The following is a 144,179-nucleotide window of genomic DNA, read 5'->3' as shown; positions in this document are numbered from 1 at the left end:
TGAATAACCAAAAAAAATTCATCCCCCGGCTGCCCACTTCATTGTTCACACCTCAGTATTTGTCTCCCAATGTTGTAATTTTCCGTTTCCTCATTCCCTCTTTCCCACCACCCCCCACGCTCAGAAAAGACAAAGACTGTATCTTTCTCATTTAAGATTCTGAGAGGCCTACAAGAATGCTTGGCCGTCAAGCATTTAAAAAACTGAGTAGACAATAAATATCACAGAAACGGAGGCAGAAAAGTGATCAAATGAACTGTATCAACACTCCTTCCAAGCTTTGAATTGCTGCCATTTTTACCTTTTTTCTGGATTAGTAAAAGTTTAAGTGTAAATCCCAAAGAAAGATGGCGTCAGTAGATTCAGAGACCATGGCCAAGTAAGGATTAGGACTGCTTCAGAAGGTTCTAGAAACATTGGGTGAAATTAATTTATCCCAACAACAATACTTTTTGCTTTTCTCCTTTGCCAATTTATTTAATGAAGATGTTAACAAAGCCTTCGCACTGTCAGGGAAATAGCAGCCAAAGACAAATAGGGAGTACCAGCAGAGGGCGCTCTTACCACGGATGTTTACAGTTGACACCGCCTTTTTTGAACGCTTGCCCACAGCGAGGGCAACAGAGAAAGCCCAACATTCTTTCCTAAGGAGCTCATCAGAATTCTCCCAGCCAAGCAAGAAGGAAAAGGAAAAATACCAAGGGTAAAAAATCAGTAGAGAAGAATGCCAAAGGTGATGACCCTGCTCCTGGATCATCGCACTCTGGAGACAGAGCTTTATATGGCTCTCAAGGGACTATCTGCCTCCTCGTCACTGAAGCTTAAACCACAAAAGAAAAAATGCCTTTTCTCCATTGTATGCTCTTGCCTCCTTTGTCCTAGATTACGTGCCCATAGGTGTGTGGGCTTATCTCTGGGCTTTCTATCCTGTTCCATTCATCTATATTTCTGTTTTTGTGCCAGTACCATACTGTCTTGATGACTGTAGCTTCGTAATATAGTCTGAAGTGAGGGAGCCTGATTCCTCCAGCTACGTTTTTCTTTCTCAATATTGCTTTGGCTATTCTGGGTCTTTTGTGTTTCTATGAGGACACGGAGGGGAGGGGAAAGCTGAGGCCAAGTGAGAGTAGCATCGACATATATACATATTTGCCGAATGTAAAATAGCTAGTGGGAAGCAGCCGCATAGCACAGGGAGGTCAGCTCGGTGCTTTGTGACCACCTAGAGGGGTGGGATGGGGGTTGGGAGAGAAGCTCAAGAGGGAGGGGATATGGGGACATATGTATGCATATGGCTGATTCACTTTGTTGTGCAACAGAAACTAACACAGTATTGTAAAGCAATTATACTCCAATAAAGACCTATTAAAAAAATTTTTTTTAATGCCAAAGAGGGACTTCCCTGGTGGTGTACTGGTTAAGAATCCGCCTGCCAATGCAGGAGACACTGGTTCAAGCCCTGGTGTGGGAAGATCCCACATGCCGCAGAGCAACTAAGCCCGTGCGGCACAACTACTGAAGCCCGCGCCCCTAGAGCCCGTGCTCCGCAATGAAGAGTAGCCCCCACTTGCTGCGACTAGAGAAAGCCCGCATGCAGCAACAAAGCCCCAACGCAGCCATAAATAAATAAATAAACATTTTTTTTAAATGCCAAAGAGAAACTGTACCAAGCCAACCCACATTCTGGACTGTATTAACCCCTCCCCCTGCACTGCCTTTCAAGTCTTTTTATTTCCACTTGTTAGAACAAGTCATTTCATTCTAGGTTTAGACCAAACCAGGATGTCTGGGACATTTGCCAGACATGTAGTGATAAGAAATAGAGTTGTACTTTTTAGGAGAACACTTGTTTTCTCTGTGATGCCCCTTGGCGCCTGCCTGGGCTTCTGAGCTGTGGAAGCAGATGAACTCTGTCTCTGCCTTCACCCTTCTTTGAGACAGTTACAGACTGATGGTCTGAACTTTGGGAGAGAGGGAACTTTGGCTCTCCTCCTTCTCTAATGGCTGCCCTCACACATGACTGATCCAGAGATTGGGAGGTAAGTGCCCCATCTCATCCTGTCTCCAAACCCTGTCTTTCCCAAGGCCAGCTCCGTTCGGAGATTTCATCTGTGTCCTGGTCCAAAATGCGCCCGTCTCCTGTGTATGACTACACAGTTCCAACTCCATTGCTCCTGAGCGGGCTCGGGCCCTCATCATTCCTATAGGCATCTAGCAGTCTCCCTACTCCAGTCCTGGTCCCTGATCCATCCTTCACACTGCATTGGGGTTCCCTTCATGGAAAAGATCTGACCCCTGATTACCTCAGCATCATTGCCCACCACTCTTGCTGTTGCATACTCCTGCCAGATTGGCCTCTCTGTTGTTCCTTGAACATAACTGTTCCTGCCTCAGGACCTTTGCACTTGTGTTCCCTCTGTCTATAATTATTTTTTCCCAGACGCTCCATGATTCATTCTCTCACTTCATCCAGGGTTCTGCCCAAATACCATGCCTTTCCTGACCTGCATCTACACCAGCACCTGCCATAGTACACTCTACAACTTACACTGCTTTACTTTTCTTCATAGCACTCATCACTCCCTGTCATTGTGTTCTATATCTGAGTGTTTATTTCTGTCAGCTCCATGAGGGCAGAGACTTAGTTCTATCTTGTCCACAACTGTATTTGCAGCACTTCGCACATTGGATGTTCCTAATAATTCATTCATTCATTCATTAAAACATACCATGCATCCTCCATCCACGGGTGCTCCTCATTTGCTCCAGAATTAAACCAAATCTATGGTATGGCATTCTGGCTCATGATCTCACTCCTCCTTTTCTGGCCTTATCTCCTATCACACACTCCCCACCTGCAATGCACCCTGCACTCTAGCCAAACCTTGTAACACACCAGCCACTTTCACGCCTGCATGCCTTTTCTCCTGCCTTCTATTCCATCACCATTTGTTGAAATCTTCCAAATCTCTTAAAACCCTTCTGATATGCTCTCCCCATAGTGAAGACTTCTTCTCTCTTCCTCTCTTCTCCCTTCCATCCCAACCATTGACAGTTCTGTCCTCTGATATCAGTTTGTATACCTCTTGTATTACATCCTGTGTTACAAATTATGTCTCCATTTAACTTTCCTTACCAGTAGACAAAGTATAGGAAGTGGATATTCACTTTTAACTCCCAAGGACATAAAGCAGGAGCGTCAAGCTCAAAGGCCCACAGAAGCTAGACACAAAGTGAGGTACAGGGGTGTATTAGTCTGCTGGGGATCCCATAATAAAATACCACAGGCTTGGGGGCTTAAACAACAGATTCAGTTTCTCGCAGTTCTGGAGACTAGAAGTCCAAGATCAAGGTGCCAACAAGGTTGGTTGCTGGTGAAGCCTCTCTTCCTGGCTTATAGATGCTGCCTTCTTCCTGTGTCCTCACATGGCCTTTCCTCTGTGCCCACATGGAGAGGGGAAGAGAGCTGGCTGGTGTCACTTCCTCTTCTTATAAGGACACAAGTACCATCAGATTAGGGCCCTACCCTTAGGACCTCACTTAACCTTAATTGCCTTCTTAAAGGTCCTATCTCCAAATATAGTCACATTGTGGGTTAGGGCTTCAACATATGAATCTGGGGGGACATAAGTCAATCCATCACAATGGGCAAGGTGGGACTTAGGAGAACTGGAAGACAGTTCCCATCCACATGGGGGAAGCTGCCACTCAGCTTCGGCACATGGTCTCAGACCTGACACGCTGGCCTAATATTCCCAACCTTCAGAATGTAAAAGAAGGGGAGTTCCCTGGTGGCCTAGTGGTTAGGATTCTGGGCTTTCACTGCCATGGCTCGGGTTCAGTCCCTAGTCAGGAAACTGAGATCCCACAAGCCACGTGGCCAAAAAATTTTTTTTTAAAGTGTGAAAGAAGCTAGAAATCTGGATAATTCTTAGGTGAACTCTCTTAATTTTAAAATCTCAGTAGCTAATTAAAACATTTTTAACTGTGAGAAAAACAAACCCTGCCCACTGGCAGCATTCAGCCAGGGGACCAAAACTTGGCAGTTTTCTGAATGCTCATAAACATAGTGGGCCCATGGGGGCTTCCCTGGTGGCGCAGTGGTTGAGGGTCCGCCTGCCGATGCAGGGGACACGGGTTCGTGCCCCAGTCCAGGAAGATCCCACATGCCGCGGAGCGGCTGGGCCCGTGAGCCATGGTCGCTGGGCCTGCGCGTCCGGAGCCTGTGCTCCGTGGCGGGAGAGGCCACAATAGTGAGAGCCCCGTGTACCACAAAAAAAATAATAATAATAAAAATTAAAAAAAATAGTGGGCCCACAATAAAGCCTTGTTAACTGCTTTGTGAGGAAATGGTTCACTGATATATGTGCCATTGTTTGGGAAACTCTGAAATGTAAATGATATAGTGGGGAAAATGTCTGACTTCTAACTGTTACACAAAGACTGCCTACTCCTCTTTCCCACTGACGTTTGTTCGTCCACTAGCAAGTTGCCGCTGTCACTGCCTGTCTGCCCACTCCCATCTCCCCTGCTCAGCCACACGACCTGGAGTCCCACCCTCAGTGCTGAGTCTAGTTCTGATGCCTGCAATTCATGTGGGGGGAGAGAGAAACTGCAGTCAGTTCAGAAGAGAGCCACAGGAGTGATTAGAGCTCTGAAAAATAAAGACCAGGAGAGGTTAAAGGAACCAAGGTAATTCTGTTTAGAGGCAAGAGGGTTACAGGGTTAGCTAGCAACAGTTTTCAAGTATGTAAAAAGCTCGTACCTAGGACAGTATGAGCTGTTCTCCCTACTGAGAACAGAACAAACAGAAAAGAGACTCCAAATGCAGCACGGGGATTTGGATGTGTCTTTCCTTACCATAGGTATTTGTAAGTACTTTTGTATTTGAGCAGACCTTTACAGTGGAAATGTTCTTTTTTTCCATTCATTACGTCCCTTCTGGCTGTAGCACTCTGTGATTCTAAGAAAATCCCGTTAGAAAAGGTTGTTAATAGTGAAAGAATGAGCCATAAGATAAAAGAAAAACTTTCATCTCTATAAGAAGCTGGTGATGTGATGGTGCTTAATGAAGAATGTCGTATTTCTGTATTTACCCACGAGATTCACTTCAGTCAGGAAGCAACTGAAACCCAAATGACTTTGATAACATGCTCAAGGTCACAGAGGGCAATAAACAGCCACACTTCCCCCATCACATACTTCCCAACTTACATATCAAGAAAATTGCATTTTCTCCAGTCAATGAGGAAGGGTGAAGAGATAAGTAAACAGATATACATAAGCGACCAAACAAACAAGCTGTTCTTTAAGAAGTACAGTCATGGTCCTTTGGGACAGAGATGAGCTGCCTTCACAGGACAGCTGGACATTTCCCAGGGCCTCTGGAATGACGTGCATTTTGTTAATTTTCTAAGTGAAAGGAAGAGCAAAGCTGAGCTTTTGTCTCTGGGAACTCTGGCAGGGCTAGAGCCACAGTTAACGGGCCTCCAAGGAAGTCCTCAGCAGAATGGCGACATTGATAAAGTCTTAGCTGTTTCCTCTGTGCTTCTTTCCCCTCTGTGCTCCAGAGCCCTCCTGACCCCGGACATCTCTGCCAATATCGATTCCTCCCTGCCAGACACCCCCAGAGAGAAGGCTTATCAGACCCAGAGACCAGCCTAAGTTACCCTGTTTCCTCACAGCCTCACTCTGTCTAGAAATTCCAACCAAAGTGATATGGTCTTACTCCTCTCTTTAAGAATGCCCACTGTCACATAACTCACAGGAATGAATCTGGAGGGTTTCCACCCAGCAGGTGGGTTTCAGGTAAACACATGCCCTTGCATCCCCTCTTCACGCAGGTAAAACATGCGTGGTTAGATTGTGGCATTTGCTCAGACTTGAGTTCCCCTCTCTCCTCCTATTTCCACCACTTCCCAAGATTTACTTCTTTACTTAATTATATATTTCTTCTTGTTCGACATTGAAAACTCCTCAGTATCATATTTTGATATGATTAGTTATTCATGAATAAGAACAAGAATGATTGTCAACATTAAATGGAAAAGAAGTGTTTTGCGTTGCTCTGTTTCACGTGATAGGACTATATCTAAAGGGTCTGATAAGGGCAGGGTATCCCATTTAATTATAGGTCATAAATTGTTACTGGACATATGGAATCAGGAACTGATGCCAGGAACTGACAAGGCTGACACACATGAAGAAGGTTCCTTGAGACCATGAATTTAGGAATAGCTAAAGGGGCAGCTTATCTTACTGCTATTACTGCTTCTTGTGCTGTAATGCTCTCAACTGGCTTGACGAGCATAAAAATTGGGGGGTGAGGACATTGAAACCATGTTTTGTGAGTAAATATCAAATTACTTATTTGGGGTTATGTCACATAAATTTGGAGCCAGACAAACCTAGGGTCAAATCCCAGATCTACCATTTGTTGGGAGAACGTAGCCTAGAAGTATCATCTTTAAAATACCAGCCTCCAAGGTTGCTTGTAAAATTTTATATATAAGAAAAAATCAATATGTATAAGACACATCATACACATAGCAGTTTTCTAAAATATTTATTTATTTATTTAACATTTATTTATTTATTTGGCTGCCCCCAGTCTATAGTTGCAGCATGTGGGCTCTTAGTTGCGGCATGTGGGATCTAGTTCCCTGACCAGGGATCACACTGGGGGCCCCTGCATTGGGAGCACGGAGTCTTAACCACTGGACCACCAGGGAAGTCCCCACGTAGCAGTTTTTAGCACACATTAAACTTGTGATGAGTGGTAACTATTATTATCATTAAAGTGATAATAATAAGGACAACATTTTCCCTCCTTGTAGCCTTCTCAAACACATATGTCTAGATTGCAATCAAACAAACTTACTTTGAAAGCAGACAGCAACCACCTGGAATACTGTAGCAAAAGCAGCCCAGAAACTGGCTCCGAGATTGTACTTCCAGTGTCTTCCACTGAGGTACGAAAGCATGTCCAGCGTATGCTGGGTAACCTCCCTCTTTCCATCACCCTCCACCACCTGGTCTCCTGTCTTCTTCCACCTGCCAGAAAACCCATCCACATGTATCATCTTCTGCCCTGCTGCCCCAGAGTCACTCCTCCTCTGACCCTCTCCTCTTTAACCAAAGCTCTTTTTCCTTCAGGACGATGGTTTCCTTTTCTTGCGCTGGGACAAAGGTATCATCAGTTTCCTCATCAGCCAACTGAGCGAGTGAATGAAAAACTCCCAACTGCACCTAAACACTCAGGAGGCCTCAGTAAATGTGAGTTCTCTCATCCCTCGTCTATAAAATGAGAGACGTGGATAAGATTACCTCTGAAATCCTGGGATCGCACAGACATTCATGGCCAAGTGTGAACCCAAGGTTTATTCGCATGCTGGCAGGAGAGTTTTTTTTAACAACCCCCCATCCCCACTTAATTAATCTCTAGTTGGTAGACTAAGTGATATTTAGATATACCCAGGGAAACTGGATCACAACCAGCCCATGCACAAAGGCCAGAACCGTATTCACCTCCTCACGCCTGAACGGTGGCTGACCCCTGTCCCACACACGCATGTGGCCAGAAAATTAAGATTAGGCTAACCAACTGTTAAGGATATTTATGGACGGTCAAAGGAAACAGAGGTCAGCTTCATCCCGGAGGGACTCTTTGATCAGAAGCTGTGACCTCAGGTTATCAGAGGCATGACAGCCTTTGTAAGCAGACTCTAAGAGCAGCCTGGGCAGCCGAGGCTTCTGGTAACATCCGCCGGATTCAGGCTGGGGTGAACTGACCTGAAGGTGGTACTTGCCATTCAGGCAAGTTTGCAATGTGATGCCTCGAGCAGAGGGCCATGCATGGGACGGATGGCCCCATAGAGCCCAGTAACGGAATTTTGCACCTAAGATACAAAACTGGCAATTATACTCTTTACAGATCACTTCAGGCAGCGATAAAGATAAAGCGCTTTAGAATGTATTCGTTCCTTTCAGTACAATCAACGTGAGCTTTGACGCACGCATCCTCAGCGTGAGAACTTTCAGAGGCTTCCAAACCTGAGGCTACTTCTCAAATCCTCAGTTCAACCAACATCCAGTCCTGAGAAGCCCTGATCAGTCATCCAGCTGAGGTTTCCTGTGCCCCTGGGCCTGATGATACAGGGGTGGCTTTAATGTTTCTTCAGTTTAGATGTGCTTGCAAGCCTGAACAGGTTCCATTCCCATGGGCCTAACTTACTGAACTGAGTGAGTTATAGATGACAGTCCATCATAAGCTTAGTGGGTCCCTAGACCCTTGGTTTTATTTTGACTCAAGAAATACATTAAAACATAGCTTATAGCAGTAAGCGTAAATTTTAGCATATGGAACTTAATTTCTTTCCTTACCCCATAGTTGTACTTGCTAAAGCACGATCAAGGGCTTGTTATACTTCACCATTGTGTAGTTAAATGATTGGCTATGCCCATCCTTGGGGTATGGGACATGAAGCAGTTTTTGGCTTGTACACTTATAATTAGCAATTAACATCCTTTTTGTTTAAGGATGTTCAATTAATTCTATAGCTTCAATAGCTTTGCTCTCACCTGAAGGCCTGTCCCCACCGCACAGGACAGCCTTCCTCCTGATGAAGATGTCTGTGTGTCGGAAGCTGGGATGGCCTGACTCACTGCCAAAGAGGTGACAGGGAGTCTGGGAGCACCTTTGTTAAATTGCGTACAGTTTTGTTATATAGGTCAGTGCTGTGGGGGTATGTGTATGAACACACGTACTCGTCTGAACTCTGCTTCTTCAGTTTTTCTCTGGGTCCAGTTCCCCAACCCTATGCCCCGTGTGCCTGAGTTCCTCCACCCTCTGCACTTGCCAGCCAAGTTGGGAGGCTGTTTGGATGGGTTGGGCCGTTTCTGTTGTGGAGATCTGGAACTTTGCACGTGTCAGTACTGCGGAGCTGTTCTGCTGCAGTGTGCACGATGAGGCTGCTTCTTTACCCACCCTGTAATCACTACTGCGCTTCCAGGCACTATTATCTATTCTCTGTCTGCCTGCACCAGTACTACTGTCAGCACACTAAATGGTTCTTGGAAGCTTACCAGTGTGGGTTTGGCCCGTGTCAGCCATGCTGTTTAGTCATACATATACATGTCCTGATTCTAAAATATAAATAGTCTTAAAAATAAATTAAAATGTGTATACTTGGGTTTCCCTGGTGGTGCAGTGGTTGAGAATCCACCTGCCGATGCAGGGGACACGGGTTTGTGCCCCGGTCCGGGAAGATCCCACATGCCGCGGAGCGGCTGGGCCCGTGAGCCATGGCCGCTGAGCCTGTGCGTCCGGAGCCTGTGTTCCGCAACGGGAGAGGCCACAACAGTGAGAGGCCCGCGTATCACAGAAGAAAAAAAAAAAAAAGATGGGACGAGGGACAAGGCATAGACTCAGTTCTTTAGTCCCTTCCGGGTTGGAAACTGCAGGTAAACTACAGTTACCTCTTATTGCTCCCGCCATCTCCTTGACCAGCTGTATCCAGTTATCTTTGCTAAAGAATGATTCTCTAAAACTACCCCTCCCTGCTTCTCCCTCCTCTCTCACCTGAGCTTCTCCCTCCTCTCTCACCTGAATTCAGTCTCTACTTACTTTATGCCTGGATTATTCAAGAGCCTCCTAACCGGCCCTCCAGCCTCTTGCAGCTTCTAATCACTCTAAGCTTCCAGATTAATCTTCCGAGAGCATTGCTTTTGTCAAGTCTTCCCCTCCCTTGCATAAAAATGGCTTAACATTACCTGAAGGATAAAGCAGAAGCTCCTTAGCCTACCTCTCCCCATCCCTGCCTCGATCTGGCTGAAACTCCCTCTCTCTATAACTCCATTCCCAGTGTGCTAACTCCAGTGACCTCCGCCATCATGCCGTGCTATGTGTCCTCACTCTCAACTCTTGAAACCCAGCCTAAGACCCCCTTTAGCCTACCGTGAATGGTCCAGCCCAAAGCAGACTGCCTCCTCTCTCAAACAGCTGGGGCACTGTGGTAAACCTCAGGACAAACTTCCTCACTGGTGTGAGGTCCAGGGACCTGGCAACGTCCTGGAGATAGGTCTCAACTGATACACCAAAGGCCCTACCCCACCCATCCACAGGCAAGGATAAGTGGATGCCACTCCTTCAGGCACCTTCAGATTTGGAGATGACTTGGGTGGTTCCTGCCACAGTTAGAGCCTCTCTGAACCAGTTGTCTACAGGTTGAAGCAAATAAGTTCAAGGGCATGGGCCCTCGCCTGAGAGCTTGGCCCTGGGAAACCCTTCACTTCCCTAGATAACACTGTGTCCCTCACACCCCAGCCAGATATCTTATAAGTAAAAGCATGTCCAAATTAGAATTATAGTAAGATCCATTTTTTTACCTATCAGATTGGCAACATTTTTTAATGTGCTTAAAATATACTCACATATGTATACATATATCCATCCAATTTAGAGCTTAATGTACAGCAGTATAGAAGGCCCATTGCTTCCTTCTTTGGTCCTGGCTCACTCACTGAATTCACTGAGAGCAGGAACCATGTCTTCTACATCCTGTGCATCATTTGAGTGCCATATATGTATAAGCCATAATTTATATACTATGTGGACAATAAATATTAACAAAGAAAGATTTCTGGGATGTCATGCATTGAATTAGGTAAGAAAAATGAAATATAATGATCATATTGTGTCTTTGAAATCCTCCCTTTTCTGCAGGCAGAAGGGGCTGTTCAGGGCAAGGTCATCTTCTTCTTACTAGATGGCATGGTCACAAAATCAAATTTTGTTCACCCCCTATATTCAGTAACTAGCTAAGTAATCAGATACCTCACATATTTATATTAACTACTCAGTGTATGTAATTACAAACCCTCTAGAGTAACACTATCGATGTGGTCAAACCAAATATGAAAACTGTACCTGCCTACCTGGGCTTCTAGGAGTTCAGCTAGTAGATCTGAAGAGTCTTATAAAAGTGTGAATGAGAAGCTGCATTTCTTCAGTCTTCAGCACCGATGTCAAAAGCTGGGCAACAGCAATATTTTGCCCACACAGAAAGCTCGCATGGGTGCCAATAAAAACATAGGCAAAGTTTAAAAAGCCTGCATTGTTATGGAGAAAATATAAAATCTCATTCCTAAATAGAAGGGCTTCCAACAAGAAGCTAAAGTAAAAATTCTTTTCACCTTTGGGTGCCTGCTGGCCTTGCACAGAGTCGCCCGGTGGAACTGAGCTGTCTGGACAGCGTTTTACATGCGTTCTTTGAAGTTAGCACCTGCCAGCTTCTTTGAAGTTCTGTCTTTCAAAATAATAATCATCACAATAAAGTTAAAAAATAAGATGCAGGAATTCTGTATTAAGTTCATATTTCACCTGGTTTCATCAGGACCAAGCATGGAAAGAAGGGTGGGTGAGGTTAGGTGGCAAATCACCAACTTCTGCTGCCTCCCCTGCTTCACTTTCCACCTGCCTTTATCCCTGCAAAGCCAGGCTGCTCTGGTCACACCATTCACGGGAAGCTCAGGACAAGCCTTTCTCACAGTGCAAGTAGCAAAGGCCTCACCTGACGTGAAATGCTGAAGCCCTGATGTCCTCCTTGTCTTCCCGCTGGCTGAGGCCCTCGATTCCATTATCATTGTATCATCTCTACAGCTTCCTTCCTTCTCTGTAAACCTGCAAGAATGTTGAGGAAAGATAATGTTTTAAGCTGTCATTTATATCTAAGTGCAAGGATTGAAATTCCCACGTTTACAGGGCCAGGAAGAGCTAGGAGGGGCTGAAGCAAATAGCTCCACTCAGCCCCAGCCCAATGGAGCTGTGTAATATAGGCCCAATGCTACTAAGCCTTCTGATTTTTCAAGAGAAGACAGAAATCCAGGTTTGTATGTGAAACCTCCCAATTTTTTTTCTTTTTTTTTTTTTTTTTTTTTTTGCGGTACATGGGCCTCTCACCGTTGTGGCCTCTCCCGTTGCGGAGCACAGGCTCCGGATGTGCAGGCTCAGCGGCCGTGGCTCACGGGCCCAGCCGCTCCGCGGCATCTTCCCGGACCGGGGCACGAACCCGTGTCCCCTGCATCGGCAGGCGGACTCTCAACCACTGCGCCACCAGGGAAGCCCCCAATTTTTTTTTTAATGTTGGCAACTATCTCTGCTTTGTTAAAACATTATACAGACCAGACCAGACCCACCTGCAGGCCAGCAGTGAAAGGTGGTAGCAAGCTTGCCTCAGTACAGAGCGGGAGAGAAGGGAAAAGAGCCAGCATCCACCTGGAGACCAAGGCAGAGGCTGGGGTGGGGAGGGGAATGGACTTCAAGGAGAAGCCAAAGGTCTAATGTTGTGTTGAGCAGCTGAGCAGCTTGGCCAAAGATGGGCTGTGTGGTGGTGTGCCTGAGTACCAGCCTGCAGAGGAGAGGAAGGGACCAGTTGAGGAGCCTCCAGAAGGGCTTGCAAACAGCAGCTTTGTCCACACCCACCTACTTCTATTCCCATCGGGCCCATACTATGATGTTCCCGGGCACATTTTTCAATATATAAAATATAAATTATGGCTATGCCAATATAAACAAACATGATCCAGGCTCGATTATGTTCTTTTTTTTTTTCCTTCTGATTTTAGAGGAAATTAAAACGTTTTCTTGGGTACCTAAAAGTACCCTGGGTCTTAGGCCCCGGCCTTCTATGCATGAAAGATAGAGTTGGCCCTGTCTCCAGCTCAGCAGTGCTTGGCTTAAACAACGAGTGGAAACTCTTGGTTACTCAGTGTGTGTCACTGTCGATACAGCACGTCAGTAGTCATGTTGGAAGGTAGCTGTTTAATGGTAGACATCGGTATGAGCCTCAAAAACAGACCACATAGGTTCAAATCCAGCTCTGCCACTTACAATTTAAGTAATATTAGGCCAAGTCATGTATCCTCTCTGTGGCTTGATCCCCTCATCCATGAAACAGGAATAATAATAGTACCTACCCGAGGATTGCTATGAGGATTAAATGAGTTAAGACATGTAAAAAGTTTTAAAAAGTACCTGACAAAGGAAAGAAACAAATGTTAGATCTGTCCTGTTGTGCGCCCATAACTGACTGCCTTTAAGGCTCTGATATTGGCAAAATTCTTGAGTTACCATGTGAAAGCTCTCGAAGACCCAAACATTCTCAGGTCATGAAGGTAGTAGCTTTATCATGGCTTCCTAAAGGTAACTTAACTATATAAAATTCAAGCAATAGATGAATGACCATGCAGGCTTGGCTAATTTTTAATACCTTATGTTCCTTCTATCAGCTTCCCCCATTTGCCTATAAAAGAAATTCAAAGTGGAGACTTGAGCTTAGAAAGTTACCCATGGATTGTGTCTTACGTCCTAAAGAATTGTGATATTTCAAGAAATATGCCTTGTATTCATCAAGTGCCCAGCAGTTTTCAAAGCGCTTGAATATTAGACAATGGTATAACGTATATTCAAAGCCTCTGAAAACCAGAGAACTTTAGAAAACTTCATGCCCCTGGGAGGACCCAGAGTGTCGATCTCTTCTGTTGTACTGGGATTATTATGATTCTTATTGATGGTGATTTCTCTTGTGATCCACAGAATTGCTGAGTGAAAAGGAGCCTCTCAGGTTACCAATCCAGCCCTCATTTGCTGAGGACACTAACGCTGAGAGAATTCAGTTGTTTCCTCGAGGACCCATTGGTTAGTCTCAAGCTCTTTCTCTGTCCCTTCTACCTCTGTCATCATTTTGCATATATTGTTTATTCTGAACTCTTTTGGACAAATTCATAGTTCTAATACTAGAATTTTTGTAACTAAAGACAGTTGTAGACCTTTGTGCTGATTTTATATTTCTCTGGGTGGGAAACGAAAACAGTCAGTGCTCAGAAATACTTGTTGAATGAATGAAGGAAAGTTCTTAAAGCTTTCATTTCATACCATCTTGCGATCTCATTGTTGAATTCCCCACCATTTTATAAAGTAGGAGGAGGAAAGGGAAGCCCTCGTGTATGACCATTTCAGCCTGCATAGAGTCCATATTGTTCAAAACTACATGTGGTTCATGTATTGTGAAACCATGAAGTATTTCTATTTCCGATTGTTTAAGATTATATTAAAATGAATGTCGTTTGATTTCAAAAGAGCTGACAACGATGTATCGAAAGACACACAGTGTTGTGATCCCTGAAGACAAGAATAAGGGAGGTCCTGTGGACCTGAGGGCTAAACTGAGACTGCATTCCTTGCACACTCTGCATAATGTATCCTTAACTGCTCAAAACTGCAAACAATAATTATTCTCATCTAATCTGGCGGAAATGACCTTTTAAGTCTCTTAATCAACCAAGAACAAATTCATTTTTCAATATATGTCTTTACTATGGCATAAGTTTCCTTTCCAAAAAAAGCAATCAGAAAAAGTCTCTTGCACACTTGCAAAATACTTTAAAATCGATAATTCCTCCCAAGAGCATTGTTAGCTTATTTGATAGTGAAGGTGCTAAAGAAAGTTAGAGACATATTATGAGATTGTATATAGCTCTCGTTCTATTCTCTTGTCAAGCCCAGTGAGCCATGCTGCATTCCTAATATTCAAATAGATGTCCGCATCTTTCTTTGGGCCGAAATAAACGAATTGGTTGCATCTGAAATAGCTGCTTTGTTTAAAATGAGTCATTTATAAACAGAATGGTTACTTCCTTATGGCAGTAGAACAAAACCCGTCCCTAACCTATGCTCACATCTGATGTTCAGCTCTACAGGCCCAAATGCAATTCTGGAACGTAAGCCATGTCAGCATTAAGTGCTTAATACAGGCTAATATATTGGCTCTTTTTAACTGGACTATTAAGTCCATTAACATTTAATGAAACTATTTTAACTTTATCCACAAAAACACTCACAATGACTTTCCATCAATTCCCTGAAGGCAAAGCAACGTAAATTTAAAAGAAAAATAACTATGAAGCTCTGCTAAGAGCAGATGATTTCCACAGAACAGGTTAAGTCCTGAATTTCTGCTTCGATGCAGTCCACATTTGACTTTTACTACAAAGATAAACCCAAACTGGCACTTAACCTTGGGTAACCCTACCAAGTAATCTCAGCGTGAAAACACTGGTGTATTCTTACTACAATGTAATGTATATAGAATCAACTAATGTAATTTCACTAAAAGTCTTAGTAATCCATTTAAAAATTGTGCTGTGAAACATTATCTTTTAAAATATCACGTTAATTCCTTTCCCTTTGTAGCAGTCTCAGAGTAAAATTGTATTCACTTTGGCTTGAATGATTAATATCTAGAGACCAAAGTCCTTTACAGAGATCCAACTGTCACACTGCCACAGAGAGGTATCTATGGAACACAAATAAATCAAAATGTTCATTCAGTTGTGCTATAATCCCTGCTACCTTCAATGCAAACATGCACTAGTTTAAACTTAGGTTCATTCTGAAACTTTACTCTGAACCTTTTTATAAATATATTTTTTCCCAAAGCCTATTTGGAAACTTCTAAGGTAGAGAGAAGTGAATTTGGCCCCCTTTTTAAGCTCTTAAAAAAAATAATAAACTGACATGGTCTTCTTCATGTCTCTTAGTGTAATGCGACTACCTGGACCGTTGTATAGATTTAACAATTCTATATCCACTCTTCCCAAATTTGATCCCTTTGAAAACAGCTCTTCCTCGATTAAAAAAAAATGTTACAAACATCTGTGACTTATAGCCATGTTTTTGGAAAACTTATTTAATAATCTAATGATTTAAAAAGTCACTTTTTTTTAAACATCTGTCTTGAAAGACCTCACATGGCAGCTTCAGGGATTTGAATACCTTTGAGAAAGCTGAACATCTAATGGAGGTAGTGGGACTGACATGGTTGAGGCACTGAACATTTGACATGGCAGTTGTAGAAGTTGTAAATGTACCACAGTAGGAAGCAGCTTTCCATGGACTTCAAAGCAAATGGCAGTTAATTATCTAGCTTTCCGGAGCAGCGTGGACTTACCGTGACAGCTGTTAGGCGAGGACACACGGGCATCTCCACAACTGAACATCAGCTTGTGTCATTGTTCAGCTTGGATCTCATTGGAAAGAAATGCTAGAGGTGTCAGCTTGGTTCAATTAAAATTAGTCTGTTTTCCCAGATGGTTTCTCAGCACAAGCTTATTTCTCACCCCAGAGCCTGTGCTTCTCCATCTCAGAGCTACAGTCGACATGCTGTTTGCATATGCTTAAGCTTCATTTTTTTTTTTTTTTTTTTTTTTGCGGTACGCGGGCCTCTCACTGTTGTGGCCTCTCCCGTTGTGGAGCACAGGCTCCGCACGCGCAGGCTCAGCGGCCATGGCTCACGGGCCCAGCCGCTCCGCGGCATGTGGGATCTTCCCGGACCGGGGCACGAACCCGTGTCCCCTGCATCGGCAGGCGGACTCTCAACCACTGCGCCACCAGGGAAGCCCTTAAGCTTCATTTTTAATGCCATGCGTGGGATATCCATTTGAACTTTCTCCTCCCTGTCATTATTGTGAATTCAACCTGGAGGTCTTGTAAGTTTGGTAAGAAAAAAATGCTCCTTCTTTTTAATCTCTTTCTCTCTCTCCCACTCCTTCCCACCTACTCCCCTCATTTTTTAACTGACAGAAGAGATTGACTGTTTCTGCCAGGTGCCTAACAGGTGAGGTGTCTTGGAGTGTTCTCCATGGCTGGCCAAGTATAGTGGATCCAACCATTATTTGACTTGCATGAATCCTAACAGGGCCTGGCTCGTTCATGGTTTCCCAGAACATCCGCTTCTGTCTACAACCTCATCAGGCGTCACTGAGTTCACTCTTGGCCTTCCCTAACACCACCTCCCAATCAGGGGTTGTGGTCAAAGTTGTGCACTTTGCTGCATCCAGCACCTTTTTTAGATCCAGATTTCATCCTTCTTGAATATCAGGTGGTCCATAAACACAAGTGATGTGCCTTCGAGGAAAGAAAACAAAAAGGAAGTAAAGAATGTATTCCTTTGATTAGACTCGCTTGGATATAGGAGAGAATAGAATTTGAAGGGGGAAAAAATGAGGGACAGAGTTATAGGGGTCAGAAAGCTAATTAGGAAAGAGTTGAGAGAAGGAAAACTTTTCCAAAAAAAAAAAAAAGAAAAACTGAAGTACCGAACTGTTTGATATGACCTAAACTAACTTCATCCCTTTTGGAAAAGTTCTGGCTTTAATCACTCTAAGTTAGCAAGGTCTTGCTCTTAAACTTGGAAGAAAAAAAAAAAAAAAAAGAACCTTGAACAAAAATCCTCAGCGGTTGCTGACCTCTCATTGCCATTTACTTCAATCAGCCCCATACTGTTTCTTGACACGTCCAAAATCCCAAATGAGGCCTCGCTGATTTTGAGCAGTTGGTAGCTATGTGCAGTATATGCAGAATCATCTTCTGGGGATTTCAGAAACCCAGGACTCTTCTTGTCCTTCCACCTCCAGGAAATAAATATCAAATGCTTTCATTCTTTTAGTGTGCAAAATGTTTTCAAGCTGCCTCTAAAATGTGTGATGTGAGTGATTTGACAAAAATATTATACAAATTTATTAATTACCTTTAAACATGTTTCTCTGCAGTTTTCAGTTCATCTTACAGGAAGTGCTGAGCAGAAACTGGCTTTGTTTCTTACAGCCAAATTACACAAGAGGCATAAATCTTTAATGTTCTTGGTTTCCTTTCATGACTTTGCATTCTTACCAAAAGGGTCTAAATACCTCTGAAAAGCATGCTGGATAAATTTCCAAGGTGCCAGGCTGCTGGCCAAAATACTCAAAGGTGATAGGCCACAGCTGCTTCTTCTTTTCTAGGGAAAAGGGTACAAAGGTGCAGGCCACTGGATACTGGACAAATGTGTGGTTACCAAGTGTTCAGGCTTTGTCTTCTGAGAAGATGATGAGTAGACTATGTTTAAAACAAGCTCTTTATATGGAGAGTGCATAGTTAACCAGACCTAGGTTTTCTAGTCTAAAAAAGGCAATGTTTGATCAATAAAGTATAAAAGCTGAGAATGGCAAGGTACTTTAATTTTTTTTTTTTTTTTTTTTTTTGGCTGCATTGGGTCTCCATTTTTGTGTGCGGGCTTTCTCTAGTTGCAGCGGGCGGGGGCTACTCTTCGTTGTGGTGTGCAGGCTTCTCATTGTGGTAGCTTCTCTTGTTACGGAGCACAGGCTCTAGATGCACAGGCTTCAGTAGTTGTGGCGCACAGGCTTAGTTGCTTCACAGCATGTGGGATCTTCCTGGACCAGGACTCGAACCCGTGTCCCCTGCATTGGCAGGATTCTTAACCACTGCACCACCAGGGAAGTCCCTACAATGTACTTTAAAAGTTGTATGTTCCAGAGAACTGATCCAAGAATATCTGCTATAAAACTCTTATCAAGTGATCTTATGTCTGAACACCACTGGGGCAGAGAATCTGCTCTGTGTTAAAACAGTCTGTACATATACACACAATTGAAATTCATATCAGACAAATGAATGATCTCCATAATATGTAAAGAGCTATTATACCTCACTAAGAAAAATACCAACAGTCCAATAAAATAATGGGCAAAAGATGTAGAAAGAAAAAGAAATATAAATGATTCTTAAATATAAAAAGAGATAGAAGATATACTTAACCTTGCTCATCGTAAGGGAAATACAAATCAAAACTACACTGAGATACAACTTTTCAACTATTTCATATATTACTGGTATGAGTATAAACTGGTACAATCCCAATAGAGGGTAATTTAGTAATTAAAGTAACAAATGCGTACATATGATTTGAGCTGCTATTTCAACTTTAGGAATCTTCACACATGCAAAATGATCTATGTATATGGTTAGTCACTGCAGCATTGTTTGTGCTAACAAGAGATGTGGAAACAATCTAAATACCCATCAACAGCAATCAGGTTAAATAAACTGTAGTATATCCATGCAATGGAGGACCATGCAGCTTAAGTACTACTACTAATAATAAAGCAGCTCTTAATGTCCATAATAGAAAGTGCTCCAAACTATATTATTAAGGAGAAAAGCAAGGTACCCTCAGTGAACTAGAAATAGGAGAGAACTTCCTCAACTTGATGGTGAACAACTGAGAAAAACCCTACACCTAACATTATACTTAGTGGTGAGAAATGTGAAGCTTTCCCACTAATATCAGGAACGAGACAAGGATGTCCCCTCTTAACACTGCTTTTCAACATCATATTGGAAGTCCCAGCTAGTGCAATAAGATGATATAAGGAAATAAGACATATACAGATTGGGAAAGAAGGAATAAAACTGTCATTGTTTACAGATGATGATCTGAAAGAATTGACAAAAAAATATGACAAGGTTTCAGAACACAAGGTTAATATACAAAAGTTGATCACTTTTCTATATACCACCAATGAACAAGCAGAATCTGAATTTTAAAACACATTTACATTAGCACCACCAAAAATGAAATACTTAGGTATAGATCTAACGAAATATGTGTAAGATCTATATGAGGAAAACTACAAAATTCTGATGAAAGGTATCAAAGAAGAACTAAATAAATAGATATTCCATGTTTACGCATAGCAAGATTAAATATTGTCAAAATCTCAGTCCTTCTTACTTGATCTATAGATTCAATACAATGCCAATCAAAATCCCAGCAAGTTATTTTGTGGATACTGGCAAACTGGATATAAAGTGGAGAGGCAAAAAGCCCATATAGCAAACTTAGTATTAAAAGATAAGAACAAAGTTGAAGGACTGATACTGCCTGACTTTAAGACATACTATAAAGCTACAATAATCAAGACAGTGTGGTTTCAGCAAAAGAATAGGCTAATAGATCAATGGAGCAGAATAAAGAAATAGACCTACATAAACATAGTCAAATTATCTTTGACAAAAGGGCAAAAGCACTAAAATGGAAACAAATACGGTCCAAATAATGCTGGAACAATTGCACATTCACATGCAAAAAAAAAAACAAAAAGATTCTAGACACAGACCTATTTCCTTCACAAACACTAAATCAAAATAGATCATGGACCTAAATTTAAAAGACACAAAACTATAAAACTTCTAGAAGATAGGAGAAAATCTGGACAACGTTCGGTCTGGCAAAGACTTTTTAGTTATAACACCAAAGGCACAATCCTTTGTGCCTTGATAAGCCGAATTAAAACTAAAAATTTCTGCCCTGTGGAAGACACTGTCAAGAGAATGGAAACATAAGCCACAGACTGGGAGAAAATATCAAAAGGCATATCTAATAAAGAATTGTTATTCAAAATATGTAAAGAACTCTTGAAAGTAAACAATAAGAAAACAAACAACCCAATTAATAAGGGACCAAAGACCTTAACAGATACTGCACCAGAAGATATACAGGTGGCAGGCCTATGAAAAAAGATGTGCCACATCATCTGTCATCAGAGAAACGCAAATTAAAACAATGAGGTACCACTACACTCCTATCAGAATGGTCAAAATCTAGAACACTGACAACACCAAAGGCTGGTGAGCATTTGGAGCAAGAGGAATTTTCATTCATTCCTGGTGGGAATACAAAATGATAATATACACTTTGGAAGACAGTTCGGCAATTTCTTACAAAACTAAATGTACTCTTACCATATGATCCAGCAACTGCTCTCCTTAGTATTGACCCAGAGGAACTGAAAACTTATGTCCACACAAAAACCAGCACACGGATGTTTATTGCAGTTTTATTCATAATTGCCCAAACTTAGAAGCAACCCAGATGTCTTTCAGTAGGTGAATGGATAAATAATTTTGATATATCCAGACAACTGAATATTACTTAGCATTAAAAGAAATGAGCTATTGAGCCATGAAAAGACATGGAGGAAACGTAAACGTATTTTACAAAATGAAAGAAGCCAATCTGAAAAGTCTGTGTGAATCTGCTATATGACATTCTGGTAAAGGCAAAACTATGAAGACAGCAGAAAGATTAGTGGTTGCCAGGGGTTGGAGGAAGGGAGGGATGAATAGGCAGGGCACAGAGGAATTTTAAAGCAGTGAATTTATTCTGTATAATACTACAATTGTGGATACATGTTATTATACATTTGTCCAAAATCCTAGAATGTACAACAACAAGAGTGAACCTGAATGTAAACTGTGGACTTTGGGTGATAATAATGTGTCAGTGTAGGCTCATCGATTGTAACAAATTACTAATGTGGTGAAGGATGTTGATAGTGGGGAGGTTGTGTGTGTGGCAGGGGGAGTGGGGACAAAGGGTGTATGGGAACCCTCTGTACTTTCTGTTCAGTTTTGCTGTGAACTTAAAATTGCTCTAAGACATAAAGATTATTAATTTTTTAAAAAGCGAGGTATCACTTGTGCACTTGAAAGGAAGGTGTATTCTGCTGCTTTTGGTTTGAATATACTATGCATATCTACTAAGTCCATTTGGTATAATGTGTCATTTAAGGCCAGCATTTCCTTATTGATTTTCTGTCTGGATGATCTGTTCATTGATGTAAGTCAGGTGTTAAATTCCCCTACTATTATTGTATAATAGTACAATATTTCTCCCTTTATGTCTATTAATATTTGCTTCATGTATTTAGGTGCTCCTACGTTGGGTGCATATATATTTACAATTGTTGTATCTTCTTGGATCGATTTCTTAATCATTATGTAATGTTCTTCTTTGTCTCTTATTACAGTCTTTGTTTGTTTTTTTTGTTTGTTTTTTTGTTTTGGCAGTGCTGCGAGGCATGTGGGATCTTAGTTCCCTGACCAGGGATCAAACCCAAGCCACCTGCATTGGAAGCGTGGTGTCTTAACCACTGGACTGCCAGGGAAGTTCCCAGTCTTTGTTTTGCAGTCTATTTTGTCTACTTATTCCTACCCTGGCTTTCTTTTAGCTTCCATTTACATGGAATGCTTTTTTCCATCCTTTCACTTTCAGTTTGTGTGTGCCTTTAGATCTGAAGTGAGTCTCTGGTGGACAACATATATGTGGGTCTATGTCTTTTGATTGGAGCATTTAGTCCACTTACATTTAAAGTAATTATTGATATGTATGTACTTATTGCCATTTTGTTCATTGTTTTTGTGTTGTTTTGTAGTTTTTTTTTTCTTGGTTCCTTCTTTTGTTCTCTTTGTGATTTGATGACTATCTTTAGTGTTATGTTTGCATTTCTTTTTTCTGTGGGTATAGATTTATAGATAGATAGACAGATTTTATAGATTTTTGGTTTGTGGTTACTGTGTGAGGTTTATATATAGCTATATATATGTATTTTATTTATATAAAATATGATTATTTTAAGTTGCTGATCTCTTAAGTTCAAACCCATTTTAACAACCCTGCATTTTTACTCCCCCCTGCCAACCTACATTTACTGGTTTGGACATAATATTTTACATTATTTTGTTTTGTGTATCCCTTAACTGCTTATTGTGGATATAGATGATTTTACTACTTTTGTCTTTTAACCTTCCTACTAGCTCTTGGTGTGGTTGATTTACTACTTTTACTGTATATTTGCTTTTTCCTTTTGTAATTTTCATCATCTGGTTGTGACCTTTTATTTTTTGCTTAGAAAAGTCCCTTTAACATTTCTTTTTTTTTTTTTTTGTAATGTTTATTTATTTGGCTGTGCCAGGTCTTAATTGCGGCACTTGGGATCTTCATTGCAGCACAAGGGATCTTTTAGTTGTGGCATTTGGGCTCTTAGTTGTGGCATGCAGGCTCTTAGTTGCAGCATGTGGACTCTTTAGTTGAGGCATGTGGACTCTTTAGTTGTGGCATGTGAACTCTTAGTTGCGGCACGCATGTGGGATTTAGTTCCCTGACCAGTGATCGAATCTGGGTTTCCTGCATTGGGAGCGTGGAGTCTTAACCGCTGGACCACCAGGAAAGTCCCCCACTTTAACATTTCTTGTAAAGCTGATTTGGTGGTGCTGAAGTCTTTTAGCTTTTGCTTGTCTATAAAACTTTTGAGCTCTCCATCAAATCTGAATGAAAGCTTTGTCAGGTAGAGTATTCTTGGTTGTAGGATTTTTCCTTTTATCACTTTAAATATATTGTGCCACTCCTTTCTGGCCTGCAGAGTTTCTGCTGAAAAGTCAGCTCATAGACTTATGGAAGTTCCCTTGTATGTAACTTGTTACTTTTCCCTTGCTGCTTTTAATATTCTCTCTTTATCTTTAATTTTTGCCATTTTAATTACAATGTATCTTGGTGTAGTCATCTTTGGGTTGGTCTTCTTTGAGACTCTCTGTGCTTCCTGTACCTAGGTGTCTATTTCCTTTCCCAGGTTAGGGAAGTTTTCAGCTATTATGTCTTCAAATATGTTCTCAGGCCGTTTTTCTCTCTCTTTTCTCCTTCTGGGATCCCTATAATAAGAATATTAGTATGCTTGATATTGTCCCAGAGGTCTTCTAATGTGTCCTCATTTCTTTTTACTTTTTCTTTTTTCTGTTCAGCTTCAGTGATTTCCGCTCTTCTGTCTTCCACCTCACTGATCATTCCTCTATTATCTAACCTACTGTTGATTCCTTCTAGTGTATTTTTTATTTCAGTTATTGTATTATTCAGCTCCGTTTGATTCTTCTATCTTTTAACTCTGTTAGACTTCTTGCTGCGTTCATCCATTCTTCTCCTGAGTTCTTTGAGCATTTTTACAGTCATTACCTTGAACTGTTTATCAGGTAAGTTGCCTATCTCCACTTCATTTAGTTCTTCTTCTGCTGTTTTCATCTTGTTCTTTCATTTAAAATATATTCCTGTCACCCCGTTTTGCCTAATTTGCTGTTTTTATTTCTATATATTTGGTAGGTTGGTTACACTTCCCGACCTTGGAGAAGCCATCTTTTGTAGAAGATACCCTATATGTCCCAGCCAGCACACTCCCCCCTGGGCACCAACACTATATTCTCTAGGGGTGCCCCACATTTAGGCTGTGTGGGTCCTTCTGTTGTTGCAGGCTGACTACTGTGGGCCATCTGGTAGCTGTGGCTGGACCTCAGTCCAGCTGGTTGCCAAGCCCTGCCCTATATGGAGGCTGCTGGCTGCTGGTGGGTGGGACTGGATCCTGGGGCAGCTGGCTGAGGAGCTGTGGTGGTCCTGGGGCCGGTGCCCACTCACTAGGGGGTGAGGCCAGGTCCGGGGGCTAGTGCCAGCCCATTGGTGAGTGGAGCTAAGTCCAGGGTCTCTGGCTGCAGGGCCCTGGGGTCCTGGGGTAGGTGTTTTGGCTCACTGGTGGGTGGGGCTGGGTCCCAGGGTCTCTGGCTTCAGGGCCCTGGGGGCTGGGGGCTAGTGTCAGTGCAGGTATGCACGGCCAGGTCCTGGGCCCTCTGGCGGACAGGGCCAGGTCCTAGGGTGGCTGTGCACTCAGAGGGTCTTAGGTTAGCAGGCCTGTGGTAGGTGGGGCTGTTTCTCAGCCTGACTAGCCGCGTGGCCCGAGGCGTCCCAGTACTGGTGCTCACAGGCTGGTGCGTGGGGCTGGGCCCAGTGCTAATAAGCTAGAGGAAGGATTCCAAAATGATGCTTGCCAGCACCAGTATCCTCGTGGTATAACGAGCTCCCCAAAAAAGGCTGCCGCTAGTGTCTGTGTCCTCAGGGCCAGCCCCAGCTGCTTTCTGCCCCTCCAGGAGGCTCTCCAGTGTCAGCAGGGGGATCTGACCCTGGCTCCTTTCAAATTACTGCTTCTTTACCAGAGTCCCTGAGTGTGTGAGATTTTGTGTGCGCCCTTTAAGAGTGGTGTCTATTTCCCACAGCCCTGGCTGTCCTCAATATAAGTCCCGCTGGCCTTCAAAGCCAAATGTTCTGGGGGCTTGTCTTCCTGGTGCAGGACCCCCAGGCTAGCGAGCCCAATGTGGGGCTCAGACCACTGGCTCTTTGGGGAGAAACTCTGCAATTTTAATTAACCTCCTATTTGTGGGTCTCCCACCCAGTGGTGTGGGTCTTGGCTGTACCATGTCTCCACCCCCTCATATCTGTCTCACTGTGGTTCCTTCTTTATATTTTTAGTTATAGAAGATCTTTTCTGCTGGTCTTTAGGTTTTTCTCATCAACAGTTTCTCTGTAAATAGTTGTAATTTAGGTGTGCCCACGGGAGGAAGTGAGCTCAGGTTCTTCCTACTCCACCAGCTTGGCCACTCCCTCGCAAGGTACCACTTAATGAGATGTATAGGATGTTTCCATTTGCATACAAATGGGGGTGTCATATATACATGAAATGGTTACCTGTGGAAAGCAGGACAGGGCTTGGAAAAGGTTTTTCACCATAGACATTTTTATACTTATTTTGAACCCTTAAAAAAAATTACCTATTCAAAAATTAAGTAAAATAATTAAAAGTACATTTACAATAATAATAAATAGCCTACTCTCTCCCTTTCTTACAGTCAGTTTTAAAAACTCCATTTCAGTATTGAAATACTGCTCCAAATACTTAACTCTTTTCATATTTTTTTTTTAACTGAGACAATTACACAATGGTCTATTTATTTTAACCCTGAAAGTCTGGACCCAATTTTCAATCTTCTTGAAACCAACAAAGATATAAAGAAAATCCTATAAAATCTCCAAAAGAGAAAAATCAAATCTTAAACAAATGTGGATTCCTGTATTAACCTCTGCCTTCCATTTTTTTCTTATTTAAACTTCACCTTAAACATCAACCTTTAGTCTTGATTATTTATCTGCCGTTGAAGGCCTTAACTTTTAAGCCTACAATCAAGAAGATTCTGTGGGCAAGGAACATATTGTGCTGTGTCACCGGTGTGTCAGAAACATCCAGCTGTCCTTAACTAGCTGAGCATATTCCTTGGGAACTGCAGGGCCTCTGTTCTTCTGAAACATTTTTCTCCTGACCTCAAAAAGCATCTAAACACCTTTTCTAGACAAATTCTATTTCTTTCAGAACCTATTTGTCTAGGAGGTCTGTTGGTCAACTTTCTAGAACCAATATCTTTGATAAAAAGCTATTCTTATGCTTGTCCCTGGAGTGTGTAGTGCCTTTCTTACAGACATCCCCTTGTGAGTTTCACGTACAGTAGTCACACACTTTCTTGATGAATTCGTCTAAGCGAACACACCAGAATCATAAAGGAGTATCACTTTAGGGCAGGTGGCTAGGCAGCTCTGCGTCATCTCCGTTTGGGAGAACCCACTTGCCTCCAGAAAGGGCTGCCCTCAGTTGACACCAACAGAACCTGCCAAGGAGCTCACATGCTGATTTTCTGATAGGCCTAGGGAGGTTGGATACTATCATCCCTCCTAAGCTTTTGGCCAGGCCAGAAGCCGGGTGAGTCCTAATGATGTACCGTGATAGAACTGTTTTGGCTGGAGTATCCTATTTGGCAATGGAGAGGTGTAGTATCAAATTCTGGTGACATCTTCTTGCTCTGTAGTATTCAAGGAAGATCCTGGGCTGCAGGAGGTGTTTTCCTGTTGCAAACTGGCAGAGAAAAATCTTCAGTTCAAGGCAGTTTATGCTGCATGGAGCCGGTTTACCCACAAATCCTTAAACTATTGATTGCCAATCTGTTTCCAGAACATAGATGTTAGGAGACTGTGAGTCCTAAACCCTTACCAATGAAGGTTAACATGGTGGGTACTTTAGTAAATGTTTAAAGCTGTTTAAGTCCAAATCAAAAATGATCTCAGTCATCCAACAGAACAAAACCTGCAATGTTTGGGGAAACAAACATTCATCTGGTCATAAAGAACTTGAAAGTACATCAGAAGCAAAAGTGAAAGCAACCAGATGCATAGCTTTAAGAGCCACGTAATACAAAAGAGAAGTGAGTTAGTATTTTATAGCTCAAGGACCTTACTGATCTGTGCAGAATAATAAAAAGTCACTTGTTCTCACCTTACTGGAAAAAATGCTTAACATACATATTTGGAACAAAAACTTAAATATTCTTTAAAAAGTTTTAGTACCAGGACCGAGGAAATTTCTACTTCTACATAAACACCTTTTCAATTTACAAATGACCACAGCAGCACTAGGTATTCATGGTTCCAAGAATTAGATGTTACTATAATTGCTTTATGTGCAAAACAGCGATGCCTCGATCAATGCATCTTCTGAAAATGTGTTGCTTTATTAAGAAGTTCGTTTTTAAAAATCTTCAGTGATCATTTCAAGCAAAACCAAGTGTACTTATATAAGACAAAAATACCTCTGGACACAGAGTCTTATTTACTGGCTCATAAAAGGCATATTCACACACCGAAGGTAAACAGTTTCTTAACCTCTCAGTTTCATCATTTTTGTGTACAAAATGGAGCTACTAATCTCCCACACAGGTTGTCGGAAAAATTAAATGAGATCATATATGTAGTACTTATTCTTTACTGTGCCTGATACTAATTAGCTCTCAGAATAAGTGTCTCTCCTCCTTCAACCAGAATTTATTTTCTCTCTAACTGTATGCAAAATATTTGTCCTCCATAAAAGGAATTTCAGACAGGTGGAGATATTTCAGGATTTTAGGACATTCTAGGAAATCATTAGGCCTTTGATCAAATGACCTCTCCCTGGAACCAGGAGTGAGTGGCAGGGTCTATTCTGGGAGCTGCTTGGGAATTACAGGGAGTGAAGTAACTTATGTCCTTTGACACCAGCTTTTTCATGACCTTGGAGCCTTCTTTGCTCGTTTACACTCTCACCCAACTCCTTCTCCGCCTGCCCATGGGATAGAAGCCTCTCTTGGACTCCTGCTTGCATTCATCCATCTTCTTCTACTTCTGCCTTTCTTCCTCTTCTTAGAGAGTCTTAGAGATCTTCTTCAAACAGCCAGTGCCCCATTCATTCCTTCATTTCCTCTACAGCGAAAGAAGCAGCAGATGGTGGGAACTTATTGACATACCGATTGCCTACATTGGCAATGAATATCTCTGAGGTCCTAACTTCTGATGAATGTTTTGCTTCCCACTTAAATTGCAGTGAAGCAGCACAGCTTAAGAGGACCCAGACTTACCACTCTCTACTAAAATGACCCTGAACAATCTGCTAACTTCTCCATGTCTCAGTTACGTCACTTGTAATATACAAACAATAATTCTGCATGAACTAAAGAAAGTAATTTTTCTGATGGAAAAGAAAAAGACAAAACAAAACAAAAAAATAAAACTTTTTGTTTTCAAGCATTGTGTTCAATATACATCCCTCACCCTCACCTTAGAGGGCCGGGATTGAATCGGAGATGCAGTGAGCCAGAGGGGTGGGGTGTAGTTCAGTGATGTGAAGACAGCTCAGGGTTGGGTGAGGGTACTTGTTACAGCCTTTAGGATTTTTTTTAAACTGAAAGCATAATTTTTTAAAAAAAGAAGAAGAAAACTGTTGCTAGATTCCCAGGGGGCTTGTGAAAATATCACATATCTAGCTGGATTACTTGATGGGATGTTTTGAGGATCAAATGATACAATCCTCAGGAGAGTATTTTCTATAATGTATATTGTGACCTTGAGGTTTGGTAATGTTCTCTCTCTCCATGTTTTCTGCTCTTCAGGCAAAACCCCCGCAGTTGATAGATCACGGAGACTTTGGATTGTAATGAACCTTGGGGTCGTCTTTTCTAATCTTTCTCAGATGAGGCCCTGCATGTACACGTGCTGGACAAGTAGAAGCAGATGGCTCTGGCATGCTTAGAAAAACTAAATCTCCAGTAATACACGTGGGGACTTACGTCCCCTTTTTTCTCAGTGTACTATGAATGGACATAAGATCATATTAAGACATAATTCATTTGTATAAAAACAGTAACTTCTATTTTTCATGATCGTATCTAAATTTGGCAGTGACCTTTGAAAGTTTACTGCCATTCCTTTAAAGTTACTGGTTTCTTTATAAAGTTAAAATACCAAACTATACAATCCAGTAATCCCACTCCTTGTACTTGAATATTCCCGGTAGCTTTATTCATAAAACCGGAGTAGAAGCAACTCCAATGTCCATCTGCTGAGTGGATAAATACATTGTGGTATATTCATGCAAAAGGATTCTGCTCAGCAACAGAAGGGAATGAACCACTAATACTCAACAACATGAATAAATCCAAAAGCATTACGCTAAGAAACCAGACACAAAAGCCTACATACTGTATGATTGCATTTCTCTAGAAAAAACAAATCTATATGGGTGGAAATCAGAGCTGCGTTTGCCAGGGTGAGGGGATGGAATTGACCACAAAGACGCAAAAGGAAAGTTTTGGAGGTAATTGTGGTGATGGTTATATGATTGTATATACTTGTCAAAGCTCATTGAATTGTATCCTTTTAAAAAGCGAAATCACTGTATATAAGTTATACCATCATAAAGCATTTTGAAGAAAAGTTAACTGCCAAAGAGATTCTCTTAATTTTCAGTCTTATAACTAGCTAATTTACAGGACAATCCACCAACTAAAAGATCACAAGTACAGTAAATAGAACTTGAAAGGTGAAAAATATTTGAAATGTTCCAAATTTGAAATTCGAAATGTAAAAAAAATGGAAATATATTTGAGAACCTGGACAACTTTATCCTTCCCTGTTAACCACTATCATCTCTTTATTATATTACTGGTAGAATAAATGATAAAAGTAAGACTGAAAAATCAAGCAATTACTTTGTCTTTTTAAGATTTTAAACTAATTACAGAAGGTTATTCCCATGTGTGGATCAGTTAACCCTGTCTCTCTAATTTATGGAATTTTCATTTTACTGATAATTCACTACAAAAACCTCTGGAGTCACCCAGATTGAGCTGAAATTTCATCTTCCCTGCTCTACTCCCACTAGAAACCTCTGATCATTTAATTATTTACTAATTAATTCCACATTCCTTCCCCACTTCCAAAGGATCTCAGCAACTTCATAAACAAGTCAGGCAGGGTGATAATGGAGAAAAAAGTTAAAGCACAAATAAATGCAGGGTGAAGAGCCACATAACTATGGGAAGTGGTTACAAATTTTGCTCTAGGCCTCTAAGTGGCCTAAAAAAAGAGGGAAGCGTATTGATATGACTCAAAATGCCTATAAGATAAAGAAAAAACTAAGTATTAAGGAGTGCAACACTCTTTCTGATACCAAGACCAACGTGAAACTTTTCCCATGGATCCTCTGAAAGAGGAAATTGTGAGACACCAACAAACATCTTCAAGAGCCCATAGGAAAACTCACAACAGTGAGTTTTCTGTGCCATCCTTAATGCCACAGAAAAAGTCAAGAAGATAATGCCACTCTAGGAGGGGGACATGGTAACTGGCGGGGAAAGGTGGCAGGGGAGAGTTACTTTTCACTATACACATATCCTTTTGAAGCTTTTGAGGAGTGCGCAACCTATACACACTGCCAAATGGTGCTTAGTAATACAGACTGGAGAGGCAGGCCACCCGGTTCCAATCCCAGCTCTATAAATAACTAGTTGTATAATGTTGGGCAAGTTCTGTGCCTCACCTCTAATGTGGGGATTGGAGGCTACCTCATTAGATTGTTGGGAAGGTTAAATGATTTAATATGTATAAGAAGCTTACGCAGGGCTGTAGCACAGGAAGACTGTTCAAGAGGAAGCGGGTAGCCTTTTGAGTAGAAAATCCGGAAACTCCAAAAGCACATCAGGTATTGTAGTGAGGAGAAAGGGATGTGTCACTCTGGGGAGAACATGTTTTAGTTCTTGCTGCCTTTTGCACATACAGGCTTTGTCACCCACTAGTTAGTTCATTTTAAAACAATGTAGTGGGAGGGGATGGGAGGCACAAACTATTAAGATGGGCTCAGAGATGTATTGCACAACACAGGGAATAGAGCCAATATTCTGTAACGACTGTAAATGGAAAGTAACCTTTAAACATTGTATAAAAATTAAACAAAAAAAATTAAACTTAAAAAATAAAAAATGAAACAGTAAAAAAAAAAAAAGATGACTAAGAAAAAAAAAAAAAGAAGCTTAGTGTCAGGTATGTGTTGGCTATTACTACTAATAAGGCCAAAGTGAAGTTCTGTAAAGGTTGATGGGGCAGAACATTGTTGTTCTATGTGTAAAGTTCAGCGATAATCAGATTTTAGTCAAGAATATAAATTTAGAGTATCTAGCAGATATGAAAATCAACTGCCCTGCCTGTGGGATTTATGCAACTAATGGGCCTGACTTGTTTGAGTTTTGTTATGTGTTTTAAAAGACAATATAATACTGAGCATTGTTGAAAGAAATTAAAGATTTAAGTAAGTGAAAAGACATCCCACATTCATGGATCAGAAGGCTTAAGTCGTTAAGTTGACATTACTCCTCAAACTGAGCTACAAATTCAACACAAGCTTATCAAAATTCCAGCTTCCTTTACTGTAGAAATTAATAAATTGATCCTAAAATTCATATGGGAAAGCAGAGGACCCAGAATAGCCAAAACAATCTTGAAAAAAGAATAAATATGGAGAACTTACTCTTCCCAATTCTAAACTTACTACAAAGCTGCAGAAATCAAGAAAGTATGGAACTAGCGTTAGGATAGACATATATGTCTATGTAATAGAATTGAGTCCAGAAATAGAATTGTCACATTTATGGTCAACTGATTTTCAACAAAGGTGCCAAGACAGTTCAAAGGGGAAACAGTAGTCTTTTCCACGAATGGTGCTGGGACAACTCAATATTCACATGCAAAAGAAAGAAGATGGGGCACTTCCCTGGTGGTCCAGTGGTTAAGGATCCGCCTTCCAATGCAGGGGATGCAGGTTCAATCCCTGGTTTGGGAACTAAGATCACACATGCCGCAGGGCAACTAAGCCAGCGCTGCAACTACAGAGCCCACACACTATGGAGCCTATGCGCCACAACTACAGAGCCCGTGCGCCACAGCTAAAGAAAAGCCCGTGCGCAACAACTAGAGAGAAGCCCGTGCACCACAACGAAGAGCCCGCATGCCACAACTAAGACCCAACGCAGCCCAAAATAAATAAATAAAAGAAGCTGGACCTCTACTTCACACCACACACAAAAATTAACTCAAAATGGATTACAGGCCTAAATTTAAGAACTAAAGCTATAAAACTCTTAGAAGAAAACTTAGGGGTAAATCTTCATGATTTTGGGTTAGGCAATGGTTTCCTAGATATGACACCAAAAGCACAAGCAAAAAGGAAAAATAAATTTGACTAGGTAGAAATGTGAAACTTTCGTGCAGCAAAATATACTATCAAGAAAAGTCAATCCACAGAATGGGAGGATAGATTTGCAAATCATATACATATGCATATAAGATATATCTGAATATGCATGAAATATATATCTGATAAGAGATATATATGTATTCAGAATATATAAAGAACTTTTTTCCAGATTTTTTTAATTGAAGTATCGTTAATTTACAATGTTGTGTTAGTTTCCAGTGTACAGCAAAGTGATTCAGTTTTATATATACCTGTACTCTTTTTCAGATTCTTTTCCACTATACGTTATTATAAGATATTGAGGATATTTCCCTGCACTATACAGTAGGTCCTTGTTGTTTAACTGTTTCGTATATAGTAGTGTGTATAAGTTAATCCCAAACTCCTAATTTATAAAGAACTCTTACAACTCAAAAATAAATCAACTCGGGCTTCCCTGGTGGCGCAGTGGTTGAGAGTCCGCCTGCTGATGCAGGGGACACGGGTTCGTGCCCCGGTCTGGGAAGATCCCACATGCCGCGGAGCGGCTGGGCCCGTGAGCTATGGCCGCTGAGCCTGCGCGTCCGGAGCCTGTGCTCCGCAATGGGAGAGGCCACAACAGTGAGAGGCCCACGTACCGCAAAAAAAAAAAAAAAATTAAATTAAATAAATAAATAAACTCAGTTAAAAAATGGGTAAAGGGTTTGAATAGACATTTCTCCAAAGAAGATACTCAAATGGCCAATCAGCACATGAAAAATGCTCAACATCACTAGTCATTAAGGAGATGCAAGTCAAAACCACAGTGAGATACCACTCCAAACCCATTAGAATAGCCATAATAAAAAAGATGATAACAAGTATTTGTTAAGAAGTGAAGAAATTAGAACCCTCATACTAGTGGAAATGCAAAATGATATCTACACTTTTGAAAACAGTCTGGCAGTTCTTGAGATGTTAAACATAGGGTTACCATATGATCTAGCAATTCTACTCTTGTTATATACCCAGGAGAAAGAAAAATACATATTCACACAAAAAACTGGAAACAAATATTCATAGCAGCATTATTCATAATAGCTAAAAAGTGGAAACTACCAAAATGTTCACCAACATGTTTACCCATGAAATGGATAACTAAAATGTGATATATCCATATAATGAAATATTATTTGGCAATGAAATTCCTTAATGAAAAGGAATGAAATACTGATACATGCCACAACATTGAAGAATCATAAAAACATTTTGCTAAGTGAAAGAAGCCAGTTAAAAAAGACTGCATACAGGCAAATCTCTATAGACAAATCTATAGAGACAGAAAGATTAGTAGTTGGCTGAGGGCTGAGGGAAATGGAGAGAACGAGGAGTGATTGCAAGTGGGTATAGGTTTCTTTTTGGGCGATGAAAATATTCTAAACTTAGATTGTGGTGATATTTAACACAAATCTGTGAATATACTAAAAACCATTTAATTGTATACCTTAAACGGCTGAATTTCATGGTGTGTGAATTATATCTCAGTAAAGATTTTTTTTAAAGCAATGTAACTAGTCACCAGGCCCTTGCAACTTGTGGAGTTTGGGATTCCAGCTCTCAAGTAAATAATGGGCTGCTTTGGGCCTCCAAGGATAATGTTTCTTGAAACTAAGCATCCAATTAGAAACGATCAGGGTTCTGGTCACTGGCAACAATTCCAGGTATGGATTTTTTGTTTGTTATCAATTAAGGGCAAATTTTTAAGTAGTTAGTTAACTAGTTAGTTCCTGTGTCTGGCCAGATGTGGTATAACTATTTCATGGGCTGTCTGTGGGAACCGTTTGTGTCTTAGGGCAGCAGGGTGCCCTCCTCTGGAATATATTTCCAGGTCAGTTGCTCCCACCATCAATTAGTGTGTGTGCTCGAGGGAATGCAAACCGATCTCGGCATTATGTTAAACAAAACATAATTAGGAAGGTAAGTATCCTGCCAAAATATTACATAATGCATTCCAAAGCCAACTAAAAATTAATTTGGACCAACCATGTTGAATCTATGCATTTAGCATTGATTTAAATGGCTAATAGCTCTGTGTACTCATGTAGAGTACAGATTTTCTTTTTTAACTTAAATCTTTCTTTTAAGAATCAGAAATACTACAAGTTTAAATTTCACAGGAGAAAATAAACAAATGAAAAGCTCAAACATTTGTCTCAGTACAATATGTACTGAGGTAGAATTGCAGGTAGTATCTATCTATCTACTACCTGCAAAGCCTTATAATCCAGAATGTTCGAATACCTTGCTATTCAGAGTTGGTCCACAGCCTGGGCATCACCTGAAAGATTCACCCCAAACCACTGAGTCAGAATCTGCATTTTACTAAATTCCCCAGGCAATCCGTGGTCACATTATATTTTGAGAGGTCTTGATCTCATACCTTAAGAAGCTCAATGTGCAACAGCCTCAGGAAAACTGGTCAGTGCGTCACCAATACTAATATCAATTAAGACAACATACAAGAGGAGATTGTAGCAACCTTGAAATGTCCCTGTTTGACTCAATGTGGTAAAAGCTGTAAACTTTCCATTTCTGTAAATATACATGAAACACAGGAAAGGAGGCTGTGGTGATCGCTTTTACTGAAACACACCGTGGGGTGGAGCAGAGAGGAGCTTGTTCCCAAGGGAAGCTTGCCAGTTCTAGTTGTTCCCAGCTCTTCCTCCAGGCTTTGCCCTTTGGCCCTAGAACCACACCCTGCAGAAGCCAGCCTGGATACTTAGACTTCAAGCAGCAGGTGGTTAAGGGCCACTGATGGCTGGAGGGTTCCTGGGTGAAAGATGGAAACCTCACTCTTTCAGGTCCACTTATCAGTAAGGAAAAAGCAATTCAGACCTGGAAGCAACACTGTTTTCCCTCTCCCCAGACAGGTATGATTCAACTATAGCCTTTACAGTCCTTAAAGAGCTCCAACTCTTCTAAGCCTACAGGCCTTGAATAAGTGGAAACCCACCCACTGCAACTTTGCCCCACATTTCCACTTCCTGCAAAGGAAGTTTATAATGCCAAATAACCAGGCGGTCTTCCCAAGTGAATCAGTGGTCTCCATTGCCATAATCAGGAAGGGGGAAAGGATTCAAGAGAGTCTCCCAGAGGGTGACATTTAAAATGCTGATTCTTGGGTTCTACCATTAAGAATCTGAGTCAGGGGTCTGGGCTTAGGACCAAAAATTTTCATTTTTAACAAGTGCCCCAAGTGATTCTAATGTAGGAGGTCCAGGCTTACACTTGAAGAAACAGTGATATAAATGGTTTGAGAATAGCAATACCACCTTTACAAATAAATCACTTATTCTAAAGCATCTATTTCATTATTTCAACTGATGCTGTCAACTTCCTGTTTGGCTTCCATTCAGCATTTACTGAGCAACTACTGTTTGCAGAGAATTGTACTAGCTTCTGCTTTCCTGGTGTGTTTGGGCTGGATAGAAGATAGAATAATTCATCTGAGTGGATTGGGGTGATCTGGGGTTTTTTGGAAGGTTCCCTAACCCTTGGCTTCTTTGGGAGTTTGTCCCAGTGATGCCACACTCTGCCCCAAAGTCCCCCTCCAAACCCCCGGTTCGGGGGTGCACGGAGTCCCGCGGTCCAGGCAGGTGCCCCGCGCGAGCAGAAGCAGGACCAGAGGGTCTGCGGAGATGGACCCGGAGCCCAGCCTCAGGGGTGCAAGGGCTGAGTGGGGTCCCGGGTCCCGCAGTCCCGGGGCCGCCTCCCGGGGAGGATGCCGGCGGGGGCGGGGAGCGTGCGCGGCCACGTGACGACCGCTATAAGAGCGCTCCGGACGGACGCTCCGCTCCCGCCGCGCCTCCTCGCCGGCCGCGCTTGCTCCCAGCGCCCGGCTTCTCCGAGCCACCAACCTGCGGCTGCGGCTGCGGCAGCCGCCCGCACCCCCGGCAGCACCATGACAGGTATGCGCCGCGCCGCCCATCGCCGCCGCCGCCCCGGGACGCCGGACTCTTCGCCCCGCGCGGCCCCTCGTAGCCCCGCCGCCTCTCTTCTCCCCCCACGCCCGCCGCTCCGCCCCGGGGGAGCTCCCAGCAGGACGAGGACCGCCGCAAAGTTGCAGGCTGGCCGCAGCCGGGCGTGTCGCTTCTTGCGTCAGCCGCTGCCCCGCCGCCCCGGGGTCCCGAGCGGCCGTCTGGACCCCGCGGACGCAGCCGAGGGGGTCCGCCAGGCAGCGCCTGGGCCCTCCGCCGAAGCCCCCGTTCCTCCTTCCGTCTCCTTGCCCTTCCTCCTGCGCGCACCGTGAAGGGCGGGCGGGCAGGCGGAGCAGCTGCGGCCGGCTGCGTGGGGGTGGGGAGCCGGCTCCCCGGGGGCGCGGGTTCCGAGCTCCGGAGCGCGGCGGGGTCGCGAGGCGCCGCCCCCCACCGCCCGCGGGCAGGAACTCCTGCAAGGGGCAGCTGCGAGGCGGGGACGCCGGTGGCCCCGGCCCGGCTCCTCGGCCGCCCGCTCCGGCGCTGGCCGCCACGCCGAGCCTATTTTTAGGCCTTTGGGGCTGGGTTGCGGGAAGCCGGAGCCCGGCGAGCGCCCCCGGGGAGCGGGCCCGGCGTGGTGGGAGGGCGCCGGCCCACTTGTTGCAAGGTGTCCGGGCCGCACGGCGAATCTGCACCCCGAAGACCGGAGGGCCCGAGGTAACTGGTCCTTGCTGTGCTGTTGAGGCGAACAGTGGGATCATTACAGCCATTGAGCTGCGGAAAGGTTGCAGATGTAACCCGGGGTTTGGCCGTCTCTGGGAAGGTTGAACCTCCTACCCGGTTGTCCCTGGTCTTCCCTGTTCCATTGCGAGGTCTGGCGTTCTAGCCTCCGTTCCGAAGCATTTGTCCTGCTTCCCGCTTCATCTGGGAAATCATCCATATCCTAGCTTCCTGAAAGCCTTGAACCCTACTTACTAAACTTTTCTCCGTGCTCCCCTGGTATCAGGACCGTTTTTGTGTTAAAACATCATTCATTATGCCCCAGATTAAGTGTCCTTGGGACAGGCTGACTGAAATGTTGCCATCTTATGATGGGTTGAAGGAACAAGTTCAAGTTGAGGGGTATGGCAAGGGACAGGAGGCCCTGTTCTGAGCTTTCCTAGCGTGACTAGCTGGGAAGCCAGTGACCCTGGGGGAGGGCACACCAGACTTTCTACAACTTAAAGGAGAGTTCAACGCTACCTGTGAAGATGGCCCTCAGAGCTGCAGCTGGGGAGTGTGCTGGCCCACTTGACAGCCTACAACTTCCTCTCACTTCTCAGTGGAATGTCTACTGCCCCCAGCCTCCACTTTGGAAAATGGGCAAAGAGAGAATGAGGAAACCTAAGACGGAAACAGAGTGACTTCATGACAGAATGGCTCAACTCCCTGCTTGGGCAGCCGTGCCCCAAGTGAGCCCTGGCAGAGCTTGATCCTAAGTACCCTGTATGTATGGATGCCCACCAACCTGCTAATGTTAAAATCCATTTGGAGAGGGAGTGTGCTCCAGAATCGTCCCGGGGAAGGGCTGGGAAATCCTAAAGGCTGGGCTGGTGGCCTTGCGAGGGTGGGGCTCGTTCAGGAGGAAGGAGAATTCATGCATTTGCCCCTGGGCCTGGCAACTAAATGATGATTGGAGATTGATTTTTGAATGTGTGTGTGAGAGAGAGAGAGTCTGTTGAGGTGCCTCAGGATACAGGGTAGGGGTACTGCTTGCTTCTCCAAGGAAAAGGAGGCAGGTTTTCTAGAGCTCGTGAGGTGGTCCCTAAATCCATTTAACAGCGATGGGGCACCATTTAGATAGAGGCATCAAGGAGGGAAGGCTTCTTGGGGGAGGTGATGTTTCAGAGAGACTCAGAGTGACTCTAGAGTGGTGGTTGGATAGCCATGGAGTGTTTGCTCCAGGTTGAGGAAACAGTAGAAAAAGCCTGAGGCGTGGGACATGTAAGCATCAGAATGAAGAATATGGCCTCTGCTTTCAGATGCTCTCAGTTGAGGTTCTTGGCTGGCTTTGTGCTTGGCTGAAAATACTGTCTGTGGTACCTTGTAGGAGAAACAGAAAATGCACTTCTTGATCTCTTCTTCACTGCCTGTTAACTGCCTGAGGTTCACCCTCTGGGTGTTAAGCTGCTGTTTAGTCTGAGAATTTGGCATGTCTGGACTCTAAATTGGATTGAATTTTTACAGCTTCGTCAGCCTCTTGAAGGTTGCCAAAGATTGCCTGCTAAAGAATGGTCTTGAGCCATTCTTATAACGGACACTGGGTTCTCTCTCTCACCCTAATGCCCCACAAGAGGCTGCTCTTTTATTAATACAGCAAGTTGATCTCAGAGGAGCTGATTTTGCCAAATTATTGATTGAAAAGCGTCCTGGGGTGGTGTTTTCTAGGTAGGATAGTGTAATGAATGTGTGTTCGTTTTCCTTGTATTAAGATCAGGCCTTTGTGACACTGACCACAAACGATGCCTACGCCAAAGGAGCCCTGGTCCTGGGCTCGTCTCTGAAACAGCACAGGACCACCAGGAGGCTGGCCGTGCTCGTCACCCCACAGGTCTCGGACTCCATGAGGTGAGGACCTCGCTGCCCCGCTGTTGGTGGGGCTCGGACATCCCTCTCCCCTGTTTCTGGCATCGGTGGGCATTGAGGCCATACCCTTTCCAGGGTTTGCGTGCTGGTGGAGAAAGAGGAGAGTTGCTGAGTGAAGGATTCCTGGGTCTAAAACCTCTTCCTGGCTCTTGGGAGATCTTCCAGCCAAGCTCCCTCTGGGAGCTGGTGTTCTGGCCCTTGCCCTTGCCGATTCCAACCAGGAGTAGGGCTCTCCCTTGGGCAAGTCCTCTTGCGGTAATCCGAGTGAGTGACTCAGTCCAGCCATTCCCTTCATGTCATCACGCTTCACTTGCATGCCTTTCCCCAGATGCAGCAGGGACTACTTTGTTCCTGTTTCTAATGGGGGAAACCTCCCGGGACTTTGAAAGAAAGTAGCAGTTTTCTCCACCCCAATTGACATTAGTAACCTAAAGATCTTTATTTACAATTTAATAGACTAGAATATTTGCCAGAGGGCTCTCAGAGTTAGGGGTCCTGCTGGGAGAGCACCCTGAGGGAGCACAAGCTGTTCTTTGATTGGGTTAGTTCATGTTAATTGGTTGGAATTCAATTTTGAAGTATCTGAATGAACTACCTTGATCCTAATACTAACTTACTTAAGAATATCTGGGCACACTAGCAGCTCTGTATTGTGTTTATTTTTGCATTCTCCTATCCCTTTTAGAGGTTGAAAATGCTCTTTTTGTGACTTTTTTCAAAAAATGTAAGCCCGTGCCAAGGACCTCTGAAAAAGACGCATTATACATACATACATATATCTTTCACGCGAAGAACCTTATTCCTAAAGGGTAATTTAGGAAAATGCCCCCTCAAACTGTCTCCTTTGTGTATGTCCTAATCTATAGTCTATTTAATGAGAATCGTGTAAGAAGGTGGATATAGTCTTCAACAGCAAGCCCCCTTTACTGTGGTAAAGGGTGCCGCCATTTGTTTCAGAGATCAAGTTTACTGTGTGAACTAGAACATACGTTTGTACAGCTTTGGAGGTAGATGATACGTTACCAGTTTTGTTCTGCATGCTGGATATTTTTATAAACTTTCGGTGATGGTTTGTCTTTATCACGTGTTTTTCCTTGTGCTGAGTTTAGTGTCTTACCTAAGTACACCCCACTTCACCTCACCTCAGTCTTGCCTTCTAAAATATATCTTTAGTTAATTTGGGGCAGGGAGAAATGTTGTACCTCACCAACTAAAGTGAGTCTCTCATGCCAGGAGTGAAAAGCACGTAATAAATGCTGGCTGGGTGCGATGCTAAAAAAAATGGAAACCAAATAATTGAGTCATTTAACTTCTTGTAGGACACAGCTTCAGGCAGTTCTCTGTCAACTGCTTTGGCAAAAATTATTAGTTATAGGCTTCAGTGCAGATAGTACATGCACTTAACTCCGCATCATTTGTAAAAGTATTCAGTGGTCAGCAAGAACCCGTTGTAATAAAATACTATTGTTAAAGGCATAGGCTGTTGAAAAGATGTATTACCAAGCATCAGTCGCATTTTTGCAAGCTATTTCACAATTTGCCTGGTATTCAGTGGTACAATAAAACATAGGAAACTTCCATGATAATGTTTTAAGATAAGAGGTTCATCCTCACAGTAAGCAGTTCTCACTGTTTTAATGAAGTTAACTGCACATGCAAATTAACACAGTTTGTCCTGAAGTAAATTAGCACATACTTAAGAGATTGCAATATACCGAAGTAACAAATTCTCTCGTAATTGATAAGCTAAATAGAACACCATCTTATGTTAAATGGGTCACTTGTTCTAAAGAGATGCTGAGAGCTGTTTTCTGGATTTTATTTTTGACAGGAAAACTTTAGAGACTATCTTTGATGAAGTCATCACGGTAGATGTCTTGGACAGTGGTGATTCTGCTCATCTAACCTTAATGAAGAGGCCTGAGTTGGGCATCACGTTAACTAAACTCCACTGCTGGTCCCTTACACAGTATTCAAAATGTGTATTCATGGATGCAGATACCCTGGTGAGTATGGCTTTGATGGCTGGAAAGATGGATATAGTAACTGAGACCAGTTAGGCATTTGAAGAATGCTGTCAAGACTTGACAGTAAAGTTCAGATAAAACCACTGTTGTAAAAAGTGTCAGGTGTTGAAGGAGAGAGAGTAGGACCAGGCTGCCTCACAGCTGTCATCTGAGTAGTTAAGACCAGCAACAGACTGCATCTTTTGTGTTGGATAACTTAAGGAGAACTTAAGAAGGGTATACCGCAGCAGAACAGTTCTGAAATGCTTTCCCTTCTTCCTGCCCCATTGCCCTTGAATCAGGTCCTAGCAAATATCGATGATCTTTTTGAGAGAGAAGAATTGTCGGCGGCACCAGACCCAGGGTGGCCTGACTGCTTCAATTCTGGAGTCTTTGTTTATCAGCCTTCAGTTGAAACGTACAATCAGCTGTTGCACCTTGCTTCTGAGCAAGGTAGTTTTGATGGTATGTATCTGTTTTCTTTATATCTGACAAGCTGTGAGTATCTTCTAGGGGCTGCTCTTCTCTGGGAGTTGCTATGGTTCCTTGTGTCTGGAAGATAGCGACACATGAGATGTGGCAAGCATTTGAAGTTGTGTCGTTCTGGGAAATAGTGTTGTGTGTTGTGTGTGTGCACGTGCATCTTTTTCCTGTAGGTACATGGTACATAGGCTGTTTTACAGACTTGCCTTTCATTGGCCTTCCTGTGTCTAAATTAGAGTATGATAAATGAACCATAATTATTCAAGAATTCAAAAGACTATTATACAGCTCAAAAAGTTTAACAACTATCTTTAAACCTGAGTAAACTTAAGTACAAGAGCTAACAGGAGGACCCAGTATTGTCTCTGTGGAAATTTGAGGAATAAACCTAGGCTCTCATTCTTTCGGGAGGCACTGAAAAAGAAGATAGAAAGACTATGTGAATAATCTTTGTCTCCGAATTGTCACTCTCTATAAGGCAGTGCATCAGGTAGAGTGGTCTGCAAGGCTAAGGAGTAGAACATTGGCAAAGTCACCATCCATTTTCCATAATGCCTAAGTGTATCTATAGCTATATGTTTATGTAGAAAGGTTCTGACTATTTGTGATTAGGACCTCACATCCTTTGGAGAATTTTGGGTAAATTGATTTGTAGGTATGCTTCTATTTTATGCCAGTCTCTAAAATAATAAATAATAAGCCACTTTTTCTTTGAATTTTTGAATTTTATTTCATTTATTTTTTATACAGCAGGTCCTTATTAGTCATCCATTTTATACACATCAGTGTATACATGTCAATCCCAATCTCCCAATTCATCCCACCACCACCACCACCACCCCGCTACTTTCCCACCTTGGTGTCCATGTTTGTTCTTTACATCTGTGTCTCTATTTCTGCCCTGCAAACCAGTTCATCTGTACCATTTTTCTAGATTCCACATATATGCATTAATATACGATATTTGTTTTTCTCTTTCTGACTTACTTCACTCTCTATGAGAGTCTCTAGATCCATCCACGTCTATACAAATGACCCAATTTCATTCCTTTTTATGGCTGAGTAATACTCCATGGTATATATACACCACATCTTCTTTATCCATTTGTCTGTCGATGGGCATTTAGGTTGCTTCCATGACCTGGCTATTGTAAATAGTGCTGCAATGAAAATTGGGGTGAATGTGTCTTTTGAATTATGGTTTTCTCTGGGTATATGCCCAGTAGTGGGATTGAGGGGTCAAATGGTAATTCTGTTTTTAGTTTTTTAAGGAACCTCCATACTGTTCTCCATAGTAGTTGTATCAATTTACATTCCCACCAACAGTGCAAGAAGGTTCCCTTTTTCCCACACCCTCTCCAGCATTTGTTGTTTGTACATTTTCTGATGATGCCCATTCTAACTGGTGTGAGGTGATACCTCATTGTAGTTTTGATTTGCGTTTCTCTAATAATTAGTGATGTTGAGCAGCTTTTCCTGTGCTTCTTGGCCATCTGTGTTTCTTTGGAGAAATGTATATTTAGTTCTTCTGCCCATTTTTGGATTGGGTTGTTTGTTTTGTTAATATCGAGCTGCATGAGCTGTTTATATATTATGAAGATTAATCCTTTGTCTGCTGATTCATTTGCAAATATTTTCTCCCATCCTGAGGGTCGTCTTTTTGTCTTCATTGTAGTTTCCTTTGCTTTGCAAAAGCTTTCAAGTTTCATTAGGTCCCATTTGGTTTTTTTTTTGTTTTTATTTCCATTACTCTAGGAGGTGGATCAAAAAAGATCTTGTTTTATTTGTGTCAAAGAGTGTTCTTCCTATGTTTTTCTCTAAGAGTTTTATAGTGTCTGGTCTTACATTTAGGTCTCTAATCCATTTTGAGTTTATTTTTGTGTATGGTGTTAGGGAGTGTTCTAATTTCATTCTTTTCCATGTAGCTGTCCAGTTTCCCCAGCACCACTTATTGAAGAGACTGTCTTTTCTCCATTGTATATTCTTGCCTCCTTTGTCATAGATTAGTTGACCATAGGTGCATTGGTTTATCTCTGGGCTTTCTATCCTGTTCCATTTCTGTTTTTGTGCCAGTACCATATTGTCTTGATTACTGTAGCTTTGTAGTATACTCTGAAGTCAGGGAGTCTGATTCCTCCATCTCTGTTTTTTTCCCTCAAGACTGCTTTGGCTATTCGGGGTCTTTTGTGTCTCCATACAAATTTTAATTCTAGTGCCACTGGTAATTTGATAGGGATTGCATTGAATCTGTAGATTGCTCTGAGTGGTATAGTCATTTTCACAATATTGATTCTTCCAATCCAAGAACATGGTATATCTCTCCATCTGTTTGTGTCATCTTTGATTTCTTTCATCAGTGTCTTATAGTTTTCTGCATACAGGTCTTTTGTCTCCCTAGGTAGGTTTATTCCTAGGTATTTTATTCTTTTTTGTTGCAATGGTAAATGAGAGTGTTTCCATAATTTCTCTTTCAGATTTTTCATCATTAGTGTATAGGAATGAAAGAGATTTCTGTGTATTAATTTTGTATCCTGCAACTTTACCAAATTCATTGATTAGCTCTAGTAGTTTCCTGGTGGCATCTTTAGGATTCTCTATGTATAGTATCATGTCATCTGCAAACAGTGACAGTTTTACTTCTTCTTTTCCAATTTGTATTCCTTTTATTTCTTTTTCTTCTCTGATTGCCATGGCTAGGACTTCCAAAACTATGTTGAATAATAGTGGCGAAAGTGGACATCCTTGTCTTGTTCCTGATCTTAGAGGAAATGCCTTCAGTTTTTCACCATTGAGAATGATGTTTGCTGTGGGTTTGTCATATATGGTCTTTATTATGTTGAGGTAGGTTCCCTCTGTACCCACTTTCTGGAGAGTTTTTATCATAAATGGGTGTTGAATTTTGTCAAAAGCTTTTTCTGCATCTACTGAGGTGATCATATGGTTTTTATTCTTCAGTTTGTTAATATGGTGTATCACTTTGATTGATTTGCATATGTTGAAGAATCCTTGCATCCCTGAGATAAATCCCACTTGTTCATGGTGTATGATCCTTTTAATGTGTTGTTGGATTCTGTTTGCTAGTATTTTGTTGAGGATTTTTGCATCTATATTCATCAGTGATATTGGTCTGTAATTTTCTTTTTTTGTAGTATCTTTGTGTGGTTTTGGTATCAGGGTGATGGTGGCCTCATAGAATGAGTTTGGGAGTGTTCCTTTCTCTGCAATTTTTTGGAAGAGTTTGAGAAGGATGGGTTTTGGCTCTTCTCTAAATATTTGATAGAATTCACCTGTGAAGCCATCTGGTCCTGGACTTTCGTTTGTTGGAAGATTTTTAATCACAGTTTCAATTTCATTACTTGTGATTGGTCTGTTCATATTTTTTATCTCTTCCTGGTTCTGTCTTGGAAGCTTATATCTTATTTAGCAATACGTTACTAAATAACCAAGAGATCACTGAAAAAATCAAAGAGGAAATCAAAAAATACCTAGAGACAAATTGCTATGAACACATGATGATCCAAAACCTATGGGATGCAACGAAAGCAGTTCTAAGAGGGAAGTACATAGCAATACAAGCCTACGTCAAGAAAAAAGTAAGATCTCAAATAAACAATCTAACCTTACACCTCAGTAAACTAGAGGAAGAAGAACAAACAAAACCCAGAGTTAGTAGAAGGAAAAAAATCATAAAGATCAGAGCAGAAATAAATAAAATAGAAACAAAGAAAACAATAGCACAGATCAATAAAACTAAAAGCTGGTTCTTTGCGAAGGTAAACAAAATTGATAAACCTTTAGCCAGACTCATCAAGAAAAAGAGAGGACTGAAATCAATAAAATTAGAAATGAAAAGGGAGAAATTACATTGGACACTGCAGAAATACAAAGCATCCTAAGAGACTACTACAAGCAACTCTATGCCAATAAAATGGACAACCTGGAAGAAATGGACAAATTCTTAGAAAGGTATAACCTTCCAAGACTGAACCAGGAAGAAATAGAAAATATGAACAGACCAGTCACAAGCAATGAAATTGAAACTGTGAATAAGCCACTTTTTTTGTGTGTGTGTGGTACCCGGGCCTCTCACTGTTGTGGCCTCTCCTGTTGCAGAGCACAGGCTCCGGACGCGCAGGCCAAGCGGCCATGGCTCACGGGCCCAGCCACTCCACAGCATGTGGGATCCTCCTGTACCGGGGCACGAACCCGTGTCCCCTGCATCGGCAGGCGGACTCTCAACCACTGTGCCACCAGGGAAGCCCTCAGCCACTTTTTTTTTAACAACAACAGTAAATCCCACACAACAAGACAATACTGATGGTTAGCATGCAAAATAAGCTCTTTTAAAAACTAATGTTCAGAATCTTTTGAATCAAGAAGAGACCCAGTTGTATCTACGAAGAAGGATTTGCACTAAGGAGATGCCCTCTCAGCAGTGACTCACTATTAGATACTTGACGTTGTGACAGACGCCCAGGTGAGGAACATGGGGGTGGCCAGAGGCCTGAGCCAGACACCAGGTGCCAGAGGCTTCTTTCCTTTCCCTTCCCTCTCCAAGAGCAGATATGAGATCTGAAGTGAGTAGATCTTTCTAAACTAGCAGGAACAGCCATCCTCAGTTGACCCAAGGTTCAGCCCTGGGTACAGATATGAGGACTCATTTCCATTAACTAGTTGTAAAGTTAAAAATCAAAATTTCAAATCTAAACTTTTCGAATTAAAAGAGTACATCTAATCGTTTGTCCGATTGCTGAAATTAAGAGATTGGAAATTAGAACATTTTTAGTTATACGTGAAATTGTGTTGTTGCTGTTCCCAGAAATTGAATTCTGTTTCGTGTTTTGAGGATTTGGGATATGCAGCTCTTTGAAATGTCCTTGAAAAGAACAAAGAAATTTAAGTCTCAGTCTTGCTTCACTGTTTGGTTAATTTGTACTCTACAGCAGTAGTGCTGAACCTGGGGTAATTTGGTCCCCCAGGGAGCTTTTGGCAATGTCTGGAGACTCTGTTGGTAGTCACAAGTGAGTGGAGAGGGCTCTACTGGCATCTCGTGAGTGGAGGCCAGGGCTGCTGCTAAACATCGTACAATGCATGGACAGCCCCTGCACCAAAGAATCATCTGGCTCAGGATGTCAGTAGTGAGAAAATCTGCTCTATGTCAAGTCGTTACATGCCCTAAAGCAGTGAGCCGGAGTTTCTGAACCGTCATGAATGGTAGCGTCCGACAAGAAACGCCTTCTTACTTTAAGCAACCTTAAGAAATAATGTGTTGAGTGATCACTGTGGTTACGGCCCAATGTCACTTCTTCACTTTCCTGGCTTTTTTTTAGCTCCTACTTTCTTTTCGTATAAGGAATGAAAGCTGTATTGGTATGTTAGTTCAAAACATGTATTCCTTATTTCTGCTGCTCGCATGAAAATCGTTACCTTTGCACAGAAGGGAGATAGGAGTATTTTTAGCGGAAGTCCACTAACCTTAAGTCTTAACCTTCCGACTGTGGCTGAAGCGTCAGCGTGTGGCTTTCTTCACCTCCTGTCGTTAAATGTAAAGGAAGTAGTGTAACCCTGCCAGAAATTCCGTGTAAATTCTCAGCTCCAGTAAGTGAGTCACTTTCTAAAGTAGGTCCAGCTGCCTAAAATCCACACGACTGCAGTTGCCTAAGGTGGATTCGATTTTATTGTTGCAAGATGAGAGTTGGGATACCCAACAGGAGTGTGCCGTGATCAATTACCCAGGTTACAGTTTCAGAGTATAAAACGAATTAATTAGCTGGCAGAGACCAACCTGGATCGTGTACCTTGTTCTAGAACCAAGAGGTACTAGAGGAGTTGATGAATTCGTTGTTAAGAAGCAAGACCATGTGAAAAGTGCTTAACTAGAAAGCACTTTCTGCTCTTGCAGCCAGAATCTGAAACAACTGGGAGAGCCTGTGCCCGCTAGCACGTTCGTTATTCAGCAGCAGGGTTTCCAGCAGCTGGCCCTTCTGTAAGGTATTCCATGTACTGGCTCCTTGGTGGCTAAGGATTGGAATTTTTTCTGTTAGTAGAAATGCTTAGTTGAAGCAGTTGAAAATTCAACTATGCGGATAGGAACTTTTGGTTATTCTCAATATAGTGTTTAAATTCAACTGAAAAATAAAGCAGCGGCTGTTAAATGAAATGTTTTTTCGCTTGATGTGTTCCGGAGAAGCTTTACCTACTCATCAAAGAAAGCGCGCTGCGTACCATGGGAGCGTGCTCCTCTGTGAAGGGATTTACCATCCTGTTGAATCCATATCTGTGTGACATGAAGACTTGTTGGACTTACACTTAATAAAATATTTCTTTGTAAGCTACATCCTTTTCTGGTGCTTTGGTTGCTTTGCTTCAGGCTCTCAATGCAGTGCCCTGTCTTGTGTAGATGTCATGCCATAGGCACGGAGATGAGCGCTTTCAGGTGTTTCCTTTCACCTTACCGTACATTTTCTCATATGCACAGTATCTCCCCACCGTCTCCCACCCCCAGTTTTACTGAACAGGGGGTCTTAAGTCCCAGCATTTTTAGACTGATACTAAAGAAAACCTATTCGCAGATGACTGTCTCAGTCTGAATGTCTTGCAAGTCCTGCTTAATCTCCTGTATACATGCATCGAGAACTGATGGGATCTGGTGTCCACTGACGAGCCACCGGGCCTCTGATGGCTGAGTATCTGCAGCTGCTTCTGCAGCCCTTCTAACGTGAAAGAATGTGGCTTGTCAGGCTTCTCATCATCAGCGCTCTAATCACACCCCACCCTCGCCTCTGGCCAAGAGAATAATCCTAACATGGCAGATCATGCTAGGTACCTTGACATCTCTTTTTTCCTTCCTCAATATCTAGAGTGTTAGAATTTCAAACTAGTGACTTCATACCTAACTTACGGCTGGCATTTAATTTCCCACAATGAAGTGTCTAAGTTTCCTATACTGTTAATATTTGCAAACTATCTTGGCACTTACTTCATAACCGAAGTTACATGTTTCCTGAAGAGTTGTACAACAGCTATTGGGAAATACATACACTAACATTTTATAGACTGTGACAAGATAAGGTCAACTTCAGGATTTAGCAGTGAGAAGGCAAGAGGTCAAGGTTTCGTAGGTACTAGTCAGCAGTCTTGCCTCCACGTACTCATGTGATCCCCTTGATTCCTCATTTGACGAAATCAATCTGGATGCAAGTTGAGATTTATTTCCTTTCGCCCCGTGACTCCAAGGTATCCTAAATTACAGGTGCCTGTACAGTTGAAGAGTTTAGTGCTTGAAAATTGCTGTCTATTAAATTTCATTTGCATATGTTAGTTTTAAAAACCTAAGTAAAAAAAGAGGAATTCATATTTTCCAACTTGAAGTAACCATTTTTTTAAAATCTTGGAATTCATTAGTGTAACCTAAATACTCGAAACTTTTTTTTTCTGGAATAATGAAATTTTGGTCTGTAGTTGAGTTTTCAAAAAAAAATAGGACAGAGTAAATTGGTGATAGAATATTAGTTATGGTTTTCTTTCAGCAGAACCTAAGATCCTCTGTGAGGTCATTAAAACTGTGTGTTACATATTCTAATTTAAGTGGTCACTGAGACCCTTAAACTGAACATTTTTTTCCTGTGCTTGGAAATATAATAAACCAGGAGAGTACAGTAAAGTGATTTTTTTTTTTTTTTTTCGGTACGCGGGCCTCTCACTGTTGTGGCCTCTCCTGTTGCGGAGCACAGGCTCCGGATGTGCAGGCTCAGCAGCCGTGGCTCATGGGCCCAGCCGCTCCACGGCACGTGGGATCTTCCCGGACCGGGGCACGAACCCGTGTCCCCTGCATCGGCAGGCGGACTCTCAACCACTGCACCACCAGGGAAGCCCTACAGTAAAGTTTTAAAATAATTTTTAACAGAAAATATTTGGCGGTGCTATCTATTAAAGTGTAAAATTGACCCCAGTGCTACCTTCCCTAATCTTTGCAATTAGTTTGGATTCAAGCTGGATCTGCCCAAAAAAGGAATGAAGGAGAGAGGTATTCCCAGATAGCACTTGTCTTGTTCAAACCAAATGAGCGCAGACATTCAGGTGTGTCTCACCTGGTTCCCTGACTTGATAGGTTCCACTCTGACAGGTGCTCGTGGTAAGCTTTTCCAGCTGCCCACACACTAGACTGCTTGTGGCCCTTAAACTATTTTATCAGTTGCTTTGAAAATTACTTTCTTCTCTTGCATTTCTATCATTTAATTGATAGTTTGGGTAGTATCTTGAATAAGTAAAGATGAAAAGCAAAAGTCATAACATGTAGTAGCAAAATAAATGAGTACACACAAGTTTTATGTTAAGAGCTATTTTTATCTCATTGTACCCTTGAGTATTTTTTTTTTTTTTTAGCCATCTGTTTCTTTCTAGCCTTGTAACCAGAAGAGATCATGAACCTTGTGAGAAATAGAGATGGTGGGAAGGACTCAAGTGTTATAGGCTCTTAGGCTGGTCATTTTACTTCTTCATTTATTCCTCAACAGTTCTGTGAAGTAGTCATTCATTTACTTATTAATATATTAATTCAACAGATATCTATTGAAGGCCTGCTGTATAGCTACTACTGGGCACCCAGTGTTGATACAGTTAGGACAGCCACTTGCCCAGTATCCCTGAGCTGGTGGCAGAGCCAGGTCTGGACCAGACAGTTGATGCTGTGGCTGGGTTATGTGAGTGTCGTTTTGTCCCTTCCCTCGCAATTACCCCACACTGCGGCAGTCACGAAAATGTATCAGAGAATGATACGGGATACAGGAAAATCTCTATTACACTGGATTTATTACAGATTAATTACTTAAAATTCATTCCCCTGAATAAGTAGAGACAGCAGCTGATAAATTCCTCATTTTAGAAATGAAGACACGGAAGCTTATGTCTTCTATCTCTACAGCTGCTGTTCCTCCCTGCTAAACTGGAATGTCTAGAAATATTTTGTCTTTTTTTAATTGTTAAACTATTGGATGCATTTTATTTTATTAATGAGATATAGTCGATTCACCGTATTATGTATCAGGTGTACAACATAGTGATTCACAATTTTTAAAGGTTATACTCCACTTACAGTTATCATAAAATATTGGCTGTATTCCCTGTGCTGTACAGTATATGCTTGTAGCCTATTTATTTAATACATAGTAGTTTGTACCTCTTAATCCCCTACCCCTGTCTTGCCGCCCTCCCTTTTCCTCTCCCCAGTGGCAACCATTAGTTTGTTCTCTCTGTCTCTGAGTTACTTTGTCTTTTTAAATCAGCAGCACAGTTGATAGTCTCATATTGTTTTGTGGGTCTGGAAGTATTCTTAGAAATGATTACTCTTGTCTTTTTTTCTATAATCCATTCCTGTAGTATTTAAAAAAATCATTTGAGCTCCTAATCTGGTGAAGATACTGAGTTTAAGGGCTAGGAATAGACTGGTAAATAATACAGATTGTATCCCTGCCTCTATAAAGCTTGTACATATTTTATGAGACCGTACAATTAATTATGTCACCATGATTCTGAAAAATGCAGAGTGCTAAGAGACTCTAGACTAGGAGGACCTGCCTTAAACTGAGAAAGTGAAATTTAAGCCACAAATAAGTGTTCCCTTGCATCTATATTATTATTTAATAGCTTGATTATTAAAATATATATTTTTAAAGGTGAGAAACAAAAGCTGTAACATGAAATGGTAAAATAAATCGGTGGTTCTTGGCTTAAATGGATTGAGGCCAGTGAGATGCAGTGATGCTGAGACCAGAGCTCCAAGTACCTGGATTCCCATGAGGCACCTGGGCTTAATCCGATGATCCTTAGTAAACCTCGTGGAAATACCCCCAAGCGCTGGACCGTTCACGAACTGTAACTTAGTAGACTTGGCATGCTGTCTGGAGGCCGCAGTGATGATACTTGCCAAGCATATTATAGGAAGTCAGTGTTAAGGTGTGAGTCACATTTTCATTTCGGCGCTTGTCTATACCTCTCTTATAGTATTAAGCACATTTTGCTTTAAATTACTTTTGCTTGGTTTATGTTCCTCTACCCCCTGATTAGATTGAGAACCATTTGAGAGCTGGAACCTGTCTTATTCATCATCCTATCATGCCTACACCTAATTTCTATATCCTCAGACATTTTCTGTATAAATGACATTTCTGAGAGTTATATTCTCTGATATAATCAAATAAAAAAGGAGTCATTCTCTAAAAGACTCTAGACCAGTGCTACTCAGAGTTTAACATGCAAACACATCACCTGGGGATTCAAATGCGGATTCCGATTCTGTAGGTCTGGGGTGGGGCTTACCATTCTGCATTTCTAGCAGGCTCCCAGGTGATTCCCCTGCTCCTGGATCCTAAACTTTGCTTTGAGGGGACCATTTCCTTGGGGCTGAGAAACTAGGGTTCATGTTTAAACCAAAGTTGACCCACCCTCCCTGCTATCCACAGTAGGCAAGCCAGCTGCCAACAAACTGTGGAAAAGCACACAGACTACATAAGCATTGAACAAGTGCACAGATTTAAGAAACAGCACTCAACTCCATTTCTGTCTCATAAAATAATGGCCACCGTTTCTGATAAATACTGTGATATGTCCATGTTTACCAAGTTCATGACTCTGGTCAAAAGACCTGGAAAATACCGGGTGGTTGTAAGGTTATTACTGGCTCTTGGCCAGCCTGGGGGAAGGAAGATATGGAATCTGATATTAGCTTTTGGTTGCAAAACAGGTGCCGTGTGTCTCTTGTTCCATTTCCTATCTGTCTCTCACCTGTGTTGCCACACCCTTGCCTGCTGGATCACAGCTTCTGGCATGTCTGCTATCATGCTTGTTGCTTCTGAGCTGATTGAGATTAAAAGTGTCTTAACCTGTCACAATAAATAAAGCTGCCTCTGGAAGCCTGACCAGAATGTACTGGGCAAAAGTCCTGGGGTTTTCGTAGTGAAAACGCAGCAGCCTTCATGACATCCTTGTATGTGTTGTAGCACAGATGTGCTTAGATTTGCATTCTGCTTTAAATTGTGCTCTAATTCAGGGACTTTTAAAGAGAGGATATTGATAACACCACACAGATTGTTTTTAGTGAAACGAAAAGGTTGTTTTGCCTGACTTTGAGATGTAGACTTGTGTATTTGGAAAAAGATGGTTAGAATGCTGAATTTAAACATTATTTAAGAAGCCACAGACTTCTAGGTGGTGTTTAATTCTATTTTTAATCCACAATTTTTGGCTAAATGGTGACCCTTCGTAGTCACATAATGATGAGGTCAGTGGCCACGGAAGTTTCATGGTCTGTATGTTCTGTGCCCTGTAGAGGCAGGGTCCTTGTTGAGTGTTGAAGGGTTTGCCAGTGGAACGTGTACCGTGGATGCACACGTCTCCTGCCCTGCCTCTTCCACTTCTTGCTTGTTTCCTGTCCTACCAGTGCCACTCAGCCCTGCCGTGGCACACGGCCGAGGGACTGATGGTATTTGTAGGGTACCTGAGGGTCAAAGGGAACAGGCTGGCCAGCCAGGGGCTCTGAGGGATCAACAGCTCTGACTCCTGTTTCTCAGGCTCACCCTGTCAGACTGGGAAGTTCTGCTTTACAACTACTATTCCAACGTCATGGAATTAGATTTCTTCACTGCATTACATGAGGTCGGTGGTCATTTTAAGTGGAAATGCTTCATTTTCAAAAGGTCTTTAAAATGTGGCAGGAAAAAACAAGTAGTAGAAAAAAATACATATATGATGCCCAGTTTTACGAAGTTCAAAAACAAGTGGAAATACATATATTGTCTGGAGATACACACATGTGATAAAGGAAATCAAGATAATTACAAACAAAATTCATGATAAGTAGTTACTTCTGGGGTGGGGGGCTCTGAGATGGGATTAGGGAGCCCGCACAGAGAATTTAACCAGTATTGGTAATGTTTGAGTTTTTTAGTTGGCTATTGGGGATGTGTAGTGTTATTATTAGTATGCTTTGTAACCTACACTTACATTTTTCTTTTGATAATATATTTCATAATGAAAATAAATAAGTGCAAATGTTTGGAAAGAAACGGTCTTGGCACAATTCTCATTCTTGCCCCAATTGTATTATTAATATTTTAGAATTACAAAAATAACATAACAATATTAAGGAAAAGTCAGGGGGAGGGAACATCTGTTATCACCAGTCCCCTCACACAATTACTGTTATTTTCTTTTAGTAGGAATGTTTATGTTCTTAGTTACAATCATGTTATATGTCATTGTATATCTGTATATTATGCAGTGGACTCATGGTCTTTAAAACCACTGGTTTTAATGGCTGAATAATATTCAGGGAGTGATGAGTATCACAGTGTACTAACCATTCCTCTGTGGTGGAATATTAAAGTTTTCAACTTTTCTGCTGTTAACAAACATCTTCACGGTTCTTGCATTCATTCTACAAATAACTTACCCATTTGTAAGGCATTCTGCTACCTGCTAGAATTACAGTGGTAAGCAAAAAGAGCCATAATCTCTGTCCCTGTGGAATCTAGAATCTAATGACTAACAGTTCTTGATGGTATTTTGCATTTTAGCTACATTAATCCTCAGACTTTTAAAGAAACTTTTTATTTTGAGAGAATTGTAGATTTACAATGCAGTTGTAAAAAACAGTATAGAGAGACCCCATATACCCTTCACCCAGTTTCCCCCAGTGGTAACATCTTGTATAACTGTAATTCCACAACAGGAATTGACACATTGATACAGCCCACCAATCGTATTCAGACTTCACCAATTTTACATGTATTCATTGGTGTCTGTGTGTGTGTATATGTTTTCCATGCAATTTTTTCACATGTGTAGATTGGTGTGACCACCACCACCATTAAGGTACAGAACTGTTCCGTCACAGGGGTCCCTCTTGCTACCCTTTTGTAGCCGTGGCCTCTACTCTCCCTCTCCCCCTCCCTCACTGCTGGCAACCACAGATCTGTTCTCTGTCTTCATAATATGGTCATGTGAAGGATGTTGTACAGATGGGATCATAACAGTATGTAAGCTTGCAGGAAGGGAGTTTTTCACTCAGCGTAATTCTCTTGAGATCCGTGTAAGTTGCTGCGGTATCGATGATCTGTGCCTCCTTATTGCTGAGTAATATTCAGTTGTACGGAGGTGTCACACTCATAAACCTGTGGAGGGACGCTTCGGCTCTTTCCAATTTTGCAATATTACCTATAAAGCTGCTATGAAGAGTTCCGCAACCATTATTTTGATGTTTATGTATAAAAGGAAATTGTTATAGTAAGGCTTTAGGCTTCTGTACCTCAGCCATCAGTGTCTGTGCCCACATCTGGGGGACTTCATAGGATCCAAAGTCAGCCTCTGATGAGTGGTATCGTGTTTTGGCTTAAAATTTTATCTCTCAAAATACGTTAATTTGTCTGTGTAGCTAAAATCTTCTGTGTAGCTGAACAAGTAAAGCATATCCTGATGCCATCCTTATTGTCCTTCAGAATTTTCAAGGGTGAAACCTTGATCCTCTGTTGAGCTATTTGTCCCTTGAGGAATGTGGACCTGTCAGAGCCTCCTCATACAGAAGGGTCACCCCATGGACATTTGTTCAGTGAATGCCTTTGATCCATAGAGCTGATCGAGGGTATTTGGAAAGGATGGGCTACACAGAGGATAGGTAAGGTACATTTGGACTTTAAACCTAATGCCCCAATCTTACTGCTTAGTTCCAAACACTAAATACCTCTCCAGATTTTTAAAGTCTCTTTCAAAACCAAGAAAAACCAAATAATAATGACAGCCAGTTGGACCTGCTGTATGTTTAGAAAGGAAACTAGGTCTCAGGGCAGAGCAGACCAAGGAGGGAAGTAACTGTGCAGTATACCAGCCTCATACTTTGAAAGAGCAGGGTTCTCCTTGCCTGTCACCCGCCCCCCTACACACATGTACACACACATACACACACCCACAATCCCGAGCTGTTGTTCCGCTGCACGGGAGACTGGTTCTGGGCGTGTTTCCTGAAATCTCGTAAGCCTAAGACGGGAAGCACGTGGGCTACGTGGGGGAATGTGTTTTCAGATGGCTTGGTGACTGTTTGGTTACTTGTATAGTTATGATTTAGGTCAGATACTTAGCTATTTTGGTTTTTATTGTTTTTAATTCTTTTGAATGCATGGCCGTGGCCCTCACTTTCCCCCAGGTCTGAGCAAGCACTGTGCAGTGTGCTAGTGGCCGACCCTGACCCTGGCCCAGTGAGGACTGACCTCCACCTGCCCGGAGGCGTGGTCGGCAGCAGGAGGGTGTGCTGGGGTGACGTGGCCTGCCGTCCGTCAGCCTTCCGTCGACGCTGGGGGCTCCAGAAACAGTTCGAGTTTATCCCAAACTGAGTTATCCCAGTTGGCCCTCTTTTGCTTTTGACTTCTTTTTCTGTCCCATTGCTCTTAACATAAAGTCTAAAATCTTTAACTGGGGATGAAGTCTAAAATCCGAGCCCAGTGTGGTCTAGTCGGTGCCTGCCTCTCAGAGACTCGCCTGGTGCCAGGCGACCCCCGCCCTGCTCTGCAGTCCACTTACCCAGGCCGCCTTCCAGGTCTTCCTTCTGTAGCTGCATGTCCTGCCCACCTCAGGTCTGTGGTGCTGTGTGTTCTGCCTGGAGCACCGTCGGCCCTCCTTCTCTCCACCTGCATTTGTCAAGCCCTCCTGTGTCCCCCTCAGATCTCGGCCGAAATACAGCTTCCTTGTGGAAGCCTTCCCGGCCCATTAGACCTGGCCTCAGGCCACTTGCACGTGCCTCGTAGCAGCCGGTACTCTCCTTCACTGCCCTCATCCCCGTGTGCGATGGTGTTGTTGACTCTTGATTCGCTGATAGCAGTGCCTCCCATCCCCACTCCACCCAGACCGTCATAGACATGATGACTGTGTCGCTGTTCACGGTTGACTGTCCGGCGCCTGGTGCAGTGTCTGGCACATAGTAGCTGCTCAACCAATATTTGTTCAGTTAATGAATTAACTTAGGGAAGTGGCCACCCGCTAAAATACCCCTAGGAGGTCTAACACGGAATTTATTATTTTAAAAATAGAATTAGTGGGAATTCTCTGGCAGTCCAGTGGTTAGGAGTCCGTGTTCTCACTGCTGAGGGCCCAGTTCAGTCCCTGGTCAGGGAACTAAAATCCCACAAGCTGTTTGGTGTGGCCAAAAAAAAAAAAAAAAAAAGGAATTAATACCTGTTTGTAAAGGTCCAGTTATGTATTCCTATAAAATTGTTGACCCGTCCTTGAAGTATGTGACTGTAATGCATTTTTTTCTTCCAGGTGGGGACCAGGGTTTACTGAACACGTTTTTTGGCAGCTGGGCAACAGCAGATATCAGAAAACACCTGCCATTTATTTATAACCTAAGCAGCGTTTCTATATACTCCTACCTCCCAGCATTTAAAGCGTAAGTGCAAAGGGTTTAACTGTCTTGGGGGCTGGTGAGGGCAGGGGGTGGGGTTTAAGATTTTTGGGGTGCCTTGTCATTCTTCGGGCAATAACAGGTGAAGGCTTTGGGGGAAGTCTTTTTTTCTTGTAAGAAACTTGGCTGTAATGGGAGGAGGCCTTGATGTTATTCATCACTTTATGTTTGGAGTAACCCAGAGGGCACCTAGCTGCCTGTGGGAAAAGGTTCCACTCGGTTCCTGGGGGGCCTGGCCCTCTGATGAATCATCTGTGTGTCGTGATCAAGAACACGGACTGGGGGCTTCCCTGGTGGCGCAGTGGTTGAGAGTCCGCCTGCCGATGCAGGGGACGCGGGTTCGTGCCCCGGTCCGGGAAGATCCCACATGCCGCAGAGCAGCTGGGCCCGTGAGCCATGGCCGCTGAGCCTGCGCGTCCGGAGACTGTGCTCCGCAACGGGAGAGGCCACAACAGTGAGAGGCCCGCGTACCGCAAAAAAAAAAAGAACACTGACTGCTGACAAACTCAGCCTCTGCCTCATACCACCTGCTGAGCCTCAGCTCTGCCGGAGGAGGGTGTGGACAGCTCCCTCCGTGGTTGTGGTGCAGATGACACAAGATGCTAGCAGCAGTGTGGTGTCAAGGTCAGTAGCAGGGCCTGTGGAGCTGGACTGCCTCACTTGACATCCTGGAGAAGCCACTTCCTGGATGCTCACTAGTTCCTGAACTCGCAGTGTAGTGGACCTTGGGCTTTGCTGCTCAGCCCTCTGCCTCAGTGTCCTCCAGAGGTGATTGTGAGGGATTCATGTGAAGAGGTAAAAGGAGAGCCTGGCCTACCCTTAGTAGGTAGCAAGTGACGGGTCCTCTCTGTTCGGAAGGTGGTCTAGCAATACGAGTGAGCCCTCAGCCAGAGAGGCAGGACACGCGTCCTCACGCTGCCATTTCCCTACCGTGTGGCTTAGGCTCTGGGCCTCAGGTCTGCTGGCATGCAGAATGAGGCGGGAAGTAGTCCCTTCCTCGTTGGGCTGTCAGGGTGGAGTGAGTTCATACACACAAGATGCTCAGTGGACGTATGTTTTGGGCAGCATGCTTATTTTGCACCGTTCTGGTGCATTTCTAATTCAGCAACTGATAGAGCCTAGTAACAGCGCTTGTCTCACGGTGAGGGCCTGGGCCCTGTCCTTTAGCCTTTGACTCATTTGTGTGGAACCAAGAAGATGATTCAGGTTTCGTGAGCGGAGGCCAAGCTGTCAGATGGATCCTGAGACAGCCGTGAGCAGCGACGCTCTTCGCTGAGTGGGGCTGGGCTCTCTGATCTCCATCCCGCATGGGCACACGGCTGAGTGAGCAGAAAGCAAAGGGCCTCTCACTCCTCCTATTTCATTATCCAAAGTCCCCTCTAGAAGCCTTGCCCCACCGTTAACGAGCATGCCTGGCTTTCTGTGGCAGAAATGTTTCTTTTTCAGTTCTTTTGTGGGTAGACTCTGTCAGCGTCCCCCGGATAAAGAGGACAAGTATCTTGTGTTCTTTCCTCCCTCCCTGTTGTCTTGGCATATGTCTCTGACATGTTACAGACTCTTGATTCTCTTCCCTTTCCAACACAAAACAGGCAGACTCTCAAACATACCAGCTGTGGTCTGTGTAAAGCAAACAGAACGGGATTCACTATCATGGGATGGAATATAGGAGAAGCATTATTTTCTCCTCTGGTCCTCGGCCTTCTAGAGTACAAGCCTGTCTTGCTTGGAAGTGTGGCCTGACTCTTTTTTTTCTTTTTTTTTTTTCAGTTTCAGATGTACAGCAGAGTGATTCAGTTACTTTTTTTTGCAGATTGTATTTCCAATGTAGGTTATGACAAGATAGTGAGTATAATCCCCTGTGCTATACAGTATATCCTTGTTGCTAATCTTTTTGATGTGTAGTAGTTTGTATCTGTTAATCCTAAATTCCTATCTGTCCCTCCACCTCCCCTTTCCCCTTTGGTAGCCATGAGTTTGTTTTCTGTGTCTGTGGGTCTGTTTCTCTTTTGGATATAGATTCATTTGTATTATTTTTTTAGAGTCCACATATGAGTGATAACATAGAGTATTTGTTTTTCTCTGTCTGATTTACTTCACTAAGTATAATAGTCTCTCTGGGCCTGAAATTCTTTATGATCCTTATTGCCTCGTAACTAACCCTGCCAGTTTGAACAGCCTGCCTGCAGACCGTGGTAGCTTGACCTTCTAGAACTGAATTAGTCTATAAGAGGGCAGTCGCTTAATTTAATTGACTAGATTCAGCTGAGTCAGCAAAATGGTGAGCGTGCAGAGGAGATAGACTCATTAATGGTGTGAGCATTTCTACCCCTCATGCCACTCAAGTCTGCCCGGTGAGCCTGTGTGCTGAGACAACTATGCTGGGGAGACGTGAATCTGACACCCCGCCGTTGGGCTCAGCTCCCAAACGGCGTGGACATAGAGTTTAAAGATTCGTGTTTTTCATGTAACGTGGCCCCATTTCCCCTATGGTTCATTGGGACTCCCTCTGACGTTCACCTTACTACCAAAGTGGAACATACTGTCCCTTTAGTGATAGCCTGGTTTGCACAGACCCTGCTTGCATTTATTTTCTTTTGACAAAGAACAAGAAGCAGGTGGAGCAGAGTTAAGTTATTTGGGGGCAAGATAGACTTATTTGCTGGAACCTCGGCCCCGTCTCTCAGGAACCCAGTTGTTTCTGTATCCTCTAAGTGAATTTCCCAGCAAAATGGTTAGGACGGTTTCTTCTTCCTGGCTCAGGAAGTGAGGGCGAATTTTGGAAATCTGCTTGGTGTACTGCCATATAACCGTGGCGTGGATGACGCACTGGGAGGTTAGGAGCAGCTCCAGCATTAGCTACACGTCTGCTGGTGTGTGGCCTGACGGGAGTTAACGCTGCCTCTGTGCAGCTCGCCCTGGGGGGTGTCAGCTCTTACAGTTTGGGGATGAAGCTTCTCAAAGCGATGCCTTGGCCTCACCCCACTGCTGCCTGTTTAGGAATGCGGAAACGAGATCACAGAACTCATTTTCCCTTCCCTTTGCCAAAGAATCCTTTTGTTTTTCTTGCAGATATCTGTCTCCAGAGACATTTTTCCTTACATTTCTCATACAATTGGGAAGGGCTGAAAAGGCAGACAGTTACGTTTCTTTTTTGTTTCAAGTTAACATAAAATTCAAGTTCACCAAAAATTTTAAGCTGAAGTAGACGGTCATGGACATTTGGGCTGCCATGGCTACCTAACCAAGAGCCCTGTGCACTGCTGGGACCTCAGCGTGAATTCACAGTCCCACTGTGATGCTCAGGGTAACCTTGGTGGCCTCCAGGACCGAGTGGCTCTGTGGTGTCCTGGCCTTCCCCAGGATAGCACAGGTGGTGGCAGGTAGAACGAGACCAAGGAGTGGTTTAGAGGCTTCGCGGAAGGAGTCGAGAATCTGCCCCACCAGCTTTTAGCAGCCATGTGCCATGAGATCACCAGGACAGTATTTAGATGCCCCAGAATCTTAGCTCCTTGGATACCTTAGACCAGCGTAGCCTCTTGCTGTTACCTGAAGTTTCTGCTAAAGGATGGCCTGACAGGAATCGAATTTAGCATGAATTGGAGCTGCGGATGTAGCATATCTAAAGCCTTTCTCTACGTACCACTTGGACAGAACAAAACACGAAGGAAAACACACTTATTAGTTTTAGCACTTTGAGTGGATACTCAAACATAGCTTCTGAAAAACAAAATTAGTAATATTTTCTGTCATAGAAGATCCTGTTTAACACAGCCTAATTTGAGAACTAAAATGCTTGGCTAAGTAACTTTTCAGTTAATTTGTAATATATGCATTGAGAAACAAGCTCATAACTGCATTTCTTAATGAAGTTGTATTTCGGAAAGCGCCTAGCATAATGTTTGGGAAATAGCAGCTTCTTAGTTAATATTCATTTCTTTATGTTTTCTCCATCTGGAGGGCCTGTTTTATCCATGTAGCATAGAATTTGGCTTGTGCATGATGTTAGGCAGAATCTCATTAGTCTTTCTAAAATCAGCCATTTAGTTCCGTTTTTACTTTCTGTTAAATCCACTGACTAAAAGCTGTTTATGTCATATCATGCTATATAAATGGGCCTAAAGCAAAGGTAAAGAATCCTCTGGTATTGCCTCAAACAGCCATACAAATTAATTGGTCAAATTGATTGACTACAAAGCTTGATTTACCAAATAATTTCCAAATAAATATTTTAACTTACTTTTTTATTTTATTTATTTATTTATTTATTTTGTGGTACGCGGGCCTCTCACTGTTGTGGCCTTTCCCTTTGCGGAGCACACGCTCTGGACACGCAGGCTCAGTGGCCATGGCTCACGGGCCCAGCCGCTCCACAGCATGTGGGATCTTCCCGGACCGGGGCACGAACTCGCATCCCCTGCATCGGCAGGCGGACTGTCAACCACTGCGCCACCAGGGAAGCCCCTTAACTTACTCTTTTACTTGAGTTTAAATATGATCTGAGACCTGGCTTGGTAGAATCTCAGAAACTAGATCTAGAAACCCAAAATATATTTTTTCCATTTGTTTACTGCTTTAAACGTTTCTGAGGATATTCATATCTATTATTTCTTTCCCAGGAATGTGGCTTATTCACTAGACCTTATCAAACCTCTTTAAAATCAGTATTTTCCAAGAGCAGAATGGAACCTTTAGTGTCCTCATTTCTGTTGTTCTTGTGTATTAATCTCTCTTTGGGACTATTGTCATTGAAGCCATACATTTTCTGTGTTCGTATCTTTTCACACTCCTACGTCTTCACCTAAAGCCCTGAGGAGTTGTAGTCTGTGTAGCTTTTAGCTTTTCAGCCATTTGTTGGTCCAGTCACTGTTCCTTCCACCTGAAGCATGTAGAGGATGCCTCACATTCTGCTCCCTGAGGACCACAAAGATGAACGAGGACGTTGTAGTCTCATCAGCCTGGCAAATGCAGGTTGATTGCGTCCCATCGTGGTTTGAGTGTTGAAGAATCAAGTCTGTGGTTTCACGGATGTCTTCTTTCTCCTTCCTGGGTGTTAGTGATGCTTGTCAGGCCCCAGGCGCCCCATTTCTCAGCATGGCCGTCGGTTCATTCTGACTTCACCTCTAAGCATGTATCAGATCATCTGTCCTCACATCTTACTGATGCTGCCTATTCTGCCGCCCGACCTGGGTCTTCATCATGAAGGGGAAAGCTTCCACGTCAGAGCCATCCCAGCCTTCAGGGGCTGGTCTGACAATAGGCACAGAGGGCACGAGGAGTGACATCTCACGGGCAGGAGTCGGCTCGAGAAATGCCGTCTCAGCAGGAGAGGGAGCTCGTGGGAGGGGAAAAGGGTGGGAATGGAGTGGAAGACGCACCCTCCTCAGAGGTCTCAAGCTGGTGGGCCGCAGACTCTATTTGTCCCACAGATATATTTTGTTTTCCTTGCATATAATTTTCTTTCTTTCTTTTCTCAGTTGTTAATGCTTAAAAATGAGGCAATTTCACATGAAATGCAGATTTCCAAGCTCTTTTGAAAAATCAGACCTTTGGTGGGATGTGGGAGAAGAATGTCAAAGATGATTGTTACAAGTATGGGACCTAAGCAGGTGGAATAAAGGAGCCGCCGTTTCCTGAGATGGGGAAGGTTGTGAGCAAAGCAGGTTCGCAGGGGCAGGGACTGACCAGAGACGTATCAGGTGTATTAAGTTTGAGGTGCGTATTAAACATCCTGGTGAAAACGTGGAAGAGGTAAGTAGCTACAGGAGTTGGGAGTTCAGGAGAGAGACTGGGTGAGACATAGCTATGGAAGTGTCAGCATATAAGTGATATTTATAGCCGGAGACAAGATGATATAACCAAGAGAGTGGTTATGATAGAAAAGAGTCCTGGAGACTGAGCCCTGGGACAGGAAAATGTGAAGCAACCAGGAACAAGAGCCCGAGAACAGCAAGGCAGGAGGAAACCCAGCAAAGTGAGGTGTTGCACAAGCCAAGCAAGAAAACGTTTCAGGAAGGGGAAGCGATCCCTCTGTGTCAGATGCTGGGATAGGTCAGGTAAGAGGACAGCTGAAAGGTGGCCCTGGACCTAGGATGTGGAGGTCACCAGTGACTTGGGCAGGGGCATTCCTGGTGGAGTGGTGGAGGACAAAGCCTGATTGCAGCAGGTCCAAGAGAATGGAGAATCGGAACTCTTCTGAAGCATCTTCTTTAAAAGGGAGAAGGGGGCTTCCCTGGTGGCGCAGTGGTTGAGCGTCTACCTGCCGATGCAAGGGACACGGGTTTGTGCCCCGGTCTGGGAAGATCCCACATGCCGCGGAGCGGCTGGGCCCGTGAGCCATGGCCGCTGAGCCTGCGTGCCCGGAGCCTGTGCTCCGCAACGGGAGAGGCCACAGCAGTGAGAGGCCCGCGTACTGCAAAAAAAAAAAAAAAAAAAAGGGAGAAGGGAAGTGGGTTGGTAGCTGGATGCGGGGGTAGGATCAAGAGAGAGGGGGTGGGATGGGGGTGGTTTTTTAAAGATGGGAGAAGTTACAGCATGTTTGTTGTATTGATGGGAATGATCAAGGAGGGAGGGAGAGAGCACTAATAATGCAGAAATCTGGAGGGAAACTTGCTGAGTGACGTCCTCGACTAGGTGAAAGGGGATGCGTCCTAGTGCACAAGTGGAGAGGTTGGCTTCAGATAAGAGCTAGGGTGGTTGTGTGGGCACAGATGCAGGTAAGTGGCTGTATTTTTTTGGCTGAACGATTGAATGAATGAATGAGCGAGGCGTCAGCCCGGAGAGACTAAGAATGACACACTCCCCCTAGGAAAGTCTCCCTAGTGGCCTGGCATCATGAGGCTTTCCCTGCTACTTTGTGACTAGAGGCCAACCTGGTAGGTTGGCATAGTTGACTAGGTCCAAGTTGAGGTTATTAAAGTCTGGGTTTGAGTACTGTTGTTTTTGTGATTTCCAGGACACAGTTGGGATGGTTATTTAGCTTGAAAGGCAAGGAGAAACCGGGTGGGTCCCTGGAGGCCACCATGGTTTGCTGCTAGGTAGCAGCTGTCTTCTGCTGATAGGAAAAGCACTTGCCCCATGGACCGCCCTCACCAGGTGCACTCTCTGCATGACCGGCCCACCCCTTGGGCACTTGGGTTTATGACTCTTGATTTAGACTGTGAGTGGGTAAGAGGAGGAATTTTTTGGTGAGAGAGGAGAGGGGGCTGATTGGCTGTGGGGAAAGGTTCATGTATAAGAGGGAGCCTGCGAAGGTACGAGAGTGAGTGGCCGCGGGTCAGAGAACGTGAGTCACTGAAATGGGCAGAGGATGTTTGGCACGGCTGCCGTGTCTCCCAGGGAGGGGTCGCACCCGCAGTGCTGCGTCTCTCTTCCTTGGTACCTGATTGAACATTGCACACAGAGCGCTTCCTGAGAACTAAAATTGCTCCTGTGTGCACTGTCGTGGATTAGTTCCTTTTCTGCTCTGACCAGTTCTGTAGTCTCATCCACACGTTACCGGCCCCATTTCTCAACTGCTAAACTAGTCATGAAAATTCTATCTGATCTTTTGGTAACGCCAGGTCACAGGGATTATTTTAACGGCTAACATAAGCACTATTATTGCTGGCTTGGGTTCAAACTATGTCTTGTGATCTGGACGTCACTTTTGAGATTCTATCAAGTTAAAATTAGAACACTTATTTTAAGAGACGTATGCAAGCTGAGACAAATCCCCATTAGTGGGTCAGAATGAATGGCTCTTAGTAAGTTAGAGACAATTGTGATATGTACCTGACTTTTTTTTTCCTGGCTGGTACAATTTGGTGGATAAATCAGGCAGTGAGTCAGTGAATCTTCTAGTTATCCTTGCTGAGAGTTGAGGTCAGTCGAACTTAATCTTCTGACATCAGCATTTCCCCTTCTAGTTCATCGGCCGCTTTGCTTTTGACTAAAAAGGTGACATAAGTTCTGACTGTCGTACCTTTGGTGAGAGAGAGAGATACCACCAGAGTCATATCCTGGGTTACCCTTCTCTAAGAAACAGCCCCACCCCGGTTTGCATTTTAGGCTAAATTATTCTTTTAAGCAAGAAGTAATTTTCTCTTTTACTTATGAACTGTGCTCTTACTTATTTCATTTTGACCTGGTTATTTTGTATTTTTCATAAATGACTAAAGAATAAATTGATTGCAATGATAGAAAATGATTTTGAAAAACATCCCTCAGGGAACATGATTGTGACAAAAATAATTACATGAAATCCATATCTAGGTTAATGGAAACTCTAGATGCAAAAACTAAGACCTTTTGCTCCTCTTTTTGGCAAACAAAGTGTTTTATTACGAAAGCTAGTGGAGAAGGACGTTCAGGCTACTTGGTTGTGTAAATAAACACCATTCTGTTTGTATAGTGAGAGCATAGTTAGATAAACTGTTTAACTCATAAACCTTCACATGTGGCGACCAGTGTTAGGCCTAATAGGGCTGCCCCTTGTATGGAGCCCAGGGCAGTCTTAGGTGGTTACCAGGAGCACCCTACTGGGTGACTGCCTTTTGCACAGCTGCCTAGAAGGTACGAGAGTGAGTGGCCGCGGGTCAGAGAACGTGAGTCACTGAAATGGGCAGAGGATGTTTGGCACGGCTGCCGTGTTTCCCAGGGAGGGGTCGCACCAGCAGTGCTGCATCTCTCTTCTGTCTTACCTTCCTCCTACCTTTCTGTTTGAGCTCCGTGGTTCCCACTCAGCAGCTGCCTTTCTTCCCCCCCTCAAAGGGCCCTTGGGCTGACCAGAACCTTCACATGCAGTGACTCACCAGGTCTGCTCTTCTCATAAAGCGTCCTTGCTCTGAAACTTGTTTTTCTCCCACCCCTGTTCATTCCCGTAGATCTGTCAGGTAGATGGCAACTTAGGTTCAGGTAACGCCCTCAGGACCTAAAAAACAGGTTCCTGTTCCTTACTGTGCAGAAATAGGGCTGACCGTAGCCTGAACCCGTGACATATGAAGCCTGTAAGCCCCAGCATCTTCCTGACTCCCTCGTGCATCTCTCTGCCGTCAGCCTCCTGAATCCTCAGGCTCTTCCTGGTCTGCCCCTCAGTACCCTGGCCCCAATCATTTTCTCAAGAAACCTCTCACCCTGTGCATTTTGCAATTTGTTTTGTTGCTGGGATTTGGGGAGCTGTTGGGAAGGTGCTTCACACCGTGCAGCCTGCCTCTGCTCACCTCTTAACCCTTCCCACCCTCCCCCCATCTTACTGGCACCCAAGGAATTCCTCGCCCTTGAGCAGAAAGGGCAGTTCTACCCACATTTAGAACCCTTTGAGATCTCAGTTCCTACCTCTAACAGACTTATGCTAACACATATATATGGAATCTAAGAAAAAAGAAAAAAGGTCATGAAGAACCTAGGGGCAAGATGGGAATAAAGACACAGACCTACTAGAGCATGGACTTGAGGATATGGGGAGGGGGAAGGGTAAGCTGGGACAAAGTGAGAGAGAGGCATGGACATATATACACTACCAAATGTAAAATAGATAGCTAGTGGGAAGCAGCCGCATAGCACAGGGAGATCAGCTCGGTGCTTTGTGACCACCTAGAGGGGTGGGATAGGGAGGGTGGGAGGGAGGGAGGCGCAAGAGGGAAGAGATATGGGGACATATGTATATGTATAACTGATTCACTTTGTTATAAAGCAGAAACTAACACACCATTGTAAAGCAATTATACTCCGATAAAGATGTTAAAAAAAAAAAACCTTCAAGACTGCTCGGTTGATGAAAGGACTGTCCAGTAGATAGAATTTTTCACGTTGTTAGGGTGGAATAGGTAAAGAAGGTAATTTTGAGAAAGGGGGTCCTTCCCCTGGCCACAGAAGGTGACAGTGATTTAGCATTAGAGAAGCACTTAGGCATCATGGATTCATGAAAGTAGAACCCAGGCCTGAGCCACAGTGAAGTGCAGGGTGTGGACCGTCCGCAGTGGTGTTCCTGTTGACATGCGAGGAGAAGGCCATGGGCCACGTGGGGAGGAATCCGCCCGGCACGAGGCCAGTACCCAGGGAGGTGGCAGAGGCCCCTGAGCCACCTCGGGGCACAGACAGAGCCAGAGGCTGAGGTGTGCGCTTCCGCCTCCCGCAGAGACTGGGCCATCTTGCGGTGCAGGCGTGTTGGCCGCTTTGCAGTGGCATTCTTCTGTGGATTGGACCGTTGTGCCCTTCCTCTGCATTCACTCTGGGAAGGCCCTTAGACGCTGCCCAGCACAGTCCAATTGTGGGTCCTAAGAAGCACCACCGTCTGTTTCTTGCTCTTGTTTCCCCCCTTTCCCCCTAAACTTTGTGCAAACTGTATCCCTCTGAGAACCGTCTTCAGACAGTGCTAAGTTGCTTGCTTTGTAGCTTTCTTTCCTATTAATTACTTTCTGCTGCTCTGTCCTTGACTATACTGGGGGTGTTTCCAGGGCTCATTTCCAACTTTGATATTGACCGTCTGTAGGCAGGGAGTTAATCCGTGGAGGAACAAATGACGCTCTCAGGTGATGTCCGTATGATTCTGGGAGTGTCTTACAAGTACAGCCTAGCTGTGGATGAGAACCTTGGCTCTGGAGCCAGACGGCTTGGGTGGAATCCCAGCCTTGTCACTCACCAGCCACATGATCCTAGACAAGTTAACTACTTCTTGCCTTGGTGTCCTCGCACAGTTGTTTCTGGAGATTAACTGAGGTGAACCAGGCAGACGTTAACCAGTGCCTGGCACATGTGAGTGTTAGCTATTCCGATGACCACTGCTTCAGCAGATGTGAACTCTCGGGAGAGTGGGCTGGAAAGGAATCAAGTTCATGCTGTATTCATCTTTTACGCGGGCCTCTCACCGTTGTGGCCTCTCCCGTTGCGGAGCACAGGCCCCGGACGCGCAGGCCCAGCGGCCATGGCTCACGGGCCCAGCCGCTCCGCGGCACCTGGGATCTTCGCAGACTGGGGCACGAACCCGTGTCCACTGCATCGGCAGGCGGACTCTCAACCACTGCGCCACCAGGGAAGCCCACTATATTCATCTTTTATCTTAGTGTTGCTACCTCTCATGGCTCTCATGTAATGACTGTGTGTGTGATGTTTAAATTAGGCTCGGCAGGTCATGGCTTGAGACTTACTGGTCAGTTAATAAAGGAGACGCAAACAAGTGGTGTTGCTCCAGGCAGGGAAGTCAGGGCAGGAGGAGTGGGTGTCTGAGGAGGTGGAAGGGGCACCTCCTCTTTCACATGTGCTCTATTCTGGTTTTAGGCTTCCGTGTACCACTAGGATGAGGCAGTGCCTGTTGTCCCCGCCCACGCCCCCGCCCCACCAGCGCGCAGGTATCAGGTCTCTGGGATGGGTCCCCCCATCACCATTAGAACATTTGCTGAAGGCACGTCTCTTAATCCTGCTCATCTTCCTCAGCCTCGTCTGAAGCCTCTCCTGAAAACCTCCACCTGCAGTAATTGCTTCGACATGTCCATAGCCCTTAATGTCAGCACTGCCCTGCTGGCCCCGACTTGTTGCCTTGCTTGTGCTACTGTTTCTTATTTTTATGTAGATGACTCATCTCCGTGTTTGGATAAAGCCTCTTAGGGTCGCACGCTGACCACAGTATAGTGCCTTACACGTAACAGTTGCTTATTGAATTGACAGCCCTCTCTGTGTACAGATTTGAGCATTATGAGGTATCCTTTTAAGGATAACATTGAGAGTTCTTGTGTGTATATGTGCACAAGTGTGTGCATGTAAAATATACCACGTGTATAACATGGAGAGTAAGCTTGGGGATATCAGGTGTCCACTTCATCTTCAAAAGAAATGCACTGGAGGATAGTTAGTTATCCTTAGGAGGAAATTTACAGTAAGCTCTCTTTTTCTTGCATGGTTTTGGAGTCGCAGCATGGTAGGATGGTAAGAGCTTAGGTTTAAGAGAGGGGCAAAACTGTGCCGAATCCCGTCTCTGCCACTCAGTAGCCGTATGGCTCTGGGCAACTCACTTAGCCTCTAGGAGTCTCCATTTAACACATTAGTAAAATTTACCTGGCAGGACGATTATTCCCAAATGTGTCCTCAAAGAATTTGGGCCCCAAACATAGTAAACTGTCAGATAATGATAGCTATATAACAGGTCTGTGACATTAAAAACAAAACAAAAAAAACCTTTAGAAGCTGAGAGTTACATGAATAGAGTTTGCATTGTTTTGAACTGTACGTCATGCTCAAATATTTCGGCTGCCTATAGGATAACTCCACTTAAAATCTGACACTTGAGCCCAACACCCAGGGATCTGTCCCATTTTACCTTTCCCTATCAAAGCTTCCTCTTCGGCTCTAATTGGAGGACACTTGGTCTGGTACACACCTGCTCACCTGATACCTGCATCCCCCTGCCTACAATTCCCTGTATTAGCACCAGCTACCCAGCTCCTATCTGTTGGACAAATCTTAAGTCACATCCACTATCTCAGCACCTCCTGCCCCACTGACCTGAGCTTTCAGTGACCTCCTTGCTTCTGAATTCTTAGGGCACTCACTGTTCCCATCTTCCTTTTGGCACTTGTATTCACCTTTATCATTATTTCATTTCACATGTATAGATTTCCTCCCAGCCAGAACAGGACCATTCTTAAATCTTACTTTTTTTTATATTATGAGATAATATAAAAAGTGTGTTGTGTATTTAGTGAAATATAATGTATATATAAGAGGATATACAAAAATGTTTAGTTTTTAAAACACATTCACCACCCAAGTTAAGGATTGGAACATAACCAGTATCTTTGAAGCCCCTTTTCGTCTTTCTCATCACAGCTTCCCCTTTCCTCCCAATATAACCAATATCATGAGATTTACATTGATTACAGTTTTCTACTCTTTAAACAGTACTTTTTTGTTTTGTTTTGTCCTTATGTAAGTAGATTCATATGTATGTGTTTCTATTTGAATTTGTATAATTTCTTTTTTTCAGCATATTTTGAAAAGTCATCCTTTTGCTATGTGATCTGGGTAGCTCCAGTTCATTCATTTTCACTGCTATATTGTATTCTATGATATGAATATACCAGAAGTTGTCCTTAAAACAAAAACAGAATGGATAACCATCGAATTTCAGTGACATTCAACAGTCAGCATGTATTTCTTGCTCATATGTTATTGAGTGGTCTGGGACAGCTCTGATCATCTCAGCTGAGTTTGGAGCCAGGCCACAGGTTTGATCCACATCTGTTGTGACTGTCTCATTCTTCTGGAACCAGCAGGCTACCCAGGGTACATTCTTCCGCTGGCAGAAGCTGTAGCTTCTCAGGGAGGCTGAGCAGAAACAAGCAATGCTATTTTAAGGCACCCTGTCACTCTGCCCACATTTCACTGGTGAAAGCAAGTCATGCAGACATGCAAATATCAGTCAGGCAGGAAAGTGTACTCCCCCTGTGGAGACTGGGAAAAGGCACGAACACTTGCTGAACAGTAATCTAAAGTGTAGTCACTTCAGTTGTTTCCAGTTTATGACTATTTCAGACAGTGCTACTGCTGTGAACATTTTGATTATGTTTCCTGCTGCACACGTGTAAGAGTTTCTGTAGGGTATGTGCCTAGGAGCTGAGCTTCCTTCTAGGTTGTACAGTATGAGCATTTTCAGTTTCACTAGGTACTATCAAATGGTTTAACAAGTGGCTGTACCTCTGCTATCCACGGTGGCTCAGCGTTGGGTTGTTGCACTGATCCACTGCGACTTTGGGATTTTGTGTATACTTAACATATAACTGAATAATTTTAGAAGTCTAAAATTGTTCCAGTGAGCTCCACCTTTTTTCCAGCCACTGCTGCAGGATGGAAGGTGAACTGTCAGTGCTCAGAATCCACTAACCGCTTCAACTTGTGCTCACTTGGCAGATTTGGTGCAAATGCCAAAGTTGTGCATTTCCTAGGACGAATCAAACCGTGGAATTATACTTACGATCCTCAAACAAAAAGTGTCAGAAGTGAGCCCCACGATCCCACTGTGACTCATCCAGAGTTTCTCAACCTGTGGTGGGACATCTTCACGACCAGCGTTTTACCTCTGCTTCAGCAGTTTGGCCTTGTCAAAGACACCCGCTCATACGTACACGTGGTAGGTTCTGTTTTTTTCCTTCAGGTAATTTGATGCTGTATTTTTTAAAATTTGGTAGAATGGTAGAGATGGAATATTTAGTGGTATTTGGAACAAAGAGATAAAGTAAGACTTTGTGGAAAGAAAACGATGTCCATCTTAGAGTGGAGAAATATTACCAGCAAAGATTAGAGCAGAAGTAGATTTTGTGGCCAATTTCAGTAGACCTGGGAGCAAAGGAAAGGTTTTTAGAGGTTTAGATGGATAGATAGATAGATCTATATATAATATCTATATCTATCTATCTATATATCCGTACGTTATAACTATAAAATTCTTAGCCCATTGTCCTAAGATTGTAAGATTATTCCCCAAAAACTAGTGGTTTACAAAAACAAAGAACGCCCCATTTCATGTTTTAGAAACTGCAAGTATTTAAATATACCTATTTTATTTTTGCCATCATGTAGAAGAATATATTCCAAGTGAAAGTTACAATAACATGAACATACAGCAAATACTTTTCTAGGATTATTTTGATTTGCCATGTTTTACTCCTCTGGTTATATTGGATCTTGAAAAATAAATCTCTCTGTAAGAGGAAGATGACATTAACATTTACAGTAACAATTCTGACTTTAAAGGTCTTCCTCTGAGGTTTGTTCTTTTGGAAGAATTGGAAGAGGATGAGAAATTAAACTTTTATGTTGCATATTAAGATATAAAGAATAAAACTGGGCTTCCCTGGTGGCGCAGTGGTTGAGAGTCCGCCTGCCGATGCAAGGGACACGGGTTAGTGCCCTGGTCCAGGAAGATCCCACATGCCGCGGAGCGGCTGGGCCCGTGAGCCATGGCCGCTGAGCCTGCGTGTCCGGAGCCTGTGCTCCGCAACGGGAGAGGCCGCAACAGTGAGAGGCCCGCGTACCGCAAAAGAAAAAAAAAAAAGAATAAAACTGAATGGGTAAATTATAATCAAGTCTTAATAGATCAGTTAATTACCTTGGTATAATTATAAGAGACGATAATGTTATAAGAGATCCTTCTCTTTGCTACGGTATAGATTTTAGCCATTTCACTTATGAGCACTTGTGCCAAAATATAAAACGGAGAAAGGGAAAAATAACTAACACTTACATTCTTACACTAATTGCTTTATATGGACCAGGAAATAATACTTACACAGTACTTGGAACATTGCCAGGTACATAGTAAGTGCTTAAGATATCTATTCTTATTTAACCCTTATAAGCACTCTGTCAAGTAAGTATTATTTTTGTTAATATCCCCTTTTTATATATTAAAATTAACTGAGGCTTAAAGGAGTTAACATCCCTTCCCTTAGTTATGTAGCAGACTAGTCAGTAGCAGAACTGGGACTCACATCCAGGTCTGAGAGACGGCTGTCCTTACGAAAGCACTGTGAGCAGAGGACTCTGCGAGAGGCTCCTGGTATCATTCCGGTGGCATGTGGAAGGCAGAGGCAGGACTAATCCAAGGGAAGGACTTAACGTTGCCTCGGCTATAATATGATCCCGTGGAATCTACCCAAATACCTTGGAATTCCGGGATATTTAAATACATATATACTTATACCTACACATCTATATAGCAACAAAAACAGCTACTCAAACATTTTGTTCTACCATTTTCTCTGTTAAAAACAATACCTGTGTGTATTCATTTGCCTTCCTTTTTCTCTACGATTTCCAGTACTATCGCACCTGAGAGCTTTCTGAAGGATAACTTTGATGTTCTTTTATGATACTACTGAATTTAATTGCGTACCTGTATGTAATGAGAATCGAATTTAATGCAGAGTAGGTTTGCTCCATTTCCTGCACATTTACCTTGTTCCTTCCACAACCCAAGGACTGAGGGTTATGAATCAAGGGAAGGTGAAGATGGGAAATGAAGGCTTAATCAAAACTAAGCAAATTAACAGAAGCTGCAGGAATAGATACTACTTGGTAATAAGCTTGAACAGGAAGATAAATTCGGTGTGTGGCTCAGACCGCTTAGCTCTCGCTTTTACAATGTGGTAGCTGTGTGTGGTGCGGCTCTCTGCTTAGGTTCTTTCTGAAGTGTAGCTTCTGAGGTATCATTTCGTTTAAGTTCTCAACCTTTCTGAGCCCACACAGATCAAGAACTTATCGTGAGACTTGTGTTCCCTTGTCCATCCATCTTACACTTTCTAATGAACTGTTGCAGCTTTCAGACTTGGTCTATACACTGGCTTTCTCTTGTGGCTTCTGTAGAAAGGTATGCAGAACTTAAACATTAACCCTACCCAGTTAATTTGTTCTCCCTATGTTTTCACCAAGTCAAGAAGTCTTCATTTTGTTAGGAAAAATATCATGATCCTTGTATTTCTGTGTCTTGTTTTGTTTCATGTAATACTTTTCAGTTTTTGCTACCTTGCATGATAATTCATCCTGGTTCTTCTCACCTTCTTCAGTTTATTGCATTCTTTAAGATGGTCTTTCAGCTCTAAAGGAGTCTCTGATTATTCTCCCCTTTCTAGGAAAATGTCTCATCAGCCGTATCACAGCTGTCCCTTGGGGAGATCCCGGCTACGGCACAGCCTTTTGTATCCTCAGAAGAACGGAAGGAGCGGTGGGAACAGGGCCAGGCTGATTATATGGGAGCAGATTCCTTTGACAACATCAAGAGGAAGCTGGACACTTACCTCCAGTAGAAACACTGCCCTTTTCCGTGGACACATCCACTTCACAGGCACTTGTTTCCGATACTTAGTATCTAGAGCTGGGTTAAGAAAGGTCTGTTACAGTTGTTAGAGGCTTTCATTAAAATCCATCAGATGTGGGTGGGGGGTCTTGCAGGACAACTGGTGAGAGCTGGGCAAAAGTTAAGTAGCAATTCTGTGATATGAAGGACAGTTCTGCTTTTTAACCCTCAGCTTGTATTTCAGAAATTCTCAGTTATGCCGATTGCCAATGTACGTGGTAAGGGACACTCAAATCTTAAGCGGTTAAGACGGCTGTTATCAATTCTTAAAATGTGCCAAGCCAGGCTCCAAATCAGTCTCCCTTCAGATTGGGACACAGCACCTGTCTCTTGCTTGCTTGTTGTACCCTTCACTAGACCTGCATTTTAGAATCGCCCAGACGCTGCCAGAGTGATTGTAATTCTGCTTTCAGGTAAAGACAGCCTATAAGAACACTGCTGAGTGACTCATAAGCTTATCAACAAATGGTGTTAACCCATTTTATTTCCTAGTCTTAGTGTCTGAAGATGTTCACCAGTTTTCTATGTACAGTAAGGCGGCATGCTAAAATGCTTTCGTTCAGTTCTGTATATCTGAAAACAGCAGTGTGATGGTTACCTACAGTGGCACCTTGTATGAAAAATAAAGATTTCTTGACATATCTTGGTTGTCTAATTCAATTAAGGGCATCCACTCCCCTTGAAAAAAAAGTATTAGGGAATTTTTCAGAATTTGTAGAATTTGTGTTTTAAAAACCAGTGTAAAACTTGACACTGAAATACATGCTTTAAAAGTTGGTTTCTAGATATCAAGAGATATCTGCATCTAGTGTTCTCCAGTGATGGTGATGGATCTGATCTAGTAGATGGAGGAAAGGAAGATCAAATTAATCTGTCACCCACATTTCTGTATGAAGTGGGTATTCACATTTTAGAGTATTGTAACCTTAAAATCATCGTAGGTTCATTGTCAGTCTCTAAACATACTCGATAATCTTTCAGGACTGTTACAATCAGTACCAGACCTAACGTCTTCTAGCATTTTTATCCACGGCTTAGAATGATAGGCGTATAAAGCATATTTATTCAATGTACAGGTGATTCTAGGTTGCAAGGATGGCAAGCTGGTGAAGGGTATGATCTAAAATGTCGTTTTAAAACTGAAGTGAGTAATCAGAAGTCATTCTGTTGAAGAAAGCAAGAGAGACCATGACAAGAAACTTTAGAGGTTTAACTGGCCAGAAGCCGCAGTGACTTTTAACCTTCAAGATCACCTTCCTTTATTTCCACAATAGCCTATTGGTTACACAGGTCAGCCCTATTCAATAAGGGTGTGAATGAATATACGGGTATGGAAACCTGGAGGGCAAGAATGGATGGGGGGTGGGGGGTGGGCATCTTGGAGGCTGGCTACCAGAAGAGCTTAAGAAGAACCTAAGGACTTACCTAAAATTGTAACCTGTTAAATGACAAATGATTTCTGAAGATAAAATAAGCTACGATTATTTGGACTGTGGAAAATGAGTTGCCGTGATCTTCAAAGTACGTGAAGCACTACCAGAGATTTAAGTGCCTCTGCGTGTCAGGTGCCATGGTACAAAGACCCTCAAGATACTCCTGATCCAACAGTCTCTGCATTGAGAGGTATGAGCTAAACTCTTCCAATGAGAATCCAATGCATAGAAGAACCTGGCTAAACTGAAATTAAATTCATTATAGTGTAATTTGCAAGTCGTACAAATAGAGTCTGTATTTCTGGACAATCTATTTGTGCCTAATTTTAAAGTTCATTTCAGCCCTCGGTTGCTTTCACAGTCTCTATGGTCATAAAGATGTATCTGATTTCAAGGAAATACTTGAGCTTATTCCAGAAATTACATCTACCAAAGCATTAATTCAGTCATCTTAGTTTCACATCAAACACAATTTGAGTTGACATATATATTTAAGACAGACAACACAATAATTCACTGAACAAGCACTTAAGTACTGACCATATCACACCTATGATGGACATTAGAAATATAGGAGTGTACGAGACAGACATAGTTCCTTATATTCTAGTAGGAAACAGACTGAAAGAGAAATGAACATATATAATTGCAAATTATGCTAAATAAAGTACACTGACAACAGGGAAAGTTCAGCTTTAGGGCAGTCAGGAAAGACCTCCTGCAAGATGATGATTAAGCCAGAAAGAGAGGCTCTGAGGTAGCCAAAAAGGAGTGAGGAGAAGGAAGAATATTCCCGTCAGAGGAAATTGTGCAAGCAGGCAAGAACTTGGTGGAAATAAAGGCTTATAAAACAGGATGGAGAGGTATGTATGCAGTGGCTTCATAGGTGAAGGTATGGGCTTTGGATTTTACTTTAAATTCAACAGCAATTGATTGAAGTTTTATTAATGTAATTTATATTTAACTTTTTATTAACAGGGACCTAGAGAGACATACAAAGGTAAGCAGAATAGTATAAAGAACCCCCATCACCCAATTTCAACAACTGTTTCATCTGTATCCCCACCAACTCTTCCCGTACTAGACTATTTGGAAGCAAATCCCAGATTAAAAATTTCATATTCCCATATATATCTTTAAAACATAAGGACTTCAGAAAATTATCTCACCAAGAAACTATTAATTCCAAATGTTCTCCCTTACTTTGTGTTTTATTTCCACTTTGATCTTATTAAGATCCAAGTTAAGGCCCATACAGTGCAATTGGTTGATATATATCTCTGATTCCGTCGTGTTTCCTAACCCTCCCTTCTTGTTTGTTGTTGCCTTGCAATTTATTTACTGAAGAAACCAGATTATTTGTCCTGTCTTCCACATTCTTCACTTTACTGATTGCAATTTGACATGTTTCCTTGTATTCTGTATTTCTTATAAACTGACTTAGAGGGCCAGTCAGATTAAGGTGTGATTTTTGGGGGGGGGGCAATACTTTATATGTTGTTAGGTACTTCCAAGCCTCCAGTTACCTTATGATCTTAACTGCCATTGATGATCATTGCCTAGATACAGTAGTATCTCGCTGGGGTTGCAAAATGGTGATACTCTCATTTATTAGCTGAAATATTTCTATATACTTCCATTCATCAGTAATTTGGTTACCCTGAGGTTGTTATTAAAAGGGCAGGATAAATGCTTGATTCTCCCTTCACTCACTAGTTAGTATATAAAATAAGAAACTGGTTTAACAGTATCCTCCAAAGGTGGTTTTGAGGGGGGTTATTCTAGTATCATTATGAATTAATGAATTTTAATATAGTTTGTTCAATTCATTGCCAGTCCTTCTTAAAGAGAGTCTAATTGTCTTACCTTTGTGATTTACATTTTAAAAACATTGGTTCTGCAGCTGGTGGAAAATAGCTTAAATGAGAACAAGAGCTGATGGGAAGGCAAGTTAGTTTAATAGTGGTCTTGGAGAGAGACAGTGGTAATCCAACATACCTTCCACCAGGGTGAAGGCAGTAAAGCTGCTGTTGGATTGGATATGAAGAGAGAGGAAAAAGGAGTAACTGAAACTAGAGGCTTGAGCAACTGTGTCTCCAACCTGGCTGCTCCTGAGAAACACTGGACACCTTGTAAGTACAGTTTCTTGGGCCTCATCACTATAGATTATGAATCAGTGGGCCTTGGTTGAGGTCACAGTATCTCTACTCCAAGTAACGATCAAGCAATGACTGTGACCCAGATGACATTTGAGAACCACTTGATACATTAAGAAAGTGTTTACACTGAACACAACAGGGAGTCAGGGTTCTTAGCAGAAGATGCCTGGAAAGGTGAGGTGGTGTTACACAGCAGGGCACTCAACTGCTGACCAGTCAAGGCTTTCCAGAAGACAAACGCAGCTCCTTGAGTGATGTAGGAAACATTATCATAAATAACATCTGTAAATACAATTGTATAATGTCTACCGTTTAATGTCACTGAAACTTGGGCCATGAAGCTAAGTAAGACTTGGCTTCTGCTTAAATAAAATAGTCTGCCACAGTTTGCTTTTTTTTCCTCTGCTTATTATTACAAATAGATTACTATTTTTATACTTGGGTATGTTATTTGATAACTTATTTCTCTGAGTTTCTGATGCTGAAATTCAATCTCCTTTAAGTGAAAATCTGTAAGAAAGCAAAAAGGAAAGACAATATTTATTAGGTATTTATAGCTTAATTTTCATGTCAGTCCTATAATGTATATACAGTATTCTCATTTTGCAGATAATCAGAGAATAAGAAAGGTAAATAATCTGCAAAGGACTTTGATTCAGATTTGTGTATGCTCTAACTCTAAAACTATGCTCTGCATTAAACAAATGAGTGATCCAAACAGACAGTGAGATCAGAGAAATGGGCAGAGATCAGAGTAACCTCTGTATGTAACCAGAAATATAAATGCCAGAAATCTAGGAAGTAACACAAATAATGGAAAAGCTTTCAGTTTGCTTGCTATGAAGATAAGGATAATGGCCTTGAAATAGAACGTGGGAAATACCTTTTACAAATGCTTTCCTAAATAGGCTGCCTGAAATTGTAATACAAAAATGGGTAAGAAAATTCAAGGATAGAATCGTCATGAATTTTGGCTTGGACACAGTTCAGCCTCACAACGTATAGACTTTGTATCTTAAAAGCCTACACAGGGGGGAAAAAAAAAACTATGCAGAATTATCCTGTTTTCACAGTTGTTTTATTGGTCCACAAGAGGGAAAATTTCTGTTATATGACTATGCTGAGATACTGTGATGTATTCAGGGTCAACATCCCTTTAGAGATAAGGGCTTTAGACACCTATACTAAGACACTCAACTCCTGTGATTTACTTATTCTGTGTTCACTTTTAAGTTTTTGAAGTTTCTTGACGTCCAGTCTATCAGCTACCACTGCTCCCTACTGTCTGCCTAAAACAAAAATAGGGAAAAAGGCAACTGTTCAATAACAGGGTCTTTGAACACTAGTCCTTTTCTACTGAGTCAAGTATATGGATTTACTGAAATCTGTTATTTTAGGTGGTCAGAAGCCTTTTTTGGCTTCTTGGCCCCTGGTTGAGATGAACAGAAACCTAGTCTTCAGATACCTAATATTGCCTTATTGTTGTGGCCAGGTAATATGCAATCTGAACAAGGAAGTGTATTTTGGAACTCTCCATCTGTATCACAAGAGACCACAAGACTCAAAGCCTTTTTTTTAAAATTGAGGAACGATATCAAAGCATCAGACTGCGGGGTGGGGAGGAGAATTAAACATATCATCTGGTGTTAAATTTTTTTTTTTTTTTTTTTTTTTTTTTTGCGGTGCGCGGGCCTCTCACTGTTGTGGCCTCTCCCGTTGCGGAGCACAGGCTCCGGACGCGCAGGCTCAGCGGCCATGGCTCACGGGCCCAGCTGCTCCGCGGCATGTGGGATCTTCCCGGACCAGGGCACGAACCCGTGTCCCCTGCATCGGCAGGCGGACTCTCAACCACTGTGCCACCAGGGAAGACCTGGTGTTAACTTTCTGTGTCCCTATTTTGTATACAACATAAGAGATAAAAGCTCTAAACTGAGAAGGCTTACGTAATTTATTTTAAATAGTATTTAGTAAAAGCTGTTAACTTTTGGAAGGAAAGTGACAAATTTACCATAGGAAAAAGCATATAATATGCATAAAAGAGGCTGAGAAGTCATTGAATTAGACTAACAGATTCTTTTTCCTTCCCTGATCTTCCAAGGATACTCCTTAATTAAGGTGAAGTATTAACTTTTCCATGCAAAGTTGCACAATTATACTGCAAAATCTGTTCCAGGGAGCCTAAAATACCAAGGGTCACTTTGTAGGATGTGTAAATAGGCAACATTAACTCAGATTACAAGAACATACGTTTGTGGAGGTGATCAATATATCCTTATTTTTTAATCCCATGAATAATGGTGGATATAATAGCCTTTGACTATAAGTCAGATTTGCCTACACAAAGGACAGATTTATGCCTTTGGAGATGAGCTCCAAGCTTGATCGAGGTCTATGATTCATGCATAAAATCAATGTTTTTTCTTAATTCTTGCTTTCACCTGTACCTGCAAGAAACATATGAAGTGGCCTTCACTAGACCATTTCTCATGAAATATTTAACTTACCTTTATCAATATATTGATACCAGTGCCGAGAAAAAAAAATTAAAATCCTACAATGTACTATTAGGGAATAGCCCTTCCCTACCCTAACAAAAAGGGTAAATTAGTTTAAACATTCAGGAAACTATATCCTAGTTAATTTTATCTGCCTTTCTAATAAACTAGAATGCTGAAAGATGGTAGACTTACTGGAAACTTCCCTAAAACACTAGTCCTATCTCTGCTTTAGCAAATAGAGCACATGTTTTAATATATAATCTCTCTGATGACTTTTAATATCACATCTATCACATTAAATACCCTCTTGGAATAGTCTAGATGCACTATTTTTGCATTTTTCAAAAGTGCAAAGACATGCCCTAGAATTTGTTTTATCTACCAATCTAAGAAGTCATTTTGGTATTTGCTGTCCTTCTAAATGAAGTCCCAGTGTAGCCTAGTTATTATAACTTGGTTCAGGTTAATGGAGGTGTCCTGTTCCATGTACATTTGAATGACATACATTATTAAAACTATTATTTTCATGTAGAAATCAATTTTCATACTTAAAGGCAGAATTTAAAGGTCTAAATTTGTCAGAAAATTCTTGATCAAGAAGGTTGAGTAGGGAGCTGAAAAGAGACTTTTTAAAATCCCATTTTAACCATTAAAAGATCTGACTGGGAATAAGATATCATCTACCCTTTCAAAAGCAGTAAATTATTATGGCTTCATCTAGAAGACTGTTCTCCCTTATTATCACACAATAACTATGAATATTTTAACATGGAAGAAAACATTATGTCTGCTTACAGGATTTCTAATCAACCGTTTCCCCTTTGAAGTAGACATTACTGCAGGGAAGCATCCCAACCATTATTCACAGCTATCAGAATTTTGGGGTCTTTTTATTCAGAAGCACCATAAAAATGAGGTCACAAATTCCAGAATGTAGAACTTGTTAGGAGGTTACTACATACTTACGGGTGAATTAAATGAAGGAAAGCTGTTGTATTTCACCTTTTGCAAATATTTTAAAGTTAATACTGTTGAAAACTTAAGGTTAAGCACTTGAATTCTTATTAATAAGCCAAACATATCATTTGTCCTCATGTTTTTAATGAATCTTCCTTCCGAATACTAATGAACAGAACTTTGGCAAGCATATAAATAAAATGAATAAAAAACACACCAATGAATGCCAACAGAAAACATGCACTGCCTGAGTATAAATTTATTGGTACTCACTGGTTTTAAACATAAGATGATTATTTTCCTGATTATTTCCAATCCTGGAGCTGTAATTAGGGCAAAGTCTATAATCGAGAGTGTTATCTAGTATACCACTATACATAGCTATGATCACAACTCCTTTTTTTCTGGCAGATGGGGAAATAAAAATAATTGAAACTAATGTTTAAGAAGATCGAGACGTTTAACATAAAATTTAAAAATATATACACTGATTTCTAAATAAGAAGTCAACCAGTTAAATTGAAATTTAGTAAAATTAAAAAGGGGTAGGAATATGAGTCAGTTATTCTCAGCTACTCATAGTACTTTTATGTACTCTCAGTAAAAAATAATTATATAATATAGACAGCTGAACAGACGTGTGAGATTTATAAAGAAAGATTAAATGTTCTTTAAAGAAAAAGTACTCATTAAAATTACGGCACTGAGGAAGCTAGTAATTTTTTCACTTTTATTAATTTTAAATTTAAAGCAAAATCCAGTTTGAACCACAACTGGGAATACAATATTTTCAAGATGTTTCTAAAGCTATTACTCTACGTAGTAATGAAACAGAGTTAACAGCGTAAACATAATGTGAACTTTTCATTCCAGTAGTTTATATATTTTCTTAGGATGAATTTGTTGTTTTTTTATTTAACACCACTTAATCGAACTATACAAAACCAAAAAAGGTATTTTTTAAATGACTTGCCAAATTTACCATTATGAATGTGTTTAAAAACACAAGTCTGTAAATGTTTGGGGTAAAGAAGCAAGCAAAGTCTTCACCTTTACAGTGAGTTTGCAAGGCTCTGCCTTTGTAAGCAAGAAGAGTAGGTTGTGTTTTTTGCTGCAAACTCTTTTTATACTTAATCTCACTGGAGTATTGGTATATAGAGAACCCACATATCATATTTTATGAGATCCTGATCAACCTGATATTTTGTGCAATGCTAGTCCTACAAGGTAAAGAACTTCCCTATTGCTCCTTATGCTAGTAGACCAACCTCAAGTTATTATTCCACTCTCATCCCTGCAGAAAGGTCTGTTTGTCCTTTGCATCAGCCCTCTACCTCACCTGCTGCCGAAGAGAAAAGGGACTGGGAAGATTCTTGCTGTCTGATCCACTGTTCCTTTGGAGCAAAGGACAGGGCACAGAGAAGGAAGAATTTTGCTGCTAAGGTATGTGCTAAATCTAAGATTGTGTGCCCTAGAATACAACGCTGCCTCCAATCTCCTCTTATCTTTCAGTTAAGTCACTTCCAACACTGTAAGTAAAATATAAGGTTCTTAAATTTGTATCATCAAACATGAAGCTTCTCCTATTATAGTAAGTAATTTCTTCTTTCTTTGGATTAAAAAAAAAGATTCCTTAAGGAAAAAATAACACTGACTACCTAACCTGACTGATAAATTTATAGTTTGTTTTAAATGTGACTAAAACAGTCATCCAGGATTCTGTGGCAACTACCGTGAGTTTGATTATTAACAAAAGTAGGAAAAAGATGAGTAATTCTACAGATAGATGTAAGGGTGAATTACTGAAGTTCCAAAATCAAATTCTGATTCTAAACACAATAACAAAGAAAATTTTCCATTCAGGGATTAAGATGTCTTTAAAAGTTGAAACAATTTTGGATGTCATCCAGCCCAACTTCCATCCAGATTATCATGCCTCTCACATATAGTAGTCTTCTGAATTATAAAAATTTATAGTTATTTTTTTAAACTACATAAATAAGAATTATCTATATATAGAAATATCTATCCAGCAATTCCATAATTTAAATATTCAAATCAAATTGGGCAGAACTGGTTCCTTCTCACCCCCACAGACTGTATTTACACACTAATACATCAAGTTACACTGAAACAAAAAGAATGGTACCACCTGACTAAAACAGAGAAAATAGTGCTCTAACGCAATCCCCAATTCTCATGAACATAAAATTGTAAGTCACTTATGTGAATTTTATCTCAATGACACTGTAAAACAAAAACAAAACACATACATACACATACATGAACAAAGCCAAACAAACAAAAAAAAACAAGTAACTTGCTAACCTGGACTTTGGTCTCTCATTTAAGGTTCTGGAATGCAAATATGGTTTTTGAAGGTCCAATAAAATCAATCTCTTGTATAGTCTGTGCACATATTAATCGTTTACATGGACTGTGAATCCACAGCATCACAAATGGGAGACTTTGGTGAATAACCAAATGTGTCCAACATAGAAAATAACTATTTGGTCAAAAGTATAAAAGGTTTGACCTTATCTGAAATATGAAAAAGCTGAGTACTTGGAAGATATATGAAAATACTCAGCATAGATAATATGAAAAGTTGAATAAAAGTAACTTTTTGTCTCAAAAAATTATTTTAGGCCACAGTATATAACAGAACTTATTGCTACCTGAACTGTCATTAAAAATAGGTTCATATATAGAAGGAGATTATGTATTAGTAATACCTCTTCACTAATATAAAATGATATGCTCCTTTTAGAAGATATACTCTAGACCTCATTTCTAAAACTATTTTTCGCATTTCCAAAACTTCTGTATATATCTAATTAAACTGACCTTACCAAATCCCACAAATTATAAATCAATTAAAGTTCTGATTTCATTAATTTTAGCTTGTTTCATTTCACTAGCATCTGCTTTTTTAGTTCCAAAGGCTCCAGCTGCAAGTTCTCTCTTTGTGTTTTGTATTTTCAGCATATTTTCTTCAACAGAATCCTTCACAATGAACTTTAAAAAGAAAAACAAAGTTAAATTGGTTAAGTACTTTTTAGGTCACAATACTTGAATTCTTTAATTAAAAAAAATTGACATGATGAAAATGATACTTTAAAAGAACCTGCTTTCTTACAGTATTACGTAGCTTTCAAAAATGGTCAATAATAATCTATTAGAAACTGTTTCACTCCCCCTTTTCTCTCAATATACAGTGAGAATATTTAGAACATGATATGATAGCTAGAGATGAGCACCATTTTCCCTTATCACTCAATATAGTTTTCCTGTATAAAGAATACAGCTGTAAGGACATAAGTTACATATTATAACTCCATCATCAAGATAAGAGCAACACACCAAAAAAGCAAACTTTATAGGCAACTCTGAAGCTGGAATATTAGCAAAATAAATGTAACATATTTAAAAAGCCAAATAAGATTTTCCCAGAAATGAAAGAACAGGCCTTCATCTGGTATAATTTATAACATTAAAAATTTAAGAGAAAAAAAAGTGAGCATCTCAATAGATAAGCATTTGATAAAATTCAACGTTTATTCCTGATAAAAACCTTGACTTTAAAAAAAAATCCTCATTAACCCAGAAATAAATGTCCTCAACCTTATTTAAGGATATCTACTAGAAACTTACCAAGAATAACATATTAAATGTAAAACAATAAAAGTATTCCCAACAAAGATAGGAACAAGTCAAGAATGATTACTGTGATTACTACTATTCAACACCGCCCAGTTACTGTAATACAAGCTGTGTTATAAAATGTTACCAAAATACATAAAAGACCTAAAAAAACGGAGAGTGATACTATCTAAGTTCTTATATGGGAACACTCTGTATTCATAAATATGACAGTTTTCCAATTAATCATAAATTCAATAAATCCCAAACAAGATTTCTTAAGTGGGATTTGGTAATCCAAATCCAAAGTTCAATTCAAGAGTAAATAACAATATTAATAACCAACACAGTTTTCAAAAAGAAGGGTAATGAGTGCACTTTGCTCTACTAGATATCAAAGCATACTTTATAAAACCATAGTAATTATTAAAGAAATATTGTCCTGGGAATAGGAAAAGAGATCAGTGGAACAGAACAGAGTCCAGAAAGAGACCCATGAATTAGTTTATGATAAAGTGACATTTCAAATCAGTAGAAAAAAACGATGGACTTTTCCAAAAAAAATGGTAATGGAGCAAATGATTTTTCATCTGAAAAAAAGTTAGATCCATATCATGAATCATAAACAAAAGGTAAAATATTTCAAAAGAATCAGAAGCACAGGAGATTCTTTCTTTTCCCTCCAAATTTTCAGTACGGCAATTTTTATTGACATTTTTGTAAAACACTACTCCCAGTTTACATAATTTACAGGAGATTCATTTTTAAAGTTTGAAGATAAAGCCTTCTGTTCTAAGAAAGACAACAAAATCCATAAGATACAAAGAAAAAGGCTGATACGTTTTAAATGATAAAAATTTCTAAACTTTTTCATGACAAAAAGCACATAAAGTTCAAAGATAAGCAAGAGCCTGGAATAAAAAATTTCCAACATATATAAAACATTTAAAATCAGAATTTATAAAGAAGTACTTTATACTATAAAACTATATTTGTACTTTATGAAAACTGGGCAAAAGATACAAGCAAGCAATTCACAGAAAAAAAATTAACAAGAGATATGTCAAATATGCTAAAGGTCTTAGGTAAATGAGTATTAGAAGGTCACTTTTTGACCATCTTATAAGCATAAATTTACATCATTCTCATATATCATAAAGCCTATTTTGAAAACAACTTGATAGTTATGTAATAAGATTCTAAATCCAGAATTCTAGTTTTCTTAACCCATCCTGAAGAAATACTGTACTTGTACATATGCACAAAGATGCACCTAATGCTCCTTATAGGAGTGTTTTTATTAGCAAAAATTGAACTGGTTAAATAAATTAGATGTAATTATGTTGCCTGTCTACCACGACAGAATAATAATAAGTTTGATCTGTATGTTCTTACAGGGTAGTCTCCAACATATACTGTTCAGGGGGGAAAAACACAGACTACAAAATAATAAAGTATGATCCCATTTATCTTAAGAAATTTTTGAAATTTACACATATACGTAAGTATGAATGTATGTAAACAGAAAAACTTTGACTAGCATGTTAAACTACTGATGGTAGCTTCCTTCTAAACAGAATAAAGATGATCTTCATAGTTTGCATAATTCTATTTCAATCTTTTACAATATATTCATGCATTATTTGTATAATTTTGAAAACCTTATTTAAAATAGATGTCTTAAAAACTCACCTTCGTGATAATGACTTCTTGCTTCTGGCCAAGTCTATGGCATCTGTCAAAGCACTGATCTTCAGCAGCTGGATTCCAGGCCTAATAAGACCATGAGTTGAATAATTACCACCCTGATCTGTGAGTGTTCTGCACAAGTCCTTTTGTTGCAGTATTATTCATTCACCTTTTACTAACTGAAATCTTTCTGAATGAATTCAGATAGTGACATTGTAAATGCTCTGGGGACGAAAATTTCCACACAGCCCCTGACTACCTCCCCCCATCACTACTATGATAGGCAGGTATTCTCTCCCCTGTCATTTCACTACACCGCTTCTAGTATCTAATACAGGGCCTGATACCTAGAAAGCACACAGTATAAATGATTGCTGATTAATCAAATAATATCTTTCTCATCCCCCACCCCCACCCATTTTACAATCAAACTATGTCTGCTTAACAGAGGAAGTTTATACGCTCTCTTAAATTACTTAATATACATCAGAAAAGATAGGTAATTGAGTCCATTTATGAAAAAGGTTTCTCCTTTTCTGCTGGTGTTTGGTTCTTTTCTTTCATTTTCCTCCTTTCATTATGTAAAAGCACAAAAAAAGATTTCAGGAGTAATGAGAAGTCCTAAAAATTATTTAAGACTCTGCCATACAATTTTCAGTATCTATTTTGAACTAAAAAAGTAACATTAGCTAACTAACATTGGCATTATCACGGGGACTGTCTTAAAGTGAAGAATAAAACAATGAAGCACTGAAAAGGGAAGATAAGCAAAAAAGATATAGAGCTCTTCAGTCTAGAAAGATAGGAGTCAAGTGGTTTTGAAATAACATGAATTGTCAGGGTAGGGGATCATTAAGTTTTCAACTAAACTATGGGATGACTCTTGAAGCTGAAAACAGGGTGTTCTGGAGAAAAGGAACATTTATACAGCAAAGTACCAACTGAAAATAGAAACAAAATCATAAATTAATATGTAGATGACAAGTTTATAGTACAACTTAGGCAGTTATTTTCTTCTTTTTAAAGTTCCCTTGAGGGACTTCCCTGGTGGTGCACGCACTGGTTAAGAATCTGCCTGCCAATGCAGGGGACACGGGTTTGATCCCTGGTCCAGGAAGATCCCACATGCTGCGGAGCAACTAAGCCCGTGTGCCACAACTACTGAGCCTGCGCTCTAGAGCCCGTGAGCCACAACTACTGAGGCCCACATGCCTGGAGACTCTGCTCTGCAGCAGGAGAGGCCACTACAGTGAGCGGCCTGCACACTGCAGTGAAGAGTGGCCCCCCTGGGCAGCAACTAGAGAAAGCCCACGCACAGCAACGAAGACCCAGCGCAGCCAAAAAAATTTTTTTTAATAAAAATAAAAAATAAAGTTCCCTTGAGATTGAGAGAAAAGGAGATTTTACTCTTAACTTGCTATAATTTGATTTGGGGATTGTTTTTCGGTATAAAAGTTAGATTTAAAGGACTTATTTACCTTATGAAACTGACAGTCATATTCTGTGAATATTTTGTATTTTACAATTGGACCCATTTTGAAACCATTATACTAAGAGCTCAGATAAAATGTTCCTCTCTGCTGTCTTTTGTCTAGGAACCTCATGTTGAGACGGCAGTATGCATCAAGTATGACTAAATGTATAATAAAATTTACTTTATGATAATGTAAAACTGATAGCCCCCATTCTCTTATGTAGTGATGAAGGAAGCAATTAACTTTATCAAAAGCTCATAATGAAAAAAAAAAGCTCACAATGAAACATCAAAATACAAATAAATCTTAACATTTATATAATACTCGACAAAGAGGTAAAAATCTTCATGAGCAATGTTTTTTTTTTTACTGAATCTTATTTTTCTAGGACCTGGCTTTTGTTTTAAAGTTAGAAACAATATCTGAAAACTTGAAATGTTCAATGAAAAACAACCAACTTACTATGAACTGCTAAAACATTCTGTAAGTTTTCTAAAAGTATAACTGTTAAAGAGTTTAGTCTCTGGTCAACTTTACAATACTAATTAAATTACTGTATTTTATATTAACAACCTCTTCCTTATGAAGTACTAAGATTATAACCAAAAAATAATAATTTGGGAATCTGTTCCACAAGTCAGCTTCTAAAGAATTATCATCTGGTTAGCTAACATGTAACTTAACTTGCAGTTACAATGCATATTTTTTATAATAACCATAATACTAAAACTCTAGCAAAGATTTAAAACTTCATCCACAGAACTAAGGCAAGAAAATACGACAGACCACTGCCATCCCGATGGCATTAACATGAAACCCATGAATGCCTAAGTATGGCTCTGGTTTTAATATTACTGGAAAGGTTACCCTCAGGTGAGGAAGAAAAGCCTTGGTAACAGGTACATGCTTCAACTAGATAGCCTAACCAGAATAACTCAAAATTTGTATCTTAGTAAAATTTCTTTGTTATGAATTTTCTGAGTTTCAGGCAGCAAGCTAAAACCACAAACCTTAGATCTGTGAATGCACAGAAACAGCACAGGGTTACCTCCAGCCCAAACAGTGGCCAATGCAAATTAGAAACTGAATTAGCTCAGAGTGCTTCCAGTCCAAAAAGCCCCTTTGTGCAATCAGAAAAAAAGTGCTCCTGTGCGGATGCAACTCTAAGTCACACAGTTTGATGTGTCAAGTTCAGAGTGAATTTTAACTCCCACTCTACCCCTAGACCTGTATTGCGCACAGTAATTACACTGTGTTAGACATTAAAGTTTACCCAAAGCATTCCATTAATGGTACTTGTTTCTAAAACTGTGGTGCTGGACCATGTGCACCTAAAATCACCTATGATCTATATAAAAATGCAGTTTCCTGGGTCTCATCCAAGAACTCCTAAATCTGAAGACAGAGGTCAAACTGCATTTCCTAATTCTTATGCACGTTAAAGCTTGAGACTATTAGCACCATGATGGTGGCTACTTTGTCTATCTTGTTTATATCCAGATTCCCTGTGCCAGTAAGATTCCCTGACACAAAGTAAGATCTCATTGATTCATGGGCTGAATCAATGAAAACACTTCCCTAAAGCATTAGTTAACAGAAACTTATTCTGTATATAGAAGAGCAGTAGGAAAGCACAGCATAATACTTATAAACATGGACTCTGATCCTGATTTGTATATCACTAGCTGTGTGATAGGGCAAGCTATTTCATTTCTCCATGTTTCAGTTTCCTCACATGTAAAATGGGGATAGTAACAAGATCCATCTCACAGAGATGCTGTGAGAATTTCAGCTGATATATGGAAAGCACTTAAGAGAAAGCCCTTAAAACACTTTTACTAAGTTAGTGTCTATTTCTAAAGTTTGCCTAAGAATTTTCACAGTTACAACTATAAAGGTATTTACCAAATAGTTTTTTGTTTTTATTTTTTTAAAGAAGTAGTAACATACCAAAAAGTCTACAAAACTACTTACCGGATCCATTAAAAATACTCGAGAAGCTGCAGAAAGATTCAAACCAACTCCACCTGCTTTTAAGGATAGAAGCATTATAGTTGGAGATCCTGCTTCAGTGTTTTGAAAACACTGAATTGATTCAACTCTTTTCTTTTGGGCCATAGAACCATCCAAACGAGTAAACACAAATCCAGAGGCTCTAATGGAGGGGACAAAAGAGACAAGTAACACTACACTATAAAAAGCAGAAACTAACACACCATTGTAAAGCAATTATACTCCATACACACCATTGTAAAGCAATTATACTCCAATAAAGATGTAAAAAAAAACAAAAAACATGTTAAGTAATTGTAATCTTTTCATTCAACCAATTCTTTCATTTCTGCTGACAAATATTTACTAATCATCTACTAATATGTCAGGCCCTGCAGCCAACCTTTTTCCTATGAACTCAGGACTTAATCTTTAAAATTCTAAGTTCTCAGGAGTATTCTTTATTGCTACTGTTATTTTAGATAGATGAAATGAATAAAAGTGGTAAAACATACATAATGATTTTTTGCTATCCAAATTAAAACATTTATATAAAATCCTTTTGCTCCAAGTGGGAAACACTGTTGAACTTACCTGAGTGGTGTTTCTATTAAAGACAGAAATGTTGTAAACTGAGAAACAACTAAACTTTTTATGTTGGGGTTCTTCTTTCTTAAGTCAATCAATGCATGCATTAGAGCGTTAATCTGAAAAAAATTAGGATACCCATTAGATTCCATTTTGAATTGGAAGAGAAAGGTCCTGCCATGTTATCTCCCTAAAATACAAATGTAAAAGACCACCAATTTTTTTAAAAATTGAGGCTAAAAAAAATACTATCATCTGAATGCTTTCTCTCATCTCTCAAATTCACCACCAGAAAGAAACAAAAAGCCAGTAACCACAAACAGAGTATAATACTCAAATGACAGGATTAAAAGCAGAATTACTATTTCTAAATACGGTATTTCTTTATATAAACATAAAACAAATACTCAAACATTTGCACATGTATATTTACCTTCGAACTGGATGTCCATTCCATATTAGGCTTTTTCTCAGTGTCACATGCCAATTCTTCTGGAGGACATTCTAATAAATTGTCTCCATGTATATCATTTCTGCATAAAGGGCATTTAGCATGTGGCTATATAAGAAAGAACAAAGTACGAGTGACACTTAACAAAGGAACAGAAATATAAATTTGCCTAAAAATTTTAAAAGGCATGGTAAATTCTATTTCCCTAATAGCCAGCATTTTATTAAACCTTTTATTAGATTCATCCATTTGAGATAAATGTGTACATGCTGAACTCCAGGCAGATATAATGTTCTAATGTAGTAAGTGGGATTGGTAAAAAAGCAAAAGTAGGTGATCTTGACTAGCAGCAAGAGCTTGAAACAATAAATATTATACTATTTTCAGACAAATAAATCATGAATAAGTTTCTTGAACCTAATTACAATATAGCATAGAACTATTCTTTAGAAGAAAAAAGAAGGATTTCCTTCTTAATAGCCTATAAAGCCAGTCCAGATCTGATAAGTCCTATCAGGTTCATTCAAAGCAGTTATCTGTCATGTCCATTTTGTACCGAGGCATACTAATAAGATTATACCTAAAATAACTACATACCAAATACCATTACAATAAAAAAGATTCTGAACCTAAAACAATGTTAGAAGTCAGTATAGTAGAGTTACCTTTAGAGAGGAGGGAGAGAGTAATGATTGGGAAGGAACACAGGAAGATCTGGGTGGTAGTTATATGGATTTGTTTACTTCATAATTCACTGAGCTATACAATCATGATGTGCATTTTTCGTTATATGTATATTATATCTCAATAAAAATGTTTTAAAAAATTATACCTCAGAAGGATTGCTTACAGGATTATTCCACTTCACATGAATCTAGACCTACCTAGCTATAGTAGCCAACAGCCATGCATGGCAATTAAGCTGCTGAAATGTGGTAAAGACAAATTGAGATGTGTTCTAAGTGCACAATACCACTGAATTTTGAACACTTAAGTTTTAAAAAATCATGTAAGGTATCTCATTAATTTTTTATATTTTAGATATACTGGATAAATAAAAATGCATTATAAGAATTAACTTCATCTGTTTTACTAGAAAATTTTAAATTACCTTTGTGTCTCACATTATCAATCTATTTCTTAGACAAAGATGAGCTAAAGAGTTAGTAGAACTAAAATATTGACTGTGAAATATACCTCCAAAAAATGTCTTTTTATATTAAAAGGGCTTAATTATAATGAAACATATCTATTAAAACACTGATAAAATTAACTATATATAAAAGGTGCACTAGTAAATCCAAGTGCAAAACTCTTTATAGTCTCTGTTGGACTTGGGTTTTCATTACACTCAACACTGCAACACCACTCCATCAAACACTGAATTTGTATTCAGCATAAAACTAACCTGCTCATTCTGAATGACCTGGCAAATGCAGGGTTTACAAAAGACGTGTGCACAATGTGTTATGACAGGAACCGTTAAAGAATCCAAGCAAATTGCACATTCTTCATCAGAACCTGAGCTCAGAATTAACTTCATCTTCCTTATTAACTTCTTTCGTAGTTCTTCAGGTGTATCATTTCCTAGAGAAAAGGCTGAAAAATTAATTTCAGAGCAAGACTTGTAATATGACTAGACAATCTTAATCTTCCTTATATAGAGAAAAGTTTTGCTTGGGTAGTCTTAAGTCTTTTTACTTATTTATTTATTATCACAGGCAAAAAGCATGATTTAAATGTGAAATTTTAAGAAAAATTCAGAAGCTCCACATAACATACCTTACACAGAAACATCACTGTAACACCGTCTGTGGGTACTACCACAGAATAAAAGGCTGATCCAATTTGAACCTTTCTTCTAAGACTATCACTGGAAATCTTTGAAAACCTCATTAATATTCCATTTCATTGTTGAGAGGTTCTTGAGTATATTTCTAGTTGAGTCCTATTCTAAAATCAATGTCCATTTGACAAACTAAATTTAGGCCATATGAAAAATGTCTCATTCTGATTTAAATATCTCTAATAAATATGATGTGTAAACCAACCACATTTACCTACCTGAGGGACTACTGGAAGACACTGCGTTTGTAAGAAGGTGAGTATGACAACAAATCTGCCGCAATCTAAGCAAAAGACCCAGGACATCTGCATAGTGTGCAAGGACAGTCCCTTCATTAAAATACCTAGAGGTAAAAACACTGAATATTATGAAGGCCTCTAAGCAATAGTATTTCCTATTCTGAAACAGTGCAACAAGTGCATTGTTTTTTTCTTCCCTGGAAATCACTTCAAAACATGAATGGAAAACAGAAAAGTAAACTCTATCTTTAATGAAACCAGGAGAGATTTATAACAATAAAGCAAAGTATATGAGAAATGGCTGCCAACTGCAGAAGTCAAAAAGGAAGATACTGAGAGATGACTGCAGACCTCAAGCAGACCTACCTGCCAGAGCACAGTTCTTCAAAACAGCATGCCCTAAGGAGAAATCACCATCTCTTATGTGCACGGCTCATGGCTTGAACGCCCCTGGACAAGTTTATACCAAGACGGAGGGAAGGCAAGCTGAATAGGAAACACATGGCCCTACTGTGTTTTCAGAAAAGACTATAACCACAGCATTCCGTATTGTAAGGAACCCTAAAGCTTCTGATCTCTGTTTTATGAGCACAAGTAAAATCTGAAAGAACTCACATGTAACCCTGAGTCATAATTAAATAAGGATATATTTCCTGCCAGTCGAGGATACAGCTATGACTCCTGTCCCGTCATATGAATCTCTTGCAAATAGCTAGTCCAGAAAGAGCTCAAGACATTCATATATGAGTAACAATCAGCAAAGAGCAAGGGAGAGAACAAATGGCAGTGAAAGAAAACTCACCAGAAAAATGTTGCCACAGAGCAAAAAAAAATTATGACCAAGAATGCTACCATGATTTAACACCACTCAATAAAACAGTTCCTCCTAAAAAAACACCAATAGGGCTTCCCTGGTGGCGCGGTGGTTGAGAGTCCGCCTGCCGATGCAGGGGACACGGGTTCGTGCCCCAGTCCGGGAAGATCCCACATGCTGCGGAGTGGCTGGGCCCGTGAGCCGTGACCGCTGAGCCTGCGTGTCCGGAGCCTGTGCTCCGCAACGGGAGAGGCCGCAGCAGTGAGAGGCCCGCGTACCGCCAAAAAAAAACCACCAATAGCTTAAAGCAGAGACAAAACTTGAAAAGGTATGGCAAAACAAAATAGAGATCAAAGATGAGCTGGTACAGCTAAAAAGTATGAAAGAGAAAAGTAAACTATCAGAGGAAGCCACAGGGAAGCCAGCATAAAAGAGACTAGCCACTGATAAAAACATAAGATTGTGGGAAACAGGACTGAGAAAAGCAAAATTAAACAGAAAGATGTAAATGATTAGAATAAAATGATACCTATGGGAAAAAAAGAATATCCAGCATACACAGAGAGAAATAAAATAATGGAACAGAAAACAGTATTTAAGAAAACTTTCCCAAAAGGGGGTGCAGGAAGACTGGAATCTACAGATTTAAATGGTACCACATGTTCCATAAAAATATCAACAGAGATCCTGGTGAAATTCCTGGACTTTAAAGAATAGAATAAAATAAAAATCAAGGTTTTCCATGGAACTATTCAATATAAAATACAGTAGAACAAAGACAATACAGGTTTTGAAGAAACAATGGGAGATCCAAAAATTATATACCAAGGCAATCTGGTATTAAAGTATTAAGGCAATAGGAGAAATATAGCCTAATGGTTAAGAGGACAGACTCTAGAGCTAGACTGTCTGAATTCAAAATCTGGCTCTGTCAATTTAACTGTGAAAACTTGGGCAGGTTTCTCAACCTGTGTCTTGAGCTTCCTCAGCTGTAACAGTGGTATAATACATACCTCATAGGACTGTTGTATTAAAAGAGTTAGCATATGCAAAGCATTTAGAATAGTGCTGGACTATGGTAAATGATATATATCTGCTGATATGTAAGAGTAGTATTATGGCAACAAATGCTTCTCAGTATTCAAGAATGCAAGGAATAGGCAATATAAAGATTGAACTTACAAATTCTAGAACCGAACTACCTGAATTTAAACACCACCTCTGTCATTCATTAGCTGTGTGACACAGTGTAAGTCACCTAACTGCTCTGTGCCTCGGATCCTTCATTTGTAAAATGTAGGTAATCCCTGTACTGACTTAATAGGATTGTTGTGAATTAATACACATAAAGCTCTCAGATGAATGCATAACACGTAGTAAGTGCTCAATAAATGTTAGTAAATGTACTACCTATTAAGATATTTTTTAAATAACATTTTTTCTCTGAGAACAGTTTCAATAAAGTTACTCTTTTTCAACCTTTTCAAACAGAATAACATTTACCAATAGTCTAATTACTCCCTGGCACCGCTTCTTACACTGAAAATGAATATTTCAGTTTAAGAAATTTCTTTTGAGCGCCAGATACCGAAGTAGAAGTTTCCTCCTACCTCACCAGCTACACCTGTCTTGTTAGAACTCTTCTCTAACTTCACTCACTCTCTTGGTGATCTTATCCAGTCTCCCGGCTAAAAGTACCATTTACACACAGGTGACTTTCAAATTTATATCAAACCAAGAGCATTCCCATGAACTCTAATCTCATATCCAACTGACTATGGGACATCTCCACTTGGAAGTCACACAGGCATCACACAATCAATGTGCCCAAAGCTGAGTTTCTCATCTTCCCTGAGAAAACTCTGCTCCTCCCTACAGACCTATTCTGCAAACGGCAATCCCATCCTTCTAGCCACTCATGTGAAAAACCTTGCAGTTATCTTTCACTCCTCTCTCTCACACCCCATACTATATCAATCAGCAAGTTCTGTTGGCTCTACCTTCAAAATGTAACAGAATCCGGGCATTTCTCACCCCCTTCATCACTACTACTGTAGTTAAAAAAAAAACACCATCATCTCTTACTCTGATTTTTGCCGCTGTTCTCCCTACTTATGCCTTGACTCTACAATGTAAATCTTAACACAGCAGCCAGTTATCCTTTAAAAATATAAGTAAAATTAAGTCACTCGTGGTTCAAAACCCTTCCTTCAAAGGTTCCCAAATCTCATGAACAGTAAAAGCCGAAGTTCTTCCAATACGCCACAATGCCTTACATAACTGCACCCACCCCCACGCCAACAGCTCTCTGACATCATCACTATTTTCCGCCTTGCTCATATTATCCAGCCACACTTGCCTCTCTGTTGCTCAAGCTCCCCAGGTATGCTCCCAACTCAGGGCCTTTACACTTGCTGTTCCCCTCTGCCAGAAATGCCCGCCAACCCCAATCTCCTTTACATCTTTTCCCACATATCACCTTCTCAAGTGAAATCATCTTCCCTGAATACCCTATAAAAACAGCTTCAGTGCTCCCTCACCTCCTTTCTCTGCTTTACTTTTTTTCCATAAAACTTAATTTTTTAATCATCTGTTACCTCCCACTGAAATATAAACTCCTTCAGGGTAGAGATTTTTGTCTGCTTTACTCTGCTGTATCCCAATGTGTACAACAGTGCCTGGCACACAGGCACTTAATAAATTTTGGTTGAAAGAATGAATATGAAGGAAATTTGAATCACCACTGCAAAGATTTTCAACTCTGAAATCGCTTGCTTAGAACAATCTTTCTCAATATTCCTAATTCCTATTAAACCTGCTTTGTACCTCACTGAAGTTCTCATGTTTTGAAGATTCCCCTATATTCTCAACCCTGTCCTGCCTTCACTTGTCTCCTATTCATTCTGGTTCCTTCATGCATTCACATCAAACATGCTCTTGCTTAGACTAGAATTTCTCACCTACCAATCCCCAATACCTTTAATCTACACTTCATCAGCTCCTAGTTCCAGATTTCCATGTGTGGTTGGAAAGTCGTACTAATTTAACTTTTACATAGATCCAATACCATGTGGAGCCTGTCTACCACTCTAAAAACCTTACTTTTTGCAACGGCTGAAAATCCAGTCTACCTTCCTCAACTTCCCACTGCCTTATTCTGTAGATATCTTGTCTCATAGTTCACTGACTGTACTCTTGATATTATTTACCTCCATAGTAGGCTTTATTTTTCTCCATCAATTTGTTTTATTCTCTTTTCTATCTGTAGTCTCTTCCATGTTCTCTTCCTCTCAAAGCAATTACACAAATAAAACCATCAAAAAACTGATCCAGCAGCCAACTGTCAATCCTATCTACCAGTCTTCTTCCTTTTAAAGACAAACTTCGTGAAAAATGGTCTACCCCTACAGCTGGCTACTTCTTTGCAATCCCTTTACTCCTACAATTTGGCTACATATCTCATCATTCTAGTGAAACCATTCTGGGAGTTTATACCAGTAACTTCTGAATCACCAAATTATTGTAAATAGCCTTTACTAAGTCTCTGCACTATGTGACACTACTGACCATATATTCTTTCTTGATTACAGTCTTTACTGGAATTCTGTAACAGTTTCTCTACTTTCTTCATACATCTCCCCTTGATAGAATCTCTTCCAGTGGCTCCTCTTTATTTTCCTATGTCTTTAATGTGGAACATTCCCCAAGTTTTAGTCCTTCTCTAGATATACTTCTCTCAATGTTTTTAATCTTCTCGCATGACACAGAACCAGGAATAGAAGCAAGCAAGGTCTTCTGACTAGCAATCCAAGACTTGCCATTTCACATAAACTTTTTTCCTAACTTAAGGAATTACTTACCTGGTGAATTATTATATTATTTCACTCACTTCAATTATTAATTTGTTAAAAAGTAAATAGTTAAAAAAAAACAAATTATACTTCAGTGCACTTAATAAGACTTTATTGCTAACATAACTAAAAAATGCTATTCAATTAAAGTTAACAAAGAAAATAAAAACTAATTTCTAAAATGACTTTCTTTCTCCATACCTTCCAATAGTAGCTCTGCCTTCATTTTTCACAGACTGGTAAATCTTCCTCTCTTCATCTGAAAGTGTAATGTGCTGAATAAATACTTTACGTTCTGGTAACTCCAAAACAGGTTTTCCTCTAATTTTGCTTGTCTTTGTTCTTCTAAGTGTAATATTTTTAATTAGGGACTGTAAACGCCTAATCAAAATAAAAGAAATAATCACAAAACTTTTTATTTCTCTGTAAGTTAATTCAATGAGGACGAAAAAGAATATCTTAATCTATTACCATTCTATAACCTTAGTAAAGATTTAAAAAAAAAACACTTATTTGGGGTTTTATCTAATCTTATAATGACAGACATATTCTACAAAGAGAAAATTATAGTAACAAAATACATTTAAATTTGCCCTCAATTCAGTACCTGTCACAGTTTAATCTTTTATCCTGTCCTTATTTTTCTTAAGCTCTTCTCCCCGTTTTTCTAATCACTAACCCTCTTTTTCCTTCTCAATTCTGTCAACTACACTACCCAAAGTTTGACACTCAAATTCTTAAAAAGTAGCTATTAAGCGCAAGGCATTATACTAAACATCATAAATATATAAATGAGTAAGATCTTATCTTCAAAAACTTCTCCAGTAATATGAAAATCAAGGTACATAAATAAGTAATTTTTATAAAGTAATGAATGCCAAAAATAAAAACATGATGAGACAATTCAGAAGAGGGATAAATGCCTTCTAGATTCTACAGCCTTTACAATCTTCTCAATATCAGAAAAAAAAAAAAAGGAAGCAACTCTTTAAAAAAAGATTTTTTCCTAACACTGAAATATAAATACAATTTCTTAAATCAGAATTTAACTAGTTGGTTCTGAGGAATCAAGTAGACAGTACTGCAAACTAGGTTAGTGGCTTTTGAATCTTTTTCACTGTAACCCACAGTAAGAAACATATTTTACTCCATCCATCAAACATACAAAAACACATATACATATAACAGAAACAAACATTTCACAAAACAATACTGTGTGTGATGCACTCTGCTATTTTCCTAAATCTTCTACTCTATTTCATTTTCTTTAATGAACAGCTATAATGCTAGCTGCCATCTTTATGACTTCACAAAATGCTAATGAATCCTAAACGCTCTGTCTGAAAACCACTGATCCAGGCAAAAAATTTGAACATTAGCCTAGTACCTTGCAAAACGGCTATCAGCACGTTGATATTTATGAGAAGTTGAGTTTTTATCTATCTCCACCAGAAACAACTTTCTGTCTTGTAAAACTCTTGTTACTGCCACTGTATTACCACATCATTCAGCTATCACTATATAAAGCTATACAACAGGGGTCCCCAACCCCCAGGCCATGGACCGGTACCTGTCCATGGCCTGTTAGGAACCAGGCTGCACAGCAGGAGGTGGGCAGCAGATGAGCGAGCAAAGCTTCATCTGTATTTACAGCCGCTCCCCATCGCTCGCATTACCGCCTGAGCTCCGCCTCCTGTCAGATCAGCAGCGGCATTAGATTCTCATAGGAGCACGAACCCTACAGTGAACTGCGCATGTGAGGGATCTATGCTGCGTGCTCCTTATGAGAATCTAATGCCTGATGATCTGAGGTGGAGCTGAGGTGGTGTTGCTAGTGCTGAGGAGTGGCTGCAAATACAGAGTATCATTAGCAGAGAGGTGTGACTGCACAGAGACCACAATAAATCGACTGCTTGCAGACTCACATCAAAGCCCTATCAGTGAGTGGCAAGTGAAAACAAGCTCAGGGCTCCCACTGATTCTGCATTATGGTGAGTTGTATAATTATTTCAGTATATAGTACAATGTAATAATAATAGAAATAAAGTGCACAATAAATATAATGAGCTCGAATCATCCTGAAACCATCCCCCACCCCGCCCCCGTCAGTGGAAAAACTGTCTTCCAAGAACTGGTCCCTGGTGCCAAAAAGGTTGGGGACCACTGCTATACAAGGTAAGTTATGAAAATTTAGTGCATATTGGATTCTCTGAGCATATAATGTTTTTCCTGTCACTACTTAATTTATTAATGGTGGTTTTGAGGGTAAGAGCAACACACGAAGACCATATAGCTCTGCCTTCACAGTTCTGACTAAAATCAGGGGAAAGGAGGGTTAACCTTTTAGTGGTAGGTAGAAATATTTATTCCCCCCAAAAAAGAATCATCAGATTTTTGACAGTCAAAGACATTAAGCCGTAAACACTTTTTGGAGAGGAAAGCCAACAGTCAGGTTAAAATAGTAATGACAGTGGCAACTGCTTCAAGCTGCGAACAATTATTTGTAGCTAATATTAATCAGTTGTCCTGAAATTACTTACCTAAGTCCACCTTCATCTCCCATTGTGACAGGACGCTGTATTGTTCTATGCCACCATTCTCTATCAAGAAATGGTTTAAGTTTTAAGAAGGAAAGAAGAGACCACAAGTCTTTTAAAGAATTCTGAATTGGAGTGCCTAAAAAGAACAGAAAACTGTTATAACTCTATAGCCAGAATACACAATCAAAATATCCACCGGCCCAATCAACGGAGACAACACTTGAAAATGGGCACTTCGTTCTAAGCGCACCCACTAACTATTAAGCTGTGAGTATAACCCTTTGTTAAACATATACACAATCTCAAAATACAGTCTGGCTCTGATTTTTAGCTCTCACTTGCCATACTAACAAAAAGACCACAGACCCCGTAAACTCAACTTTCTCCTTAACAAGAACATTTGCTTATTTGATTTTTAAATCAGCAGCACTAGCAAGAAGAAAAAAACTAATCTGAGTTTATATTCTCGTCCCCATCTTCCAGTACAGGTTCATGAGTAGCAAACAAGCTCCATGATGGGAAGTAGAGAAATCAAGATTCTAATTGGAGGATTAAAGTGTCTAGAGTTCCAAAGTTCAAAAATAAGTATAGTGACTGTCCCATAAATGAACTATAATTCAAATGTTGCTGTATCATGGGCAGTTATAAAAAAAGTCAAAATGTTTTATTAAATGATTTCTATAATTGATTTTTGGGAGAGACTTTATATCCACTTGAAGTTTACAAAGTTACCTCATAACTTACTTAACCATACGTATTTGCGAATTCATTTTTTATCATTACCTGTCAATACCCATCTTCTTTCTGCTTCTAAATCAAGTACAGCTTTTGTCTGCTGAGCATTTGGATTTCGTATGGCATGTCCTTCATCCAGGATCACTCTTAGCCACCTTATGCTATGTAGTGGACTATCAGCTTTAGTCTGAAATAAATGTTTCATATGAATCAAAAACACAGGAAAGTAAAGTAATACTTTATGTAATTTAATAAGTAATATGAGTTGTTATTCTTTAATATCATCACCTACTATGTGGTAGGTACTGCTTTAAGCACTACATATATTAAATTATTAAATGTTCACAAACTTATGAAGTATTATTACTCCTATTTTACAGATGAGAAAATTGAAGCACCAAGGTGTGACGTATGTTGCTCAAAGTACCACAGCTATGAAGGGCAGAGCTAGCATTCAAACCCAGGTAATCTAGCTCTCTGATGAGACCTTGGTTCAAAACACTGAGCTATTCTTATTCTGCCTCAGATTCAAACATATGATGATATAAAGATTGTCAGTAAAAAGAATTATTTGAATATAACATAATTACTTTTATGTAAAAGTTAATGTTCTTACCTAAAGACTAAAATTTTTATAGTAAAGTATTTTGGAAAACATTTTAACTTAACCGGAATTATAGGCAAACAACAATTAGAATTCTAAATGAACTGGGAAACAAATTTCAGATACAAAAAAGCTTATTTTTAAATTGAGATAAACAATTATCAAATCACTATGACAGAAAACAATATTCCAGAATATCAGAAAAAGTAAGAATTCATTTGCAAATTGCTATATACACTTAATTACAATTCAGATTTTAAAATTTAAGTGTTCTAAATATAAAATATTCCTAAATTATTATCTAAAGGAAGTCAAACCTTGTTCTTTTTTTTTTTTTTTGCAGAATATTCAAAAACAATTTTCTCTTGGGGGGACTAGAAAGGCAGAGCTGCAGCATCACCCTCCAAAAGGTGACCCCCAGTGCCAGCCCTCCACACCAGTACAGGAGGGCCAGGCAGCCCCACACCCCAGCAGATGAAGTCCCTGGGCTCAGCTGCTGGGCTGTGAGGACAGCCTGATGCTCAAGTTTCCCCATCTGTACAGTATGGCAAATCTGTGCACATAGTGTGGTAAATGCCGCACCTGAAGAAACCTGTGAAACTCCTGATTTAGAGATCCTTAATTTGGGGCTAGAACGCATGGATGGGATTTAGGGCACTCCTACCAGTTCCTGAAATTATATACAAAATTATGTGGATATGTATGCACATGAATGCTTCTGCAAAAAGCGACTAGAGCAGCACTGTCGAATAGCAATGTCATGCAAGCCACGTATGTCATATTAAATTTTCCAGCAGCTACACTTTAAAAAGTAACAAGATATAGGTAAAATAAATTTTAATAAAGTATTTTATTAAAAAAAATTTCCTATTTACTTCCTATATATATTAAGGGAAGAGTATAAAGCCTGAATTTTAGAACACTTTAGAAACCTGAAGCAATTACTTAAATTCAACTTCCGAAAATCTCTGAGTATCAACATACTTACTCCATAGTCATGAGTTAAAATATTATATGTAGTCAAAACAATATCCTGTTTCGAAAGCAAGGCTGGGTCTCTAACACGATCAGGACCATAATAAACATAAAAATTCAAGTGCACATCTGATTTTATATGTTGTCCAAACTGGTCCTAAAAGAAAATTAGAAATATTTTAATAAGAAGTAGGTTAGTGTCAGGTTCAATATGTGTATAAAATGTACTGTTTTGGCAGTAGTGTCACAAATCAAACTACTAAAATTGCATAAAAACAAGTTTCATGCAATCTAAACTAAAACAACAACAATGATAATAACAATACTAGTTATTTTATTGCCAGGGAAACTGACATATATACAATAATAATACATTTTATAAATTTTGCCTGTCCCTACCAGTGGGCACCTGCTTCATTTTTAGAAGGAAAAAACAACCAAGCTTTTTGAAAACAGTAATTTTTTTTTGATTTAGTATTTTACAAAAAGGGTCTTTAATGCTTCCATTTAGTGACTTAATATTATCAAAATTAAACACTGAAAGAACAGTAGGCAATATTTTCAAGAATGTAGGTAGAGATTCAAGCACAGTATCTACTTTCATTCATTTATTATAGGCCTACTGTTTGCCAGGTATCAACCAGAAAGGTGGTGCAGCTAAAGAGAAAAACAAGACCTGGTCCCTGTCCTCCTTGACAACATGATCAGTTTTAAAAACGAGAATTTTTTGTCTGCTTTGGTGTTTTTAACTCAAGAAAACAGTAGATCTGGGAGATTCTGAGCAGGAAAAAAAAAAAAGATTAGAAAGAGACAGAAGGTACTAAGGAGACACAGCTGGGAAACTATTAGATGAAAAAGATGATGAAGACCTATACCAGACTGGCAAAAGTAAGAACAGAATGGAAAGGACTGGTGTGAAAGACAGTGACTGATGGGACTTGAGAACTAATTAAATATGGGATATGAAGAAAAGGGAGAAGACAAAAGAAGACTCTGATACTTAACTACTAGAACTGTGTGAATAAAGATACAGAGAAGTTTAAAAAAAGAAGGGAAAGCAGGCATAAAGATGAGAAAGAGATAATGAGTATTATTATTTTAGACATTTAAAATTTTTGGTCACCATAGAATATCTGACTAGAGAAACATACTCCAAAAATTTAAATACTGGCCTGTAATGCAGGTGTAGATACAGACTTTAAAGTTATCAGTAGACAGTACATGAAGCTACAGGAATGAATAAGATTTTCTAAGGAGAACAAATACAATGAGGAAACCAGGTTAGGGGAAGAGCCTGCAGAGAGCAATACTTAAAGAGCACAGCTTATGCTTCATTGGGAGCTAAGACATGATGTCTGAGATACGATTTTAAATATTCCAGCAAAGAAAAAAATAAAGCAAATGTGGTAAACTTTTGATTCTTGAATCTAGATGACTAATGGAGATCTCATTACAAATTTTCATAATACAAAAAAAAAAAGCTTTAAGTGAAAAAAAGGCAGACTACATAGGAAGCATGGAAGGAAGAGGCAGAGAAAAACAGTGGTCAGAAAATTGGGATAGCAAACAAACTCTTGGGCAGGGGACCAAAGAATATCAAAGTTTCAAGAATGAATACAAGATCAATTTTTTTTTTTTTTGTGATATGCAGGCCTCTCACTGTTGTGGCCTCTCCCGTTGCGGAGCACAGGCCCTGGACGCGCAGGCTCAGCGGCCATGGCTCATGGGGCCAGCTCTGTGGCATGTGGGATCTTCCTGGACTGGGGCACGAACCCATGTCCCCTACATCGGCAGTCGGACTCTCAACCACTGCACCACCAGGGAAGCCCCAAGATCAATTTTTTAATTTGTAGTTTATGTTCATTCCCTCTCTTTACCAAAAGGATTGAAGATTAACAAATAACACATAACAAAAAGTAATAAAAGGGAAACAAAGTCAGGGCAGAGGAAAAGAAAAAGGGAACTCACTGGACATGGCAACAATGAAGTCTTTGAAGCCCTTCAAAAAGAGTTTCTATGGAAGGTGGGAGCAAAAACCAGACTTACTGTGGGCTAAAGAGAGAATGAAATCTGAAACAGTTAAGGCAAAAATACAGAAAAGAGCATAAAACATGAAAGAGTAAAGGTGAAAATGCAGAGAATCTTATCAAGAAATCTGGTGGAAAATGAAAGGAGAAAGAGTACAGTAAGAGGAAACTGAATCAACGGGTTACCTTGAAATGAAACATAGTATCTGTGGAAAGATCAGACTTGACATAAAAGAAAATTAACTCTTTTGGAGAAAGAGAATTATAGTACTGATTTTCTAGTCACTGTACTAGGTTGCGTGTGTGTGTGTGTCTGTGAGAATGAAACAGGTGTTATTATTTAATTTTCCATTGGGAGGATAAATAATCTGTCTGAATATCCAGAAAAATTATGTAGTGTAAGTGGGATTGGTATCTTCCTCCTTTAACTGGATTCTTTCCCATGTCTGAAGACAAAGAAGGGAAGATAAGGTACTTCTAGCTTGTTTATTACAGTGCTAGGTTATGTTACCGGGGGCTTGGAAGAGAGCAGCTTGTCAAGAAATTGCAAAATTCTAATTCTTATCCCTATATGCTCAACCATCACTCATTCCTTTCAAAGTCAGTTTTTCCATAACCTCAGTAGGCATGATTTTGCCAAGGTTTCCTTTCTTAAGTTTATATACTAAACTTTTGGGTTTTTTCCAGATATAAAATTATAATGACATACTGATTACCGATTTTAAAAATACATATCCATGGCCCCAAGCAGTTAAAAAGTCACTGTTCTTTTGTTTATACCTCCATTAATACTTGTAAACCTCACCCTGAAACTGCTATTCAAGTACCCATGTACTGTCTTTCCAGCAATGGACCACACATCAAAAGAAATAGCATAGCTTTGTTGGAATATAAAAAAAAAAAGAGCAAGAGAGAACTAAAACTCATCCTGGTCCTAAGAGGAAAAATGACACTAATGAGAAGACAGTGTAATTAAAAAAAATAATAAATACACCAAAAACTTATAATAAAAAGATAAGAGCCAAAGAAGGCAAAGCTACATAAAAGTCAAGAAGATATGAAAGAGGTCACAGAATTTGACAATTAGACAATAACTACTAATTTTTTCCAAGGAAATTTAGAGAACTGGTGGCAGAAGCCAAGTTACAATGAGCTAAGGAGTTAGTAAATAAAAGCATAAAGTGGAAATTAAACCCCAAGAGTTAAGACAGTGAATGCAAGAAGCGTAGCAACTTAAAGGTGAGACATAATCAAGAGAAAGTATTTAAAAATGTAAAAGATCTGACTATGTTTCATGAAAGAGCCAGTGGAGAGAGACTGAATAACCAGGCAAGGGGAAAAATAACACACAAAATGAAAAGGCAGAAAGAGATGGAATCTAATGTATAGACTAAGGTATCGCTCTTACAAAGAGTAGGACCTCTTCCACCTCTGAGATTAGAGGAGGAAAGGCCAGGAGAGATGCAGATAACCTTGGAGATGGCAAGAATGGAAGTTCACATCCAGTAGTCTTTTTGTTCACAATGCTTCCAACAGAGTCATTATTTCATTATAACATGCAGCTTGAAGCTCAAACTGGAAAGGAAATAGAACCAAGCTGCTCCTACACGTAACACATAAAGAGGTTCCATTCCAATGCAATGTTTTAGAACAGAAAAGCAATCTGGAAGAAGAAGGAAAAAACAAAAAAGACGTAGCCTTAAAAGCATAGGCTCTAGAGTCAGAATGTTGGAGACTATATCCCAGCTCCATCAATTATTGGCTAGATGACCTTAGGCAAGTTACTTAATTTCTCTGTGTTTCAATTCGGTCACCTGGAAAATGAGAATAATAGTTGTGAAGATTAAATGAGAAAATCTATGAAAAGAGCTTAGGAAAAAACTGAGCACATAGGAGCTCACTAAATGTTATAAGCTGTTATAAAAACAAAAGTTATCATTAGTGGTGTTCTTAAAAAAAGAGGTTCCAACAGTTCATAAATAAGGTGTGGTCTTAAATGATACACTCTGGGGGACAGAAATGGAAGAGGAAGAAGTACAAGCCAAATCTTATGACAGCAACTGACAATGTTTCTTTCTCTACTATAAATTTTCAAAGAAAAATAACTTCAATTCAGCAAATATAATCCCAATTCACTTAACAGTTACTTCAATTTAAAGATAAAGTGCTGACCAAGCATATTTCTTGCAATGAAAGACTCTTTTTATAGTGTCAGACAAATATAAATTACATGTTTTTAAAGGGCTGTGAAGACTTACAATCCAGTTGCTTAACACAGAAAGTGGACAGATGATCAGTGTTGTTCTTGGTCTCTCTTCAGTATCAGTTTTCTTTGAACTCTCCACTGCAGATGCTCCTGAAAGAAGATACACACTTCAGCTGTTTTTTTTTTCTCAAACATACACAAAGTCAATGAAGATATGACAAAAATGTGCCTCTATGAAGAGAAATTAGGAAGAATTAAAATGAAGGACTTCTGGACTTCCCTGGTGGTGCAGTGGTTGAGAGTCCGCCTGCCGATGCCGGGGACGCGGGTTCGTGCCCCGGTCCGGGAGGATCCCGTGTGCCACGGAGCGGCTGGGCCCGTGAGCCGTGGCCGCTGAGCCTGCGCGTCCGGAGCCTGTGCTCCGCGACGGGAGAGGCCACAACAGTGAGAGGCCCGCGTACCGAAGAAAAAAAAAGAAAAGAAAAAGTATGGTACTGGCACAAGAACATACACATAGATCAATGGAACAGGATAGAAAGCCCAGAGATAAACCCACACACTTTTGATCAATTAATCTACAATAAAAAAAAGGCAAGAATATACAATGGAGAAAAGACAATCTCTTCAATAAGTGGTGCTGGGAAAACTGGACAGCTACATGTTCAAGAATGCAAAAGTAAAACATTCTCTAACACCAAATACAAAAATAAACTCAAAATAGACCGAAGACTTAAATGTAAGACCAGATACTATGAAATGCCTAGAGGAAAACAGGCATAACACTCTTTGACATAAATCACAGCAGTGTTTTTTGGATCCATCTCCTAAAGTAAAGGAAATAAAAGCAAAAATAAACAAATGGGACCTAATTAAACTTAAAAGCTTTTGCACAGCAAAGGAAACCATCAACAAAACAAAAAGACAACCTACTAAATGGGAGAATATATTTGCAAATGATATGACTGATAATGGACTAATATCCAACATACATGAACAGCTCATACAACTCAATATCAAAAACACAAACAACTCGATTAAAAAATGGGCAGAAGACCTGAATAGACATTTTTCCAAAAAGGAAATGTAGATGACCACAGGCACATGAAAACATGCTCAACATCAGTAATCATCAGGGAAATGCAAATCACAACAGCGAGATATCACCTCACACTTGTCAGACTGGCTATCATCAAAAAGAACACAAATAACAAATGTTGGTGAGGATGTAGAGAAAAGGGAACCCTCATATACTGTTGGTGAGAATGTAAATTGGTGCAGCCACTGTGGAAAACAGTATGGAAGTTTCTCAAAAAACTAAAAATAGAACTACCATATGACCCAGCAATTCCACTCTTGGGTATATATCCAGAAAAGATAAAAGCACTAATTCTAAGAAATACATGCAGCCCGAACGTTCACGGCAGCATTATTTACAACTGCCAAGATATGGAAGCAGCCTAAGTGTCCATCAGCAGATGAAATGGATAAAGAAGATGTAGCATATACATATAATGGAATATTAACCTGTTAAAAAGAATGGAATTTTGGGAATTCCCTGACGGTCCAGTGGTTAGGACTAAGCGCTTTAACTGCTGTGGCCCAGGTTCAATCCCTGATTGGGGAACTATGATCCCACAAGACAAGTGGTGTGGCCAAAAAAAATTGTTTTAAATAAATAAAACAACTGTTTTCACACGCACACAAAAAAGAACAAAATTTTGCCATCTGCAGCATCATGAATGGACTTGGAAGGCATTAGGCTAAGTGAAATAAGTCAGACAGAGAAGACAAATACTGTATATGATATCACTTATATGTGGAATCTAAAAAATACAACTAACTAGTGAATATAAAAAACAAGAAGCAAACTCACAGATGTAGAGAACTAGTGGTTACCAGTAGGGAGAAGGAATAGGGAAGGGGCAGTGTAGGAGTAGGGGAGTAAGAGGTACAAACTATTAGGTATAAGATAAGCTACAAGGATATACTGTACAACATGAGGAATATAGCCAATATTTTATAATAACTGTAAGTGGAGTATTACCTTTAAAAATTGTGAATCACTATATTGTACACCTATAACAGGTAATATTATACAGCAACTATACTTCAATTTAAAAAATTTTTTAATTTTAATTATGTGTTTACTTGTTTATTTTATATTCCCCCCCCGAACATTAGACATAAGCTCTGTGAAAATAGACTTTTGTCTGCTGTATCTCCAACACGTAAAACAGAGGATACTAAGGTGCAGCGATATAATAACTTGTCCCAGATCACCTTAACCACAGTTCAATCTCTTTCTATTTCAAATATTCAGACTCTTAAGCACTGTCATTTCCCTATGAATTACAAAACATAAAGTAATAATAAAGATCACTTACATTTTTAATTGAAAAGCATATTCTTCTCATACCAAAAATAAATCTCTATAATAATTCTAATTAATCCAAATTAAATTAAGTTTTAAAGCAGCCATAAATTGCTCTGTGCCTTTATTAGAAAAAATATCTATGCTACTCAGATGAGTAAGGGACCTATTCCCATCATATTTTTTGACCTAACTAAAACAAACAGAATAGGAAAATACATCAAAGTGCACTTTTAAAAATGAGATTGTCTTTTTTCTTTTCTCTACTTTCTTAACTTCTTGTAATACGGTTTTATAACTTTTGTCATTTAAAATCTCTTTCTTTGAAAAACAGAAAAAACAAACCAAACAAAAGGTAAAAACCCAGCAGATTTACTTACTCTTTTTCAACATTTTCTTTTTGGTTGCAGGGGTAGATGAAGTAAGTGCACATGCAAACTCTGCATCTTCTTTAACCTTAGATGATCCTGCTGAAGTGAAAACCACAGAATCATTAAGATATTTGAAAACCAATTCTCTCCTGTACTTAAGTACAGGTACTTTCTAAGGACAGGAAATATAATACCACTTCCACACTTTCTTAAGAGCTTATATTACTAAATAAAAATAAAATAATTTCTAGTAACCAAAATTGCCTCTTTTGACACTATCTTTCCAGCTCAAAGAAGAAATGTAGTCATTCATGATTCACTGTTGCTTCTCTTGAGGAAAGATGTGAAAGTAGAAGCAGCCATATGCAAAGTGATTCAGTTCCCAGGTGGAAGGAGAATGTTTTCAATGAAACAGGTGTTTAACTTTTAATGAAGATGCTGCCAAATTTTCAGATCAGTCAATGATGATGAGTTATCTTCCAAGTGCAATACAATTTCTTAACTTATTAGGAATACAACATGATCAGATTAAGAGAAAAACAAAGTAAACCGTATGTTTTAAAGATACAGGAAAAAGTAAAGATACTCACTGAGTATTTGTAAATCTGTATAATGCTAAGTAACGGTAATAGTAGTACTATACTGACAAGGCAATCTCAGCCTACTTTTGTAACTACAATTTATACATATACAAAAAAGGTTTTATTGAAGTCATTTTATTAGTAGAGAGTACTTTGTTTTGTCTAAAGCTGGTTTAAATATATTCTCTTAAATATTAATTTGAAACTGTTCTTTCAATTTGCTTCATTCATTTAACACCCTTGATAAGCATAAATAGTTCAAATGTAAAAAGCAGTCAAGTTTACGACCTATTACTAAAGAATTCCAAGCCAGACAGATACAAATCAGTGAGGTTTTACTTTAATAATCTTTAAGTGTAGGTTAGGGATACTGAGAAAAGGACTTTCCTGGTGGCACAGTGGTTAAGACTCCATGCTCCCAATGCAGGGGGCCCGGGTTCCATCCCTGCTTAAGGAACTACATCCCACATGCATGCCGCAACTAAGGAGCCCTCCTGCCACAACTAAGACCCAGCACAACCAAATAAATACATAAATATTTTTTTAAAAAGGGGATATTGAGATATACATACCTTTTTCTCTGATTTTAGTCTCTGACTGTGTATTTTTCAGTTTGCCTAAAAGCAAAACCAAATATAACGTTGGTCACACTAGGAAATTAAAACATAGGACACATTATCAAATCAAACTCATTTCCTATTACCTTTCATTTTCTGTGGCAATTCATTTGTTTCACTTTCCTCTGAATCGCTGCTTTCAGTGTACTGTACCGCAGTTTTTCTCCTAAAATTAAGTATACACAAATTTTTTATCAATCCAAAACAAAACGGGATATAAAAACTTATGTTTAATAAATGTAATACAAATGTTTTTTGTCTTGCCCCGGTTTATTTTTTGAAAAAATATCAAGGGAAAAAATTTTTTATTTGACAAATGAAAGTCAAATTTGCTGAAAGCATTTTGCTTTCGTAGCCAGAAGCATTCACTATACAAAATGCAGTATCTCTATCGTTAAAATAAGTTTGAGAAAGTAAACCATTCTAAGATAGTAATCCCTTCAACACTTTGTTCAGTATTTGGTAATTCAATTCAAACACTTATATTAAAACTAGAACAAAAAAGAAGTGACTGATTATCAAAGATAACCCTCCAATATAATGAAATAGGCAGCTAAGGGGCAAAAATATAATTTTCACAGTGAAAATTTTTATAAATTCTGTGTAGAATTTATACAATATGTACAATATGGTGGTTAAGTGCCTAAGAACAATGGACTCTGGAGACTGCTTAGATTCAAATGTCCATTCCACCATTTATTTGCTATGTGACTTTAGGCAAGCCACCTAATATTCTTCTAAGCTTCAGTTCCCTCACTTGGAAAACAGGAATAAAGATACAATCCACTTTGTAGGATAAAATGTGTTACCACATGCAAAGCCCCTAAAATAGTGCTTGTTGCACAGTAAGTATATATGTATTAGTTATAGTATGTGTGTTGGTGGTTGTTTTTCCCATGTCATCATTATTTCCACACCCTTTAATCTGATCTGGGCTATCTAACAGTGGCCTGTTACCAACGCTCATGGTCAGTTCAGAGTTATAAGATTTGATATCTAGATGAGAGGGAAACTCATGAGTCCTGGTTTTGTGCTCAGTTCAGACAGGTACTAAAGATAGAGAACAATTAACAAAGCCCCAGTTTTGAAATCTCTATTGGTGGAATAGCTAAGAGGGACTCAGACTTGAGGTCATGCCTGCAGATATTGATGGTGGACAGTAAAACACAAAAGCCGAGTATTTAGAGCTACCTCAGAGAGTAAATAAAATTTATAAAGTTAACAGATTCAAACGGAGAGCAGAGGGGCATTATGTGTTTTATTCAAATTCTCCCTCCAGTCTACATTAATATAATACTCTCCATGAATAACTTTATCATGTCTTATTTCCACTAAAGGTAAAGTGAGAAAGAACTCAGATGAGCAAAGAATGCTTTTGTCAAACCATCCGACACATATACATCAATTCTCAACTCCTCAAATTCATAAAGAAAATTCTTCTAAAGTCTTAACAAAAGCAAAACACCCAAGAGCTAGATCTCAGTTCCTATGTGAAGGAAATAGGAAAATAGTAGAAAGACAAGTGATTATTAAAAATTACCAATTCAGCTTTTATATATTAATATTTTTTTTCACCTATAAAATGAAAACGGTCTACCTGCCTAAGTCACAGTGACTTTAGCAGTTTCAAATTAAAGAATGTATTTGAAAGAACTTTGCAACTGAGATAATGGTCATAGCTCTCTCCCATATGTAAGAAAACGGAGAAAGAGTTTAAACATATTACATAAAATTAAACCATACCAGAGTTTACCTTTTGGGGCGGGAGCTAGAGAATTCTGACTTGGGATATTTATTCTTTCCCTTGTCATCTGAAATACTGGGTTCTCCACTACATCTAGATCCTTCCATTTCAAAAAAAAGGACAAATATACAGAGTATTAGTAAATTGTCTTAGACTAGCAGTATCCTTCTTAAAACCTTGGTTTTCCAACTCAATAGCTCAACTTTCTTAATATCGTCATTCCTATTCTTTCAATCAGCCAGCTGTACTCTTTACAGTTTCCTAATCTAGTATTTTCTCACTGAAAAGTACCTTCAATTTTTTTGTGCCCAGTCTTTCCCCTGTAGTCATCTAGCCAATCCCTACACTGGCTGAATTTCCTGCTATACCAAGGCAGCTAAGAACTGCTGGAAAAAAAAAAAAGAACAATAAACAGGTGGTATTAGGGTTAGGGTCACCTTGTATCACTTAGCAACTCTTTTACCTATCACATGTTCTCCCTACCCACTCACCTGGATGATCTATACTACACTGGATCCTCTGCCTAGATTTTAAACTCCTTTTACTCCCAGATGACCTACTTCACTTTACAAAAAAAATCAGATGTCATCTTCTATAAATTATCAATTTTCCTACCTTTTTATTCCCTCAATTATCTATATTTTTCCTCAACCTTACTTCCTTTCCTTCTCATGCTAACTCATGTACCTATTTTCTTGATCTCATTTCCTCCCACAGGCCACCAAATTATTCTCTCCATTGTATACAAAATCTTTTCCTATCCATGGATTTCCTTCTTAAACCACGCCCCCCAAAAGCCCTCAATTCTGCCTCTCTCCAACTATTTTTCTCCTATCTGAAACACAGCAAAATTCATAACAGCACACAGTTGTTATTAACAATTCTTCATCTACTAGTCTTATTTTAAAATATTTTCAGTCTTGCTCTGTTCTAAGCCATCTTAAGAAATTAATTTTATGAAAGTCACCGACTGCTAAATCCAGCCACATAACTGTTAAATCCACAGATCCCTTCTCATTTCTCCTCTGCCTAATTTGGCTCTAACCTATCTTTCTATTTTTATCTGCTGTTTATTCATGCACATTCTTCTGTTATTCATTTACATTATAAATACCATAAACTACTCTGAGGTCCCAGAGCAATATACTCTGTGTTTTGTCTTGCTTTTAACCGCCCTTTCATGGGTTTTTTTTCCTCAACCAAAACTGCTTTTCCTCCTCTAATGTGCTACCAAGCCAATTCCATCATCGCATCGTTTCCTTGATGAAATTTTTCCTACCAGTCCTCGAGATTCTTTAGAAAAAGAGATCTGAAATTTTTGTATAGTACTAAGCCAAAGCTGGAATTACGTCATTAAATTGGAAAAATCTAAATCAAACATGGGGTCATGTTCAAAATTAAAGTTTACCTTTGATTAGTCCATCTGCCTTTTCACTGGTATTGTTCCCTCCAAGTTTCATAGATTCATCGTAAACATTACATTCCTGGATGAAAAGGCATATTTCTTACATAGTACTGCCGTCAGTTTTAAGTAAACTTAAAAATGCATCCTATTTTATACTGCTTTACTTTACATAATAAAGACTACGTAAATTGCTACCCTATTCTGGAGCAGTGGAAGGAGGTGCATTAAGGAGAAAAATGTACAAATTGATGAAAAATTTTTTTCACAGGTATCTCAAAAAAGAAAACTAGTCTGTCTTAACCTTTTCAAAAGGAATACAAAAAGCAAACCTCAATTATAAATGGCATATTAGTTACTGTGAGAAACATTCACAAAATGGGATTTACTTTAGAATTAGAAGGAATTCTAAGACTACAAACTTTCAAACCAAGAGTCCCTAATAGATCTTTAATGAGGCTGCCATTGACATCCTTTTTTTCTGGAATTCCCAGAATGGGTAGATGAAATAGGTTTCAGAATGCCTCCTCCCTTACTCTATCAGGGATTTTCCCTGCCAACTCTGACTTTGTCCTTTTCCCTTCATGTGTTCTTTGTTTCAAAGTGCAACTATGTGTACATGAGCACAAGAACTTCTATAAAAGTAAAATTTTATACTTCTCTGTGAAATATTTTCAACTGAGTCTAGTAGGGCAGGGTTCCTCTAATCTTACTTTTAATTCTAGACTTGATTCTGTAGGTAGGAATGACAAATAAAATTGGGTTTAATTAAATTAATTCTTCCAGTGTAAAAAGAAAGGTAGGGGCTTCCCTGACAGCCCAGTGGTTAAGGATCTGCCTGCCAATGGAGGGGACACGGGTTCGAGCCCTCATCCAGGAAGACCCTACATGCCGGGGAGCAACTAAGCCCATGCGCCACAGCTACTGAAGCCTGTGCGCCTAGAGCCCGTGCTCCACAACAAGAGAAGCCACCGCAATAAGAAACCCACACGCCGCAAGGAAGAGTAGTCCCTGCTCGCCGCAACTAGAGAAAGCCCGCGCGCAGCAATGAAAACCCAAAGCAGCCAAAAATTAATAAATAAATAAATTTACAAAAAATAAAAAGAAAGGTAGGTCATATTGTGAAAGGTAGGTCATATTTTGAATCAAAACCTCAGAGTGGTGTTCAGGATTGGTTAGCAGGAGTACAATGTAATTTTTGCCTAGAATTAGGGCCAATAAAGGATATTTTATTTTAGTTTTTTAAAAAATAGAAATGTAAACATCTTACAAAATCTCATTAGAGTTTATGTTTTACTTAAAATGTGGTTGAAAAGAAAATCCATCCCCTTCCAATGGTATGAGTCTAAATAAATTAAAAATCCAAGATGTACCATTTTTAGAGATATGTAACTAGAAGTTATTTAGATAATTAACTTTTTAAAGCATTAGCTTCAAGAAACTGATGTTAAAAATGCCTTTCATGGCTTCCCTGGTGGCTCAGTGGTTAAGAAACTGCCCGCCAATGCAGGGGACACGGGTTCGAGCCCTGGTCCGGGAAGATCCAACATGCTGTGGAGCAACTAATCCCGTGCACCAGAACTACTGAGCCTGCGCTCTAGAGCCCGCGAGCCACAACTACTGAAACCCGTGCGCCTAGAACCCGTGCTCCACAACAAGAGAAGCCACTGCAATGAGAAGCCCGTACACTGCAACGAAGAGTAATCCCCTGCTCGGCGCAACTAAAGAAAGCCCGCACGCAGCAACGAAGACCCAACGCAGCCAAAAACAAATAAATAAATTTATTTTAAAAAAAAAAAGGTTTGTCACTTAAAAAAAAATGCCTTTCATCATTCTACCCAGTCTTCAATAATCAGTACAATCATTTATATTATATTAAATATTATGCAAAAAGTAATTCTAAAGTTTATCTACAAATAAAGGATGTCCTTTACATTATTCATTTCATATTAAATGACTCTTAGTAAGCCTTTTCTTCATAGAGTTCAAAGATATAAAGTCCAACCTATCAAATCACACTATGCTCCAATCTCATGAAATGTAATAACACTTCACTCTGTAAGCTTGGAATATCCAAATCTATCTGAAATAATGAAATTTCTGTTGCAATAAATGCTTAGCTGGAAATCACATTTTCAGCCTCAATTTCAACTAATATAGCAAACTAAATATCCTAAAACCTTCCTACTACATAACATGTTAAATGCATGGCTGATCTTGGAGAAAAAGGGAAAGCCTTATTGATGATAATTTTTTAATTGGTAACTGACAATGAAGCTGTAAGTAGTCTTAGGTGCTATTCTTCAGTTTTAATAACTAAATGTAGAAAGGACAGACGTGGAAAGCACTGGACTATTCAGGGTAGGGAACTGAATCTTAGACATTAACAACAGAGTTAAACTCCCACTAAAAGTACGAAGAAGGAAATGCAACTAAGCGCAGAAATTAATAAAATAGAATCTTAATAAACAGTTGTAGAAAAGTGATATGCAGCATCTTTGAAAAGTAAAAAATAAGAACAGTAGAGAAAAGTCCAAAAAAGAGATATTTTGCATACACCTTATACCTAGTTACTTCCTACTTTAAGTTCTTTGGATTTTCAGCTGAGAATGAAGAACAACCGTTTCATTCTTATAACATTTATTTTCCCTACAAAACTAATTCATTATTAATTCTTAGAAACTGAATATACATGTATTATGTGTATATATGCTATATATAAAAATATACACAAATTAAGCATCAAGAATAGTCACCCATTCTCTCATCATTAGGACATAATTATCACTATTAACATTTTGGCACACACAGTATGTGTGACTACACTTAGACGTATATAAATATGTATTTACAAAATGAAGACTCAAACTCTATACACAGAGGTGTATCTGGCCTTTTAACTAAAAAAGATCATGGAAGTATTCTTCAAAAAGAGGACTTTGTAGTTGCATAATATTAAATTTTATGGTTGTATCATAATTTAACTGTTAGCTTATTGACAGGTATTTCTTTTCTGCCTTTAAAATAATGCTGGGGAAACAGACTTGTATTTTTCTCTTTGGAAAAAATGCATTTCTGATAACTTCTTTAGTTTCTTTGAAATGGCATTGCTGAATCAAAGATTATAAACACTTTTAAGGCTTTTGATACACATTACCAAATTGCCTTCAAGAATGTAGCATAAACTTTCACTCTTACCAGCAACACATGAGAAAGGCCATTCATCATATCTCTAAAAACCAGATATTATCAATTTTCTGGCAATAATTTTTTTAATGACAAAATTAAAAGGTTTTACAATAAACCAGAGACTTTCGAAAAAACACACTAATACTTCACCTTCTTCAGCTGATTTTTCTTAATTCTTTCAATAGGAAGAGATTTGCCATCATGGAAGTTGGTAAGAATCACTGCAATGGCTGTCAGAGTTTTGCCCTTTAAAATGTTTTACAAAGAAAAATGGTCAGATTCTGAAACCCCGTTGACCAGACAACATTCCGAAACTAATATTTAAATCAAGTAAGAAAATATCAAACAGCATTCAGGGCCAGAGAAGTATGCTAATTATTATACTAAATAATATACATATTAGTGAAGTTATTTCATTCATTAAGTTAGTAAATGCTTTACCATGCCATATTACTAGGAGTATTAAATAATTTACTGTGTAAAATACTGTAAGCATCATTGAGAAATGTCATTTTATTTTTTTAATCCTTTTTTAATTGAGGTATAATTTTCATACAATGAAATTGACAGACTTAAAGTGTATGGTTTGATAGGTTTGACAACTGTATACACTGGTGTAACCACCACACAATTAAGATACAGAAAAATTTTATCACCTAGAAGTTGCCCTGTATTCCTCTGCAGTCCATCTCCCCACCTCTGTACCAGACAATGGCTGATTTGTCTCTATCACTATATATTAATTTTGCCTGCCTTTGAACTTGATATAAATGGAATTACTCAATGTACTCTTCTTTGTTTAGTTTCTTCTGCTCAATACAATTTTAGGCCCAGACCTGATTCAGAGCACGTGGTGACATGAGCTGGTATAAGTTATTCCTTAAGAAGAATGGAGTAATATAGAGAAATGCTTACTAGCAATTCACTGTGTTTTTTATTGCTGAGTAATATTCCATCGTATATGCATACACGGCACACTTATTTGTGCATTCACCTGTTGGTGGACCTTTAGATTGTTTCCAGTTTTTGACTGCTATGAATTAAGCTGGAGCAGCTAGCAGTACAAGTATGTAAGTTTTCCATAAACGTATGTTTTTAGGGAAATGTCACTTTATTGAATGACTGCCATTTAAATGTCACATTTAACCCTGAACTAATAACTTTATCACAAAACTACAACTACTTGCTTGCCATGTAATTCAGAGCTAACTTAAAATGATTAGTAATCCCAGTATGGACATAAGATAATTACTTTATTAAATTTCATTTAAAGATATTTCCAAAACTTAAAGACTATATACCTTACCAATAAAGCATACAGGACAAGATATTTCTTGTGCATTTTTTAAAAACAGAATCATGAAAATTTTCATTATTTTCCATAGCTGAATTTATAATTAGCAACATAGAAATAAACCTCTTTCAAGTTGAAAGCATTGTAAAGCAGCAGTTTTCAAAGTGTGGTCCACAGGTCCTAGGAGCTCCCCAGGACCCTTTCAGAAGTATGTGCAGTCAAAACTATTTTAATAATTCTACTAAGACCTTACTTGTGTTGATATCTGTAGTAATTCCACAGAAAGCAATGGTGGGTAAAACTGCTGCTGCCTTAGCATGACACAAAGCAGTTGGCACTACATTATATTAGTGGTCACTGTATTTTTAACCACCACATACAGTTAAAAAAAAAAAAAAGACAAACCAAAGAAACAGTTTCACTTTAAGAATGCTCTTTACGAATGTTCTTGAGGGACTTCCCTGGTGGCGCAGTGGACATGACTCCACACTCCCAATGCTAGGGGCTGGTTTCAATTCCTGGTCAGGGAACTAGATCGCACATGCATGCCACAATTAAGAGTTCGCATGCCACAATCAAGGAGCCTGCCTGCCGCAGCTAAGGAGTCCACCTGCTGCAACTAAGGAGCCTGCCTGCCACAACTAAGGAGCCTACATGCTGCAACTAAGGAGCCGGCACTTTGCAACTAAGAAGCCCACAAAAAGAATGTTCTTGATAAAGCAGTACACATTCATTTTACCAAATCTCACCTCTTAAGTATACACGTTTTAAATATTCTGTGTAACATGATGGCAAGTACACAAAATACTTCTTTTGCATACCAAAATATGAAGGTTATCTAGAGAAAAATCACTTGTGAGACTGAATTACAAGCCGAACTAGCTACCATACATCGTCACTTTCAAGTACCACCATTTTAACTTGACAGAATGACTGATAACTAGTTATTCATGACTGAGTGGCAGACATTTTCTTGAAAAAAATGAATAAAATGAGCCTATCAACTCCAAAGGAAACAACTGACAGTGTTTGTTGTTAATGATAAAATTTGAGCTTTCAAGCAAAAATTATGTTAGAAAACTTGCATCCAACACTATGAGTAGAAAAGCTTCCCAAATGTAAATGCCTTTCTAATAAGATCAGCAGTAGTATCAATGAATGTAAATTTTTTTGCATTGTATAATGAAATGCATCAACATTTGGCAGATCTGTGTAACTCAGTGAACCAATATATTCCAAATGAGCAACACCTAAATGCTAAAAACCATGCATGGGTAAAATATCCATTCAACGTGCAAGCTACACCAATGGATATTAATGAAACAAAGTAAAAAAAGTTCACTGATATGATTTTTTAAGTTCCACATTATAGGAACTTTCCTGACAGTCCAGGGGTTACGACTCTGTGTTCCCAATGCAGGGAGCACTGGTTTGATCCCCAGTCGGGGAGCTAAGATCCCGCATGGTGCAGCCAAAAAACAAAAAAGTTCCACATTATAATTATTAACCTTTAATAAACTAATATTTGCTTAATCTTCTTGTAGCAAAGAAAATCTAGTTATCTTAAAAAGTCTTTTAAAATACTCCCTTTCAAGTACATATCTGCATGAGGACTAATTTTCTTTGTATTCTTCAACAAAAACAATGTATCACACAGAATGAATGAAAGAACAGATATGAGAATTCAGCTGTCAATTATTAGGCCAAACATTAAAGAGACTTGCAAAAATGTAAAACAGTGCCAGTCTTCTCATCAAAATTGCTTTTGTCTTGGAGTACATTTCATTGAAAAATATGCTATTTCTGTTAACACATAATGAGTTTTTTAACTGTTATTTTTAAAATAATAAAAAATTTTAATATCTAGTACCATAAATATTAATAGATAGAGTAATAGAGATAACCCACAAAGACAGACACTCTTTGGGATCCTCAATAATTTTTAAGAACATAAAGAGCTGCTGAGACCAAAAAGTATAAAAACTGCTGGTGTAAGGAATCATATCTTTTCTTTAAGAAAACCCATGAAAGATAAGCTACCCTGAATTTCAAAAGAAAATTGAAAAACACATGTTTATATCATTACTGCCAATTATTTTAATTGTACCTTAGGCAAACAAGCCAAAAGAAAAAAAAAAAAAAGCTCAGCATTATTTTAAGTGAAAACCACAGGAAAAATTATGTTCTACACTCACAGTGATATCGAGTCCCAAACTGGCACCAACATATTCCCATCTCTATCTACTTCAAAATTACTTCATATAAAATCTTAGTTACAAAATAAAACGTTATTAACTCAAGGAAAAATATAATTACCAAACCCATATCATCAGCTAAAATTCCTCCATGAACATTTTCTGGTCGGTCCTTTTCAGAAAAATTTGTTATTGTGTTATAGTATAAGTCACTTCGCTGTTCCCAGAATGGTGGAAGTTCTTTACTGTTTTCCCGTGAAACCATCCAAGCTAGAGCTTGTTTTTGATGTGGAAGCAACGGTGTTTCAACAGCCTATAAATAAAAGAAACGTCATAAATAGAAATACAATAAGCCCTTTCTTTTACCCCATGCAGAATCTAGAAAAGTTGATCTTGTGATGAAAAATGTATAGATTAATACCGTATTTTTAAATTCCAAATACTTTTAAATAGAAAATACTGGCTCAGTACCTCAGCTGGTTCCATTTCCTGAGTTTTATCATCTTCCTTTAAATCTTCAAACAATTTGTCGAACTCTGTCTTAAGCTACAACAAACAGCAACAAGAAACATTATGAAACAAACCAATTCAAACAATAATTGCACTTAATTCAGAGATTTCAAGTCATTTCATTAACTAAAAGAGTCGAATACCAAAAGGTACATAAAATAAATTAATTCTTTGAGATACTACGCTGCTCAATAATGGCAGAATAAATAGATCCTTTAGGTAACTGTTACAGTCGAAAGAATACAGGATAGAGTTTTAAGTCCTGGGTTTCAGTCACAACTCTGTCACAAAAAAACCTTTATATAACTTTGGGCAAGACACTTAACCTATATGGCCCTGTATCTTATTATCACAAAAGAAATGGGATGAACTAGATTTAGAGTGTCTCTAAGGTTCCTTCTGCCATTGAAATTCTGTGATTCTATTAGCTGTATTCAAACCATTTTGGCAGATCCTACCAAGTATATTTGACTTTTTCGAGTAAATGACATGTCATTGATTATTACTGCAATCAGAAATTTGCTATGTGCTACAAAATATTAGGATAATTTCAATCTTATGCTAATCTTTAGTTGGTTCTTTAAATTGATCTAGTCCAATCGTACAGTAACATATATATATTATAATTACTTTTGTAAATTAGCAAATAATTACTAAATAGTTACTAAACATAGCAACAGCCCAGAAGAAATCAGGCCAAATCTAAAAAGTGAGGAGAGGTAATCTGGGGTTTACCCACCAGACACAAGCTCAAGAGCTTCCCTGGTGGCGCAGTTGTTAAGAATCTGCCTGCCAATGCAGGAGACATGGGTTCAAGCCCTGGTCTGGGAGGATACCACATGCCACGGAGCAGCTGGGCCTTTGCGCCACAGATACTAAGACTGCTCTAGAGCCCGCGAACCACGACTACTGAGCCCACGCTCCACAACAAAGGGAAGCCACTGCAATGAGAAGTCTGCGCATCACATGGAAGAGTAGCCCCTGCCTGCCTCAACTAGAGCAAGCCTGCGTGCAACAATGAAGACCCAACGCAGCCAAAAATAAAATAAATTAATTTAAAAAAAAAAAGAATTACAGACACAGGCTCAAGCCCTTCTAACAATGAGCAGGGAAAGTACAGTAACTACAATTAGAATATAAAAAGACAATAACACTGATGAGTAGAGACAAAAAAAATTTTGATGTAATTGGTAGACTGATCTGCATTAATTTACTTTATAACCTTTTTTCCCCAAACTAATCCAGCATAACAGTATCCTGGATCACAAAGCAGACAAAGTAAGAAATAGACTAAGGCCAGAGATTCAGAACTAGTTTTTTTAGCACTGCATTTGCAACCTTCCTGAAAGGAGTTAAGTTTCAAGCTTCAACTTTTTCAAAATTATGGCTATTTTAAAAATTTCAAATAATACAAAAACATTAAAACAGTAAAACATCACAGGTGTATACCGCAATGTGTGTGTTTCAATGTATATATGAATGCATGTATGTGAACATATTCCTTATCACTGCTTTCTTTCTACATAAATATTTGCAATATATTTTATTTATTCTACATGTTCCATAACAATATAAAGATCACTAATACTAACAGATGCATATTTATCTTATATTTTTAAACATCAACCTTCAGCATTTAAAATTCACTCTTCACTTTTAGTTACGAAATAAAAGAGAAGTGCACCTGTTCAGTTGTAATCTGTACTGCAGCATGAACTGGCATACTATAGCTTGGTCCCGCTCTTCCAGAGCCCCAACCACTTTCCAAACTGAATCCTAAAGCTATAATTTACAAAATGAAAAGAATAAAATCACCAAATGAAATAAATTATCTTTTAGTAAATAGCTTTTAAAGCTTGTCTAATAAGCTGAATTAAAAATTCCCTTAATATGTGTTTTAAAAATTTTAAAACTAAATATGCTAGGTTATTCAAAAAATACATTAAAAGAATTCCACATTATTTAAACAAACTTCTGAAAAACAAGTAATACTTTTTCATTCTCTATTGGGAGATTCTTATTGTCTGTAACTTATTAAAGAGAATGTTTAAAATCAGGGATTTTCAGATATTATCACTGGGGGAAGTTAGGGGAGGGACCTCCTTGCACATTTTTCTGCGTATGTGTGCAACCTCCTATGAATCTATAGTTATTTCAAAATAAAGAGAAAAAAAATTCAAGGATTTCCTTAAAAAGATTCCTAACAAAAGAACTTGGAGCCTTCAGCAGTAATTAATTTAGCCACCCAAATTCAAAGTATTACTTAAGAGAATAAATGTTTTACAATTCCAGCATCTTAACAATATCACAATAATAGTAGGTTAAACCCTGAACTTACTTTTTGGTGCAGGACCCAATTTAAATCCATGTTTCTTCAACTGATCTAAAACTGCTTTTCTATTTTCTTCTTTTCCCCAAAAAGTCATATGCAAAGGCATGGTAAAAGCATTGTTTGCACCAAAAGGAACTACCCTATTATAATTAAGAAAGAAAAAAAAAAAGAGAAATTAGAAGTGTTATTTTTTTACATTTAAGTCTCATTAAAAATCTTGTTAAATAACTGCCACATTCAAATTCTGCATGCAAGCAAAACACAAAGGAACTAACTGAGCAGACTAGAAAGAAAACGGACACGGACTAGGACCAACAATAACGAGAAGAAAAGGCAGTTTTTAGGACCAGAATGCCAGAAGAAACTTAGGTGAAGTAAAAGTGTTTAAATGCGTAGTTAGCCTATTACCAAGATCATAAGATAGGTAAAATAGCAAGTTTAATTCAGAAGGCAGAGCTTCCACTAACAGAACCACTGAGTGTAGCAACCCATTCTGGGAGCATGGGGAAGGATTTCCAAGAACTATTTCTGATCCAGGATTCACTGAAAGTTTACTCTCAATATCTGAAAAACTTGATGAACTGAGGAAGGAGAAAACAAGCAAACAAGTGAGAAGACACTGCTAAATATTTATCTTCCAAACTCACCTTTTAATATCCTAAATATATCTAATACACTAATATACTAAAATTGAGGTCACAGACACAAACGCATAAAAGAGAAAATGTAACCAAAGAGACTGAGAGATTTAAAAAAGGAACAGGTGGTAGAACTAAGAAGGTATATGCCTAGATAATGCAACAGCTGCTACTTATCTCCAATCAAATGACGTCATGTGGAAATAAGTATCCTGCATTACCAGATCTTCCATTTATCAAGAGAAATATTTATAAATAATTTTGTATTAGGGAAAAATTAATATGCATAAAATGCAGAATGTCCAGATATTCGAATATCGGAAGTAACTGGAAAAAAAATTAAACACTGTGTAGGCAAAACCAAACTCATGTACATCTGATCACAGGCTATCAGCTTACAACCTGATTTAAACAAACACTTCCAAACTTCTCAAATCAATGCACTAAAAGCCTTTTTAAAAAGCTTTTTTCTTAAAAGATGGTGTGGACTTTCTAATATTTGAACCAAAGTCTATTTTTCTCCATGGTAATAATTTACCAGGAAAGTGAGGGAACAGCTATTTGATGGCTAGGGTAGTGCAGGCAGATGAAAGAAGAATTAAAACATTTATTGAATGCATACTAAAGGTATAGCAACAAAAGTTGTCAGGGCAACTTTACATACCCTTACATTCAAACATCACTACAACTCACAATTATTAAAACTGAACTCCAAAAGTGCATTACCCTTCAACTTGAGCCAATTTGTTGTCCATGATATAGGCCAAGGCAGCTGCAAGATCTTTCTTTATATGGCCGACCTGATTTCCATTCACATTGTTCACTTTAATTGCATTCTTATCATAAGGGTTATCGGGTTCTCGTTGTAATGCAACCATTTCATTATTATTAACCTAATAAAGATAATAAACAGGTATTATTATAAATAATAAACATATAATGACACCTTTCTTCATCATACTTTATCCGGGATTTCCATTCATTTTTTAATGCTTACTGAATAACACCACATGTAAGAAATGCACATTTTCTTGGACTCATATTTCTATAGAAATATTAACATATTTTATAATAATTCTTTTACAATATTTTCCTAATTTATATTCATTAGAAGTTAACAAATCCTTGATATATAAAAAATACAATCAAAACTAACAGATGCACATTATCTAAAATTATTCAACATTATAACTTCGAAAACAGGTAATCTCTTGAGTGCCTACTATGGGCCACACATTGTTCTAAGTACATTACATAGACTGACTTTTAAAACTGTCACAACCCTTTTGGTAGGTGTTATCATTATCTCCATTTTACAGATGAAGACACTAAAGCACAGAAAAGTTAAGTAACTTGCCCAAGGTCATAAAGTTAATAAGCAGCAGAGCTAGATCTGAATCCAGGCAGGCCGGCTCCTAAGCCTAAATTCTCCAGAATCTCAAAGGGTTAAAATGCATTAATTATAAGAGAGAATGGAACTGGAACAAGAAAATACATCCAGCCTTCAACTCATGCCATTATCTGATTCCACTTAATTAAAAATTGCCTGAGGGTGACATAATTGAAAATGGAAGAGTAAGGACTTCCAAAAATTCTCTCTTCCATAATAAAAGCAATGAAAAAACTGGCAAAAACTGTTTGAATCAACTTTTTCAGAACTCTGGAAACTAACCAAAGGGTTGTAGAAACCTGGGGAGTCTTAATTCAAGAAAACAGCTGAATATCAGTGCCCTAGTCTCATCTCCAGCTCTCAGTTACACGATAGCCTTTAAAAATAACAACCTGCTGCACTTCTTAGTACAGCCTAGCAGTTACCAGAGTGAGCACACTGGAGCAGAATTTCTAAGATTTATTCCTATAGAAGTGTCATTATTTGACCTGTATGGTGGTTCCCTAGAAGACTCCCACTTGCAAAGCTGTTTCTATTTGACCTCTGAGCTTACTCAGTACATAAAACGTTCTCCCTTGGGTGGGTGTTTGTCAAAAACAATTTTACAGGCAGTGGGTAACAGCTAGGGCAAACAAAACAATGACCAAAGGGCTTAAGAGGAAAAAGCGGAGAATAAGATGTTCAAAGCTCCAACATATTCCTGGAAATCTAGAAGGCCAAATGCAAGCACAGGGCTGTATGCATACTCAGGGCTGTGAATATGTTCAGGAAAGACCTGAGAAGGTCTCAAGCTCTCACCTCTGGCTAAACTTGAAGCTCTGAACAGGCAGGAAATAAAGGCTAAGGCAGAGCTGTCAACTGCCAAGCTGAGGGTTGAAGGAGTGCCCCAAATGCACACAGATCCTCTCAGTAAAGACTGGGAAATTTACCGGTTCTAGTTCAGTCATTACCTGACCACTAAGCTAACCAAATACAGGTATCAGTGGCCAGACACAACAAAGGCTTTCACAGGGTTAATTTAGCAAAAGTTACTAAACAAACAACAATAACCAAAATCAGCAACAACCAATCCAGGGGAGAAGGAAGAATCTGATTTCTAGAGCTGCCAAATTATTTTTTTTTAAGCTCACATTTATCATCACATATAGGTATTTTTAGTTGAAGTATAGTTGATTTATACTATTGTTAGTTTCAGGTGTATAGCACAGTGATTCAGTTATACATGTAAGTAAGTACATACACATATACATATATACACATATAATTTATAGATATATATAAAATCTATTCTTTTTCAGATTCTTTTCACTTATAGGCTATTACAAAATATTGCATATAGTTTCCTGTTCTATACAGTAGGTCCTTCTTGGTTATATAGCAGTGTGTATATTTTATCCCAAACTCCTAATTTATCCATCCCCCCCATTCCCCCTTTGGTAACCATAAGTTTGTTTTCTATGTCCGTGGATCTATTTCTGTTCTGTAAATAAGTTCATTTGTATTATTTTTTTTAGGTTCCACATATAAGTGATATCATACGATATTTATCTTTCTCTGTCTGGCTTACTTCACTTATTATGATAATCTTTAGGTCCATCCACGTTGCTGCAAAGGGCATTATCTCATTCTCTTCTATGGATGAGTAATATTCCATTGTATAGATATACCACATCTTTATCCATCCATCTGTTGATGGACATTTAGGTTGCTTCCATGTCTTGGCTATTGTAAATAGTGCTGCAATGAACATTGGTGTGCATAGATCTTTTTGAATTACAGTTTTCTCTGGACATATGCCCAGGAGTGGGATTACAGGATCATATGATTTAGAGTTGCTATATTATTTAAAACGTCTACTTTTCAACAACAACAACAGAGACATGCAAAGAAACAAGAAAGTACAGCTCACACAAAGGAAAAAAGCTATCAATCATCTACCCATAAGGAAGCACAGATGCTTGACCTACTAGAAAAAAACTTAAGTTTTAATTTTAAATATGTTCAAAGATCTAAAGCAAACCATGTCTGCAGAACTAAAGGAAAGCATGAGAACTATGTCTTGCCAAACAGAAATTCTGGAGCCAAAATGTACGTAGTTAACTAAAGTCTAAGATTCACTAGAGAGGCTCAAACATCAGATATGAGCAGGCAGAAGAAAGAATCAATGAAGTTGCTGACAGGTCAACTGAGACTATAACGTCTGAGGAACAGTTATAGTTTGAGGAACAGAAAGAAAAAAGAATGATGAAAGATGAACAGATCCTGTGGGATAACAGCAAGCATACCAACACACACATGATGAGAGTCTCAGAAGGAGAGGAGAAAAAGAGGTAGAGAGAATATTTGAAGAAATAATTGCTAAAAACTTCCCAAATTTGATGAAAAAACATTAATCTACATATTTAAGAAGCTCAACAGGGCTTCCCTGGTGGCACAGTGGTTGAGAGTCCACCTGCTGATGTAGAGGACATGAGTTCATGTCCCAGTCTGGGAGGATCCCACGTGCCATGGAGTGGCTGGGCCCGTGAGCCATGGCCGCTGGGCCTGCACATCCAGAGGTTGTGCTCCGCAACGGGAGAGGCCACAACAGTGAGAGGCCTGTGTACCGCAAAAAAAAAAAAAAAAAAAAAAAGAAGTTCAACAAACTCCAAGTAAAAAAAACTCAAAGACATTCAAACCCAGACACATCAAAATCAAACTGTGGAAAGAACACTGAAAGCAACTGAGAGAAACAACTCATTACGTACAGGGGATCCTCAATAAGATTAACATCTGATTTTTCACCAGAAACCATGGAGACCAGAATACAGTGGGATAACTTCTCAAAGTGCTAAAAGAAAAAAATTCGACCAAGAATTCTATATCTGGCAAAACTATCCTTCAAAAATACAGAAGAAATTAAGAAGTTCCCAGATAAACAAAAACTGACAGAATCCATCACTAGCTGACCTACCCTACAAGAAATATTAAAAGAAGACCTTCAGGCTGAAATCAAAGGCACTAGACAGTAACTTGAATCTACATGAAGAAATAAAAAGCACAGGTAAAGGTAATTACACAGGTAAATATAAAATTTTTTAGTTGTAACTTTTCCCTCCTATCTGATTTAAAAGGACATAATCATTATAAACCTGTATTGATGAACATATGATGTATATAAAGAATTAATCTGTATGAAAACAGCATAAAGAAGTAGGAAGACAACGGAACTATCTCAAAGCAAGGTTTTTATAAACAATTGAAATTAAGCTGCCATAAATCCAAACTAGATTCTTATGAATTAAGATGTTAGTAATTCCCAAGGGCAACTACTAAGAAAACAACTCAAAATATATAATAAAGAAACAACCAGGGAACTACTATGGTACACTAGGAAATATTTAACACAAAAGACTTAACACAAAAGAAGGCGGAAATGAAGGCCAGACCCAAGGGCCACATATTCTATGATTCCATTTACATGAAATGTCTAGAGTTAAGTAAATCCATAGAAACAACATAAATTGATGGATGCCATGGGCTAAGGGGAGAGAGTAATATGGAGTGATTACTAATGGGTACAGGGTTTTGGGAATGATGAAAATGTTTTGGAATCAGTGCAGATGGTTTTACAACCTTGTGAATATCTAAAAACCACTGAATTGTACACTTACAAATGATAAATTTTATGGTACGTGAATTACCTGAATTTTTTTAACTTCCTGAAAAATACACAGGAAACCTGCTTTAAACCTCTCCCAGCATCTGTTTACTGACTCAAGAGACTACAGCCTGACCAACCAGATTATCAGACAAATATTCCTCTCTAATAATTCTCTCTAATAATTCCTCTTTGAAGATATTCTGTGAGGCATAGCTCTGTTCTCTACCAGACCACCTCCCCATTGCCACTGCTTATAGAATGATCTTCGTTAAACCAGATATGCAAATTCCAGAAAATATATAACCAAAAAAAGTAGGGCAAAACGTTGAGACTATAAAAACAAAGAAAACATGATCCAAGCACATGACAAAAAAGGATATATTAGTAAAACAAGATTAAGATGATAACAAAAAGACAGAAATAGGACTAATTATAACAATACTTTTAGAATAGAATGGAAAAGAAATAATCTACTTTATTATAAAATAAAGATTTTGATGGGTCAAGACATAAAAAATGTAAACATAAGCAAATTGAAAACATTTTAAAAAAGTTAAAAATTAATAATGCCAATACTATATAACAAATCTTAGGTGATACAGCCAATGTCGTACTTTGAAGAACATTTAAAAGATTAAAAACTTTTATTAACATTAAAATTAAGTGTTCGAATCAAGAATGCAAAAATAAAATAAAATAAAATGGACCTAAGGAAAATAGGATAACAGAATGTAAAAGAGAAATCAATGACCAAAGCAAGATGATAGATTGTTGTGCCAGGAGTAACCAAGATGGCGGAGTAGAAGGATGTGCTCTCACTCCCTCTTATGAGAACACCAGAATCACAACTAGCTGCTGGACAATCATCGACAGGAAGACACTGGAACTCACCAAAAAAAGATACCCCACATCCAAAGACAAAGGAGGAGCCAAAATGAGATTGTAGGAGGGGTGCAATCACAGTAAAGTCAAATCCCATAACTGCTGGGTGGGTGACTCACAGACTGGAGAACACTTATTCCACAGAAGTCCACCCACTGCAGTGAAGGTACTGAGCCCCCCGTCAGGCTTCCCAACCTGGGGGTCCAGCAATGGGAAGAGGAATTCTCAGAGAATCAGAATTTGAAGCCTAGTGGGATTTGATTACAGGACTTCGACAGGACAGGGGAAACAGAGACTCCACTCTTGGAGGGCACAAAGTAGTGTGCGCATCGGGACCCAGGGGAAGGAGCAGTGACCCCACAGGAGACTGAACCAGACATACCTGCTAGTGCTGGAGGGTCTCCTGCAGAGGCGGGGGGTGGCTGTGGCTCACCGTGGGGACAAGGACACTGGCAGCAGAAGTTCTGGTTAGTACTCCTTGGCGTGAGCCCTCCGGAGTCCGCCATTAGCCCCACCAAAGAGCCCAGGTAAGGTCCAGTGTTGGGTTGCCCCAGGCCAAACAACCAACAGGGAGGGAACCCAGCCCACCCATCAACAGTCTACTGAGCTCTGCCCACCAAAGCAACAGTCAGCTCTACCCACCACCAGTCCCTCTCATCAAGCCTCTTAGATAGCCTCATCCACCAGAGGGCAGACAGCAGAAGCAGGAAGAACTACAATCCTGCAGCCTGTGGAACAAAAACCACATTCACAGAAAGATGAAAAGGCAGAGGGCTATATACCAGATGAAGGAACAAGATAAAACCCCAGAAAAACAACTAAATGAAGTAGAGATAGGCAACCTTCCAGAAGAGGAATTCAGAATGATAGTGAAGATGATCCAGGACCTCTGAAAAAGAATGGAAGCAAAGATCGAAAAGATGCAAGTAATGTTTAACAAAGACATCGAAGAATTAAAGAACAAAAAAACACAGATGAACAATAAAATAAATGAAAACTACACTAGAAGGAATCAAGAGCAGGATAACTGAGGCAGAAGAATGGATAAGTGACCTAGAAGACAGAACGGTGGAATTCACTGCTGTGGAACAGACTAAAGAAAAAAGAATGGAAAGAAATGAAGACAGACTAAGAGACCTCTGGGACAACATTAAACGCAACAACATTCGCATTATAGGGGTCCCAGAAGGAGAAGAGAGAGAGAAAGTACCAAAGAAAATATCTGAAGAGATTAGAGTCGAAAACTTCCCTAACATGGGAAAGGAAATAGGCACCCAAGTCCAGGAAGCACAGCGAGTCACATAAAGGATAAACCCAAGGAGAAACACACCAATACACAGAGTAATTAAATTGGCAAAAATTAAAGACAAAGAAAAATTATTGAAAGCAGCAAGGGAAAAACAAATAACATACAAGGGAACTCCCATAAGGTTAACAGCTGATTTCTCAGCAGAAACTCTACAAGCCAGAAGGAAGTGGCACGATATACTTAAAGTGATAAAAGGGAAGAACCTACAACCAAGATTACTCTACCTGGCAAGGATCTCATTCAGATTTGATGAGGAACCAAAAGCTTTACAGGCAAGCAAAAGCTAAGAGAATTCAGCACCACCAAACCAGCTCTACAACAAACGCTAAAGGAACTTCTCTAAGTGGGAAACACAAGAGAAGAAAAGGACCTATAAAAACAAACCCAAAACAATTAAGAAAATGGTAATAGGAACATACATATCAATAATTACCTTAAATGTGAATGTATTAAATGTTCCAACCAAAAGACATTCAGGCTTGCTGAAAGGATACAAAAACAAGACCCATATATATGCTGTCTACAAGAGACCCACTTCAGACCTAGGGACACATACAGAATGAAAGTGAGGGGATGGAGATGGAAAAAGATATTCCATGCAAATGGAAATCAAAAGAAAGCTGGAGTAGCAATACTCATATCAAATAGACTTTAAAATAAAGAATGTTACAAGAGACAAGGAAGGACACTACATAATGATCAAGGGATCAATCCAAGAAGAAGATATAACAATTATAAATACATATGCACCCAACATAGGAGTACCTCAATACATAAGGCAACAGCTAACAGCTCTAAAAGAGGAAATCGACAGTAACACAATAATAGTGGGGGACTTCAACACCTCACTTACACCAATGGACAGATCATCCAAAATGAAAATAAATAAGGAAACACAAGCTTTAAATGATACAACAGACCAGATAGATTTAATTGATATTTATAGGACGTTCCATCGAAAAACAGCATATTACACTTTCTTCTCAAGTGCGTATGGAATATTCTCCAGGATAGATCACATCTTGGGTCACAAAGCAAGCCTCAGTAAATTTAAGAAAACTGAAATCATATCAAGCATCTTTTCTGACGAAAACGCTATGAGATTAGAAATCAATTACAGGGAAAAAAACCGTAAAAAACACAAACACATGGAGGCTAAACAATACATTACTAAATAACCAAGAGATTACTGAAGAAATCAAACAGGAAATCAAAAAATACATAGAGACAAATGACAGTGAAATCACGAAGATCCAAAAACTATGGGATGGCAGAGCGGCTGGGCCTGTGAGCCATGGCTGCCAGGCCTACGCGTCCAGAGCCTGTGCTCCGCAACAGGAGAGGCCACAACAGTGAGAGGCCCGCATACCACAAAAAAAAAACAAACAAAACCTATGGGATGCAGCAAAAGCAGTTCTAAGAAGGAAATTTATAGCTATACAAGCCTACCTCAAGAAAAATCTCAAATATACAATATAACCTTACACCTAAAGGAACTAGAGAAAGAAGAACAAACAAAACCCAAAGTTAGCAGAAGGAAAGAAATCATAAAGATCAGAGCAGAAGTAAATGAAATAGAAACAAAGAAAACAATAGCAAAGATCAATAAAACTAAAAGCTGGTTCTCTGAGGATAAACAAAATTGATAAACCATTAGCCAGACTCATCAAGAAAAAGAGGGAGAGGACTCAAATCAATAAAATTAGAAATGAAAAAGGAGAAGTTACAACAGGCACCACAGAAATACAAACCATCCTAAGAGACTACTACAAGCAACTCTATGCCAATAAATTGGACAACCTGGAAGAAATGGACAAATTCTTAGAAAGGTATAAACTTCCAAGACTGAACCAGGAAGATATAGAAAATATGAACAGACCAATCACAGTAATGAAATTGAAACTGTCATTAAAAATCTTCCAACAAACAAAAGTCCAGGACCAGATGGCTTCGCAGGCAAATTCTATCAAATATTTAAAGAGTGAACACCCATCCTTCTCAAACTCTTCCAAAGAACTGCAGAGGAAGGAACACTCCCGAACTCATTCCATGAGGCCACCATCACCCTGATACCAAAACCAGACAAAGATACTGCAAAAAAAGAAAATTACAGACCAGTATCACTCATGAATATAGATGCAAAAGTCCTCAACAAAATACTAGCAAACAAAATCCAACAACACATTAAAAGGATCATACACCATGATAAAGTGGGATTTATCCCAGGGATGCAAGGATTCTTCAATGTAAGGAAATCAATCAATGTAATACACCATATTAACAAATTGAAGAATAAAAACCATATGGTCATCTCAATAGATGCAGAAAAAGCTTCTAAAAAATTCAACACCCACTTATGATAAAAAACTCTACAGAAAGTGGGCATAGAGGGAACCTACCTCAACATAATAAAGGCCATATACAACAAACCCACAGAAAACATCATTCTCAATGGTGAATAATTGAAAGCATTTCCTCTAAGATCAGGAACATGACAAGGATGTCCACTCTCACCACTATCATTCAACATAGTTTTGGAAGTCCTAGCCACAGCAATCCGAGAAGAAAAAGAAATAAAAGGAATACAAATTGGAAAAGAAGAAGTAAAACTGTCTCTGTCTGCAGATGTCATGTTACTATACATAGAGAATCCTAAAAATGCCACCAGAAAACTACTAGAGTTAATCAATGAATTTGGTAAAATTGCAGGATACAAGATTAATGCACAGAAATCTCTTGCATTCCTATACACTAATGATGAAAAATCTGAAAGAGAAATTAAGGAAACACTCCCATTTACCAATGCAACAAAAAGCATAAAATAACTAAGCATAAACCTACCTAGGGAGACAAAAGACCTGTATGCAGAAAACTATAAGACAGTGATGAAAGAAATTAAAGATAATACCAACAGATGGAAAGATATACCATGTTCTTGGATTAGAAGAACCAATATTGTGAAAATGACTATACTACCGAAAGCAATCTACAGATTGAATGCAATCCCTATCAAATTACCAATGGCAGTTTTTATGGAACTAGAACAAAAAATCTTAAAATTTGTATGGAGACACAAAGGACCCCGAACAGCCAAAGCAGTCTTGAGGGAAAAAACTGAGCTGGAGGAATCAGACTCCCTGACTTCAGACTATACTACAAAGCTACAGTAATCAAGACAATATGGTACTGGCACAAAAACAGAAACATAGATCAATGGAACAAGATAGAAAGCCCAGAGATAAACCCACGCACCTATGGTCAACTAATCTATGACAAAGGAGACAAGGATATACAATGGAGAAAAGACAGTCTCTTCAATAAGTGGTGCTGGGAAAACTGCACAGCTACATGTAAAAGAATTAAATTAGAACACTCCCTAACACCATACACAAAAATAAAGTCAAAATGGGTTAGAGACCTAAATGTAAGACTGGACACTATAAAACTCTTAGAGGAACACATAGGAAGAACACTCTTGACATAAATCACAACAAGATCTTTTTTGATCCACCTCCTAGAGTAATAGAAATAAAAAGAAAAATGAACAAATGGGACCTAATGAAACTTAAAAGCTTTTGCAAAGCAAAGGAAACCATAAACAAGACGAAAAGACAACCCTCAGAATGGGAGAAAATATTTGCAAAGGAATCAATGGACAAAGGTTTAATCTCCAAAATGTATAAACAACTCATGCAGCTCAATATTAAAGAAACAAACAACCCAATCCAAAAATGTGCAGAAGACCTTAATAGACATTTCTCCAAAGACATACACATGGCCAAGAAGCACAGGAAAAGCTGCTCAACATCACTAATTATTAGAGAAATGCAAATCAAAATTTCAATGAGGTATCACTTCACACCAGTTAGAATGGGCTTCATAAGAAAATCTACAAACAAATGCTGGAGAGGGTGTGGAGAAAAGGGAACCCTCTTGCACTGTTGGTGGAAATGTAAATTGATACAGCCACTATGGAGAACAGTATGGAGGTTCCTTAAAAAGTAAAAATAGAATTACCATATGACCCAGCAATCCCACTACTGGGCATATACCCAGAGAAAACCATAATTCAGAAAGACACATGCACCCCAATGTTCATTGCAGCACTATTTACAATAGCCAGGTCATGGAAGCAACCTAAATGCCCAACGACAGACGAATGGATAAAGAAGATGTGGTACATATATACAATGGAATATTACTCAGCCATAAAAAGGAACAAAACTGAGTCATTTTTTGAGATGTGGATGGATCTAGAGACTGTCATACAGAGTGAAGTAAGTCAGAATGAGAAAAACAAATATTGTATATTAACACAGGTATGTGGAACCTAGAAAAATGGTACAGATGAACCGGTTTACAGGGCAGAAGTTGAGACACAGATGTAGAGAACAAATGTATGGACACCAAGGTGGGAAAGCCGCAGGGGTGTGGGGACGGTAGTGTGTTGAATTGGGCGATTGGGATTGACAAGTATACACTGATGTGTATAAAACTGATGACTAATAAGAACCTGCTGTATAAAAAAATTTAAAAATTTTAAAAAAAGAAATGATAATCATAAAAAAATCCAAGAAAGATTACTTGAAAAGATGAAACAGATAAATCTCTATCAAGGCTAATGAATAAAAAATAAGAATAGACACAAATACATAACACAAACAATGAAAAGAGGAATACAACCATAAACACAGTTAAAACAGTTTTACATGTATATGACTACTATGCAAATTCCGTGGCAATAAGTTTGAAAATATAAATGGATGCTTTTCTTTATAAATATGAATTGCCAAAATTGACTCAAGACGTATCTGAATTATGGTGAGTTTGAATGAAGCCAGACTTAAAAAGTACACACTATATGATTCAATGTATATGAAGCTCTAGGGAATTCCCTGGCAGTCCAGTGCTTAGGACTCCGTGCTTCCACCACAGAGGGTACGGGTTCGATCCCTAGTCAGGGAACTAAGGTCTCACATTTCTGCATACCGTGTGGCACAGCCAAAAGAAAAAGTATATGAAGCTCTAGAATAAGCTAAACTACAGTGATAGAAATCAGACTGGTGGTTCTTCAGGCAGAGGCAGGGATGAAGGACTGCAACAGAATACAAGAGAACTTCAGAGGTAATGGAAATAATCTATATGTTGATGGGGTGGTGATGATCAGGTATATATCTTTGTTAAAACTCTTAGAAACATACACTTCAAATGCTTGTATTTATAAATATATATATATAAAAATCACATCTCAATAAAGCGGAAAAAAGTTGAAAATAATAAAAAGCATGCAAAGATAAATACCTCAATTTTTATTACAAGATTTCTGTCAGTTATGAACTCGAAAACATCAACAAGAAAAAGTACAATAAAGATCTGTATTGACATGAAAAGATATTCCTAATATTTTACTTTAGAAAAGGTGATTACTATAGTAGACATAACATGATCCTCATTTTTTTTTTTTTTTTTTTTTTTTTTTTGCGGTACGCGGGCCTCTCACTGCTGTGGCCTCTCCCGCTGCGGAGCACAGGCCCCAGACGCACAGGCTCAGCGGCCATGGCTCATGGGCCCAGCCACTCCGCGGCATGTGGGATCCTCCCGGACCAGGGCTCAAATCCGCATCCCCCGCATCGGCAGGCAGACTCTCAGCCACTGCACCACCAGGGAAGCCCTGATCCTCATTTTTATTAATATATAATATGATTTAAAATCACATGTATATTTTCTCAGAGTAAAGTGTGGAGGGCATAACAACATAAGTTGTGATTCTGGATTCAGGCAGAGTTGATACTTTTTCTTTGAGCCATTTTAAAATAATAAATGTGTATTACTTATAAAATAAATAATATACACTCTGTAAAATAAAAAAATTAACGATTAGTTTTAATCAGCTCATCACATTTGTATTAGCTTACCAGTGTCACAGAAATTATTCTAAGATCAACAAATAGTGATAGTTCTAAGATCAATAACAAGCATGATCTAATATTTCACAATGGTTTAAAATAATTTAAAAACAATGTTACATTTTGAAAATATTTCACAAATCCAAAATAGGAAAGTTCCGAAATGAATATGAGAGCTAGAGAACAGATGGATATATGAACTGAGAACTGACAAATTTCAGGAAAAAATTAGAAAAGAAAAACTATTTCAGAATTAAAGAATAAAGTAGAAAGAACACAAAAGTGAACAGATCTTGTAAAAAACATGGTAAGGGAAATAAATGATGAAAAACAGAAAAGTAAAAAAATATGATAAAAAGGATTTCAGAGGAACAGGCATTTACATATGGCACACGTATACGCAGAGGAGATGTAATACCGAGAGAACAGAATGGAGTCCTTTGAAGAAAAACAAGCTCTGAAACAAAACAAACATTTAAAACCATAATTAGGGCTTCCCTGGTGGCGCAGTGGTTGAGAGTCCACCTGCCAATGCAGGGGACACGGGTTCGTGCCCCGGTCCCGGAAGATCCCACATGCCGCGGAGCGGCTGGGCCCGCGAGCCATGGCCACTGAGCCTGCGCGTCCGGAGCCTGTGCTCCGCAACGGGAGAGGCCACAACAGTGAGAGGCCCGCATACCGCAAAAAACAAACAAACAAAAAACCATAATTAAAGTTTTCTGAAATAGAAGAAAATGAAGTTACAGAACAGTCAACACTAAGACACTGCCTAATGAAACTTTTGGACTTTGAAGATAAAGAAAAATATCCTTTAGTTATCCAAGCAAAATAATTCCAATTGATCTACATGGGAGAGAAATCATATTGGCATCAGAATTTTAACCAGCAACATGTTATACAACACCAAGATATTATGGAGAGAAAATATGGGTCAAGGATTTTATATTCAACCAAATTGTCCTTGAAGCATATAAGTACCACAAGTACAAACAACAAAACTCAGGAAATATTGTTCCTTCCTAAGGAATCTCCTAGACAACACACTTCAGACAACCATAAAATGACCTGAGAAGCTCTAATATTACAAAGAAAATATGAGAGAATAAAACACTAGACAATTCTTTCCCAAGGAATCTCCCACAAAATATACTTCAGACAACCAAAAAATGATCTGAGAAGCTTCGCCATAAGAAAAATATGGGGGAATGGAAGAACTGGTAAATCCAACTTTCCATAGAACAATATATGCAGTTTCTGCAATAAATCAATGACATGAAACAAAGAGCAGGGAGGTGACTTACATAACAACCAAAGATACTATTATTAACTTGTTTTGATCCTGATTCAAACAAATTAACAATAAAAAGGCATTTTTAAACAATTAAGAAAACTGATTATGTACTAGTTATAGGATGTAATAGAAAATTATTATTAATTTTGTTAAGTACAACGATGTAAGAAAATGCCTGAATTTTTTAGAGATACACACTTAAATGTTGTAAAGTGATACAGCTGGAATATTTAATACCCAAGAAAAAGTGATGAAGCTAATCTGCAAAAAACTTGTTAACTACTGAATCTGGATCATGGGTATATGGAAGTTTACTGTATTATTCTTCTTTTATGCATGTCTGAAATTTTTCATAATTAAAAAAATAAAGCTAGAGATGTATCATCCAGATAACACAGAGGCATACTAGACAAACATGACAAAGACAACTGCTTTCCCTATCTTTGTCTCTGTTCTCTTCTCTCTCTCTCTCTCTCTCTCTCTCACACACACACACACACACACACACACACACACACACACAATGCAGAGAATAGAGATACAAAAAGATAAACACAGGAAGAAAAAAAAGTACCTAAAAATAGACAATTCCCTTATCTAGTATGAATTGATCTTCCTAAATTAAAAATATTAAAGTGTAGAAATGTGCTAAGGGACAGGAGAGGAGAAAGCAATGGACTGACTTGGAAGTCATTTTGCAAATGTACCACATAGCATCTGTGCTTTTTGAGCAAATCATTTAACCTTCCTGAGCTTCACTTCTATAAGGGGATAATAGATGTCCTATCTACCTCAGAGACACTGTAATGATCAAATGAGACCATACAGGAAACAATGCTTTGTATATTATAACCATGATATAAAGTATATTAATAATTAGGTATTTGTTATCTCTTGCCCAGATATATTTCAATTAAAGTAAATATTTACTGCATATATCACCTAATCCTTATTTTCTACGTAAATAACATATCATATCACTTTAACTTAATATCTAATGTTATACTCACTACTCCTGTGTAATAGCGTAGTCCAACTACATGACCTCTCAAAGTTCCAAATAAAACTGAATCTAGCTCTTCATCGCTCGTTAGGAAATCATCTGGAGGAATAATATCTTGGAATTCAAAACGAGGAAAGAAAGTTGGATATGAGAGGCGTGGAAAATTTCCATGGACTCCGTACTGGACAGTCTGCAAGTACTTCCAAACAGGATCTCTATTAAAAAAACAAAAAACAACAACAACAACAAAAAACCACACACACAGAAAAACAATCAATATTTAACCAAATATTTCTCAAAGACCATACCATATTTAAAGGCCAATTGTTTTCTCACATTTTACTTCAACAGATTAAATCTTATGTGGGAAGTGCTGTATAAAGATTAATTGCGTTCCTCTGGTTAAAGCAAGAATTGGAGTGGCGGACGTTTCTAGAAACCCTACCTGTTCAATAATGTGTCTTCTACCCTGAGGTATTCAAAGTGAAAACCCCAATAAGGGTTCACAAATCTCTTTCCTAGTCTGCACCACCTACTTAAACTGAAATATATGTGATGTCTGTAACTAATTATACACCAAAATTTCAATGCATCTTGAGCTTGAAGAGACTTGAAAACACTGAACTTTTTTACACGAAGCCATTTATAGCTCTACAAATAATACATCCAGCAACCACTACTTTAATTCCCTTCGACTAGAACCCTTATTTTATTCAGGTATCCTAACGGTGCCATCATGGGAAGCTGACCTCAAGCCCCCGACTCCCGTTGGTTTAAGGATAACCTCAACCCCCCGATGGAGAATTGTTTCCGGAACGGGTATGTAAACCAATTTGGACAAAAAGTAAGAGGAAGTCGGCTGGGAGACTTCCAGGAAGCTTCTACTTTGCTAAGAACGGAGAGAAGCTATTTCCCCTGCGTTCTACTTGCACGTCACGCGTCCTGCTTTTGGCTCCTCTGCAGATATGTATTTGCACATCTGTGCATACACATCAATTGTGAGGTGCTTGGGGACAGGGGCTGTCTTACCCGGCCCTTTCGGCCGAGCACAATGCCCGGCGCACAGTGGGTATCTCATGGGTGTTTTGTGGAATAAAGCACAGGGCGAGAAGAGACCCCGGCTAAGGAGTGGAGCTTAGAGCCCCAGGCCCCGTACAGCCCTTGACAGAGATTTTCCCCAAGGCCCTGGCAAGAGACTCGCCTGAGAAACCTCCCCTCGCCCGCGGAGACTCTGCATTTATTTCTCCCGCGGCTATAGGAGCCGCCAGCGGGACGAACGCCAGCTGCGCAGCTCGCAAGGGGAACGCGAAGGAAACGCGGGGAAGGTCAGGTTCATCTGGGGACGCGGCCACGACGTTACCCTCGGCGCCCCACCCCCTCCGCCCCCTTCACCCCCTTCACCTCTTGAACATCCAGGACATGGCGCTGAGTGGATGACGAGAGGTACTTAGGCGCCCGGTTTCGTTCTCGAGCCGCCTGTATAAGCCTCCTTCCAGGCCCCGGGGCCGAAAAGCCTGGCACAGGTTCCGAGGGCCGAAGCAAGAGCGCGCTTCGGCAAGGTAAGACGCAGCGAGCCGAGCCAGACGTCGACGCCGTCTCCTTCCAGCAGCAATGTGAGAGGCCAGCGACGCTTTGTGACTGGCACCCGGAACGTCCAATCCCGAGGAGGAGCCTACGGAGACCAACCAAGCAGAGCACAGAAGGGTGAGCAACTCCGCCCCGCGCAGCGATTCAAAGACGGGAGGAGGGGGTCCCGGCTGCAGGGGCGGTTCCATCCGGGTTCTTCCCCACCCCCAAGGCAGGGGCGAGGGAAAGCCACGCGGTTCGAGGAGCCCGCCTGCAGTGCACGGGGTGTACACGTTTCTGTTTGATTCCCCGACTCAATGAAAGGGCGACGCCTCTCCTTTCCGCTGTTTCCCTCAGGCCCTAAGCCTCGGCCCCATTCTTCAGGTCCTACCACCATCCTGCCTCTAATTTTCCCTTTATCTTATGGGACATGTAGCAGTGTCTTCCACTGCGTAAGCTCCTTTCCTTCGTTTATCTGCGGTGAATCCGGGTAGTTGCCCTCAAAATATGCATTTTAAGCCCCACGAGCGAATCAATGAGCCACACCGGGTACAGAGAGCTTAATCGCAATTTAGATTTATGGCGTTCCCCCTCCATCTCTCCATCTCTCCCTCTCCCCCTCTCCCACCACCCCCACCTTTTGGGGGGGGAATTTTCATTTCTACTAGAGGAAAGCCATAAAATGTGATGAGAGCACAAGAACCTTGTTGGTGGCTGCTGGAAGTGGCCCAGCCTCCCCTGAGGGCATGTGGCTGTCCCTGCAGGGTGGGAAGAAGCTGGTTTTCCTCGGGGAACTGTAGGGGTGGTTCCCGAGTGCTCCGTGGACGGCTTCTGAGAATCTGAGGAGACAGGAGAATTCAGCTTTGAGTGGGTGGGCCAGTTCGTCCCGCTGCCAGCCAAGGTGCTGGCAGGGCTGGTCTCTACGCCTTGGGAGCCTTGTGTAATACCTGGTGCAGCAACAGCACCGAGGTAAGAAGCTGGTGGTGGCCCTGACCTGTGCTGAGGGCTAGGTGTTAACTGTCAAGAGATGTGCAGGATTAAAGAGGAAATGTATTTGAGAAAGTGATTAGTATTGACCCTTGCCCTTCAAAGAGTGGTCCATTTCACACTTCCGTCAGCAGAGTAAGAGAGATGGTCAATGAAACAGTTTTTCAGGAGGCATTTGTTCACTATCTTAAACTATTCGATCTGTAAATACGAAGCTGCAGTAGAATGAGAAATAAAACTTTCAGCAACTTATAACTTCATCTCACTAAACAGAAGGAAGATGAAGGGAGTGGCATTTCAAGTTATTTTAGTTATTTTTAAAATTAATTATTTATTTTTGGCTGCGTTGGGTCTTTGATGCTGCGTGCAGGCTCTCTCTAGCTGCAGCGAGCGGGGTCTACTCTTCGTTGCGGTTTGCAGGCTTCTCATTGCGGTGGCTTCTCTTGTTGCGGAGCACGGGCTCTAGGCGCGCGGGCTTCAGTAGTTGTGGTTTGCGGGCTCTAGAGCACAGGCTCAGTAGTTGGGGCGCATGGGCTTAGTTGCTCCGCGGCGTGTGGGATCTTCCCAGACCAGGGCTCGAACCCGTGTTCCCTGCATTGGCAGGTGGATTCTTAACCACTGCACCACCAGGGAAGCCCCATTTTAGTTATTTTACTTTCTTCTGGAAGTATTATGAGGCAAATGGCAGTATAGTTCAATTTTGAATGTGCCAGATCTAAATAATTTCTTGAAAATATGCCAGAAAATGCCCAAATTGAAAACGTTTTGTGTGTAAAGTTAATAAAGAAGTTATGCTCGTCAGACTGAAAGATAAATTTCAAATCTGGCAATACCTATCAGGTAAACCTGACCCTTTCAAGACTTGAAACCTATGAATAATGACTATCCCATGGTTAAAGAATGTGGATTGAATGAAGTAAAAATTTGTTATTTAAAGTCAACATTTTTGTCCATATTGTCACTATTTTACATCTCAGATCTAGTAGCTGAACTTAAACTTGAATACTTTCATTTAATTGTTCTTTATTATTTGTAGTTTTAAAAAAGTGCCATTTGTACTAGTTTGATTAAAATGTCACAACACTTACGAATTCAGACGGGAAAATGTTTTCTGAAAAATAAACATTTGTAACTGGAAAAAAGAGAATGGGAACTGTACAGTGGCTTGTGTGTTGGACTGATGTGTAAGGAGGAGAGTGTCACAAAGAGGATAGTGAGGAAGATAAGGGCCAGATTACATAGAAATTTATGGTCTGTGGTAGAGTTTGTATTTTATGTTCAATGCAATAGAAATCCATTAAATGTTTTAAGCAGGAGAATGACAATCTAGATTAGGCTTTAAAAAATTCACTCTGTCAGCTCTGTGAGAACGGATTATAGGGAACAAGAACAGAAATGGAGAAACTGGTTAGTTGACCATTAGAAAACGATTGTGTCCAGGTAAGAGATGATGATAGCTTGGAACGGGGAGGTGATGAAGCTAAGACGACCAAAAGCGTTTACTGATGGATTTGGATATGGGAGCTGAGGGAGGGGAAGGAATAAAAAATTCCTCCAGCCAGCCACCCAACTACTAGTCATAAGCATGCTTTCTCATCCTCTACCCCCCTTTATGCAAATTAAACATGTCATTCCCCTGTTTGATGCTGTGAGCATGCAATCAAAAGAATGGCATGGGGACTTCCCTGGCGGTCCAGTGGTTAAGACTCCATGCTTCCACCGCAGGGGGCACATGTTCTATCCCTGGTCGGGGAACTAAGATCCCACATGCCTCACGGCATGGCCAAAAAAATAAAAGATAATAAAATTAAATTAAAAAATTTAAAAAACACAAAAGAATGGCATGTATGGCTTTTTATAATGTCTCCTACTTCCCACTCCTGTCACTTCCCAACCCACCCTGCCTATAATGGCCTTCACATACATAACCATAAGGCCATTCTCACACCCAACAAAATTAATAATCAATCCTTGATGTCTTCTAATAACGAGTTCACAGTCCAATTTTCACAATTGTCTCAAAAAATGTTCTTTAATAGTTTGTTAACAAAACTAGAATTTTGAAGCCCTTGGCAAAGAAAATAACTTAAGAGTCTGACTTTCCAAAATTCTGGCTTCAATACAAAAACTTCCAAGTTTATGTCATAACTAATAGATTCTGGAAGGATATATGATGTTGTAAGAACCTGCTATTTTTTCAATTCATTCACCCAAAAGGAGACAGAGACAAAGTTCAATGGAAGAGGATTTTTGGGAATGACGTAGGAGAGTTCAGAGAAAATCTCTAAGTGAATCTTAGGGAAAGGGCCTGGAATGCCTGGGCCAATTGCCACAGAACGAGGGATGGTAGCTTAGCAAAGTTCCTGGAGATCCTATGAGAAAAGGAAACTGTGATTCATTTTCCAGAGAGTAGCCTCAAGATTCTGCAGATCTTTTTTTTTTTAACATCTTTACTGGAGTATAATTGCTTTTCAGTGGTGTGTTAGTTTCTGCTTTATAACAAAGTGAATCAGTTATATATATACATATGTTCCCATATCTCTTGCGTCTCCCTCCCTCCCACCCTCCCTATCCCACCCCTCTAGGCGGTCACAAAGCACCGAGCTGATCTCCCTGTGCTATGCGGCTGCTTCCCACTAGCTATCTATTTTACATTTGGTAGTGTATATATGTCCATGCCACTCTCTCACTTTGTCCCAGCTTACCCTTCCCCCTCCCCATATCCTCAAGTCCATGCTCTAGTAGGTCTGTGTCTTTATTCCTGTCTTAC

General features: G+C 39.7%; 2 protein-coding genes and 1 long non-coding RNA gene across 6 annotated transcripts; 2 read left to right on the top strand and 1 right to left on the bottom strand.

The window, feature by feature from the left end:
- The first annotated feature begins 35,959 nt into the window (after positions 1–35,959).
- GYG1 (glycogenin 1) lies at positions 35,960–74,108 on the top strand. Of its 2 annotated transcripts, none has more exons than XM_060149659.1 (7): positions 35,960–36,077; positions 38,555–38,690; positions 40,540–40,714; positions 41,017–41,179; positions 56,504–56,630; positions 70,524–70,743; positions 73,244–74,108. In XM_060149659.1, exons 1-7 carry the CDS (start codon positions 36,071–36,073, stop codon positions 73,415–73,417), a joined length of 1,002 nt encoding a protein of 333 aa, XP_060005642.1. In that variant the 5' UTR covers positions 35,960–36,070; the 3' UTR covers positions 73,418–74,108. The 2 variants fall into 2 exon arrangements, with proteins under 2 accessions (XP_060005642.1, XP_060005643.1); XM_060149660.1 differs by lacking the exon at positions 35,960–36,077 and adding an exon at positions 36,886–37,568.
- Positions 74,109–80,755: 6,647 nt separating this feature from the next.
- Positions 80,756–140,475, bottom strand: HLTF (helicase like transcription factor). Of its 2 annotated transcripts, none has more exons than XM_060149657.1 (25): positions 140,258–140,475; positions 138,864–139,071; positions 124,159–124,325; positions 122,801–122,934; positions 122,147–122,244; positions 120,424–120,498; positions 120,074–120,265; positions 116,614–116,709; positions 113,281–113,356; positions 111,882–111,972; positions 110,215–110,294; positions 110,084–110,128; positions 108,940–109,029; positions 106,241–106,338; positions 101,969–102,112; positions 100,425–100,563; positions 99,642–99,777; positions 97,303–97,482; positions 92,416–92,540; positions 91,760–91,938; positions 90,334–90,459; positions 89,907–90,019; positions 89,295–89,475; positions 85,849–85,929; positions 80,756–83,532 (listed from the first exon to the last, which is right to left on the bottom strand). In XM_060149657.1, the coding sequence occupies exons 1-25, from the start codon at positions 140,275–140,277 to the stop codon at positions 83,380–83,382; spliced, it is 3,027 nt and encodes a 1,008-aa protein (XP_060005640.1). In that variant the 5' UTR covers positions 140,278–140,475; the 3' UTR covers positions 80,756–83,379. The 2 variants fall into 2 exon arrangements, with proteins under 2 accessions (XP_060005640.1, XP_060005641.1); XM_060149658.1 differs by having other exon boundaries at positions 108,940–109,026.
- LOC132520878 (uncharacterized) lies at positions 81,752–101,800 on the top strand. Of its 2 annotated transcripts, XR_009540643.1 has the most exons (4): positions 81,752–81,957; positions 99,673–99,908; positions 100,757–100,840; positions 101,324–101,800. It is a non-coding gene; the product is annotated as an uncharacterized LOC132520878 (long non-coding RNA). The 2 variants fall into 2 exon arrangements; XR_009540644.1 differs by lacking the exon at positions 99,673–99,908 and having other exon boundaries at positions 81,780–81,957.
- Positions 140,476–144,179: the final 3,704 nt, after the last annotated feature.

Source organism: Lagenorhynchus albirostris, chromosome 5 (genome assembly GCF_949774975.1).
Source record: "Lagenorhynchus albirostris chromosome 5, mLagAlb1.1, whole genome shotgun sequence".
Classification (NCBI taxonomy): Eukaryota; Metazoa; Chordata; class Mammalia; order Artiodactyla; family Delphinidae; genus Lagenorhynchus; species Lagenorhynchus albirostris.
Note: the sequence above shows the minus strand (reverse complement) of the source record. Positions and strands in the feature narration are given on the sequence as shown.

Excerpts from the sequence above, each read along its gene's own strand:
- GYG1 (XM_060149659.1), top strand. Across the intron at positions 41,180-56,503 it reads TGAGCAAGGTAGTTTTGATG|GTGGGGACCAGGGTTTACTG; the intron begins GTATGTATCTGT and ends TTTTTCTTCCAG. Across the intron at positions 70,744-73,243 it reads CCCGCTCATACGTACACGTG|GAAAATGTCTCATCAGCCGT; the intron begins GTAGGTTCTGTT and ends TCCCCTTTCTAG.
- HLTF (XM_060149657.1), bottom strand. The coding sequence starts at position 140,277 with ATGTCCTGGATGTTCAAGAG. Across the intron at positions 139,072-140,257 it reads ATGTCCTGGATGTTCAAGAG|AGATCCTGTTTGGAAGTACT; the intron begins GTGAAGGGGGTG and ends TTTTTTTAATAG. Across the intron at positions 109,030-110,083 it reads GACTAAAATCAGAGAAAAAG|CAGGATCATCTAAGGTTAAA; the intron begins GTATGTATATCT and ends TTTTCACTTCAG.